The 140,922-nt window shown below is 51.9% G+C and overlaps 8 protein-coding genes and 3 pseudogenes across 11 annotated transcripts; 5 read left to right on the top strand and 6 right to left on the bottom strand.

The window, feature by feature from the left end:
• Positions 1-5,660: 5,660 nt before the first annotated feature.
• Positions 5,661-6,617, bottom strand: LOC309683922 (olfactory receptor 14A16-like; the record flags this gene model as incomplete). Its single annotated transcript, XM_082499901.1, has 1 exon — positions 5,661-6,617. One exon carries the CDS (start codon positions 6,615-6,617, stop codon positions 5,661-5,663), a length of 957 nt encoding a protein of 318 aa, XP_082356027.1.
• A 7,426-nt stretch (positions 6,618-14,043) lies between these two features.
• LOC309683921 (olfactory receptor 11A1-like) lies at positions 14,044-15,033 on the top strand (the record flags this gene model as incomplete). The annotated part of the gene is made up of 1 exon (XM_082499900.1): positions 14,044-15,033. One exon carries the CDS (start codon positions 14,044-14,046, stop codon positions 15,031-15,033), a length of 990 nt encoding a protein of 329 aa, XP_082356026.1.
• A 6,824-nt stretch (positions 15,034-21,857) lies between these two features.
• On the bottom strand, positions 21,858-22,796 carry LOC309683830 (olfactory receptor 10AG1-like; the record flags this gene model as incomplete). Its single annotated transcript, XM_082499831.1, has 1 exon — positions 21,858-22,796. The coding sequence occupies one exon, from the start codon at positions 22,794-22,796 to the stop codon at positions 21,858-21,860; it is 939 nt and encodes a 312-aa protein (XP_082355957.1).
• A 16,163-nt stretch (positions 22,797-38,959) lies between these two features.
• Positions 38,960-39,743, top strand: LOC309683920 (olfactory receptor 6M1-like; annotated as a pseudogene). The gene has a single exon. The product of its transcript is annotated as an olfactory receptor 6M1-like (transcript).
• Positions 39,744-47,064: 7,321 nt separating this feature from the next.
• Positions 47,065-48,021, bottom strand: LOC309683919 (olfactory receptor 14A16-like; the record flags this gene model as incomplete). Its single annotated transcript, XM_082499899.1, has 1 exon — positions 47,065-48,021. The coding sequence occupies one exon, from the start codon at positions 48,019-48,021 to the stop codon at positions 47,065-47,067; it is 957 nt and encodes a 318-aa protein (XP_082356025.1).
• Positions 48,022-55,634: 7,613 nt separating this feature from the next.
• Positions 55,635-56,624, top strand: LOC309683918 (olfactory receptor 11A1-like; the record flags this gene model as incomplete). The annotated part of the gene is made up of 1 exon (XM_082499898.1): positions 55,635-56,624. One exon carries the CDS (start codon positions 55,635-55,637, stop codon positions 56,622-56,624), a length of 990 nt encoding a protein of 329 aa, XP_082356024.1.
• Positions 56,625-61,945: 5,321 nt separating this feature from the next.
• Positions 61,946-62,884, bottom strand: LOC309683841 (olfactory receptor 10AG1-like; the record flags this gene model as incomplete). The annotated part of the gene is made up of 1 exon (XM_082499839.1): positions 61,946-62,884. One exon carries the CDS (start codon positions 62,882-62,884, stop codon positions 61,946-61,948), a length of 939 nt encoding a protein of 312 aa, XP_082355965.1.
• Positions 62,885-73,755: 10,871 nt separating this feature from the next.
• On the bottom strand, positions 73,756-74,736 carry LOC309683917 (olfactory receptor 14A16-like; the record flags this gene model as incomplete). Its single annotated transcript, XM_082499897.1, has 1 exon — positions 73,756-74,736. The coding sequence occupies one exon, from the start codon at positions 74,734-74,736 to the stop codon at positions 73,756-73,758; it is 981 nt and encodes a 326-aa protein (XP_082356023.1).
• A 9,324-nt stretch (positions 74,737-84,060) lies between these two features.
• On the bottom strand, positions 84,061-97,736 carry LOC309683916 (olfactory receptor 6M1-like; annotated as a pseudogene). The gene is made up of 6 exons: positions 96,852-97,736; positions 96,203-96,240; positions 95,636-95,688; positions 85,711-85,802; positions 84,672-84,707; positions 84,061-84,129 (listed from the first exon to the last, which is right to left on the bottom strand). The product of its transcript is annotated as an olfactory receptor 6M1-like (transcript).
• Positions 97,737-99,603: 1,867 nt separating this feature from the next.
• On the top strand, positions 99,604-100,542 carry LOC309683915 (olfactory receptor 14J1-like; the record flags this gene model as incomplete). The annotated part of the gene is made up of 1 exon (XM_082499896.1): positions 99,604-100,542. The coding sequence occupies one exon, from the start codon at positions 99,604-99,606 to the stop codon at positions 100,540-100,542; it is 939 nt and encodes a 312-aa protein (XP_082356022.1).
• Positions 100,543-112,053: 11,511 nt separating this feature from the next.
• LOC309683914 (scavenger receptor cysteine-rich type 1 protein M130-like) lies at positions 112,054-116,894 on the top strand (annotated as a pseudogene). Its single transcript has 6 exons — positions 112,054-112,384; positions 113,998-114,306; positions 114,548-114,853; positions 115,721-116,041; positions 116,128-116,442; positions 116,800-116,894. The product of its transcript is annotated as a scavenger receptor cysteine-rich type 1 protein M130-like (transcript).
• Positions 116,895-140,922: the final 24,028 nt, after the last annotated feature.

The following is a 140,922-nucleotide window of genomic DNA, read 5'->3' as shown; positions in this document are numbered from 1 at the left end:
GTATTGTAGGTGTTCTGGAGCTCCACCCTTCTCCAGTGCAGTCTGGATCAGTCCATGGCAAACAGTAGGGCTGTGTTTCCACCCCTGGGGCAGTCGATTCCAGGTGTACTGGACACCCCTCCAGGTGAAAGCAAACTGTGGCCTGCACTCTGCTGCTAAAGGAATAGAGAAAAAGGCATTAGCAATGTCAATTGTAGCATACCATTGGGCTGCCTTTGACTCCAGTTCATACTGAAGCTGTAGCATATCTGGCACAGCAGCACTCAGTGGTGGTGTAACTTCATTCAGGCCACGATAGTCTACTGTTAATCTCCAGTCCCCATCAGACTTTCGCACTGGCCATATAGGGCTGTTAAAGGGTGAGCGAGTTTTGCTGATCACTCCTTGGCTCTCTAGCCGGCGAATCAGGTTATGGATGGGAATCAGGGAGTCTCGGTTGGTGCGATACTGTCGTCGATGCACCATGGCAGTAGCAATTGGCACCTGCTGATCTTCAACCCTCAGCAGTCCCACAACAGAAGGGTCATCTGAAAGACCGGGTAAGGTAGACAGCTGTGTAACATCCTCAGTCTCTACAGCTGCTATACCAAAAGCCCACCGATACCCTTTTGGGTCTTTAAAATACCCTCTCTTGAGATAGTCTATGCCAAGGATGCACGGAGCATCTGGACCAGTAACAATGGGGTGTTTCTCCCATTTATTCCCAGTTAGGCTCACTTCAGCCTCTAATACAGTCAGTTCTTGAGATCCGCCTGTCACTCCCGAAATGGTGACAGTTTCTGCCCCTTTATGATTCGATGGCAATAGGGTACACTGTGCACCAGTGTCCACTAGGGCTTTATACTTTTGTGGCTCTAATGTGCCAGGCCATCGAATCCACACAGTCCAATAAACTCGGTTGTCCCTCTCCTCCTCCTGGCTGGAGGCAGGGCACCTCTAATGTTGACCGTAGTACCTACGATTATCAGATCGGTTCCTACCTGGTCCGTAGGATCGCCTACCGTAGGTTGGAGCAGCCTTCTTCCTGTCAGAATCCTTTCTCCTACCTGCTTCATTTTGCAACTCAAGCACCCGTGCCTGTAGGGCTGAGGTAGGTTCTCCATCCCACTTCTTCATGTCTTCTCCATATTCACAGAGGCAAAACCACAGGATATCTCGCATCGGGTTTGATTTGTCTTGAGTCGGAGGGTGTTTTTTCTCTTGAGTAGGAGGGCGTTTCCTCTTAGCAGCTGCAACATGAGTCTGTACAGGGAAAGAATGGAGTTTTTCCTCCACCTTGGTTAGTTTATCAAACAGTTTATCGGTTTGCTCAACTAATTTCTGGGTCATTTGCTCTATTTTCTCAATCAGTTTCTCAGTCATTTTCTCGGTGGTCACAGTCAGCTTCTCAGTCATTTTCTCAGTCATTTTCTCGGTGGTTGCAGTCAGCTTTTCTATGGCTGCCACAGAAAAGGGACGAGAGAGACTGTCTTCATACTGTCGTACCTTATTAACCACTTCATTTACAGTTGGTGTGTCAGTATCGGATCCTCCCCAGACCATTGTTGACAATGTGTGGGAATATGTTGATGGTGCACTTTGTACAAACTTTTTTAGCATAGATCGTTTGCATGGCATTTCATCAGGGTCTACAATCACTTGCCCATCACTATAAATCACCTCTCGCACAGCCATTTCTCTCAGGTACTTAATACCTTTTTCCATGTTGGTCCATTTACTTGGACGGCATTCGATATCGTCCTTAAAGGGATACCTGAGCTTTATGGCTGACACCAGTCGCCTCCAGAGACTGAGAGTGCTTGTCTTTCTCCCAATCTCTTTATCAATACCTCCATCCTTGGCCAGGTTTCCCAATTGCCTAGCTTCTCTGCCATCTAAATCTAGGGTATCTGCCCCATTATCCCAGCATCGGAGCAACCAGGAGACAAGTGTTTCACCTTCATGACGACTAAAGTCCTTCCTGATATTTCTCAGATCTTTCATAGAGAAGGATTTAACAACTACCTCTACATCTGAGTCCTCCTGTGGTGAGGCTGCCCTAGAAGGGGCCTCTCCAGCATCTGCTCTAGAAGGACTCTCACCTTTGTCTGTTTTCAAAGGTCTCTTTCCCTTATCTGGTCTTGAAGGACCCTCCCCTGGATCTTCTTCAGAACCCTCCCCCAAGCTATCTGACTTGAGGTGGTCTTTGTCGTAAGGGGTAGGGGAAGGAGTTGACCTCTTCTTCTTCCTCCTGGTTACCGGGGCAGCTTGTACCGATTTTGATGGAGTTTGAGTAGGTTTGGTACTGGTTGTAGTGGCTGCAGTAGCTTGTGCCGGGACAGGCGGCGGAGGGGCCGGTGTTGCTGCGGTGGGGGGGGCGGCTGCCGGTGGTGCCGGTGCAGGCGGCGGCGGCGGAGGCGCCTGTGCCGATGCGGTGGGGGGGGCGGCTGCCGGTTTTGCCGTTGCTCTGGGGGGGGCGGCTGCGGCCGGGCCGGGCGGGGCCGCGGTTCGCGCCGCTGCAGATCGCCGAGCGGCTGCGCGGGTCTGAGTGGCGGCAGCGCACGGTACTCTACAGCTACCCCTGCACAGATGTTTCACAAGAAACCACCCCTGCACCACATTCAGAAGCACCGACAACAAAATCACGATCTTAAGAAGGTACCAGTCCTTATCCTCAGAGCCCAGAAGGTTTCCATGCCCCAGCTCTGAGGGTGTCACATTAGCATAAGTATCAAAGGGCGAAGTAAACATTCCCCAGGTAGAACCGACAGTATAATTAATAACAGAATCCATCACCTGATGCCCGAGATATACAGGTAGAGCCGTTACCCAACTCATCGTGTTATACATCTGAATTGCGAACCACACCAACATAGCACCTTTAAACCTTCGCATAAAAAGACAAAGAATAAATGAAGTTTGCAACACATTTGACAGGTTAGACCAAGCTGACTGCATTAAAGTCCAACAAAGCTGTTTAAAGGCATGATACATGATTTCCTCTAAGAACGACATAATGCAAGCTGTCTGTTCTAATCTATGAGCAAGTTGGAATTCAAACTATTTGGACAATTTATCACAGCTCTGGTGGAGCACTGTTCGAGCCCCACGTTGGGCGCCAATTAATCTGTCGTGGTTTAGGCCAAATCCACCACTGGGGACCCGAGGGACCCCAGACGGGACCGACAGATGCTCCCCTCTACCCCTCTACAAAGAGAGAGGCAGAGGAGGAAAAAGAGACTTACGAGTTTAGAAGAAACTAAACTACTTTAATGAAATATTAATAATAAAATAAAAAGAAATAATGAAAAATATATACAAAACCGTATCAAGCTCCCGAGATGACAATCACGTCACCGGCTGGCACTGGGGCAGTCCCAGGCTGGACTCAGTGGCGGACGGGAACTGGATTCCGGATCTGGAGTCAGGATTGGGATCACAGGCAGAGAGAGTCCTCCTCAGACGTCGGCCATTGAAGGAAGAGCCCCTGACCCTTTGGTCCCTCAGCTTTTATACTGAGCATGAGGCAGATGGGATGGAATACCCTGTTGGTCAGTTTTGGGTCACCTGTCCTGTCCGCTCCTCCCTCCAGGTGGGACCCCACTATGCTTTTCCGCTTCCGACCCTCCAACGTGGCAAATAACAAAGTTGGTTGGCCTTGGCTGTTATGGCAATAAGTATAAGCAGGAGCCTCTCTGCATACCATGCCTGGGCATCAGCTATAAACAATTGGCCTTATCACTCTGAGAGAGTGAACACTGTCTGCACAATATGCAGTTAATTTCAGTTGTTAAAAGAGGCCCAGCTAAGAAGCGAAGTTACTGAACAAAATTGGTTCTGTTTTACCTCAAACCGGGACAGTCTGGCTGGGTCCAATCTTAGTCTCAGATTTGGTCGACGGTTCATGTCTAATGGAATTATTCTTACAACATTAATAATATGTGGGTAGCTATATGGATTCGCAGTGTGTCAGAGTATTAATTCAGCATGCTATCAGTCACTGACTGAGGATCCATCGTGGTTAAGAGATCTCTCCGCCTTGGGTAAGGAAGGATCTCTGAGTCTCAGATAAGGAATCTCTAACCTTGAGAGGCGTCCCTGCTCAAGGGGAGAGTCACCTGCCGTGCTGTCCGCCTGCAATCCAGGGAGAGCTCACGCTGAGCCCATCCTGATGGTAATATTGATGGAGTGAAGTAGTTGGCTGCTCATCAATAGTATAGACAAGACAGTTGTGTTTCACTCTGGTATCTTGCTCTGAACATTGGTTAACTTGTACTTTAGATGGTCAATGAGTCAGTGGTTGTGATCTCCCCCTGCCGGAATTACCTTTTATCCACTTCTCCTCTGATCTTGGCAGTTCCAAGTGGTTTTCTGGGTTTGCTGACCAGACCTACAGTTCATCGCTCTCTTGACAGGAATACCCTGCTTATCAACAATGCTACATTGCCTGGTGGCTCAATCCTTAACTGAATTGTAAATAAATCACGTCTAATTACTATTCCTCTTTTTAATCTTAGGTAAATAATGAAATAGGGTTGGGGCAGTACAGAGGATTTGAGCAGCAGCAGGTTTCCTTGGTTGCTTCAATTACATTTTATATTCCGTTTTCCTGGTTTACGTCAGTGTTACTATAACATCATCATATTTTGAAGCTCCTCAGTACCCAATTCTTGCCCAGTCCCAGTCACATCCCACACAGGGATTCACAGACAGCCCTGCTCGAGAGTCTGCTGGGGTCTGGGCCAGGAGAGAGCTGGGGAAAGGCTGGACGTTCCCCTGATACAGGCACTGGACATGGTCGGTGAGCCAGACTGGGGGGTAAGAAAAGGCCCTGGGCCACCTTCCCAGTGTGTCCATGCCACCAAGGGCACAGACCAGCCTCCTCTCTCCTGCACCTCCACGCCTTTGAGCCCTTCCCCAAGCCCTGGCACTGCACCACAACCGCTCTGGTGTGACTCCTCACCCTGCGTGGTCACACAGGACAAGCCAGACACTGAGGATTTTTACTCCTGGGCACTTTCCAGCCCAGCCCGGCTCCATCCCAGCTCTCTCCCAGCTCCCCTGGCCTCTCTCCATCCCAGACATGGCCCCACAGCAGTGCCTGCCCCAGGGTGCTGCAGAGCTCTGGGAACTCACTCCAGAGCCCCAGCCCCTCGGGAGGGCACAGCAGCTGCTGGGGGGCAGAGCAGGGCCAGCCCCAGAGATGGGGGGCATCTGTGGCACAAGGACAAGGCAGTCAGTGGCACCCTGTGTCCTCCTCTCCAGGCTATTCGGAGAGGTCAGCAGCCCCTCTGGGCCACCCCCTCTCCCCAGGCCAGTACAAGAGCCCTGGCCCTGGGGATCCTCAGGCAGCTCCTGCTGCACCGGTGACAGAGCGGCCTGCCCTGGGCTGCTGCAGCCAGAAAGGTCTCTTCATTTCCCACTCATTCATGCGCTGCTGATGGTGGGTCTCACAAAAAGAAGTTGCAGCTGCCTCATTTTTTTCTTTAAATACAAAGAGAGCCTGACTCTTATTTTACCCAAAGTCTCTGAGTCACACAAGACAGGTGGATACTTAACACGACAGGATGAGTAAAAGAATTTCTTTTCAGAAAAGATCATCACAAGGGGAAAAAAGACAAAAAGAAGGAAAAAAGAGGGAAGGAATGGAAGGCTTGGCCCATCACAACACACACTGGGAATCATTTGCAGAGGAAGGTACGCAGTTCGTGGCTGCTGAAAAAATGTCTAATCCACTTCCTCAGGGCATCCTTGATCTCTTTGTTCCTCATGCTGTAGATGAGGGGGTTCACTGCTGGAGGCACCACCGAGTACAGAACTGCCAGCACCAGATCCAGGGATGGGGAGGAGATGGAGGGGGACTTCAGGTACGCAAATACACCAGTGCTGATAAAGAGGGAGACCACGGCCAGGTGAGGGAGGCACGTGGAAAAGGTTTTGTGCTGTCCCTGCTCCGAGGACATCCTCAGCACGGCCCTGAAGATCTGCACATAGGACACCACAATGAAAACAAAACATCCAAAAAAAAGAAAAGCACTAACCAATAGAAGCCCAGCTTCCCTGAGTTTTGAGTCTGAGCAGGAAAGCTTGAGGATCTGGGGGATTTCACAGAAGAACTGGTCCACAGCATTGCCTCTGCAGAGTGGTAGTGAAAAAGTATTATCTGTGTGCATTAGAGAATAGAGAAACCCACTGCCCCAGGCAGCTGCTGCCATGTGGACACAAGCTCTGCTGTCCATCAGGGTCCCATAGTGCAGGGGTTTGCAGATGGCCACGTAGCGGTCGTAGGCCATGATGGTGAGAAGAAAATACTCTGCTGACATCAGAAAGAAAAAGAGAAAAACTTGAGCAGCACATCCCAAGTAGGAGATGGCCCTGGTGTCCCAGAGGGAATTGGCCATGGCTTTGGGGAGAGTGGTGGAGATGCAGCCCACGTCGAGGAGGGAGAGGTTGAGGAGGAAGAAGTACATGGGGGTGTGGAGGCGATGGTCGCAGGCGATGGCAGTGATGATGAGGCCATTGCCCAGGAGGGCAGCCAGGTAGATGCCCAGGAAGAGCCAGAAGTGCAAGAGCTGCAGCTGCCATGTGTCTGCGAATGCCAGCAGGAGGAACTCAGTGGTGGAACTGCTGTTGGACATGAGCTTCACAGGGAGCTGCCCAAGGAAGAGAAGTTATTGACAGGTTAGGACAAACATTTTGCAATATAACTCAATGTTTCTCATAGAAACGCTCCAGTTGTCTTATTCCTTAGTAGCACCTTTGTTCAGCTCCATTTCTGGAGCTCCTTTGGTTGCTGTTGGAGTGTGCCACGAGGAGCTCAGGCTCCACTCTGCGCTCCAGAGTACTCTGTTCTACTCTGCAACGGGGCAAGGTGGGGATTTAGCTTTCCCATTCACAATTTAAGCCAGATTTTAGCCACTCATAATCATAAGATTACCAGGGGAATATTATTTCAGAGCTGAAACTGTCAGCATCTTTCCTGTAGTCTGAGTTAACTGCTGCATCTGGGCAGATGCAAAAGCATTGCCTGTGGCTTAGTGCTGAGTGAGGAGAGCTGGTCTGTCCATCAGCCTTGTTCCTGGCTTCTTTGTGCCTGGTTTGACCTGGAGCATGTTCACGCTCATATATTATCTCCCCAAAGAGACAGAGGACAGTGGAGAAAGGAGGATTCACTTACAGAGTGCAGATCTGCATGGCAGGACCCACAGGGTGGGTGTCTGAGCTGCAGCTGAAACCCCACTCCCCGGCAAGTTGAGGGGAAGCCCAAGGGCGGCACAGACAGGAGGGGAAGGAAGGAAGAAGCAGCATCACCAGGGTTCTCTGCAAAGGCATGCAAGGTGAGGGAGAGCCTGCAGAGACGATGCTGGAGCTCTCTGTAAGCTGAGGCAGAGGGAATTTGGTGTTTGTGTTGCTTCCCCGAGACTTTTGCATCCGTCAACATAACAGCTGAAGAGTGTCTGTTCCCCACCCAAACCTGAAAGTTGAATTTTAATTCCTCCTTCATCACCCAGTCCACCCAGAGTAGAAAAGTCAAAGCACAGACTCCTTCACTTTCAGGTTACCCTCATAAATATTCCCCTTGAAAAGTCCCCTCAGGAACACCCTGGGGGTGATCTGGAGGTGTGAGCAGCCCTGCCCCACGCAGCACCCTCTTGACAGCAGAAAGATCCTGCCCTGCCCTGCCCTGCTGGGGATCGCTCCTTCCACCCGCAGCTTCTCCCCGCAGTGCCATGAAGAGCTCCCCGGACAGGCTGAGTGCTGCCCCTGGCAGGTGGCAGGGTCCCTGCCCTGGCACACAGCCCCTGGGGCACAGGGACCCTGCTCAGCAGGACAGAGCTGAGCACCCTTGGCTGCACACCCACCCGCACAGCCCTGCAGCCGTCCCCGGGAGAAGGCGGCCGGCATGCCCGTCCCTCTGATGGTGCAGCAGGGAAGCCCTGCTCTGCAGCGCGTCCTTCTCCACACTCAAATACTCTGAGCGCCGCCCCGCCAGATCCTATCTACGCTCATTTTCATTGACCGGCAGCCAGAGACTTACTGTGTTCAGCGCTGTGCAGATTTCTCCCCCAGTGAACTCTCACCATCCTCCAACTCCACACTGCCTTTAACTCTCACTTCTCTCGTGTCTCTTCAGCGCCTGCAGGCAGTGCCTAAGCCCTGCTGTGCTTTTCCGGGGAGCTGCTCCTGGGCAGAGCCGCCTCTCGGCAGCGCTCCCACTTGCCGTGAGCTCTCTCCGTCCCGGGAGCCCGGCCCAGCTCAGCAGCAGAGGACCAGCCCAAGGCGGCACTTTCTGTGCCCCCTCTGGGCTCCCTTGAGGTGTCCCTGGGGCTCCAGGGGAATCTCCTGTGAAAGAGGCTGAAGCAATCACTGATGTTCCCTCCTTCACCCGGGAGGAGACTCTGACTTCCAGCAGTTTCATTTCTCCTCTCACAGACAGAGTTAGCTCTAAATATCACCTTTCCTTGTCTCATCATTAGACAGGACACCCAGACAGTGCCAGGGAGGGATCTTCTTCACCCTGCTGAGGGAAGGGATGCAGCTGTGTCAGTCAAGGCACCTCCTTCTGGGTTTGTAGTCCTGGGGCTGGAAGGGGACTCAGCTCCTCCCATGACTGCCACAACCCCACAGGTGGTGGGATTCCTCTTGCCTCAGCTCAGATGTGCCCAAAATAGGCTCCTGCAGGGGAGTTCCTTCTTTCATCTCCCATTGTAATTACTGGAGGTGGAGGCCAGGAGCGAGCTGTTCAGACACACACCCCTGGTGACATGTGAAGTGCCAGAGGGGACCAACATGCATGCTGGAAGCTGAAAGCTCTAATGGAGCAGCTCATAGAGACAGGGCAGCGTCTGGGGACATCTTGTTGGGGCTCGTAGGAAATTCTTTTGCCCAACTGAAATGACAGCAGATGCCCACACGTACAACAACTGAACCTGTAACAATTCCTTATGTCCAGGACAGCCTATAGAGGTCTTCAGCTGACCAGATGGGGTCATGTGCCATTGGGAGAGAGAAGTCTCTCTCTTTCTGTTCTCCACCAGCTGTATTTTCTCCATGTCCTTTGAGTATAATGACAATGGTCTCATGTGCATCTCTTTATTACGTAACTGAATTCAGGGCAACTGCATCTCAATTTCATGTCCTGAAAGTGCTGCGTGAGATGCCAGGGCTCTCCAGCACAACTACACGCAGCTGACACAGACACCTCAGGTCCTATAGAGGAACCCCATCCCCATTCAGAGTCATTGCGTGCATCTCAGAGCGCTTTGGTGCCTTTGGGTTACTGACTGAAGCCCACCACTGCAGTGACAGAAGGTGTGCCTGTTCCCTACCCAGTAGATGCAGGGAACTGCATGAATACAAAGCACATCACACCAGGGTCTCCACTCAAGTGCATTCCCTCTCAAACCCTGATGGGGTTTCCCCCATCATTTAACCATCCCCTTGATGATACAATCATGGATGAGGCCAATGATTTTCACAGTTTGCCTGTACCGCAGCGTGTCCACACCCAAGGACATTTTCAACATCATCTCTTCCTTCCTGAGATCCCCTTCAGCTCCACCACAGCCCCTCAGGCCTGCAGAGACGCCACAGACAGCAGGCTCCTCTTCTGCTCCGACTGCACAGCCAATCCCCGTTTCTCTCTGGCTTCAGGGAAAGCACAGTTCGCTCTTTGTGTGGGCACCTGATTTCTTCCTTACATTGCCATCAGCCATCCACTCCAGCGTGTCTCTGCCATGGAGCAAAGACTGTGCACACATGAGGTCTTGGAGGCTTGGTAGCAGGTTTCCCCATGGCAAGTCCACTCTCAGCCCTGGTGCCGCAGCCCAGACATGCACCGGTGCCCTCAGCTTGGGGCACAGGCAGGAGGAGTCCCACGTGCCATCTCTTCATTCACTTGAGGGGAATAACAACGGAGGTGTGTTGGGACAGCCCACGTGACTGGGGTGCTGTGATGAATGGGCAGAGGATGATGATGAGAAAGATCCGGAAGATCAGGAGGGGAGAGCTCTCAGTGCGAAGGAGATATGCTTAGATATGTGGAGCTCCTCTATGGGACCGACAAATGGAGTGAGCCCTTATGGCTGAGGGTAAGGGGAGAGGCTGGTAAGGGTGACGTTGTTGTGAGAGAAAAAGAAGACCAGAGGGCTCATGATCTTGCAAAATGGCCTTATGTGCCAAGTGTGAGCATAATTTTCCTTAGTTTCTCAGTCCTTATGTGTCCCCTGAAGGGGTCTGTAATGACCTGGTGTTCACTGGAAAGGAAGCACAACAGTGTGCAGACAATCATTGAGGTTTCTGGATGGTGTTTGGACACAGCTCGGGAGATGGGTCTTTATAGCACAGCTGCCTGATGGGCCAACTATGGTGACCAAGAGCAGGTCACAGTTGTGAAAACCAGTGTCGTCCTTGGCTGTCATTCCCTTAGCCTCACAAGGATTCAAAAACCTTGAGAATGTTTTAACACCACAAAGAGTTTGGTGAGGGGGGAGCTACTGGCTTGCAGCTCCTGGGCCCCTGACAGACTAACCAGGAGGTGTATGTGTGGCTTAGCCCAACGATTGGCTATGTAAAGGCTGAACCTCTCTTTAAGAAGTTGTAAGAGTATCACAGGTGAGAGCTGTAGCTTAATTAGTATCTTAAGCCCAAATAACAGCTGTGATATTGAATAAAACTTCTCCTCCTTCCCATACATCATGTGGTCAGAGTGTTCCTCAGAAAAATCCTGGTTTGCTCAGTGGGAACATATGGCAGGTTCTCAGGCCCATAGCTCTTCAGATGAGCTTTCCTGCAGAGGAGACAGCCAGGTGGGAGGCAGGAGCAGGAAAGAAGCTGTCTCCATTGCCACCATGCACCATTGCCTGAGTGCAGCCTGTGCAGTGAAGGTTCCAAAGCAGTGAGCTGAGGGAGCCCACTGAGGGCTCCACTGGCAGCTGGATTAGATGGGAAGGGTGGGCTCCAGCTGGAGGGCAAACACCATACAGGTGGGAGTCAACAAATAGAAATGGGATGGGATAGCCTGGGCATGGGCTCCTGGGGCTGCGTCTGAGGCCTTTGGGTATGTGCAGTCTCTGCATGGAGAGACAAACGTACCAAAAGCATTGATTGTCCAAAGAAAGTCCATAAACAGTGCTGGCAAAGGAGTTCCCCCTCTTCCTGGACCATCACCACCAGTATGAGGAGTGAATGTGCCAGCTTGGACTGGGACCCCCAGCACCTTCCTTTCAGTGTGAGGCTCCCAAGATAAACTGTGATTCAATATCTCATGTCCATGGGAGCAACAGCACAAACATCTGTGTCCTTTGGGCCTCCCTCTCCTGCCTTTCCAGCCAGGGCAGAGGAACAGGAGAGGGTTCTCCCAAAGTGGAAGCCCACCAGGACTGGAAGGAGCCATGCCCACTTGCTCCCTTTGGCTAGCAAAGGAGCAAGGGAGGCCCCTGTGCACCTCCTGTGCAGGAGAGAGGACTCCTATCTGGAAGGACATACCCACCGCTCTGCTGCCTTCAGCTGCCAACAAAGCAGGTCCCTCTGCCTCAGAAGGTCTGAGGCTTTCTCATGCTGTGTGAGTTGATGCAGTCATCTGAAGGGAACTGAGGTGAGTGCGATTTCTGGGGATTTTCTTGTTCTGCTCACCAAATTCAGAGCAGCTCCTGGTTCAGTTTCCCTGCCTCAGTTTACATCATGTTTCATGGGGGTCAGCAGTGCCTGGGGCTGTTGAAGCAGTTTCTACCACCTCAGAGCTTCCATCCCACCAGGGAGCCAATTATACTGTTTTTACTCTCTGCAAATCCTCAGAGGGGACACGCTACAGCGGGAACCTTTAGAGTCTCCTTTCTGCTATAAACCCAGGCAGAGTTGAGAGATGAGGGAGCCTTCAGGTGCTGCTGGAGACTCACCTTAACAGCTGCTGGGAGAAGAGGGCAAGGGCAGACTGAGGAATGAGCCCTGGTTCAGGGCTTGCAATGAGGTCCAAGAAGTGAAGGTCATGGTAGGGAAGAGGCAGAAGGTAAGATGCTGAACTTGGACTTCATTGCCATGATCCATCAGAGCTGATGTCAGTGCTTCATGATGAGGACTGCAGGTTTGTGATGGGTGCGTGGGGGGCTGTTTAGGTCTGAGTGTTATTAGTCAGGCTGCTGGGTCTTTGAAAAGAATAAATGAGAGCATTACGACCAGAGCTTCAGCCCCGTCCTTTCCTTCATATCATCCCACCCCAGCTTCCACCTTCCACCAGACTCCCCTGGGCCCCCGGCTCTGCACAGTGACATCCCAGGGACATCACGGGACACTCTGCCTCCTTAGCTGGGAAGGCGGGAGAGCATTTGGGCAGGTTGTGTGGGGCCACATTGCCTGTGCCCTTCACTTCATCCCTCACAGGGCTACTTCAATTGTCTCAAGATTTGGTTATTTTTTTGTTGTTATTGTTGCTGGGTTTTGTATTTTTTCTCACTCTCAGAATTATGATTATGACCATGTAGTTGTTGGGTTTTTTTTCCAGCTCTCAGCTTTGTCACTCCCCTGCAGTGGAGAGGGCTGGGGGTATCAGGCATTCTGAATAGTTTTTGGCAAACTCTCGGCACAGTTCCTTTGATTATCACCGCTGGAACAAGTGCATTCCAGCCCAAGAGGTGGGTGTGAGGCCCTTGGAGGGCACTGCTGTTGCACAGAGCTGTGTTTGTTGGGCATGAGCCTTCTCCAATCATGCGCTGAGGCATGTCCTGGCATTGCCAACGCCCCTGACCCTGATCGTATCCCACCTCAGCCCCAGCACCCTGCGGACACCCCGCTTAATGTCCTGCTTGCCCAGGCAGCCCCTCAAGCACAGCTGGCCATGCCGAAGTCCTGCTGCTGGGCTGGGATCTGCAGGCAGGCATCCTCAAACCCCTCAGGAACCACTGCTCATGAGGGAAAAATGTGAAGCAACAGGTTCTGCCCAGCAGCTCCCAGTCACAGAGTCACAGAGCGGCTGGGCTTGGAAGCCACCCCAGCATATCAGCCTGTTCAGCCCCCGCTTCCTAAAAGCAGAGTCAGCTGAGGCAGGTGGCTCAGGACCATGCCCAGTCAAGTTTTTAATAGCCACAGGGATGAAACCTCTGCAGCCTCTCTGGGCAGCTCTTCCAGTATTTCACCACGCTATCTTTAAATTCCAATTTCCTGTATTTCAATGTGTTCTTTCTTCTTGGAACCACTGAGGAGAGCCTGGACTTGCCTTCTTTTGCCCTCCCATCCTTCATCCCTGCACAACCTCTCCCATGTGCCTTGGCTCACTCCCAGTAACCCCTTCCCTATTTTGGGGTTTTTTTGATCCCTTCCTTGTCACTTTTTATGCCGCATTTTGACCCGCAATGTGGTTTTCAGCATGCTCTCTGGCAGTCCCCCAGCACAGTGCTTTGGTCATCTGAGGCAGTATCTCCTGACCTGCCCTTTCTCAATGGGAGGGATTTGCCTGTGTTGGGTGGTGGGGAAGGAGTGGGGTGGGAATCCTTTCCTCCTCATGGGAGTGTTTCAGAGAGCTGTGGCCACTCACCTGCGATGTGCCCGTCCCTTGCTTTGGGGGAAGGGTGGTGTCTGCCATGACGCATCACACACTGGTTTATTTTGGAGAGTAGGGTTTGTTTTCTCTGGCACACTTTGTCTTTCCTGAGAGCAGTAGGATGTCAGTCCTCAACACCGATAGTGCAATTTGATGATCTTCAAGGTCCTTTCCAACCTAAACCATTCTATGATTCTGTGACTCTATGACTTCCTGGGCATACCCACAGGCATATGAAAGTAGTCTGTTTCTGTGTGAGCAAATGGACATCATAGTTCTATTTCACAGTGAGAAAGAAGAACTTCCATTGGGCAGCTCACCTCTGGAGTCTCCAGAGGGTCTGCTGGGATGAGTGTTCTTTACCCATCAGGAAAAACATTCTTTTTCTGCTTTCGTGAGGCACGAAACACATAAAGCTCATGTGAAGAGAACAATGCCTTACACAAAAAAATGTTGAAGGTAAACACTGAAATGTGTTTCTCTGTCGTAGCACCTCTCTGTGGAAGCTGAGGAACTGAAAGAAAAACAACATGGAAGAAGGAGAAAGGGACAACAGGACATCATCCATGGATTTTGTGCTGCTGGGAATAAGTGATGTTCCCACGCTCCAGAACCTGCTCTTTCTCCTCTTGCTTATGATCTACTCAGTCACCATATTTGGGAACATCCTCATCGTTGTGCTGGTGGTAGCAGACCGGCACCTGCACACCCCCATGTACTTCTTCCTGGGCAATCTGTCCTCCTTAGAGACCTGCTACAGCTCCACCATCCTGCCTCGCTTGCTGGCCAGCTTCCTGACTGGGGACAGCAGCATCTCTGCACACGGCTGCCTGGCTCAGTTCTACTTCTTTGGTTCTTTTGTGACTACTGAGTGTTTCTTGCTGGCGGCCATGGCCTATGATCGGTACTTGGCCGTATGCCAGCCCTTGTTCTATGCAAGCCTCATGACCTGGAAGGTCTCCGTACACCTGGCAGCTGCCTCTTGGTTATCGGGTTCACTGCTGCTGGTGGTAGTCATAGCCACCTTATCCCAGTTGCAGTTCTGCGGCCCCAAGACCATTGACCACTTCTTCTGTGATTTTACCCCATTGCTGGAGCTTGCCTGCAGTGACACCAGAGCAGTCACAACTGTTTCTTTCTTGTTTGGTACCTTGGATATAGTTTTTCCCTTCCTTTTCACACTGGGCTCCTATGTGTGCATCATAGCTGCCATCCTGAGGATCCCATCCAGCACGGGCAGAGAAAAGGCCTTCTCCACCTGCTCCTCTCACCTCACTCTCGTCACCATTTTCTATGGAACCCTCTTTGTTGTCTACATTGTGCCTAGAAGAGCTCCTCTGAGGCAGCTTAATAAACTGTTCTCCTTTTTCTACACCATCCTCACACCCCTGGTCAACCCCCTCATCTACAGCCTGCGGAACAGGGAGGTCAGGGAGGCACTCAGGAAAATCATGAGGAAAGCCCTGGTCCTCACCCAGAGCTCATGGTCCCTTGTTGACACAGGCAAGAGACACTTCTAGCTCCTTTGAAAGCTCTGGATACCGGCTGGCTCTTTAGAAGTGTGTGCCACTGAGACCGCTTGTGGAGTGGTGAGTGAAGAAAGCAAAAGGTCTTTGGGAAGAAATATCATGGTTTAATAAACAGTCTTGAAAATGTCACGGGTTTGATTTTCCTTGTTAATAAACACCATGTGGGAAGTACTGAAGTGTCAAGGTTGTCTTTTCTGAAAGAGTAAAGAGAAGATATTTGCCAAGTTTGTGAATACTTACAAGGGCCATTATGAGGCCATCTTTCTCACTGTGGGTTCCGGGGATGGTAGTCACGTGGTGCGCATCCCCCCTGTGGTGCACATTTCAGGAGCATGAGGCTCACATGGCAGCCACTAACAAAGGTCTACCTTCACTGCACTGCCAAGGAAAAATGGGCCATTCCTATTGGGTGGCTCACGTGGGTTACAGCCATGCACATCTCCTCCTGCCACGGGCCAGGCCCTGCTTCATGCACGTCTCAGGAACCAGATGGGGATGCAGCAGCTCAGCAGCTGAGTGAGAAGCCTTTGCTTCTCTTGCTGCAAAGATAGGTTCTCCACCTCTCCGGCTGGAGTGATTCAAGCAGTTCCTCTTTATGAGGGCTAAAACAAGATCATCTCCTGCATCTCCCTCCCTCCACCTTTCCCTCCCCTCTTCCCAGGGAAATGAGCAAGTCCCTGCTCCAGCTGTGCTCCTCTGGCTCCAGCTCAAGGTCTTCTCTCTTCACTGGGACACCCACTCCTTTGCCCCATCTCCTCCATTTCTGGAGGATCAGGCTTTCCACCTCAGCCCTCTTTCCCCACTGGAAAGCTTTGACCCAGTGTAGGGGGTCTGGCTGGGATGGAGCTCATTTTCTTCATAGCAGCCCGTAAGGTGTTGTGTTTTGGATTGGGGACCAAAACTGTGTTGATAACACGCCCCTGTTCTAGCTTTTGCTGAACAGTGTCTGCACAGCATCAAGACTGTCTCATTCTCACACTGCCCTTAGAGTGCAGGTTGAGAGTGCACAAGAAGTTTGGAAGGGACACAGCAAGGAGAGACAGATATTCCATGCCATATAGCATCATACCAAGGAAGAAAAATGGAGGGCAGGTGGTTTTTTTTGGTGGGTAGCCATTGCTTGGGGACTGCCTACCATTGGTGTGCTTGTGGAAGGTGCATCACTTGTTATTTTGGGGGGTTTGTTTATTGTTTTGTTTTTCTTTCTTTCTTCTTCCTATTTCCTTTGCCTACTATTTATTATCTTGACCCCTGACTTTTGCTCTTCCTAGTCTCTGCTCTCATTCCACTGGGGTGAGGGGTAAGTGAGGGAGCGGCTGTGTGAGGCTTCACTGACAGCCATGATCAACCCACTCCACCCAGTTTATCCAGGGCCGAGGGAAGGGATGGTCATTGCACCCTGGTTCTCCGCAGATCTCAACTTTTTCAATGCCTGTGCTGTGGGAGCCCGTATGTCAATGGCCTTTGCCTCCAGGGCACACTGCTGACTCCTCCTCAGCTCCTTCACCAGTACATGTGTCTTTTCTCCTCTTCTCCCCGTGACTGTGGGGATAAGTTCACAGTACATCTGGGATCCATTAGACACAAATGTTGGTTTTAAACGCTGACTTCTTGGTGAGCAGGGGCTGCAGAGATGCTGCATGAGCTCCTCATTGGCTCTTTAGGCTGCCACATGTATGACAGGGCTGATGGCATCTATCGTTCCTCTGGAAAGGAGTCTGGAGGGGTGAGGAGGGGATGGGGATTGTGCACGTTCCCTGGGGTGGGCAGTGAATGGAGACTCAGAAGAGTGATCACCGTACAGAGCCAGGTCTCATGGAGAAGGAAGCAAGGTGTGAAAGGTGGACCAGAGATGAGCTGGTCTGTGCCACAGTCCCTGGACACCCTGGGGAAGCTGCCCCAGGGCAATGGGGAGCAAACCAGCCCCGCACCCTGACCACTTCCACCTCTGCCCATACACCCCAGGCCCAGGGAGGGACCTTTGCTGCACGGCCAGTTCCATCCCCCTGCTGGGCTCAGTGCCTGCAGGGGGCATGGCCAGACCTGTGCAATCTCTCCTGGCCTAGATGCTGCCAGACCCTGCAGCAGAGCTGTCTGCACTCACCAATGTGGGATTCAGCTGGGGTTGGGCAGGGGCAGGCACTGGTGGGGGGGGAACAAAGAGAGGACTACTTGGGGAAGAAGGAGAAAGGGCTGCGATGGGGACTGTTTGGGGGTGACATTTCTCCAGCCCTGAATGCACCATGGTCCATGTGGTGTTGGAGGCCATGTGGGGCAGTGGGAAACCTCCACACTGGACACAGCAGTCCTGATGTGGTTCCCAGAGGGAAAGCATCACTGCCCTTTCCCTGCTGCCTCTGAATTTGCTAATGCAGCCCAGAATGCTGTTGGCATTCCCAATCCTAAGGGCACGCTGCTCCCTCCTCTCCCACTTGCTGTCCACCCACCCTCTTTGCAGAGCTGCCTTCCAGCCGGTCATCCCTAGCCGGGCCTGTTGCATAGTGTTGTCCCAGTGCAGTGGCAAGGGGAACATGGCATTTGTCTTGGATAAACATATTCCACCCAGGCAGCCCCTTTCACCAAGCCGTCAAGGACTACTGCATCCACCTCACCCCCCATCCCAAGGGCCCATCGTGTTGTTGTAAAAGGCATTCAGGTTGGTCAGGCACAGTTTGCCATTGTTGAGGCAATGCTGGCAGTTCCCAATCCCCTTCTTGACCATCAAGGTCTTGGGAATGGCTTCCAGGAATATTTGGTCCATTACCTTCCTGGGGACGTAGGTCAGGCTGACTAGACTGTAGTTCCTTGAATTTCCTCTTGGCTCTTCATGAAGATGGGTGGGAGGTTTGCCTTCTGCCAAGCATCAGGAACCTCCCTGAGTGCCATGGCCTTCCCAGGATGAGAGAAGCAGACAAACGACTTTGACCAGCACCTTCAGCACCCTTGGCTGCAACTCTTCATGCCTGTATGAGTGAGAGTCGCGTAGGACCATTCAGCTCACTGACACTCTCTCCACATCCCCTTGGTCACCAGGCACCCTGCCCCACTCAGCAGTGCCACCACAACTTTTTGTCGCCCTCTGGCTGCCAACACTCTTACTGAAGCCCTTCTTGCTACCCTCTGCCTCACCCAAGCAGTGCCCAGCCTGGGGGAAGCTCTGCCCCGTGCCTGGGGAGGGTGGACAGATAAGGACCAGGGAAGGCTGGAAGAAGACAGGACAGCTCTGCAAGAGGCCAAGGGGGAACCCATTGCTGAAGCTGGGGCTTGAACCTGGGGTTTGTCAGTCTAAGGCTCTTCCAGCTGATATCCTTCTGCCCTGCCCCAGGAGCCCTTGTCTTGGTGCCAGCCTTGCCTGAGCTCAGACAGGTGTGCAAGAGGTGTGCTCCTCAGGGAGATACTGTGACTTTTCCTGGTTAGTCCCCACAGATGGGACCTGCCCTCTCCCTGCCCAGGCCTGCCAGCCTGGCTGTGCCAAGAACCCATCCCTGCCACCCCACCTCAGCCTGTTCCTGAAAAGCTTGGTCACGTCTCTCCAAGGGCTCTGGAGCTGCCTCAGACTCAGGCCTGCAGGGAGTTAACTGCTGTTCCCCATACCCACAGCCAAGCTGTGCAGATGTGACCAAACCCAATATGATTTCTTCTCCCTATGGCCACCTCCCACACCTTCCAGCTTATGTCCTGCTTCTCCCCACATCCTTGTGTCATGGGCCATGTTGTGACAGACACTCACCTTTTCAGGAAAGCTCACCACATGCATGGGCAATGGAAACGTGTCTGCTTTGGTCTGCAACAAGCTCTGCCCTACCCTAGGAGGCCTTTGTACCAGTAGGAACTGCTGTGCTGTGCCCATCCTCAGTGCTACATGGACAGCTGGGGAGAGGGAAATGGAGCTCCCTGTTTTAATGGACAGTGTTCTGCACAGGGACACTGCCACGCACCCAACTGCTTCCATTTTTCACGGCAGTGTTTGCAGCACCATTATCATGGCAGTGTTGCAAATTTTCTTGCTGAAGCCACAGGACCAGCAATGTTGAGCTGGGAGAGACTTTCCAGGATCCATCCCTGCCTTGCCCCTGAGGAGGATTTTCTAGTGCAGGTGTGAGTGAAAAGCCCTCTGAGCAACTGCATTCTATTTATTCTACAGGAGACACAGGGGGATGTGAAAGGCCCATGAAGTGTTGGTGTTGTGTGTGGCTGCTGATACAGTCAGTGGTTTCTCACTGCAGTGCAGGGTTGGGGTTCACACCATCATTCGGTTGTGTTTTCAGGCCAGGAAAGCATGTTCTTCAGCACTATACCACTGACGTGAGGGTGGCTGATCCCTGTGCACACACAGGGTCACTTGTCTAAAATGAATTTCACCTGCCGTGTGATTGCGTAGTCATTCAGTCTTAGTAGGTCTTAGGCAGATGCCAGTGCACACCCCTGCAGACCTCCCCTCCACTGTGAGAACTGACCTGTCTGTCCTTCCTTTCTTTTCTTTCTCCCTTCCTCCCTCCCTCCCTCCCTCCCTCTGTCCTCCCTTCTTTCCCTTCTCCATTCCTTCTCTCCAAGTGTTGTTGTGGAATGGTGAGGAGTCCAGCCCATGCAGCAGGCCACTGCAGAGTTGGTGGGGACCAGCTGGTGGAAGCAGGGCAGGCTGTCAAGGAGGAACTTGGAATCACATTCCAGGGAAGCAGACAATGTTTTCGGAAAGCCAAAGCTTCCTCAGACTTGACCCTTGCAGGGGACAGGAAGGGTAAGATGGTGAGCTGCTACCACTTCCTCAACATGGAAAGAATTAACAAGGACAGTGTAGGGCTAGCTGCTCAGCTGGGTGGAGAACCTACTAACAGCAGATCCAGATAGGTCTGAGGAACTCAAGGCCTCCTTCTCCCGACTCTTCAACATTTCCCAGGCCTTTGTGTGTAGGGTCACATCTCCAGAGGAGAATTACAACCAGCAGTGGATGAGGGTGGGGTCAGGGATTACTTCATGAACTGAGCCCATGCAGGTCTGTGGGGATGAACAGACTTCATGGGAGTGTGTTGAGAGCTGCTGCTTTCACTGCGAGGCCATTGTCTGTCACTTTTGGAAAGCCATGGTGATGGGGGAGGTCCCTGGTGACTGGAGAAAAGACCACATTGCACCCATCTTTGAAAAAGCACAGACGTGCAATCCACGGAACCATGGGCTTTTATGAGAGTGTGCCATTGAATGAGTCCTCTGTGGGTGACATTTCTAGTCACATAAGGGAGAAGAAGGTGCCCAAGAATGGTCAGTGTGCTTGTATAGTCAGGGGAAATCATGCCTCATCAGGCTGATTGCCTTCATGGTAAACCACCTGTATTTGTGAATAAAAGGAGTAAAGTGGATGTCATTGGCCTCAGCATAGGAAGACTTTTGACATCGTGTCCCTCAATATTCTTGTATTCAAGTTAGGATGCTAGAGTCTGGATGAGTAGACAACCTCATGGGTAAAGCAGCAGTTGAGTGATTGGGCTGAGAGAGCATTAGTGAAGGGGTCACACCTCCATGGAGAGGCAGCAGAGGGGTCTTTCCTGGACCTTGAGCAGTTTATAAGTCTTGGCTCTCCAGTGTTCAGTCCAGACTTAGGGTGTCTAAAATAACTGCCTCCCAGGACTCTTGTTCTACTCGCTGGCTGCTCTGCTGTTGTGGGTTAACCACAGTGGAAAGTGAAGCACCACAGAGCTGCTCACTCCTTCCCGCCACCCCTTGTGCCCCCAGTGGGATGGGGCAGGAAGAAATGAAGTATGCAAGCAAGAAAAGTTGGGTTTGAGATTTTTAAAGATGTTTAATAAGTGAAGGATAAGTGGAAGAAGAGAGAGAGAAAAGAAAACAGAGCAAGTGATGCAACAGCAATCACTCCCTACCTCCCATGGGTAGTGGGATGCGCAGCCAGTACCCAAGACAAAGGTGGCTAAATTCCCGAAAGCTCCCTCTTTTCCCTTTTATTATTGAGTATGATGTCATATGGTAGGGATTATCTCGTTGGTTAGTCGAGGTCATCTTCCTGGTTGTGTCCCCTCCCAACCCATTGCGCCCTCCCCAGTCTATTCCCTGAGAAGGCGCCGATGCTGTTCAGCAAGAGCTAGAACATCAGCGTGTTACACACTTTGTCTGCACAAAGAGCAGAGAGCCCCCTCACCCCAGAAACTTGCTGGAGATGAACTTTAGTAAGGAAACAGGACAGGCTGGAGAGATCAGTCGCAGGCAGGGCCAGACAAGTGTATGACCAGCCAACAGTTTACATGTGACCAGATCTTTTTAACCCCTTTGCCCTCTGTTTCCCATGTTTGTTCCTCCCCAGCCCACCTTGATCCCTTCCTTTCCTTTGCCTTTGGTCCTTTCCTAGACACGCCATGAGGAAGGGGTAGAGGACTTTCAGATCTTTAATTTTCCTACGTTGATTCCATCCAAGGACACTCTGGATACTCAATGGGGTCTAGCAAACAATTTCTCAACCTGAAGGTGGTCATCTTCTTCTCATGGGATGTGTCACCCTCTCATCCCTCTTGACTTCTTTGACTATTTTCCTTTCAAGGTACTGGCAGCTTGGGCCGACACAGCCTGAACAAGCGATTTGCAGTCAACTCTCCAGGGGAACTGCGGATGTTCTGGAGTAGGAAGATATCGAGGTGCAGCTATCCGACATGGCAGGAAGGCCCCTTGAGAGCTATCCCCTTCCTGAGGAGGATCATAGCCAGGCAGGACACCAGTTTTCTCTAAGCTAATATGGGACACCTGTGTTCACACAACCAAACACCTTGTGGGGGCTTTTGGTACTAATTCGGCTTATTTCACAAACTGCAGTATCACTTTCTCCATAGGAGTCTCTTCAGGGCAATACTCACTTCCTTATTCCTCAGGCTATAGATGACAGGGTTAAGCATGGGGGTCACAGCTGTGTAAAACAGGGCAAGGTATTTGTCAGTGTCTGCAGGGTCTCTTGACCGTCCTTTGAAGTACACAACCATTGCGGAGCCATAGAAGAGAGTCACCACCCCGAGGTGTGAGGAGCAGGTGGAAAAGGCTTTGCGTCTGCCCAGAACTGAGGGCATTCTCAGGATTGCCCTGACAATTTGCGTGTAAGAAACAACTATCAAGGAAAAGGGAAGGACTGCAAAGAGCAGGATGATGGTGTGCAGCATCACTCGGTTCCAGAAAGTGTCTGCACAGGCGAGTTCCAAGAGAGGGGGCACGTCACAGAAGAAGTGATGAAGGGCATGGGAGGCACAGAAGGGCAAAGTGAACACCTGGTACGTCTGCCCTGCCTGTACTGGTATGACAGCCAGCCATGACCCCACTACCAGTGTGACACAGAGCCTCCCATTCATGATGAGGCCATAGTGCAGGGGGCCACAGATGGCTACATAGCTGTCGTAGGCCATGGCAGCCAGGAGAAGGCTTTCGGTGCTTCCCAGCAAAACCAGGAAATACAGTTGGGCAGCACAGCCAAGGAAGGAGATCCTGCCGTCTCCCGTCAGGAAAGCCAGCAGCATTTTTGGCAGCGTGATGGAGATATAGCAGATTTCCAGGAAGGATAAGTTCCTCAGGAAGAAATACATGGGGCTGTGGAGGTTTGGGTCTACCAAAGTGATGAGCACGATGAGGCCATTCCCTACGAGGACCATGAGGTAGAAGATCAGGAAGACTGTGAAGCACAAGTCTTGCAGGTTGGCCTGGTCAGAAAATCCCAGAAGAAGAAATCCGGGTCCGTCTGTATGATTCTCCAAGCCTTTTCTTTGGGCCATTTTCCGTCTACAGAGCAATGCAAACAACACGCTCACTGAACAGTGGCAGTGGCCCCTCCACCATCCCACACCCCTCAAGCACAGCGAAAGACTGCAGACGCCAGCGCAGGTGTGACTGCAGTGTTAGCAAAGCCCCAACAAGATCTGCATGGCTGTACGGGAGTCTACCACCAGGTGCTTGTTGAGAAAAGGCTTCTAAGAGGAAAACAGAACAGGGATGTTCAGTCCAAATGATGGAGTTTGGCAGTATGGACCGGAAAAATGTGTCTTTCCTTCTTGGGAGGAGATGTTCTAAAAAGCATTGCCTGGTGATAGATGAGGGAAAGGAAGGGAAGGGAAGGGAAGGGAAGGCAAGGCAAGGCAAGGCAAGGCAAGGCAAGGCAAGGCAAGGCAAGGCAAGGCAAGGCAAGGCAAGGGTAGGGCAACACCAGATTTCACTCTTAGATTGTAGTGAGAGAGATTTACCTCAGCTCTTCTGAGACATAAGAACTCATCTCCTGAAGCTCTGTCCACACACGGTGAGCAGGGAGACATGCTTTGGATCCAAATTTTTCATTTCTACATGGCTGACAGGTGAACTCTATCAGAAAGAAAACAAATTCTATCTGTCTGTGAATCAGAAACATTGATGGGGCATTTCAACACATCAGAAAAAGTGCTATTTGTGCATCTATCCCAATCCCTCAGGGTGCTAAGAGGAGCCACTGTGCAACACTGTCTCAAAGAGCTTTCAATGCATCCCAAAACAAAGGTGATCAAAGGCAGAAGAGTGGAGATTAGAGGGTGATCTCCCAAGGTATCTGGTTTTCCTGAAAAGGTCAGGCTTTTATGACTTCTGAAGGAGCTCTGTGCAGTTCCCTGTTCCTGACCTTGCTGCTCTGTCGCATGGATTTATGGCAGTTTACCGAGGGCTCGGTCGCTCTGATGCCAAGGCAGAGATGTTTCCCAGGCCCCTGGAAGCCCTTGCAGAGCCGAGCGATGCTCTCATTGACTGGGAAACTGAGCCTTCCCCTCTGCATTTCCCACAGCACACGGACTTCTGGTGGATCACACCAGAAGAACGTGAGCCATTAACAAGCAGCTCTGCAGTAGCAGGTTGCTTCTTGTGAATAACAGACTCAAACAAAGGGTTTTTAAAAGTTTCAGCAGCAACGTTTCTCCAAGCTGAACCAAACCTGCTCCTCTGAGCCCAGCCGAGCCCCACAGATGCCTGCAGCTGCCGTGGCAGTGGCTGTGCTGCCACGGGCTCTCAGCACTTCAAAGCGTGCCAAAAGGGAGTTACCATTGTCAGGAGCCACAATGCAGGGACACGCTCCTCACTCCATGATGCTGCGGGAGACGGTGCAGACCTCTCTTCCTTTCTGTCATTTCCCTGGAAAACACCTGGATGGGGTTCCCCGGACTCTTCTCTGCCACTCCTGTTCCCACCTGGTTATAAGTCAGTGAAGAACCCCAGGAGAGAAGAGAGCAATGCTGGCGCGACCAGTGCTCCTCCCCAGACACCCACAGCATCATTACCAACTTGAGAAAGACTGTCAGAATAATGATTATAAGGGTCTGAGCAACTTCCAGAACATGACTTTTGAAAACAGAGAAATTGAGAAATGAGATTTAGCTGCTCAAAGGAAAACTGCTAAGCTTGTAAGAAGGGGGGGTGGGGGGAGGGGAGGAGAAGGCAAGAAAGGAGCAGTAAAGAAGCAAATTCAATCTGTGTTTAGCTTTAGTTTGCAGAAACGGAAAAGGCTGCTCTGCAACACCTCCTCCCTGGGCCTCTACCTTAGGTGTGCCCTGTATTAGCTCCAAGGTGGAGATGGTCTTGAGAGGTCAAACTCCAATTGCTTATGCTGTCTGAATCCAGGTTCACCTTCAAAGAGGGTGTAGAGAGAAAGCTCGTGTTGGAGGTTCATGGGAAGGTAATAAGGCCTGTGTCACAGAATCACAGAATCACAGAATGGTCAGGGTTAGAAAGGGACCCCTGGAGATCGTCTAGTCCACCCCCGCCACCCCAGAGCAGGGTCACCTACAGCAGTTGCACAAGACGGTGTCCAGGTGGGTTTTGAATGTCTCCAGTGTAGGAGACTCCACAACCTCTCTGGGCAGCCTCTTCCAGTGCCACTTCTTCTCTGCCACCCTCAAAGAAAAGAAGTTCCTCCTCACGTTAAGATGGAACTTCCTATGTTCAAGTTTGTGCCCATTCCCTCTTGTCCTATCACTGGGTACCGCTGGAAAAATACTGGTCCCATCCCCCTGGCACTCTCCCTTTAAGTATTTATAAGCATTAATAAGATCCCCCCTCAGTCTTCTTTTCTCCAGACTAAAAAGGCCCAAGTCCCTCAGCCTTTCCTCATAGGAGAGATTTTCTAATCCCCTAATCATCTTTTTAGCCCTTTCATGTAGTCCTTTCAGGGCACTGCACATATCTATGTTTGGACAGATTACTGTGGCCCCAGGGCCCCCCAAATGGATGAGTGTGTCTGACCAAGGCAGCCTTGCGTGGCTATATAGGGGAGAGCTCCCAGGGGAGAGCATCTCTTGCCCTTGAGTGAGGTTCATGCAGTCCTTGATTTCTTACTCTGAAACTCTACGCATGGGTTCAACCCTGCCGTTCAGCCAGTTCTTCACGCAGCACACCGTGTACCTGGACAAGTTGTCCAGAAGGATGCTGCGAGGGAAACTATCAAAAGCTGTATTAAAATCCACAACGACTACATCTACCACTTTCCATTCATCCATTAGATAGGTGACCTTACTGTGGATTGTGGTGAATCGCTTCTTTCTCTTGATGTTAACTCCTTCTCCCAGGTGGGCATTGGGGCTCCTGACGGCCAACAGTTCAGGCTTGGCTCGTCACTGTCCAAGAAGGGCACTCTGTGCAGCAGAGCTGAGATAGTTTCCTTTCAAAGTTTGAGATAATAAGAGGAGGAGAAAGCCCAAACTCTGATTCCATGAAGAGGAAGTAGAGGTGCTGGAGATCATCTGGCCAAGGATTCCCCATGACAGGGGAATCCTTTCCCACCACTATCACTGGATGGAACTCTATGGACATTTCCTGAAGTGTTTGAGTGCAAAAACCCAAAGAAAGTCATTTTGTCTCCACACCGTGCCTTCCTGGTGGGCCTTCCGGGTGACTGTGCCTGAGTCCAAGCTCATCACAGTGCTTGACCCAGCCATGAGACTTCTCTTGCCTATCACCTGCACAGACAGATGGGACCTCACAATCTTCATCCAAACCATTTTCCTTTTTCTGGCCTGCGAGTTTCTCAGACAGAACTGGCTTCATAGTCACCTTCACAGATACCTGTCTGTTACGCACCTGTGAGATTGTGATGCACAACTGACATAAGTGGAACTTCCTCACCATCACCCACCCTGTCACCTACACGCTGATCTGACATCTCATCTCACATTCACCTTCCAGCACCATGTGACTACTCCAGGACATCACAGTCTCTGCATTCACTCTTCCTCCCGGGGAAAAACAGCTCCGAGTGAGGGTGAGAGGACAGGTGGAAGGTTAGTGGTTTGGAGGGAGGGTGCTGGGGCTTAGGGGGTTGGGGTTTCTGTTAGCAGTTTGCGTTCACGCGAACCCGAAATTCTGCTGAGAATTTCTACTTTGTGCTCAGGGTAGGGCGAGGGGTAAGATCTTCCCTTTTAGGGTTGGGGATCAGGGTGAGGCTCAGGGTGAGGGTTTGGGATTCTTCGTAGGTCTTCTTGTAATTGATGTGAGTACTGGTCAGCTTTGTGGGTTATGGGGTGGGGTTAGGGCTGGAGGTGAGGGCCAGGGTTAAGGCTAGCCTGGCATGAGTAGGGACCTCACAGACAGCAACCAAGTGCTGTCCCTCTCATACACCTCTCCTTTGAAGTTCCCTTCACTCCCTTTCTCTCTGATGAAGCCCTCACTCTTCTTGAGCACCTCACAATGCTTCTTCTTAGCAGCCAGCTTCCTCCAGCAGAAATGACATCCCAACCTACTCTCCAGAAAGGACACTTTTGCCTTCATCTTCCTCTTGCATGCCCCTAACCTCTCAGCTCATCTCCCTGGCCTTTCCCTCCAAAACCTCACAATCCCTCTCCTCCTTCTACCTCCTGGGAAACATGAGTGAGGCTTAGGAGAGGGGTTGAAGAGGAAGGGAGGTCGAGGGACAGGATGAGGGAGTTGGGTTATGGTTTAGGCTTGAGGCACCTGGTGAGGGTTTCAGCTTTGGCATTAGTGTTCAGGGAAGGGCTAAAGATGAGAACTCCAAATTAGGTGTTCGGGTTAGGGTAGAGGCAAAGGTTTGGGGTGAGCTGGGCAGTGCCAGGTCTGAGAAGCAAAGGGGTGTAGGCACTCTGCATGCTTCTGCCCTTGTGGTGACCAGAAGGAAACCTCAGCTCCTGGTGACCAAAAGCATCACCATTTCAATGGTCTGGGGATCAGCACTGGGCCCCTTGGCTTGACAGGGCACATCCAAGGGGCTACACGACACAGGACATCTCGGCCTCCTTTATTTGTCATCTCGAAATCGCTGCCTCTGAGTTTGTGCTCCAATCAGCCCCCAGGGAAGCCCATTTAAATTCCCTGAAACAGCTTCATCACCCACAGCCTTCAGCAGACCCTGCTAAACCTCCAAGCCTCTTTATTCCTGCCATGGCCCTCCTTACTCGGTGACTTGCCCCTGGGAGCTTGTTAGTGTGCAGCAACTGTAATGAGTTTATTCTTGCATCTCAATTTCTGTACGGTTGCAGAGGGATTTTTAGGAGAGTCTGTCTTTGAGGAAGAGTTTTGCAAAGTCTGATGATGTTAACAAGCACATGATGGAACACAGGTTCTTTTCTTTCTCAGTCGTGACTCAGTATTGATTTCCACATTGACAAGTGATTTTTCATTTGACTGTCAAATGATGCCCACAGCACCCCAACTTCATTTGCTAGAGGTGGCCATGGGATCAGGAGGCAGAGGCAGCCAGGTAGATGTGACCACAGGAAGATGGGCAGGGAGATCGCGAGAGACATGAGTTGGTGACAAGGCTCTGGGCTGGGAATTTGGCCAAGAATGGATGTTGAGCTCTGCCTGAGAACCTGAGAAATTTTGTCAACGTTTAAAAAGCTGTGAGCACTTTGTCACTCGCTGAAGTGATAGAATACTTCTACTAAAACTAATAAATTTTCCCCGAGTCATGTCAAATGGAGAATTTTAATATATGTTCAGTATTTTTTGGCCATGTCTTCTTTCCTCAGTCGTGAGGATTTTTGTCCTCTCCTTCCACATTGTTTCTTCAGTCACCTCTCACCGCTGTGACCTTCAGGGAGTTGCTGCTTTCCCCTTCGTGGAGCTAAAAGCTCTCCTGTCTTCTGGTAGTCTGCTGAATTAACTCTTAAACCAACTTGCAAACTGTGTATATATTAATCATTTCCTCTTCTCTTGTCTAAAGTGTGTCATGTATGGTCATTGCTTGAGGAAACTGGACCTTATTGGAGGTTTGGACCTGGCATGCAGTTGAGGAGCGTGTTGCTTCTTTTTATTAATTTATTACTTTAATAAGAAATATTGGTTTATCATATAATTGATAAAAATCAATTATAATTTATTGATTAATAATTAATAATTGTATTTTCCTTGTGGTTGTTCAAAATTAATTACAAACCTGTATCTATTTACAGACAACTCTCAGGTTAAATCAGGTGGGAATTGGTACAAAGGAGCTGTAACAGTGGTCTACAGAGTTCAGTGCAGAAATGTCATGTAGGAAAAGAATGCAAGTCCCAGGCGGCCCCCGAGAGAAGTGGTGGGGTTGGGGAGGTGGGGAGGAAAGTTGTACATACAGTGGGGGACCCCGAGGAGACAGCTGTTGCTGCCTCTGCAGATCTGCTCAGGACACCCTATGCTTTAGTATCAGTTGGAGAAAGCTGCCAGCACTTCTGTACACTGAAAACATAAAATAAAATATGCTTCAAAATTAAAACCAATTTTTATTAAGTTCTCATTGAAATTTTGCACTGTAAGTAGACTCCTGAGACCTCTCCAATTAGCTGTACAAGTCTGGAAGCCCTGAAGAAAATCATGGAAGAGATGTTGCTCATTTGGGCTTTCTGCACTTTAACGAGCCCCATGGTGTATTTGGTGCTGAGCCCATGAACCTCAGATACTGAGAGAGAACAACCTGTCCAGGAGTTAAAGTCAGCAGCAAACGCCAAAGTGTGTTGGAGCATTAATTGGCCACACGGAAGGCCATTCCAGAGCAAGCCTCCCCATGGGTTTGTTAGAGCAGAGGGAAAGATTTGACACAGTTATGATGTACAGTGATTAAAAATGTATTAGTGATTTAAGGTAGATCAAGAGGTGGAATTTTAGCAGCACTTAATCATTAACCAATTTAGAGGTTTGCAAAGTGATTTAACAAAATAATTGAACAGCGACTTAGTTACAGATTCGAAGATGGGAAGATTGACACTAACGTGCTATAGAGTATTCCAAATCAATACATATACATATGGGCAAGAGCACACATCTCCAGTTAATACATATGCACATAAGGAAAGCATATAAGTACACATGCACAAACCCCCACACACAGACAGAGGTCTTTGATTCCTGGAATCAGGAATTTCATAATAGCATATTAGCTATAATGCTCATAATTTCATAATGGCTCTAACGAGCCAACAGGTACTGCTTTTAACTCCTACGCGTACATGGACAAACAGCAGAATATCCACATCCATAAAGCTAATGTGTATATCACAAACACATAGGTGGGTGGGTGGGTGGGAGAGAGGCTAGCCTATAGTCACAATTTCCCTTTCCCGAGTTTAGGATAAATACTCACAATGCATCGGTGTTCCTAAGGGGGAAGTAGTTGAGGCTCTAGAGGGATTCTCTCACCCTGGCCTTCTAGTCCTCGAGGTGTCAGCCTGAGCGGTGTCCCCACTCAGGGGAGATACTGGCCACAGCCCACTGCGATCCAGAAGAGTTCAAATGGTCTTTATGATAATTGCTACTTATAGGATCTGAGATAATTGACTTTCATCATGTACTTTTCCACTCTGAACCAGCTCAGACAACGCAATATCCCAGTACTTTCAACCAGAAAGTACGCAAGCCCAGAAGTTGCAAGGACTTGGGCTCCTGGTATTCCCTTTCTTTGTGGTCACGACCCATATGTTGTGAGTAGTGATGGGTTGTACTTATTATCTCCAAAGTGTAGGACCGTAGGGATCAGGCACACTATTGTGTTCTGGTCCGTTGTGTTCCACCTTTTCTATCTTTCATGGTACACTATTATGTATTGTTCTGATCTACTGTGTTATTTTGTGGCTAAGGTGGGGAGGAAATCTCAGCAAGTACCGAGTGGTCTGGGAGGAGGGGGGTTCCCCACCATAATCTGCCCGTGACTAACATTAATTTATCTGGTCTGTAGAGCTGCTGTTTTGTTGCCTCTTGTCTCTATGCCTATAAACATGGAATGCCTCAATCCAAGTATAATTTGAGGGAGATTTTGTGTTTGGTTAGTTCCTCAGCATTTTGTTATATGTTATTAAGTCACATTATATACACAGGGATATTTTTGCAGGAATGCAGTTTCTTTAGCCATCCCCCAAACTGCAATGTATAAGACAATATTTAACAACAAGCATAATATAACAGCAGTCAGTAAGATCACGATAGACTGTAACACCGGGTTTAGTATTCCAGTGGCTGTTGGAGTCCATCCAAACAGGATTTCCCACCATCGGTGTTCTGGATATCCATCTCCACTTTTTAACGCTCCTTTTTAACATTGATGTATTTCTTTAACATCTCGCTGGACTGTGATAAGAGCCTTTGTCCGGTCTCTCATGCTTGTTGTAGAAGGTTGATTAAATCCGGGTGGTGAAGGAGCTGTTTGATTATACTTAGCCTCATTCTGATAGGTGTGGGCTGTAGCTCGTGATCTATCATGTAATCAAAAGACAAATCATCACAAATAGTTATTGGTAGAGATAAATTAAAAGCACAACCAACAATCATGGACAAGATGCATACACATAAGTTGAGCTGATTGGTTTTGTTGGAAGCAAGATCATCTATCAATAAAGATTCACACAATGTTTGCATGCAGACATGTCCTTTTTCAATGTCTATGACGACGCTTTCAGGAATCTCATTTGGGTGGATTTCAAGGTGGCAGATGCTTTGTTCTGTATCTTAACAGATGTCTTCAGCTTCAAGAGTGTTATTTTTGCAAATGAAACCTTGTTGCTCTCTCATAATGCATGTGTTGACATCAACTGTTTGCCACTTTCCTCCTTTTGATGGGACCACACTCTGTGCTTTAAGGGATAGAGTACAGTTCCATTTTGACTTAGTCTTAATGCAGTAATTGGTTATATAGTGCACACCAAAGCATTGCGTATTGCAAGGATAAAGGCAATAATCTTATCACTTTCTGTGTGTTAAGTGAATTTGATTAATTGCCACCATGATTGAAACTGCTTTTCAAATTGTAAGGCATTGTCCCAAATCAATTGACGAGATTCAGAGGGTAGGGTTCCTCCTCCTCCTTCTCTAAGAATGGCTGCTACCATAGGCTGTATCCACAAGTGTGCTCGGATACAACTCAAGGCAAGAGAGGTTTTACCTTGGATTGCTCCGAGGGCTTTTGCAATGAATTGATGATCATTTTCTTCACTTTCTTCCCAATGAGGTAAAATGTCTGATCAGAGACACTGACTTGCTCCCAAGGCTGATAAAGATGACTGTAGTGGGCGTTCCAATTTGGTCAGGTCATCGGTAGTAGCAGTTAGTCTGTTCACTAGGACCTCAGCATCTATGCTACTCCGTACTCCCGATTCTGTCCCCAGTAACGCAGTGCTGTCCCATCGTATAAATTGGGATTGTTTATTATTAAAAGATGGTCCATGTAACCATGTTATGTTGTCAGGAGTGACCTATCATAGTTATCTTCATACAACAGGACCATGGGGACCGGGCAGACTACTGTGTTCTGGTCCGTTGCTCTCCATCTTTTCTACCTTTTGTGTTAGACCATTATGTATCATTATGGTCCAGTGTATAATTATATGGCCCAGACATTGGAAGAACTGCTCTCTCCTGTCACTTTCCCAACCAGTCCAGAGCCTCCCTGGCTCTCCCCCACCTCCCCTGCCCTCTCCCCAGCCCAGCAGAGCAGCCCAGTCTGGGCTGGCCCCACAGCAGCGCTGGCCACAGGGTACTGCGGGGTTCTGGGCACTCCCCCCACAGCCCCAGCCCCTCGGAAGGCCACAGCAGCTGCTGGCGGGCAGAGCGGGCTCTCAGCCTCCCCACCAGCCCAGGGCTGGAGCTGGCCCCAAGTGCCAGCAGAGCCTGCTCACTCTCGGGCTCTCCTGCATTCAGCTGCGGGGCATCCCCCGCCCACACTGCCTCTGCCCCGCTCGGCCTCCCCGCCTGCCCTGCTCCCCAGCACAGCACCAGAGTCCTGGGGCTCCTCAGGCAGCTCCCCCACCTCTCCAGTCTCCCTTCCCTGGGCCCGCTGCATCCTCACTGCCTCCCACGGCACGGCACAGTCCTGGTTTGTGGGCACCTGGTTTGGTGCTTTCTCCTGGAGGGACTGAATCTCGGAGGCTGTTTCACCTTCTCAGTCTCCATTCCCTTCGCACCCCAGAGGACATGGAGTGTCCCCATCCTCCCCTGACCACTCCAGATTCCTTTCCACATGGACTGACGTCTGCCATCAGCCCCACCATACCTGTGACAGCCTGAGGAGGGTGACAAGGAGGTCCTGCGTGATCTCTCCTTGTCGTGGTTTGGCCTCAGCCAGCAACAGAGAACCACGCAGCCGCTCACTCGACTCCCACAGCCGTGGGAAAAATCAGCAGAAAAGGGCAAAACTCGTGGGTTGAAATATTATAATTTAACAGAACAGACAAAGGGAAAAAGAAAGAAAAGAAAGAAAGAAAAACAATAACACCGGTAAAGGAATACAAGAACGCGATTACAGTACCGCCGTGAAGCGCACCGACCGGACCCGCACCGCCGCAACCCGCCCCCGAGTGGCGACTGACTCCCCTGCCCCGGCTAGCTCCTTTTATAGCGGGGCATGGGTCACGTGGTATGGAATACGTGCCTCCCCTGCCAGCTCCTTGGAAATTAACCCCATCCTTGCCGGAACCAGGACATTATCCACCCCTTATTCCATACCATCTATGTCATGCCCAGATCTTTCAGTTCCCATTGTCTATGAGCCATCCCTTAAAAATGTCCATTAAGCTCACGTAGTCCATGACGGTAGGCTCCAGCAGTGAGAACAGTCTCTCAGGGCACATAAGATGATGTGTAGTGCTGAACTGGTGGGTGCTGTATTTGAAGCTCGTGACTGGGGAATGCAATACAGTCCATGCCCACGGTCCACAGGTTGAAGATGTCAATCTCAAGGAAAATTGCTGGGCGCCAGATACTGAGATCAGTTCTTATTACATCATAAAATTATTCACTGGCTATTCTCACCCAAAATCAAATCCCCATGAGGTACACATCGGACCTCCCCATCCTCTCGCATCACCCACCAAGTGCACCCGGGTCCTTGTGCAAAAGCAATCCCACAGATGGGTTTGCCTTTGCCTGAGGCAGGGCTAACCCAGACTGTCTTTCCTAACATATTCTTCATATGCACTACAGGGACTTTATCCCCTTCTACTGTACGTGGAAGTTTTGATTGGGCAGGGCCAGCTCGATTGGCAGATCCCCTAGTGTTAACTAACCAGGTGGCTTTTGCTAAATGGGTATCCCAATGTTTGAAGGTCCCACCCCCCATGGCTCTCAGGGTAGTCTTTAGCAGTCCATTATATCGTTCTATCTTACCCGAGGCTGGTGCGTGATAAGGAATGTGATATACCCACTCAATGCCATGCTCTTTGGCCCAGGTGTCTATGAGGCTGTTTCGGAAGTGAGTCCCATTGTCCGACTCAATTCTTTCTGGGGTGCCATGTCGCCATAGGATTTGCTTTTCAAGGCCCAGGATAGTGTTACGGGCGGTGGCATGGGGCACAGGGTATGTCTCCAGCCATCCAGTGGTTGCTTCCACCATTGTGAGCACGCGGCGCTTGCCTTGGCGAGTTTGTGGGAGTGTGATATAATCAATCTGCCAGGCCTCCCCATATTTATATTTTAGCCATCGTCCTCCGTACCAAAGAGGCTTTAACCGCTTGGCTTGCTTAATGGCAGCACACATTTCACATTCGTGGATAACCTGTGCAGTAGTGTCCATGGTCAAGTCCACCCCTCGGTCACAAGCCCATCTATATGTCGCATCTCTTCCTTGATGGCCTGAGGCATCGTGGGCCCACCGAGCTATGAATAGTTCACCCTTACGTTGCCAGTCCAAATCCACCTCAGCCACTTCAATTTTAGCAGCCTGATCTACCTGCTGGTTGTTTTGATGTTCCTCAGTGGCCCGATTCTTGGGGATGTGGGCATCTACATGACGTACTTTCACAACCAGATTCTCAATCCGGGCAGCTATATCTTGCCACAGTTCAGCAGCCCAGATGGGCTTACCTCTGCGCTGCCAGTTGTTCTGCTTCCACTGCTGTAACCACCCCCACAGAGCATTTGCCACCATCCATGAATCAGTATAGAGGTAAAGTACCGGCCATTTCTCTCGCTCAGCAATGTCCAAAGCCAGCTGGATGGCTTTTACCTCTGCAAACTGACTCGACTCACCTTGTCCTTCGGTGGCTTCTGCAACTCGTCGTGTCGGACTCCACACAGCAGCCTTCCACTTTTGATGCTTTCCCACAATTCGGCAGGACCCATCAGTGAACAGGGCATGTTTCTTCTCATTTTCTGGCAGTTCATTATACGGTGGGGCCTCTTCTGCACGCGTCACCTCTTCCTCTAGTGATATTCCGAAATCTTTGCCTTCTGGCCAGTCCATGATCACTTCCAGTATGCCTGGACGACTGGGGTTTCCCATTCGAGTTCGCTGGGTGATCAGTGCAATCCACTTACTCCACGTAGCATCAGTTGCATGATGTGTGGCAGGGACCCTTTCTTTGAACATCCAGCCCAGCACTGGCAGTCGAGGTGCTAAGAGGAGCTGTGCTTCAGTGCCAACCACCTCCGAAGCAGCTCGAACCCCCTCGTATGCTGCCAATATCTCCTTTTCTGTTGGGGTATAGCGGGCTTCGGATCCTCTGTATCCCCGACTCCAGAACCCCAGGGGTCGACCTCGAGTCTCCCCTGGTGCTTTTTGCCAGAGGCTCCAGGTAGGGCCATTCTCCCCGGCTGCAGTGTAGAGCACATTTTTAACGTCTTGTCCTGCCCTGACTGGCCCCAGCGCTACTGCATGAACTATTTCCTGCTTAATTTGTTCGAAAGCTTGTCGTTGCTCAGGACCCCACTTAAAATCATTCTTTTTCCGCGTCACTTGATATAGAGGGCTCACAATCAGACTGTAATTTGGAATATGCATCCTCCAAAAACCCACAACACCTAAGAAGGCTTGTGTTTCCTTTTTACTAGTCGGTGGGGACATAGCTGCTATTTTATTGATCACATCCATTGGGATCTGACGGCGTCCATCTTGCCACTTTATTCCTAAAAATTGTATCTCCTGTGCAGGTCCCTTAACCTTACTTCGTTTTATGGCAAAGCCAGCTTTCAGAAGGATTTGAACTATTTTATTCCCTTTCTCAAAAACTTCTTCTGCTGTGTCGCCCCATACAATGATGTCATCAATGTACTGCAAATGTTCTGGAGCTTCACCCTGTTCCAGTGTGGTCTGGATCAGTCCATGACAAATGGTGGGGCTGTGTTTCCACCCCTGGGGCAGTCGATTCCAGGTGTACCGGATGCCCTTCCAAGTGAAAGCAAACTGTGGCCTGCACTCTGCCGCCAAAGGGATTGAGAAGAATGCATTGGCGATATCAATCGTTGCATACCACTTGGCTGCCTTCGACTCCAGTTCGTATTGAAGCTCTAGCATGTCTGGCACGGCAGCGCTCAGCGGTGGTGTGACTTCATTCAGGCCACGATAATCCACTGTTAGCCTCCACTCTCCATTAGATTTTCGCACTGGCCATATGGGACTATTAAAGGGTGAGCGAGTCTTGCTAATCACTCCTTGAGTCTCTAGTTGACGAATCAACTTATGGATGGGAATCACAGAGTCTCGGTTAGTACGATATTGCCGTCGATGCACCGTTGTGGTAGCAATCGGCACCTGTTGTTCTTTGACCCTCAACAACCCTACCACAGAGGGGTCCTCTGAGAGACCAGGCAAGGTGGATAACTGTTCAATTTCTTCCGTCTCCAAGGCAGCTATGCCAAAAGCCCACCGGTATCCTTTTGGGTCCTTAAAGTATCCTCTCCTGAGATAGTCTATGCCAAGGATGCATGGAGCCTCTGGGCCAGTCACAATGGGATGCTTTTGCCACTCATTTCCAGTTAGGCTTACTTCAGCTTCCAGTACAGTCAACTCTTGTGATCCCCCTGTTACTCCAGAAATACAAATGGGTTCTGCTCCTCTGTAATTTGATGGTATTAAGGTGCATTGTGCACCAGTGTCCACTAGAGCCTTATACTCCTGTGGCTCAGATGTGCCAGGCCATCGAATCCACACAGTCCAATAAACCCGGTTGTCCCTTTCCCCCACCTGGCTGGAGGCAGGGCCCCTCTAATCCTGATCATAGTATACATTACTCACCTGTTGCAAAAATGATTTGGAAGTCCCTTCAAGAGGATCGGAGGTTAGATCAGGCCTTCCATTCTGTCTGGGGAACTGTCTGCTGGAAACAGGAGCTGCACTTTTTCTGGAGGGATCCCCTTTTGTGTTTGTTCTTCCTTGCAGCTCACGTACCCGTGTCCGTACTGTTGAGGTAGGTTGTCCATCCCACCTCCTCATGTCCTCTCCGTGGTCACGCAGGTAAAACCACAGGGTGCCTCGTTGTGTGTACCCCCTGTACTCTTCCTCTTGAGTAGGGAAACGCCTGCTCCTAATAGCTGAGATGCTGGCCTGTACAGGTGGGGAGTAGGACATACTCTCTTCAAGTTGCTGGACCTTCTGGGACAGTTTCTCCACAGCTGAAACGAGGGGGGAAGATAGGCTTTCTTCATATTGACGGAGTTGTCCAGCCACCTCATCCACCGTTGGTCCCTCTTCACCTCTCCATTCCATCACTGCCAAGGAGTTGGCATATGATGATGGTGCGCTCCGTACAAACTTCCGCCATATGGGCCTTGTGCACTGGACTTCATCAGGATCTGTGGGTAACTGCGCATTATCTGGGTCAAAGTAAATCATCTCTCGTACGGCTAATTCCCTTAGGTACTGGATACCTTTTTCCATGGTGGTCCACTTGCTTGGACGACATACAACATCTTCGCTGAAAGGATACCTTTCCCTTACACCTGCCAGGAGTCGTCTCCAGAGGCTGAGGGCTTGTGTCTTTTTCCCAATTGCCTTGTCAATGCCTGCCTCCCTAGACAAGGATCCCAGCTGCTTAGCTTCCCTGCCCTCTAATTCCAAGCTACTGGCCCCGTTATCCCAGCATCGGAGCAGCCAGGTGACAATGTGCTCACCAGGAAGTCGACTGAAATCTTTTCGCATATCTCGCAGCTCACTCAGGGATAGGGATCGGGTTATTACCTCTGGTTCTGTCTCTTCCTCCTGTTCCTTTGATGGCCCTGGTTCATCATCATCCTTTACTATGCGAACTGATTTCTTGGTGTACTTCTTCTTCTGTATAGGAGCAACTGATACTGGCACAGGTTGGTTGTCCAATTCAGCTGCAGTGCCTGCCACTGGGGTTTGAGTGGCTGCATTGCCTGTCACCAGGGTTTGAGTAGCCACAGTGCCTGCCACTGGAGTTAGAGTAGCCTCATTGTCTGCCACCGGAGTTGGAGTAGGCATAGTGCCTATCACTGGAGTTGGAGTAGCCTCCTTGTCTGCCACCGGGGTTGGAGTAGCCTCCTTGTCTGCTGGTCTGGCTTTCCCCTCTTTCCCCTGAGGGTCCTGCATAGTACTGAGCAGTGTTTGGTAGATACTGGCCAGGGCCCAACACAGTGCCATAAGTTGTGCCTCTCTGGAATAGCCACAGCATTTTCCTTTGAAATATTCTATTACTTTATCAGGGTCCTGTAGTTGTTCAAGGGTGAAGTCCCAAACCATTGGAGGTGAGAAGTTCTCTAGATATCTGCCCATGTTCTCCCACATCCCATGCCACCCCTGACTATCTGGCCTTGGGACAGATTTCTGAGTGGTAGTCTTAAACAGCTTTTTTACCCTAAAAAAGACTTGAAAAACATTCAGGAGACATAGCAATAGGAACACGCTGGTTTGAGCATCCCAAGGATATTCAAAATTCTCAAGAGGTGTTACACCTGGCCCAAAGGAGAAAAAGGAGGCAAAAGAGCTGGGGAAAGTATCTCCCCCTGTTTCTCCCATAGATTGGGTGTGATTATTGATAACTTCTGAGAGACGGTAACCAAGGTATGGACAGGACAGCAATACTACATAGAAACCCCAACAAAGCCACTTGAATAGTGATGTTACCATATCATAAGCTGATATTGCACAGGACAGCAAAATTATAGTCCTGATCCCTCTCCCTGAGATAACAAACAGCATCACAGGGAGTACATACAGCATATAAGAATTTACATAACACAGCCATGTAAACAAACGAAGCAACATTGTAACCGGCTACTATTTAACTAATAGGAGAAATACATATAAGAAATCCGTTTTAACAAGCTCTGGTCAGATCTGTTGTTATTACAACCCTTCGAGCCCCATGTTGGGCGCCAAAAAGGACTGTCGTGGTTTGGCCTCAGCCAGCAACAGAGAACCACGCAGCCGCTCGCACGACTCCCACAGCCGTGGGAAAAATCAGCAAAAAAAAAAGGGCAAAACTCGTGGGTTGAAATATTATAATTTAGCAGAACAGACAAAGGGAAGAAGAAAGAAAGAAAAACAATAACACCGGTAAAGGAATACAAGAACGCGATTACAGTACCGCCGCGAAGCGCACCGACCGGACCCGCACCGCCGCGACCCGCCCCCGAGTGGCGACTGACTCCCCCGCCCCGGCTAGCTCCTTTTATAGCGGGCATGGGTCACGTGGTATGGAATACGTGCCTCCCCTGCCGGCTCCTTGGAAATTAACCCCATCCTTACCGGAACCAGGACAGACACCTCCACAGGCCCATGTATTCTTTCCTCTATAACCTCTCCCGTGTGGAGAACTTCATCACGACATCCATCCCAGCCAAAGCCATCGGAAACTTGCTGGTAGGGAGCAAAGCCACTTCCTACGCAGGCTGCTTAACTCAATGCTACTTCCTCTGCCTTCTGGGCTGCACTGAGTTTGTGCTTCTGGCTGTCATGTCCTACGACCGTTATGATGCCATATGCCACCCTCTTCAGCCGCCTGTGCTCATGAACAGTCAGCTTTACCTTCAGCCCTGAAGGTGGGCTTGTGGACTGCAGGCTTCCTGGCCATCCGTGTCTCCACTGTCCCGGTTGCCAGGCTGCCCTTCTGCAGGGTATTGAGCACTTCCTCTAGGACAGTGTGCTTTTGATGAAGTTGTCCTGTGCAGAAACACACATTATTGAGCTGATCACCTTCAGAGCCTCATGCATCATTCTCCTTGGCTCCCTGGGCATGACAGCAAGGTCCTACCTGTACATCATTAGTGCCATACTTTGGTTGTAGTCAGCTTCCTCATGGCAAAAGGCATTCTCTGCATGTTTCTCTCCCTTCATCCTTGTCATCTTGGGCTACAGTAGCTGCATCTTCCTGCATGTCCAGCCTTCAGATCACCACATTTTCTATAACAGGGCAGTGTCCCTTCTCAAAACAGTCATAACTTCTTTGATGAGACCCTTTGTTTCCAGCCTGAGGAACCAGCAGATGAAAGATGGTCCCAAGGTGAGCTTGAAGAGAAGTGTGATAATCTTCAGGAAACAGGAAATCTTCTTTTCTGTCTAAGAAGAGATTTTGTAAGCGTATTTGGTAGGGAGAAAGGTGTGGGGAGGGCAAACACATGATTCATAGAGTCATAGAATGGTTTAGGTTGGAAGGGACCTTAAATATCATCGAGTTCCAACCCCTCTGCCATAGACAGGGCCACCTCCCACTAGACCAGGTAGTCCAAAGCCCCATCCAGCCTGGCCTTAAACATCTCCAGTGATGGAGTTTCCACAGCTTCTCTGGACAAGCTGTTCCAGTGCCTTCCCATGCAAAAGTGAAAAATTTCTTCCTAATATCTCATCTAAATCTTCCTTCTTCCAGTTTGAAGCCATTCCCTCTCGTCCTATCACTACATGCCCTTGAAAAAAGTCCTTCCCCATCTCTCCTGTAGACCCCCTGTAGAATCACACAATTCTGATGCATGTGTTTCTTTCTTAGCAGTGTAAACTTTCTTGAAATGAATATTACAACAGCTTCTCTACTGCAACATACCGTCATAAGAAGACCTTCTGGCATCATAAATCAGAGAATGGTTTGGGATGGAAAGGAACTTAAATTTCATCTTGTTCCAACCCCCTGCCATGGACAGGGACACCTTCCACCAGAGCAGGTTGCTCAAAGCCACATCCAACCTGCACTAGAGATGTCTTTCTGATGATCTAAAAGCACTTGATAAACATTTTACCTTGAAAGTCCATCTTTCTTTTGATTTATGAGACTGACTCATTGCAAATGGCTTCTGTAGGAGACATTAACAACTATCTGAGATGAATCCCTCCCAAATCACCTTCTCTGAGCCATTCCTCTTGGTGCCTTCTGCTACTTACTGGAAGAGAAACATTTCCCATTTGTGATTCATGGTGTCCTGAGGTGGGTGACTACATGCTCACCACTTGAGAGATGTCTCTCCACTGAACACAGACAAGGGCCTCAGACCAGATGTCCAATTTAGAAGCTAAATGTGATCTTAGATCTTAACATAGGTTAAGTTCAGAACTAAGGTTTGACCTTAATTTAGACTTGATGATCTGACAGCTGAAATGAGGCAGGAAAAATCCACATTAATATCTCTGTATTCCTACTGTGGTGTGTGCTGGGGGTATGAGAACCTCAGTATCCAACCACCAGGAACTTTGGACTTCCAATCTTTGAGAGTGCAGCAATTTCAGGTTTTTTCTCTGTGTCCGGAGCTGAGACATGAGAGAACAGTAAGTTACCTGCCAAGGCCTACACTGTGCTGCAAGCAGATTGCAGAGGCAACATCTATCAGCCGCTCCTGGAGTTGTATATTGTTCTTCAAGAACGCTGTGTGAGCAGAGAGCAGTATGACTCTTGGGCAAGCACAGGAAACCCTAATGAGATCCAAATCCCTGTGGCACACAGAGGAAAACGTAAACGTTCTTATACATGTCTTTGTTTTATCCAGTCATTGTATGAAGGCAAGCTCCTGATGATTTATTCTGGGTGAGTGCACGTTGAGCCCTGTTTGCAGAGCCAGGAAGGCAGTTGTGAGGGGGAGGAGAAACAGAAGTGATAGCTGCACATAGCTCGAGAACGGAGGGGATACGGTTAGTTTCAGGTAATTTTATACACCGTGGAGACAGTTGCAAAGTCTGAACTGTTCTACGCTTCTGCTGTGATCAATGCAGGGAGACTTCCTGAGGGCAATCCATTGCTTTTGGGTTCATCTGTGCAGAGCACCTCTGATGAGTCACCCTCATTCAAATTCTTTTTTTTTTCCATTGGCCCAGGGGAGCATGTGTTCACCTGGAGGAAAGCAGATGGTCCATAAAAGGAAACCGATGCTTCTAGAGTGATTTCAGTTGTCCACATTAAGTGGGATGAGTTATACTTCCTAAATACCTCTGTGGGTATTTTCTGCCTGGAGAATGAGAAGTGAGGCCAGATGATGAGGTCAGGTGCAGGTTTTCTCTTAAGAATGTTGACACTTGGTCAGAAGACATTCTTCCCCTGACAGGGAGCAGCAAGAGCTGGGCTGCTCTCCAAAGGAAGGCGAGCTGGGAGCCAATGGCGAGACCATGGCTGGCAACGCATGTGGTACCTCCCCAGCCAGGGCCCAGCCCCACTGTACCTGAGCAAGGCGAGCAGGACAGGCCAGGGGATGGCGGCCTGCAGGGCAGCTAAGGCGGGAGATCAACCCAGTCATTAGGAAGAGTGAGGTCTGGCCGGGATGGAGTTACCTTTGCCCATAGCAGCCCTCACAGTGCCGTCCTACTGTTGTATTTGTCACTAGAATGGTGTTAATAACACACCGATGTTTTGGCTACTGCTGAGCAGTGCTCACACAGCAGCAAGGCTGTGTCTCCAAACCCCACTGCAAACACAGGCCCGTAGGCTGGTGGTGGGCAAGAGGTTGGGAGGGGACATAACCAGGACAGCTGACCCAAACTGACCACAGAGACATTCCATACCATATAACATCACACCTAGCAATAAAAGAGAAGAGAAAGGAGGAGGAGGGGTTTCTAAAGCAACCGAGGTCCTATTGCCAGGAAGTGGTTGGACATCACCTGCTGATGGGAAGTAGAGAATAAATCTTTGTTTGTTTTCCTTTGCTTCCACACAGGGCCTTTTTTTTTTCTTTATTAAACTGCTTTTATCTAGTGTCAGAAGTTTTTCATCTTATTTTTCCCGCTGTCCTGCTGAGGAAGAGTGATAGAGTGGCTTGGTGGGCACCTGGCAGCCAGCCAAGGTTAAGCAACCACACCAAGCCTGGAAGATGCTGTTCTAGGAAGTTCTGCTGCCTTTTAGTGCTGCTGACTGTGAGATCTCCAGGAAAACTCCCTCAGAATCCAGGTGGCGGTCGGTCACAAGTTGTGTCCCCAGGGGTTCAGCACTGAGGCCAGTCCTCTTTAATATCTTTATCAACAACCAGGACGAGGGGATTGAGTACACCCTCAGTAAATTTGCAGACGATACCAAGTTCAGCAGGAGCGTTGGTCTTCTTGAGGGCAGGAAGGGTCTACAGAGGGATCTGGACAGGCTGGGTCCATGGGCTGAGGCCAATGGTATGAGATTTAAAAAAGCTTGGGTCACACCAACCCCATGCAGCGCTATAGGCTTGGGGCAGAGTGGCTGGAAAGCTGTCTGGCAGCAAAGGACCTGGGGATGTTGGACAACAGCCGGCTGAATATCAGCCAGCAGTGGGCCCAGGTGGCCAATAGCGTTCTGGCCTCTATCAGGAGTATTTTGGTGAGCAGGGCAGTGATTGTTCCTGTGTACTTGGCACTGGTGAGGCCCCACCTCGAGTACTGTGTTCAGTTTTGGGCCCCTCGCTACAGGAAAGACATTGAGGTGCTGGAGCATATCCAGAGAAAGGCAGTGAAGCTGGTGAGGGGTCTGGAGAACAGGTCTTATGAGGAGCAGCTGAGGGAGCCGGGCTTGTTTAGCTTGGAGAAAAGGAGCTTGGAGGAGGCTTTATCGCTCTCTACAACTGCCTGGAAGGAGGTTGTAGCAAGGTGGGGGTCAGTCTCTTCTCACTAGTAACAAGCAATAGGACAAGAGGAAGTGGCCTCAAGTTGCGTTAGGGAAGGTTTAGATTGGAGATTATGAAGGATTTCTTCACCGAAAGGGTTGTCACTCATTGGAACAGGCTGCCCAGGGAAGTGGTGGAATCGCCATCCCTGCAGGTATTTAAAAGATGGATAGATGTTGCACTTAGGGACATGGTTTAATGGTGTTTTTGTCAGTGTTAGTTTGATGGTTGGACTTGATGATCTTAAAGGTCACGTCCAACCTTGACAATTCTATGATTCTATGACCATTCTGTTGAGTAATGAGGTTCAGTGTGGACCTCCTTGCCTTCTAAACTCCTTTTTGAAGCCTAGGTCTGGCTGGATCCCATCATAGTCTCAGACTTGGTCAATGGTCCATGTCTAATGGAATTATTCTTACAACATTAATAATATGTGGGTAGCTATATGGATTCGCAGTGTGTCAGAGTATTAATTCAGCATGCTGTCACTTACTCAGGATCCGTCGTGGGTAAGGGATGTCTCCACCTTGGATAAGGAAGGATCTCTGAGTCTCAGATAAGGAATCTCTAACCTTGAGAGGTGTCCCTGCTCAAAGGGAGAGTCACCTGCCGTGCTGTCCACCTGCAATCCAGGGAGAGCTCACACTGGGCCCATCCTGGTGGTAATATTCATAGAGTGAAGTAGTGGGCTGCTCGTCAATAGTATAGACACGACAGTTAGTTGTCTTTTACTCCGGTATCTTGTTCTGTACATTGGTTGTCTTGCATGTTTGGTTGTCAAAACCACCTTTTGAAACATTTTTCAAGACACATTCACTCCCTTGGACGTGAGCCAGGAGCTTTCCAGCTCGCAAGCTCACCCCAAGGATGTGAAGTGTGTTGCTCCTTAGTCAGCGTGAACAAAGCATGGGTAGGAGTCAAGAGGATCCATGACAGTCTGACACCCCTCACTCAGCCTTTGCACAGAGCAAGTTAAAGTGGTGTCAATCTCTCTTCACTGCTTTAGATGTTGTTTTAGATGGTCACATACACCATGGGGGAATTCATGCCTCATGAATGTCTACTTGGTTGTGATCAGAAATGAGACCTGAAATCATAGGATCACAGGATAATTGAGGTTGAGAGAGAGCTTGGGAAGTTTGTAGTCCAACCTGTCAGAAACAGGGTCAGACCAACGGTGACACGGACTTGCTCAAGGTTGATCCAGTTGGATCATTAAAACCTCCCAAGACAAAGACTGCACAAGCTCTCGGGGTGACCTGTTCCCATGCTTGCCTGACCTCATGGGGAAAAGGTTTTTTCCTTTTTCCCTCTAAACCTCTTCTCTTTCACCTTACGCCCATGGTCTTTTGCCCTCCCAACATGCACCATGCTGAAGAGCCTGGCTCTGTATTCTTCATAACCTGGCAGGCACTGGCAGGCTGCCATGAGGTCCCCCTCAGCCTGCCCTTCTCCAGGCTGGACAAGCCTGGTTCCCTCAGCTGCCAGCTGTCAGCCCCCAGCCCTGCCATTGCCAGGGTGAGTCCCCTGCAGGGGCAGAAACTGGCACTGGCCCTTCCTGCATTTCCTGAAGTTCTTGCCAATACGTGCTCTCCTCCTCCTCCAACCCCTTCCCTGATCACAAAGGACTGGAGGACTTTTCAGGAAAGACTCAGGCAAAGGTGTCATTGAGTCCCTCAGCCCCACCCGTGCCTGCTGTTATGAAATCCCCCTCCCCATTCCACAGCCCTGCATTTTCCATGTTGAGCTTTGGTCTCATGAGCGATTAAACTCCTGTTTTGCCCTTCACTTTTCTTAGTCACCAACTCCAGGAGAGCTTTGCTGTTCCCTAAAGCATACCTCCACAGCAAAGGCAATTTGTAAATTCCTTCTGTGTAACCTGTCCTTGCTGTCACCTCTTGGCAGCTGCTTCATGGTCTCCCTCAATGTCCTGTCCCTGCACTGTTCCAGCCCCACCACCCCACACATGGCCCCACAGCCCTGCTGGGGAGGTACACCACATGGTGGTGTGCATTCAGGGATGGGTAAAAGTTCCCCAACACCAACAGTCATCTTTGCCCCTTCTCCCCATGATTGTTGTCCCAAATCTGGGTTCTTTACCCGGTGTGCAAGCCAATAACACACAGAGCAGAGGTATTGCCAACTTTATTCAATTAATGCACAGAAATTGGGTGCTCGTCCCAAAACCAGAGCACTCCTTAGTTTCAAAAATTTCCACTTATATACATGGATTACTACATATTCAAACAACTAATACCAATTCATTGTTATTCTCTTCAATGATTGGTCGAGATTTCTTCGCTTCCCATGTAAATTATTGTGCAGAATCGATCTTCTTCTTCCATTGTTCTCTTTTGAGTAGTTGGCATCATTTGGGTAGGTGGCCAATGAGTTGGTGGTCTGGATCTCCCCCTGACAGAATTACCTTTTATCCACTTCTCCTCTGATCTTGGCAGTTCCAAGTGGTTTTCTGGGTTTGCTGACCAGGCCTGCAGTTCATCGCTCTCTTGACAGGAATACCCTGCTTATCAACAATGCTACATTGTCTGCTGGTTCGTTCCTTAATTGAGTTGTAAATAAATCACGTCTAATTACTATTTCTGTTTTTAATCTTAGGTAAATAATGAAATAGGGTTGGGGCAGTACAGAGGACTTGAGCAGCAGCAGGTTTCCTTGGTGGCTTCAATTACATTTTACATTCCCTTTTCCTGGTTTATGTCAATGTTGCTACAACATGATCATATTGTGAAGCTCCCCCAGCAGCCAATTCCTGCCCAGTCCCAGCCATGTCCCACACAGAGATTCACAGACAGCCCTGCTCGAGAGTCTACTGGGGTCTGGGCCAGGAGAGAGCTGGGGCAGGGCTGGACGTGCCCTGATACAGGCACTGAGCCCAGCAGGAGGATGGAGATGGCCTCACAGCAGCACTCATCCATAAACCTGGGGTGAGCGGACAGTGCTGGAGATGGTCAGCGAGCCAGACTGGGGAGTAACAAAGGCCCGGGGCCACCTTCCCAATGTGTCTATGCCACCAAGGGCACAGACCAGCCTCCTCTCTCCTGCACCTCCACGCCTTTGAGCCCTTCCCCAAGCCCTGGCTCTGCACCACAGACACTCTGGTGTGACTCCTCACCCTGCGTGGTCACACAGGACAAGCCAGACACTGAGGATTTTTACTCCTGGGCACTTTCCAGCCCAGCCCAGCTCCATCCCAGCTCTCTCCCAGCTCCCCTGGCCTCTCTCCATCCCAGACATGGCCCCACAGCAGTGCCTGCCCCAGGGTGCTGCAGAGCTCTGGGAACTCACTCCAGAGCCCCAGCCCCTCGGGAGGGCACAGCAGCTGCTGGGGGGCAGAGCAGGGCCAGCCCCAGAGATGGGGGCATCTGTGGCACAAGGACAAGGCAGTCAGTGGCTCCCTGTGTCCTCCTCTCCAGGCTATTCGGAGAGGTCGGCAGCCCCTCTGGGCCACCCCCTCTCCCCAGGCCAGTACAAGAGCCCTGGGGATCCTCAGGCAGCTCCTGCTGCCCTGGTGACAGAGCGGCCTGCCCCAGGCTGCTGCAGCCAGAAAGGTCTCTTCATTTCCCACTCATTCATGCTCTGCTGATGGTGGGTCTCAGAAAAAGAAGTTGCAGCTGCCTCATTTTTTTCTTTAAATACAAAGAGAGCCTGAGTCTTATTTTACCCAAAGTCTCTGGGTCGCACAATACAGGTGGATACTTAACACGACAGGATGAGTAAAAGAATTTCTTTTCAGAAAAGATCATCACAAGGGGAAAAAAGACAAAAAGAAGGAAAAAAAAGGAAGTTATGTCAGGCTTGGCCCATCACAAGACACACTGGGAATCATTTGCAGAGGAAGGTACGCAGTTCATGGCTGCTGAAAAAATGTCTAATCCACTTCCTCAGGGCATCCTTGATCTCTTTGTTCCTCATGCTGTAGATGAGGGGGTTCACTGCTGGAGGCACCACCGAGTACAGAACTGCCAGCACCAGATCCAGGGAAGGGGAGGAGATGGAGGGGGGCTTCAGGTAAGCAAAAAATGAAGTGCTGATGAAGAGGGAGACCACGGCCAGGTGAGGGAGGCACGTGGAAAAGGCTTTGTGCTGTCCCTGCTCTGAGAGCATCCTCAGCACGGCCCTGAAGATCTGCACATAGGACACCACAATGAACACAAAACATCCAAAGAAAAGAAAAGCACTGACCAGCAGAAGCCCAGCTTCCCTGAGTTTTGAGTCTGAGCAGGAAAGCTTGAGGATCTGGGGGATTTCACAGAAGAACTGGTCCAGAGCATTGCTATGGCAAAGTGGTAGTGAAAAAGTATTACCTGTGTGCATTAGAGAATAGAGAAAGCCACTGCCCCAGGCAGCTGCTGCCATGTGGACACAAGTTCTGCTGTCCATCAGGGTCCCATAGTGCAGGGGTTTGCAGATGGCCACGTAGCGGTCATAGGCCATGATGGTTAGAAGAAAATACTCTGCTACAATAAAAAAGAGAAACCAAAAAATTTGAGCAGCACACCCCCCATAGAAAATGGCCCTGGTGTCCCAGAGGGAATTGGCCATGGCTTTGGGGAGAGTGACAGAGATGGAGCCCAGGTCGAGGAGAGAGAGGTTGAGGAGGAAGAAGTACATGGGGGTGTGGAGGCGGTGGTCGCAGGCGATGGCAGTGATGATGAGGCCGTTGCCCAGGAGGGCAGCCAGGTAGATGCCCAGGAAGAGCCAGAAGTGCAAGAGCTGCAGCTCCCGTGTGTCTGCGAATGCCAGCAGGAGGAACTGGGTGATGGAGCTGCTATTGGACATGAGCTTCACAGGTAGGTGTCCAAGGAAGAGAAGTTATTGACAGGTTAGGACAAACATTTTGCAATATAACTCAATGTTTCTCATAGAAACGCTCCAGTTTTCTTATTCCTTAGCAGCACCTTTGTTCAGCTCCATTTCTGGAGCTCCTTTGGTTGCTCTTTGAGTGTGCCACGAAGAGCTCAGGCTTCACTGTGCGCTCCAGAGTACTTGGTCCTACTCTGCAGTGCAGCAAGGTGGGGATTTAGATTTCCTACTCACAATGTAGGGCAGATTTTAGCCACTCATAATCATAAGATTACCAGGGAAATATTATTTTGGAGCCGAAACTGTCAGCATTTTTCTTGCAGTCTGAGTGAACCTCTGTTTCTGGGGAGATGCAAAAGCATTGCCTGTGGCTTAGGGCAGAGTGAGGAGAGCTGGTCTGCCCTTCAGCCTTGTTCCTGGCTTCTTTGTGCTTGGTTTGACCTGGAGCACATTCACACTTGGTTTGACCTGGAGCACGTTCACACTCACATGTTATCTCCCCAAAGAAACAGAGGATAGTGGAGAATTCACTTACAGAGTGCAGATCTGCATGGCAGGACCCACAGGGTGGGTGTCTGAGCTGCAGCTGAAACCCCACTCCCCGGCAAGTTGAGGGGAAGCCCAAGGGTGGCACAGACAGGAGGGGAAAGAAGGAAGAAGGAGCATCACCAGGGTTCTCTGCAAAGGCATGCAAGGTGAGAGAGAGCCTGCAGAGACGATGCTGGAGCTCTCTGTAAGCTGAGGCAGAGGGAAGTTGGTGTTTGTGTTGCTTCCCCGAGACTTTTGCATCTTTCAGCATAATAGCTGAAGAGTCTCTGTTCCCCACCCAAACCTGAAAGTTGAATTTTAATTCCTCCTTCATCACCCAGCCCACCCAGAGTAGAAAAGTCAAAGCACAGACTCCTTCACTTTCAGGTTACCCTCATAAATATTCCCCTTGAAAAGTCCCCTCGGGAACACCCTGGGGGTGATCTGGGGGTGTGAGCAGCCCTGCCCCACGCAGCACCCTCTTGACAGCAGAAAGATCCTGCCCTGTCCTGCCCTGCTGGGGATCGCTCCTTCCACCCGCAGCTTCTCCCCGCAGTGCCATGAAGAGCTCCCCGGACAGGCTGAGTGCTGCCCCTGGCAGGTGGCAGGGTCCCTGCCCTGGCACACAGCCCCTGGGGCACAGGGACCCTGCTCAGCAGGACAGAGCTGAGCACCCTTGGCTGCACACCCACCCGCACAGCCCTGCAGCCGTCCCCGGGAGAAGGCGGCCGGCATGCCCGTCCCTCTGATGGTGCAGCAGGGAAGCCCTGCTCTGCAGCGCGTCCTTCTCCGCACTCAAATACTCTGAGTGCCGCCCCGCCAGATCCTATCTACGCTCATTTTCATTGACCGGCAGCCAGAGACTTACTGTGTTCAGCGCTGAGCAGATTTCTCCCCCAGTGAACTCTCACCATCCTCCAACTCCACACTGCCTTTAACTCTCTCTCACTTCTCTCGTGTCTCTTCAGCGCCTGCAGGCAGTGCCTCAGCCCTGCTGTGCTTTTCCGGGGAGCTGCTCCTGGGCAGAGCCGCCTCTCGGCAGCGCTCCCACTTGCCGTGAGCTCTCTCCGTCCCGGGAGCCCGGCCCAGCTCAGCAGCAGAGGACCAGCCCAAGGCGGCACTTTCTGTGCCCCCTCTGGGCTCCCTTGAGGTGTCCCTGGGGCTCCAGGGGAATCTCCTGTGAAAGAGGCTGAAGCAATCGCTGATGTTCCCTCCTTCACCCGGGAAGAGACTCTGACTTCCAGCAGTTTCATTTCTCCTCTCACAGACAGAGTTAGCTCTAAATATCACCTTTCCTTGTCTCATCATTAGACAGGACACCCAGACAGTGCCAGGGAGGGATCTTCTTCACCATGCTGAGGGAAGGGATGCAGTTGCGTCAGTCAAGGCACCTCCTTCTGGGTTTGTAGTCCTGGGGCTGGAAGGGGACTCAGCTCCTCCCACGACTGCCACAACCCCACAGGTGGTGGGATTCCTCTTGCCTCAGCTCAGATGTGCCCAAAATAGGCTCCTGCAGGGGAGTTCCTTCTTTCATCTCCCATTGTAATTACTGGAGGTGGAGGCCAGGAGCGAGCTGTTCAGACACACACACCTGGTGACATGTGAAGTGCCAGAAGGGACCAACATGGATGCTGGAAGCTGAAAGCTCTAATGGAGCAGTTCATAGAGACAGGGCAGCGTCTGGGGACATCTTGTTGAGGCTGGTAGGAAATTCTTTTGGCCAACTGAAATGACAGCAGATGCCCACACGTACAAAAACTGAACCTGTAACTATTGCTTTTGTCCAGGACAGCCTATAGAGGTCTTCAGCTGACCAGATGGAGTCATGTGCCATTGGGAGAGAGAAGTCTCTCTCTTTCTGTTCTCCACCAGCTGTATTTTCTCCATGCCCTTTGAGTATAATGACAATGGTCTCATGTGCATCTCTTTATTTACGTAACTGAATTCAGGGCAATTGCATCTCAATTTCATGGCCAAATACAGGCCTGCAGTACTATGTGAGATGCCAGGGCTCTCCAGCACAAGTGCACACAGCTGACACGGACGGCTCAGGTCCTATAGAGGAACTCCATCCACTGACTGAAGCCCACCACTGCAGTGACAGAAGATGTGCCTGTTCCCTACCCAGTAGATGTAGAGAACTGCATGAATACAAAGCACATCTCACCAGGGTCTCCACTCAAGTGCATTCCCTCTCAAACCCTGATGGGGTTTCCCCCATCATTTAACCATCCCCTTGATGATACAATCATGGATGAGGCCAATAATTTTCACAGTTTCCCTTACCATAGCATGTCCACTCCCAAGGACATTTTCAACATCATCTCTTCCTTCCTGACATCCGCTTCAGCTCCCCCAAAGCCCCTCAGGCCTGCAGAGACACCACAGACAGCAGGCTCCTCTTCTGCTCCGACTGCACAGCCCATCCCCGTTTCTCTCTGGTTTTGGGGAAAGCACAGTTCACTCTTTGTGTGGGCACCTGATTTCTTCCTTATATTGCCATCGGCCATCCACTCCAGCGTGTCTCTGCCATGGAGCAAAGACTGTGCACACATGAGGTCTTGGAGGCTTGGTAGCAGGTTTCCCCATGGCAAGTCCACTCTCAGCCCTGGTGTCGCGGCCCAGACATGCACCGGTGCCCTCAGCTTGGGGCACAGGCAGGAGGAGTCCCACGTGCCATCTCTTCATTCACTTGAGGGGAATAACAACGGAGGTGTGTTGGGACAGCTCACGTGACTGGGGTGCTGTGATGAATGGGCAGAGGATGATCATGAGAGACAGGCTGGAAAGATCAGGAGGGGAGAGCTGTCAGTGCGAAGGAGATATGCTTAGATATGTGGAGCTCCTCTATGGGACCGACAAATGGAGTGAGCCCTTATGGCTGAGGGTAAGGGGAGAGGCTGGTAAGGGTGACATTGTTGTGAGAGAAAAAGAAGACCAGAGGGCTCATGACCTTGCAAAATGGCCTTATGTGCAAAGTCTGAGCATAATTTTCCTTAGTTTCTCAGTCCTTATGTGTCCCCCGAAGGGGTCTGTAATGACCTGGTGTTCACTGGAAAAGAAGCACAACAGTGTGCAGACAATCGTTGAGGTTTCTGGATGGTGACAGCTCGGGAGGTGGGTCTTTATAGCACAGCTGCCTGATGGGCCAACTATGGTGACCAAGAGCAGGTTACGGTTGTGAAAACCAGTGTCGTCCTCGGCTGTCATTCCCTTAGCCTCGCAAGGGGTCAAACCCTTGAGAATGTTTTAACACCACAAAGAGTTCGGTGAGGCGGGAGCTACTGGCTTTGCAGCTCCTGGGCCCCTGACAGACTAACCAGGAGGTGTGTGTGTGGCTTAGCCCAACGATTGGCTATGTAAAGGCTGAACCTCTCTTTAAGAAGTTGTAAGAGTGTGATAGGTCAGAGCTGACCTCAGCGCATGTATTCACCCCTGGCAGTGGGGGATATCTGGGGTAATGACAGTGAATATTTAGAGACCGGTAACAGATCAAAGAATATAACATCACCAAGTATATTAATTTTATATATGTGTATATATGTATACACATGAGTATATATTTATTATTTGCTATAACATTTCAAGGAGTATCAAAAAAACATATAACATGTTTCTACATATTTCTAACATTTCAAAGAACATCATATATTTTGATACAGCAAACCAGTGACTGTTCTTACATTCAAAGATTGTAACTGGCACCTTAAATGAGTACCTTTAGCCCAAATTACAGCTGTGATTAAAAAAAACTTCTCCTCCTTCCCATACATCATGTGGTCATAGTGTTCCTGGCAAACCACCTGGTTGGTTCAGTGGGAGCAGATGGCAGGTTCTCAGGCCCGTAGCTCTTCAGATGAGCTTTCCTGCAGAGGAGACAGCCAGGTGGGAGGCAGGAGCAGGAAAGAAGCTGTCTCCATTGCCACCATGCACCATTACCTGAGTGCAGCCTGTGCAGTGAAAGTTCCAAAGCAGTGAGCTGAGGGAGCCCACTGAGGGCTCCACTGGCAGCTGGATTAGAAGGGAAGGGTGGGCTCCAGCTGGAGGGCAAACACCATAGAGGTGGGAGCCAACAAATAGAAATGGGATGGGATAGCCTGGGCATGGGCTCCTGGGGCTGCGTCTGAGGCCTTTGGGTATGTGCAGTCTCTGCATGGAGAGAGAAATGTACCAAAAGCATTCAGTGTCCAAAGAAAGGCCATAAATTGTGCTGGCAAAGGAGTTCCCCCTCTTCCTGGACCACCACCAACTGGATGAGGAGTGAATGTGCCCAGCTTGGACTGGGACCCCCAGCACCTTCCTTTCAGTGTGAGGCTCCCAAGATAAACTGTGATTCAATATCTCATGTCCATGGGAGCAACAGCACAAACATCTGTGTCCTTTGGGCCTCCCTCTCCTGCCTTTCCAGCCAGGGCAGAGGAACAGGAGAGGGTTCTCCCAAAGTGGAAGCCCACCAGGACTGGAAGGAGACATGCCCACTTGCTCCCCTTGGCTAACAGAGGAGCAAGGGAGGCCCCTGTGCACCTCCTGTGCAGGAGAGAGGACACCTATCTGGAAGGACATACCCACCACTCTGCTGCCTTCAGCTGCCAACAAGGCAGGTCCCTCTGCCTCAGAAGGTCTGAGGCTTTCTCATGCTGTGTGAGCTGATGCAGTCATCTGAAGGTAACTGAGGTGAATGTGATTTCTGGGGATTTTCTTGTTCTGCTCACCAAATTCAGAGCAGCTCCTGGTTCCATTTCCCTGCCTCAGTTTACATCATGTTTCATGGGGGTCAGCAGTGCCTGGGGCTGTTGAAGCAGTTTCTACCACCTCAGAGCTTCCATCCCACCAGGGAGACAATTATACTGGTTCTACTCTCTGCAAATCCTCAGGGGCGACATGCCACAGCGAGAACCTTTAGAGTCTCCTTTCTGCTATAAACCCGGGCAGACATGAGAGATGAGGGAGCCTTCAGGTGCTGCTGGAGACTCACCTTAGCAGCTGCTGGGAGAAGAGGGCAAGGGCAGACTGAGGAATGAGCCCTGGTTCAGGGCTTGTGGTGAGGTCCAAGAAGGGAAGGTCATGGTAGGGAAGAGGCAGAAGGTAAGACACTGAACTTGGACTTCATTGCCACGATCCATCAGAGCTGATGTCAGTGCTTCATGATGAGGACTGCAGGTTTGTGATGGGTGTGCGGGGGGCTGTTTAGGTCTGAATGTTATTAGTCAGGCTGCTTGGTCTTTGAAGAGAAGAAATGAGAGCATCGAGATAAGAGTTTCAGCCCCGTCCTTTTCTGCATGTCTTCCCACCCCAGCTTCCACCTTCCCCCAGACACCCCCGGGCCCCTGGCACTGCACAGTGACATCCCAGGGACAGCCCCGGGACACTCTCCCTCCTTAGATGGGCAGGCGGGAGAGCATTTGGGCAGGTTGTGTGGGGCCACATTGCCTGTGCCCTTCACTTCATCCTTCAGGGGGCCACTTCAATAGTCTCAAGATTTGGTTATTTTTTTGTTGTTATTGTTGCTGGGTTTTGTATTTTTTCTCACTCTCAGAATTATGATTATGACCATGTAGTTGTTGGGGTTTTTTCTCCAGCCCTCAGCTTTGTCACTCCCCTGCAGTGGAGCGGGCTGGGGGTATCAGGCATTCTGAATAGTTTTTGGCAAACTCTCGGCACAGTTCCTTTGATTATCACCACTGGAACAAGTGCATTCCAGCCCAAGAGGTGGGTGTGAGGCCCTTGGAGGGCACTGCTGTTGCACAGAGCTGTGGTTGTTGGGCAGGAGCCTTCTCCAATCATGCGCTGAGGCATGTCCTGGCATTGCCAACGCCCCTGACCCTGGTCGTATCCCACCTCAGCCCCAGCACCCTGCGGACACCCCACTTAATGTCCTGCTTGCCCAGGCAGCCCCTCAAGCACAGCTGGCCATGCCGAAGTCCTGCTGCTGGGCTGGGATCTGCAGGCAGGCATCCTCAAACCCCTCAGGAACCACTGCTCATGAGGGAAAAATGTGAAGCAACAGGTTCTGCCCAGCAGCTCCCAGTCACAGAGCCACAGAGCGGCTGGGCTTGGAAGCCACCCCAGCATATCAGCCTGTTCAGCCCCCGCTTCCTAAAAGCAGAGTCAGCTGAGGCAGGTGGCTCAGGACCATGCCCAGTCAAGTTTTTAATAGCCACAGGGATGAAACCTCTGCAGCCTCTCTGGGCAGCTCTTCCAGTATTTCACCACACTATCTTTAAATTCCAATTTCCTGTATTTCAATGTTTCCTTTCTTCTTGGAACCACTGAAGGGAGTCTGAACTTGGCTCCTTTTGCCCTCCCATCCTTCCTCCCTGCACAACCTCTCCCATGTGCCTTGGCTCACTCCCAGTAACCCCTTCCCTATTTTTTTTTGGTCCCTTCCTTGTCACTTTTTATGCCACATTTTGACCTGCAATGTGGTTTTCAGCATGCTCTCTGGCAGTCCCCCAGCACAGTGCTTTGGTCATCTGAGGCAGTATCTCCTGACCTGCCCTTTCTCAATGGGAGGGATTTGCCTGTTGGGTGGTGGGGAAGGAGTTGGGTGGGAATCCTTTCCTCCTCATGGGAGTGTTTCAGGGAGCTGTGGCCACTCACCCTGCCACGTGCCCATCCCTTGCTTTGGAGGAAGGGTGGTGTCTGCCATGATGCTTCACACACTTGGCTTTTTTGGAGAGCAGGGTTTGTTTTCTCTGGCACACTTTGTCTTTCCTGAGAGAAGAAGGATGTTGATCCTCAACACCTATAGCACATCTTCCACAGGCGTATGAAAGTTATGTGTTTCTGTGTGAGCAAATGCATATCATAGATTTATTGCACAGTGAGAAAGAAGTACTTCCATTGGGCAGATGGCCTCTAGAATCTGCAGAGGGTCTGCTGGGTTGAGCATTCTTTACCTATCAGGAAGAACATTTGTTTTTCTACTTTCACGAGGCACGAAACACAAACTCATGTGAAGAGAATAACGCCCTACACAAAAAAATATTGAAGGTAAACACTGAAATGTGTTTCTTTCTCATAGGTCCTCTTTGGAGGAACTGAAAGATAAGTAAATTGTCATGGCCGAAGGGGAAAGGGACAACGGGACATCATCCACCAATTTTGTGCTGCTGGGAATAAGTGACGTCCCCACACTCCAGAACCTGTTTTTTCTCCTCTTGCTTATGATCTACTCAGTCACCGTATTTGGGAACATCCTCATTGTTGTGCTGGTGGTGGCAGACCGGCACCTGCACACCCCCATGTACTTCTTCCTGGGCAATCTGTCCTGCTTGGAGACCTGCTACAGCTCCACCATCCTGCCTCGGTTGCTGGCCAGCTTCCTGACTGGGGACAGCAGCATCTCTGCACACGGCTGCCTGGCTCAGTTCTACTTCTTTGGTTCCCTTTTAACTACTGAGTGTTACCTGCTGGCGGCCATGGCCTATGATCGGTACTTGGCCATACGCCAGCCCTTGGTCTATGCAAGCCTCATGACCTGGAAGGTCTCTGTACACTTGGCAGCTGCCTCTTGGTTATCGGGTTCACTGCTGCTGGTGGTAGTCATAGCCGCCTTGTCCCAGTTGCAGTTCTGCGGCCCCAAGACCATTGACCACTTCTTCTGTGATTTTACCCCATTGCTGGAGCTTGCCTGCAGTGACACCAGAGCAGTCACAACTGTTTCTTTCTTGTTTGGTACCTTGGATATAGTTTTTCCCTTCCTTTTCACACTGGGCTCCTACGTGTGCATCATAGCTGCCATCCTGAGGATCCCATCCAGCACAGGCAGAGAAAAGGCCTTCTCCACCTGCTCCTCTCACCTCACTCTCGTCACCATTTTCTATGGAACCCTCTTTGTTGTCTACATGGTGCCTAGAAGAGCTCCTCTGAGGCAGCTTAATAAACTGTTCTCCTTTTTCTACACCATCCTCACACCCCTGGTCAACCCCCTCATCTACAGCCTGCGGAACAGGGAGGTCAGGGAGGCACTCAGGAAAATCATGAGGAAAGCCCTGGTCCTCACCCAGAGCTCATGGTCCCCTGTTGACACAGGCAAAAGACACTTCTAGCTCCTTTGAAAGCTCTGGATACCGGCTGGCTCTTCAGAAGTGCGTGCCACTGAGACCACTGGTGCAGTGGTGAGGGGAAGATAGCAAAAAGTCCTTGGAGAGAAATATCATTCTTTAAAAACCAAAGTTTAAAATGTCACACATTTCCTTTTTTCATGATAATAAACTCCTTGATGATCTTACGTGTTGGAACTGTTGAAGTGTCAAGGTTTCATTTTCTGATGGAGGTAAGAAAAGATATTTGAACTAGAATATTATCTAAGGGCCACCAAGAGGGCATCTTTCTTCATATGGGTACCCAAGATGGGAGTCATCTCCCCCTGTGGTGCACATTTCAAGAGCTCATAAACACTCACAGAAAGAAAGACTGTTTTTAAACAGAAAGATTAGTTTAATGGGCTCTAATGACTTCAGTGCAGTGGGGGCGAACAAAAGCACAACTCTGGTACTCAACTCCGGTACTCAACTCCGGTACTCAATTCCACCACTGTTATCACCAAAAACCAAACCGGTTTCTTACTGACACTCACCCCTGATGTGCCATATCTCTTGCCAAAGTCCTTTGACACTGATCAGGTGCTCAGAGCCTTGTCTTGGTAAATGGAAATATCTCTAATGTTTGATATTGCACCACCTCTCCTGGGCCCTTGCTGCTGTGTTTCGCTCCGAGTGCTTTCTCAAGAAAACCCTAAAAACTAGCTCTCTCAGCCTCTCCTGGCACATCAAGTGCTCCAGGTCTCAACCATCTTTCCAGCATCTGCTGGACTATATAAAGTCTATCACAGTCTCTCTCATGCTGGGGGGCCCCACACTAGACATGGCAGTCCTGATGCAGTTCCCAGAGGGAAAGCATCACTGCCCTTTCCCTGCTGCCTCTGAATTTGCTAATGCAGCCCAGAATGCTGTTGGCATTCCCAATCCTAAGGGCACGCTGCTCCCTCCTCTCCCACCTGCTGTCCACCCACCCTCTTTGCAGAGCTGCCTTCCAGCCGGTCTTCCCCAGCCGGGCCTGTTGCATAGTGTTGTCCCAGTGCAGTGGCAAGGGGAACATGGCATTTGTCTTGGATAAACATATTCCACCCAGGCAGCCCCTTTCACCAAGCCGTCAAGGACTACTGCATCCACCTCACCCCCCATCCCAAGGGCCCATCGTGTTGTTGTAAAAGGCATTCAGGTTGGTCAGGCACAGTTTGCCATAGTTGAGGTAATGCTGGCAGTTCCTAATCCCATTCTTGACCATCAAGGTCTTGGGAATGGCTTCCAGGAATATTTGGTCCATCACCTTCCTGGGGACGTAGGTCAGGCTGACTAGACTCTAGTTCCTTGAACTTCCTCTTGGCTCTTCATGAAGGTGGGTGGGACGTTTGCCTTCTGCCAAGCATCAGGAACCTCCCTGAGTGCCATGGCTTTCCCAGGATGAGAGAAGCAGACAAACGACTTTGACCAGCACCTTCAGCACCCTTGGCTGCAACTCTTCATGCCTGTATGAGTGAGAGTCGCGTAGGACCAGTCAGCTCACTGACACTCTCTCCACATGCCCTCGGTCACCAGGCACCCTGCCCCACTCAGCAGTGCCACCACAACTTTTTGCCGCCCTCTGGCTGCCAACACTCTTACTGAAGCCCTTCTTGCTACCCTCTGCCCCACCCAAGCAGTGCCCATCCTGGGGGAAGCTCTGCCCCGTGCCTGGGGAGGGTGGACAGACAAGGACCAGGGAAGGCTGGAAGAAGACAGGACAGCTCTGCAAAAGGCCAAGGGGGAACGCATTGCTGAAGTTGGGGCTTGAACCTGGGGGTCATCAGATCAAACTTTCCTAGCTCAGCTCCTTCTGCCCTGCCCCAGGAGCCCTTGTCTTGGTGCCAGACCTGCCTGAGCTCAGACAGGCGTGCGAGAGGTGTGCTCCTCAGAGAGATACTGTGACTAGTCCCAGCTAAACCCCACAGATAGGACCTACCCTCTCCCTGCCCAGGCCTGCCAGCCTGGCTGTGCCAAGAACCCATCCCTGCCACCCCACCTCAGCCTGTTCCTGAAAAGCTTGTTCCCGTCTCTCCAAGGGCTCTGGAGCTGCCTCAGACTCAGGCCTGCAGGGAGTTAACTGCTGTTCCCCATACCCACAGCCAAGCTGTGCAGATGTGACCAAACCCAATTTGGTTTCTTCTCCCTATGGCCACCTCCCACACCTTCCAGCTTATGTCCTGCTTCTCCCCACATCCTTGTGTCATGGGCCATATTGTGACAGACACTCACCTTTTCAGGAAAGCTCACCACATGCACGGGCAATGGAAACGTGTCTGCTTTGGTCTACAACGAGTTCTGCCCTTTCCTAGGAGGCCTTTGTACCAGCAGCAACTGCTGTGCTGTGCCCATCCTCAGTGCTACATGGACAGCTGGGGAGAGGGAAATGGAGCTCCCTGTTTTAATGGACAGTGTTCCGCACAGGGACACTGCCAAACCCCAAACAGCCACGCACCCAACTGCTTCCATTTTTCACGGCAGTGTTTGCAGCATCATCATCATGGCCCTGTTGCAAATTTTCTTGCTGAAGCCACAGGACCAGCAATGTTGAGCTGGGAGAGACTTTCCAGGATCCATCCCTGCCTTGCCCCTGAGGAGGATTTTCTAGTGCAGGGGTGAGTGAAAAGCCCTCTGAGCAACTGCATTCTATTTATTCTACAGGAGACACAGGGGGATGTGAAAGGCCCATGAAGTGTTGGTGTTGTGTGTGGCTGCTGACACAGTCAGTGCTTTCTCACTGCAGTGCAGGGTTGGGGTTCACACCATCATTCGGTTGTGTTTTCAGGCCAGGAAAGCATGTTCTTCAGCACTATACCACTGACGTGAGGGTGGCTGACCCTGTGCACACACAGGGACACTTGTCTACAATGAATTTCACTTGCCGTGTGATTGCGTAGTCATTCAGTCTTAGTAGGTCTTAGGCAGATGCCAGTGCACACCCCTGCAGACCTCCACTGTGAGAACTGACCTGTCTGTCCTTCCTTTCTTTTCTTTCTCCCTCCCTCCCTCCTCCCCTCTTACCCTTCTCCCCTCCTTCTCTCCAAGCGTTGTTGCGGAATGGTGAGGAGTCCAGCCCATGCAGCAGGCCACTGCAGAGTTGGTGGGGACCAGCTGGTGGAAGCAGGGCAGGCTGTCAAGGAGGAACTTGGAATCACATTCCAGGGAAGCAGACAATGTTTTCGGAAAGCCAAAGCTTCCTCAGACTTGACCCTTGCAGGGGACAGGAAGGGTAAGATGGTGAGCTGCTACCACTTCCTTAACATGGAAAGAATTAACAAGGACAGTGTAGGGCTAGCTGCTCAGCTGGGTGGAGAACCTACTAACAGCAGACCCAGATAGGTCTGAGGAACTCAAGGCCTCCTTCTCCTGACTCTTCAACATGTCCCAGGCCTTTGTGTGTAGGGTCACATCTCCAGAGGAGAATTACAACCAGCAGTGGATGAGGGTGGGGTCAGGGATTACTTCATGAACTGAGCCCATGCAGGTCTGTGGGGATGAACAGACTTCATGGGAGTGTGTTGACAGCTGCTGCTTTCACTGCGAGGCCATTGTCTGTCACTTTTGGAAAGCCATGGTGATGGGGGAGGTCCCTGGTGACTGGAGAAAAGGCCACATTGCACCCATCTTTGAAAAAGCACAGACGTGCAATCCATGGAACCATGGGCTTTTATGAGAGTGTGCCATTGAATGAGTCCTCTGTGGGTGACATTTCTAGTCACATAAGGGAGAAGAAGGTGCCCAAGAATGGTCAGTGTGCTTGTATAGTCAGGGGAAATCATGCCTCATCAGGCTGATTGCCTTCATGGTAAACCACCTGTATTTGTGAATAAAAGGAGTAAAGTGGATGTCATTGGCCTCAGCATAGGAAGACTTTTGACATGGTGTCCCTCAATATTCTTGTATTCAAGTTAGGACGCTAGAGTCTGGATGAGTAGACAACCTCATGGGTAAAGCAGCAGTTGAGTGATTGGGCTGAGAGAGCATTAGTGAAGGGGTCACACCTCCATGGAGAGGCAGCAGAGGGGTCTTTCCTGGACCTTGAGCAGTTTATAAGTCTTGGCTCTCCAGTGTTCAGTCCAGACTTAGGGTGTCTAAAATAACTGCCCCCAGGACTCTTGTTCTACTCGCTGGCTGCTCTGCTGTTGTGGGTTAACCACAGTGGAAAGTGAAGCACCACAGAGCTGCTCACTCCTTCCCCCCACCCCTTGTGCCCCCAGTGGGATGGGGCAGGAAGAAACGAAGTATACAAGCAAGAAAAGTTGGGTTTGAGATTTTTAAAGATGTTTAATAAGTGAAGGATAAGTGGAAGAAGAGAGAAAGAAAAGAAAACAGAGCAAGTGATGCAACAGCAATCACTCCCTACCTCCCATGGGTAGTGGGATGCGCAGCCAGTACCCGAGACAAAGGTGGCTATTTCCGGAAAGCTCCCTCTTTTCCCTTTTATTACTGAGTATGATGTCATATGGTAGGGATTATCTTGTTGATTAGTTGGGCTCATCTGCCTGGTTGTGTCCCCTCCCAACCCATTGCGCCCTCCCCAGTCTATTCCCTGAGAAGGCGCTGATGCTGTTCAGCAAGAGCTAGAACATCAGCGTGGTACACACTTTGTCTGCACAAAGAGCAGAGAGCCCCCTCACCCCAGAAACTTGCTGGAAATGAACTTTAGTAAGGAAACAGGACAGGCTGGAGAGATCAGTCGCAGGCACGGCCAGACAAGTGTATGACCAGCCAACAGTTTACATGTGACCAGCTCTTTTTAACCCCTTTGCCCTCTGTTTCCCGTGTTTTTTCCTCCCCAACCCACCTTGATCCCTTCCTTTCCTTTGCCTTTGGTCCTTTCCTAGACACGCCATCAGGAAGGGGAAGATGACTTTCAGATCTTTAATTTTCCTACGGTGATTCCATCCAAGGACACTCTGGATACTCAATGGGGTCTAGCAAACAATTTCTCAACCTGAAGGTGGTCATCTTCTTCTCATGGGATGTGTCACTGTCTCATCCCTTTTGACTGCTTTGACTATTTTCCTTTCAAGGTACTGGCAGCTTGGGCCGACACAGCCTGAACAAGCGATTTGCAGTCAACTCTCCAGGGGAACTGCGGATGTTCTGGAGTAGGAAGATATCGAGGTGGAGCTATCCGAGATGGCAGGAAGGCCCCGGGAGACCTATCCCCTTCCTGAGGAGGATCATAGCCAGGCAGGACACCACATTTCTCTAAGCTAATATGGGACACCTGTGTTCACACAACCAAACACCTTGTGGGGGCTTTTGGTACTGTTTCGGCTTATTTCACAAACTCTGCAGTATCACTTTCTCCATAGGAGTGTCTTCAGGGCAATACTCACTTCCTTATTCCTCAGGCTATAGATGACGGGGTTAAGCACGGGGGTCACAGCTGTGTAAAACAGGGCAAGGTATTTGTCAGTGTCTGCAGGGTCTCTTGACCGTCCTTTGAAGTACACAACCATCGCGGAGCCATAGAAGAGAGTCACCACCCCGAGGTGTGAGGAGCAGGTGGAAAAGGCTTTGCGTCTGCCCAGAACTGAGGGCATTCTCAGGATTGCCCTGACAATTTGCGTGTAAGAAACAACTCTCAAGGAAAAGAGAAGGACTGCAAAGAGCAGGATGATGGTGTGCAGCATCACTCGGTTCCAGAAAGTGCCTGCACAGGCGAATTCCAAGAGAGGGGGCACGTCACAGAAGAAGTGATGAAGGGCATGGGAGGCACAGAAGGGCAAAGTGAACACCTGGTACGTCTGCCCTGCCTGTACTGGTATGACAGCCAGCCATGACCCCACTACCAGTGTGACACAGAGCCTCCCATTCATGATGAGGCCATAGTGCAGGAGGCCACAGATGGCTACATAGCAGTCGTAGGCCATGGCAGCCAGGAGAAAGCTTTCGGTGCTTCCCAGCAAAACCAGGAAATACAGTTGGGCAGCACAGCCAAGGAAGGAGATCCTGCCGTCTCCCGTCAGGAAAGCCAGCAGCATTTTTGGCAGCCTGATGGAGATATAGCAGATTTCCAGGAAGGATAAGTTCCTCAGGAAGAAATACATGGGGCTGTGGAGGTTTGGGTCTACCAAAGTGATGAGCACGATGAGGCCATTCCCTACGAGGACCATGAGGTAGATGATCAGGAAGACTGTGAAGCACAAGTCTTGCAGGTTGGCCTGGTCAGAAAATCCCAGAAGAAGAAATCCGGGTCCGTCTGTGTGATTCTCCAAGCCTTTTCTTTGGGGCATTTTCTGTCTACAGAGCAATCCAAACACCACGCTCACTGGACAGTGGCAGTGGCCCCTCCACCATCCCACACCCCTCAAGCACAGCGAAAGACTGCAGACGCCAGCGCAGGTGTGACTGCAGTGTTACCAAAGCCCCAACAAGATCTGCATGGCTGTACGGGAGTCTACCACCAGGTGCTTGTTGAGAAAGGGCTTCTAAGGAGAAAACAGAACAGAGATGTTCAGTCCAAATGATGGAGTTTGGCAGTATGGACCGGAAAAACGTGTCTTTCCTTCATGAGAGGAGATGTTCTAAAAAGCGTTGTCTGGTGATAGATTAGGGAAGGGAAGGGAAGGGAAGGGAAGGGAAGGGAAGGGAAGGGAAGGGAAGGGAAGGGAAGGGAAGGGAAGGGAAGGGAAGGGAAGGGAAGGGAAGGGAAGGGAAGGGAAGGGAAGGGAAGGGAAGGGAAGGGAAGGGAAGGGAAGGGAAGGGAAGGGAAGGGAAGGGAAGGGAAGGGAAGGGAAGGGAAGGGAAGGGAAGGGAAGGGAAGGGAAGGGAAGGGAAGGGAAGGGAAGGGAAGGGAAGGGAAGGGAAGGGAAGGGAAAGGCAACACCAGATTTCACTCTCAGATTGTAGTGAGAGAGATTTACCTCAGCTCTTCTGAGACATAAGAACTCATCTCCTGAAGCTCTGTCCACACACGGTGAGCAGGGAGACATGCTTTGGATCCAAATTTTTCATTTCTACATGGCTGACAGGTGAACTCTATCAGAAAGAAAACAAATTCTATCTGTCCGTGAATCAGAAACATTGATGGGGCATTTCAACACGTCAGAAAAAGTGCTATTTGTGCATCTATCCCAATCCCTCAGGGTGCTAAAAGGAGCCACTGTGCAACACTGTCTCAAAGAGCTTTCAATGCATCCCAAAACAAAGGTGATCAAAGGCAGAAGAGTGGAGATTAGAGGGTGATCTCCCAAGGTATCTGGTTTTCCTGAAAAGGTCAGGATTTTATGACTTCTGAAGGAGCTCTGTGCAGTTCCCTGTTCCTGACCTTGCTGCTCTGTCGCATGGATTTATGGCAGTTTACCGAGGGCTCGGTCGCTCTGATGCCAAGGCAGAGATGTTTCCCAGGCCCCTGGAAGCCCTTGCAGAGCCGAGCGATGCTCTCATTGACTGGGAAACTGAGCCTTCCCCTCTGCATTTCCCACAGCACACGGACTTCTGGTGGATCACACCAGAAGAACGTGAGCCATTAACAAGCAGCTCTGCAGTAGCAGGTTGCTTCTTGTGAATAACAGACTCAAACAAAGGTTTTTTAAAAGTTTCGATTTGATGTGGAGAAAGCATGTTCTCTTCCAGCGCTGAGGGTGCTGGCTGCGTCTCTGCAGCTCTCGCTGACTGCCTTCCAGAAGTCGTCTTAAACTCTGATGTATCGATAATGAGAAGAGCTGGTTAGAAAACATGTCATAAAAGTGTTCCCATTAGCCAAGTGAAAAACACACCATGTTTTGTCCAAGAAGTCACTTGAATTCACAGACACCCAGTCTTAAGAGCATGATTTTTTTTCTTTTGTTTTTAATATTCTCTTCCTACTGTTCCTGCCTATTTTGGTGAGTTTTATCCATGGAGTTCTCTTAGAGCTGCCCTTTGAAATCTCCAAGAGAAAATCAGGGTTTATGTGAGGGAAAAGTGACCACGATCTCTTTCCTAATCTCACAACTTATGCACGCCAATGCACAGGAGCATTAAATACTTTTTATTTCCTGAAATACTGTCAGATATTGCATTTAGTGTACACAAGTTTTTAACAGAAAGCAACCGCTTATAGGCAGCTTTTCCATAATCAGCATTGTCTGCTCCTTTCATTCCCCTCCCCCACCCAACCCTACAGCATCTTCTTTCTCAGCGCTTCACAGGATCACGCACAGTGCATGGTTTGGACTGGCTTTGGCGTGGGAAACTGCTGGAGGACTCTTTACCCGGGGACTGTCTCAGCAGCAGCGTTTCTCCAAGCTGAACCAAACCTGCTCCTCTGAGCCCAGCCGAGCCCCACAGATGCCTGCAGCTGCCGTGGCAGTGGCTGTGCTGCCACGGGCTCTCAGCACTTCAAAGCGTGCCAAAAGGGAGTTACCATTGTCAGAAGCCACAATGCAGGGACACGCTCCTCACTCCATGATGTTGCGGGGGAGACGGTGCGGACCTCTCTTCCTTTCTGTCATTTCCCTGGAAAACACCTGGATGGGGTTCCCCGGACTCTTCTCTGCCACTCCTCTTCCCACCTGGTTATAAGTCAGTGAAGAACCCCAGGAGAGAAGACAGCAATGCTGGCGCGACCAGTGCTCCTCCCCAGACACCCACAGCATCATTATCAACTTGAGAAAGACTGTCAGAAAAATGATTAGAAGGGTCTGAGCAACTTCCAGAACATGACTTCTGAAAACAGAGAAATTGAGAAATGAGATTTAGCTGCTCAAAGGAAAACTGCTAAGCTTGTAAGAAGGGGGGGCCGGGGGGAGGGGAGGGGAAGGCAAGAAAGGAGCAGTAAAGAAGCAAATTCAATCTGTGTTTAGCTTTAGTTTGCAGAAATGGAAAAGGCTGCTCTGCAACACCTCCTCCCTGGGCCTCTACCTTGGGTGTGCCCTGTATTAGCTCCAAGGAGAGATGGTCTTGAGAGGTCAAACTCCAATTGCTCACGCTGTTGGAACTCAGGTTCACCTCCAGAGGGTGTAGAGAGAAAGCTCAATTTGGAGGTTCATGGGAAGGTAAGAAGGCCTGTGTCACAGAATCACAGAACCACAGAATGGTCAGGGTTGGAAGGGACCTCTGGAGATCATCTAGTCCACCCCCACCACCCCAGAGCAGGGTCACCTACAGCAGTTGCACAAGACGGTGTCCAGGTGGGTTTTGAATGTCTCCAGGGTAGGAGACTCCACAACCTCTCTGGGCAGCCTCTTCCAGTGCCACTTCTTCTCTGCCACCCTCAAAGAAAAGAAGTTCCTCCTCATTTTAAGATGGAACTTCCTATGTTCAAGTTTGTGCCCGTTACCTCTTGTCCTGTCACTGGGCCCCGCTGGAAAAAGACTGGTCCCATCCCCCAACACTCTCACTTTAAGTATTTATAAGCATTAATAAGATCCCCCCTCAATCTTCTTTTCTCTAGACTAAAAAGACCCAAGTCCCTCAGCCTTTCCTCGTAGGAGAGATGTTCTAATCCCCTAATCATCTTTGTAGCCCTTTCATGTAGTCCTTTCATGGCACTGCACATATCTATGTTTGTACAGATTACTGTGGCCCCAGGGCCCCCCAAACGGATGAGTGTGTCTGACCAAGGCAGCCTTGTGTGGCTATATAGGGGAGAGCTCCCAGGGGAGAGCATCTCCTGCCCTTGAGTGAGGTTCATGCAGTCCTTGATTTCTACCTCTGAAACTACGCATGGGTTCAGCCCTGCCGTTCAGCCAGTTCTTCACGCAGCACACCATGTACCTGGACAAGTTGTCCAGAAGGATGCTGTGAGGGAAGCTATCAAAAGCCTTATGAAAATCCACAACTACATCCCCCACTTTCCATTCATCCACTAGGTAGGTGACCTTACTGTGGGCCGTGGTGAATCGCTTGTTTCTCTTGATGTTAACTCCTTCTCCCAGGTGGGCATTGGGGCTCTAGACAGCCACCAGTTCAGGCTGGGCTCTTCACTGTCCAAGAAGGGCACTCTGTGCAGCAGAGCTGAGATAGTTTCCTAGCAAAGTCCGAGATAATAAGAGGAGGAGAAAGCCTAAGCTCTGACTCCATGAAGAGCAAGTAGAAGTGTTGGAAGTCGTCTGGCCAAAGATTCCTTATGACAGGGGAATCCTTTCCCACCATTATCACTGGATGGAACTCTATGGACATTTCCTGAAGTGTTTGAGTGCAAAAAGCCCAAAGAAAGTCGTTTAGTTTCCACACCGTGCCTTCCTGGTGGGCCTTCCTGGTGACTGTGCCTGGGTCCAAGCTCATCACAGTGCTTGACCCAGCCATGAGACTTCTCTTGCCTATCACCTGCACAGACAGATGGGACCTCACAATCTACATCCAAGCCATTTTCCTTTTTCTGGCCTGTGAGTTTCTCAGACAGAACTGGCTTCATAGTCACCTTCACAGATACCTGCCTGTTACGCAGCTGTGAGATTGTGATGCACAACTGACATAAGTGGAACTTCCTCACCATCACGCACCCTGTCACCTACAAGCTGATCTGACATCTCATCTCACATTCACCTTCCAGCACCATGTGACTACTCCGGGGCATCACAGTCTCTGCATTCACTCTTCCTCCCAGGGAAAAACAGCTCCGAGTGAGGGTGAGAGGACAGGTGGAAGGTTAGGGGTTTGGAGGGAGGGTGCTGGGGCTTAGGGGGTTGGGGTTTCTGTTAGCAGTTTGCGTTCAGGAGAACCCGAAATTCTGGTGAGAATTTCTACTTTGTGCTCAGGGTAGGGCGAGGGGTAAGAGCTTCCCTTTTAGGGTTGGGGATCAGGGTGAGGCTCAGGGTGAGGGTTTGGGATTCTTCGTAGGTCTTCTTGTAATTGATGTGAGTACTGGTCAGCTTTGTGGGTTAGGGGGTGGGGTTAGGGCTGGAGGTGAGGGCCAGGGTTAAGGCTAGCATTGCATGACTACGGACCTCACAGACAGCAACCAAGTGCTGTCCCTCTCACGCACCTCTCCTTTGAAGTTCCCTCCACTCCCTTCTCTCTGATGAAACCCTCACTCTTCTTGAGCACCTCACAATGCTGCTTCTTAGCAACCAGCTTCCTCCAGTAGAAATGACATCCCAACCTACTCTCCAGAAAGGACACTTTTGCCTGCATCTTCCTCTTGCCTGCCCCTAACCTCTCAGCTCATCTCCCTGTCCTTTCCCTCCAAAACCTCACAATCCCTCTCATCCTTCTACCTCCTGGGAAACATGAGTGAGGCTTAGGAGAGGGGTTGAAGAGGAAGGGAGGTCGAGGGACAGGATGAGGGAGTTGGGTTATGGTTTAGGCTTGAGGCATCTGAGGGTTTCAGCTTTGGCATTAGTGTTCAGGGAAGGGCTAAAGATGAGAGGTCTCGGATAGGTGTAAGTGTTAGGGTAGAGGCAAAGGTCTGAGGTGAGCTGGGCAGTGCCAGGTCTGAGAAGCAAAGGGGTGTAGGCACTCTGCGTGCTTCTGCCCTCATGGTGACCAGAAGGAAACCTCAGCTCCTGGTGACCAAAAGCATCACCATTTCAATGGTCTGGGGATCAGCACTGGGCCCCTCGGCTTGACAGGGCACATCCAAGGGGCTACACGACACAGGACATCTCTGCCTCCTTTCTTTGTCATCCCAAAATCGCAGCCTCTGAGTTCGTGCTCCAATCAGCCCCCAGGGAAGCCCGCTTCAATTCCCTGAAACAGCTTCATCACCCACAGCCTCAGCAGACCCTGCTAAACCTCCAAGCCTCTTTATTCCTGCCATGGCCCTCCACTCCCTGTGACTTTCCCCTGGGAGCTTGTTGGTGTGCAGCGACTGTTGTGTGTAGTTGCAGAGGGACTTTCTTAGAAGAGACTCTTTGAGGAAGAGTTTTGCTAAGTGCTAACAAGCGCATGATGGAACACAGGTTCTTTTGTTTCTCAGTGGTAACTCAGTATTGATTTCCACATTGACAAGTGATTTTTCATTTGACTGTCAAATGTTGCCCACAACACCCCAAAATCATTTGCTAGAGGTGGGCATGGGATCAGGAGGCAGAGGCAGCCAGGTAGATGTGACCACAGGAAGATGGGCAGGGAGATCACGAGAGACATGAGTTGGTGACAAGGCTCTGGGCTGGGAATTTGGCCAAGAATGGATGTTGAGCTCTGCCTGAGAACCTGAGAAATTTTGTCAACGTTTGAAAAGCTGTGAGCACTTTGTCACTCGCTGAAGTGATAGAATACTTCTACTAAAACTAATAAATTTTCCCCGAGTCATGTCAAATGGAGAATTTTAATATATGTTCAGTATTTTTTGGCCATGTCTTCTTTCCTCAGTCGTGAGGATTTTTGTCCTCTCCTTCCACATTGTTTCTTCAGTCACCTCTCACCGCTGTGACCTTCAGGGAGTTGCTGCTTTCCCCTTCAAGGAGCTTAAAGCTCTCCTGTGTTCTGGTAGTCTGCTGAATTAACTCTTAAACCAACTTGCAAACTGTGTATATATTAATAATTTCCTCTTCTCTTGTCTAAAGTGTGTCATGTACGGTCATTGCTTGAGGAAACTGGACCTTATTGGAGGTTTGGACCTGGCATGCAGTTGAGGAGCGTGTTGCTTCTTTTTATTAATTTATTAATTTAATAAGAAATATTGGTTTATCATATACTTGATAAAAATCAATTATAATTTATTGATTAATAATTAATAATTGTATTTTACTTGTGGTTGTTCAATATTAATTACAAACCTGTATCTATTTACAGACAACTCTCAGGTTAAATCAGGTGGGAATTGGTACAAAGAAGCTGTAACAGTGATCTACAGAGTTCAGTGCAGAAATGTGATGTAGGAAAAGAATGCAAGTCCCAGGCGGCCCCCGAGAGAAGTGGTGGGGTTGGGGAGGTGGGGAGGAAAGTTGTACATACAGTGGGGGACCCCGAGGGGACAGCTGTTTCTGACTCTGCAGATCTGCTCAGGACACCCTCTGCTTCAGTATCAGTTGGAGAAAGCTGCCAGCACTTCTGTACACTGAAAACATAAAATAAAATATGCTTCAAAATTAAAACCAATTTTTTTTTCAGTTCACATTGAAATCTTCCACTGTAAGTAGACTCCTGAGACCTCTCCAATTAGCTGTACAAGCCTGGAAGGCCTGCAGAAAATTACAGAAGAGAAGATGCTCATTTGGGCTTTCTGCACTTTAACGAGCCCCATGGTGTATTTGGAGCTGAGCCCGTGAACCTCAGATACTGAGAGTGAACAACCTGTCCAGGAGTTAAAGTCAGCAGCAAACGCCAAAGTGTCTTGGAGCATTAATTGGCCCCACGGAGGGCCATTCCAGAGCAAGCCTCCCCATGGGTTTGTTAGAGCAGAGGGAAAGATTTGACACAGTTATGATGTACAGTGATTAAAAATGTATTAGTGATTTAAGGTAGATCAAGAGATGGAATTTTAGCAGCACTTAATCATTAACCAATTTAGAGGTTTGCAAAGTGATTTGACAAAATAATTGAACAGCGACTTAGCTACAGATTCGAAGATGGGAAGATTCACACTAACGTCCTATAGAGTATTCCAAATCAATACATATACATATGGGCAAGAGCACACGTCTCAAGTTAATACATAATACATGAGAAAAGCATATAAGTACACATGCACACACACCCCCACACACAGACAGTGGTCTTTGATTCCTGGAATCAGGAATTTCATAATAGCATATTAGCTATAATGCTAATACTTTTATAATGGCTCTAACGAGCCAACAGGTACTGCTTTTAACTCCTATGCGTACATGGACAAACAGCAGAATATCCACATCCATAAAGCTAATGTGTATATCACAAACACATAGGTGGAGGGGTGGGTGGGAGAGAGGCTAGCCTATAGTCACAATTTCCCTTTCCCGAGTTTAGGATAAATACTCACAATGCATTGGTGTTCCTCAAGGGGCAGTAGTTGAGGCTCAAGAGGGATTCTCTCACCCTTGCCTTCTAGTCCTCGAGGTGTCAGCCTGAGCGGTGTCCCCACTCAGGGGAGATCCTGGCCACAGCCCACTGCGATCCAGAAGAGTTCAAATGGTCTTTATGATAATTGCTACGTATAGGATCTGAGATAATTGACTTTCATCATGTACTTTTCCACTCTGAACCAGCTCAGACAATGCAATATTCCAGTACTTTCAACCAGAAAGTACGCAAGCCCAGAAGTTGCAAGGACTTGGGGTCCTGGTATTCCCTTTCTTTGTGGCCACGACCCATATGTTGTGAGTAGTGATGGGTTGTACTTATTATCTCCAAAGTGTAGGACCGTAGGGATCAGGCACACTATTGTGTTCTGGTCTGTTGTGTTCTACCTTTTCTATCTTTCATGGTACACCATTATGTATTGTTCTGATCTACTGTGTTATTTTGTGGCTCAGGTGGGGAGGAAATCTCAGCAAGTACCGAGTGGTCTGGGAGGAGGGGGGTTCCCCACCACAATCTACCCGTGACTAACATTAATTTATCTGGTCTGTAGAGCTGCTGTTTTGTTGCCTTTTGTCTCTATGCCTCTAAACTTGGAATGCCTCAGTCCAAGTATAATTTGAGGGAGACTTTTTGTTTGGTTAGTTCCTAAGTGTTTTGTTAAATGTTATTAAGTCACATTATATACACGGGGATATTTTTGCAGGAATGCAGTTTGTTTAGCCATCCTCCAAACTGCAATGTATAAGACAATATTTAACAGCAAGCATAATATAACAGCAGTCAGTAAGATCACGATAGGCTGTAACACCGGGTTTAGTATTCCAGTTTCTGTTAGAGACCATCCAAACAGGATTTCCCACCATCGGTGTTCTGGATATCAACCTCCACTTTTTAACACTCCTTTTTAAGATTGATGTATTTCTTTAACATCTCACTGGACTGTGATAAGAGACTTTGTCCAGTCTCTCATGCTTGTTGTAGAAGGTTGATTAAATCTGGGTGGTGAAGGAGCTGTTTGATTATACTTAGACTCATTCTGATAGGTGTGGGCTGTAGCTCATGATATATCATGTAATCAAAAGACAAATCATCATGAATTGGTACAGATAAAGTAAATTCCAACCAACAATCATGGACAAGATGCATACACATAAGTTGATCTGATTGGTTATATTGTAAGCAAGATCAGCTATCAATAAAGTTTCACACAATACAGACACATCCTTTTCCAATGTCTGATGACAGATTCAGGAATCTCATTTGGGTGGATTTCAAAGTGGCAGATGTTTTGTTCTGTATCTTAACAGATGTCTTCAGCTTCAAGAGTGATAGTTTTGCAAATGAAACCTTGTTGCTCTCTCATAATGCATGTGTTGACATCAACTGTTTGCAACTTTCCTCCCTTTGATTGGCCCACGCTCTGTGCTCTAAGGGATAGAGGACAGTTCCATTGTGATTTAGTCCTAACGCAGTGATTGGGTATATAGTGTACACTGAAGCATTGCGTATTGTGAGGATGAAGGCAACAATCTTATCACTTTCCATGTGATAAGTGAAGTTGCAGAGTTGCCAGCATGATTGAAACTGTTTTTCAAATTCTGAGGCATTGTCCCAAATCAATTTACAAGTTTCAGTGGTAGGGTTCCTCCTTCTCTTTCTCCAAGAATGGCTGCTACCATAGGCTGTATCCACAAGTGTGCTCGGATACAACTCAAGGCAAGAGAGGTGTTACCTTGGGTTGCTCTGAGGGCTTTTGCAATTAATTGATGATCATTTTTTTCATTTTCTTCCCAATAAGGTAAAATGTCTGATCGGAGACACTGACTTGCTCCCAAGGCTGATAAAGATGACTGTAGTGGGCGTTCCAATTTGCTCAGGTCATCGGTAGTAGCAGTTAGTCTGTTCACTAAGACCTCAGCATCTATGCTATTCCGTACTCCCGATTCTGTCCCCAGTAACGCAGTGGTGTCCCATCATATAAGTTGGGATTGTTTATTATTAAAAGATGGTCCATGTAACCATGCTATGTTGTCAGGAGTGACCGATCATCGTTATTATCTTCATACGGCAGGACCATGGGGACCGGGCAGACTACTGTGTTCTGGTCCGTTGCTCTCCACCTTTTCTACCTTTTGTGTTAGACCATTATGTATCGTTCTGGTCCAGTGTATTATTATGTGGCCCAGACACTGGAAGAACTGCTCTCTCCTGGGCTCAATCAACACTAATCCAGAGCCTCCCTGGCTCTGCCCCACCTCCCCTGCCCTCTCCCCAGCCCAGCAGAGCAGCCCAGTCTGGGCTGGCCCCACAGCAGCGCTGGCCACAGGGTACTGCGGGGTTCTGGGCACTCCCCCCACAGCCCCAGCCCTCGGAAGGCCACAGCAGCTGCTGGCGGGCAGAGCGGGCTCTCAGCCTCCCCACCAGCCCAGGGCTGGAGCTGACCCCAAGTGCCAGCAGAGCCCGCTCACTCTCGGGCTCTCCTGCATTCAGCTGCGGGGCATCCCCCGCCCACACTGCCTCTGCCCCGCTCGGCCTCCCCGCCTGCCCTGCTCCCCAGCACAGCACCAGAGTCCTGGGGCTCCTCAGGCAGCTCCCCCACCTCTCCAGTCTCCCTTCCCTGGGCCCGCTGCATCCTCACTGCCTCCCACGGCACGGCACAGCCCTGGTTTGTGGGCACCTGGCTTTGGTGCTTTCTCCTGGGGGGTCTTCATCTTGAGGCTGTTTCACCTTCTGAGTCTCCATTCCCTTCCCACCCCAGAGGACATGGAGTGTCCCCATCCTCCCCTGACTACTCCAGATTCCTTTCCACATGGACTGACATCTGCCATCAGTCCCACCATACCTGTGACAGCCTGAGGAGGGTGACAAGGAGGTCCTGCGTGATCTCTCCTGCACCTCAAAGTGAATAAGAGAGCCTTCAACTGCTAGGTGTCTGAAAGATCTCAGTGATACCATGATTTTATTCCCCCAAACGCACGGAGAAAACAAGGTGGAAAGACACTGTCCATTTCCTTGGGTTTGGTTTTAACAGCAACTGAATCAAGGCGAGCGCAACCTTCAGGCACCAAACTCAGGACATCCCCTTTTTTTGCAGAGATGCTATTAGGGAGGCAAGAGGTGACACATACTTCTTCACGGATCACACATGACAGGACTGAGCGTCAAGGGAAGTGCTGTGATCACAAGCAATTACTTTTAAGTATGATTATCAGAGAAAAGAAATACAGAGGTCTTCCTAAAATACTTTCCGCGTACCACACAGAGAAGGGGAAGAGAATTCCTGTTGATGGTGCAAGACCCCTTGGATCAGTCTCCTCAGGGCATTCTTGAGCTCCTGGTTCCTCATGCTGTAGATGAGAGGGTTCACTGCTGGAGGCACCACAGAGTACATAACAGCCATCACCAGATCCAGGGATGGTGAGGAGATAGAGGGGGGCTTCAGGTAAGCAAAAAATGAAGTGCTGATAAAGAGGGAGACCACAGCCAGGTGAGGGAGGCACGTGGAAAAAGCTTTGTGCCTCCCCTGCTCCGAGGGTATTTTCAGAACAACCCTGAAGATCTGCACATAGGAAACAACAATGAAAACAAAGCACACAGAGAATAAACAGGCACTAAGTACAATAAGCCCAGCTTTCCTGAGATAGACTATGTCTGTGCAGGAGAGCTTGAGGATCTGGGGGATTTCACAGAAGAACTGGTCCACAGCATTGCCCTGGCAGAGTGGTATGGAAAATGTGTTGGCTGTGTGCAGCACACCATGAACAAACCCACTGCCCCAGGCAGCTGCTGCCATGTGGACACAAGCTCTGCTGCCCAGGAGGGTCCCATAGTGCAGGGGTTTGCAGATGGCCACGTAGCGGTCATAGGCCATGAGGGTCAGAAGATAAAACTCTGCTTCAATCAAGAAGACAAGCAGAAAGACCTGTGCAGCACATCCCCCATAGGAGATGGCCCTGGTGTCCCAGAGGGAATTGGCCATGGCTTTGGGGACAGTGACAGAGATGGAGCCCAGGTCGAGGAGGGAGAGGTTGAGGAGGAAGAAGTACATGGGGGTGTGGAGGTGGTGGTCGCAGGCGATGGCAGTGATGATGAGGCCGTTGCCCAGGAGGGCAGCCAGGTAGATGCCCAGGAAGAGCCAGAAGTGCAAGAGCTGCAGCTCCCGTGTGTCTGCGAATGCCAGCAGGAGGAACTGGGTGATGGAGCTGCTGTTGGACATTTGTTCCCCCTGAACAGAGGGGCCTGCTGAAGGAGATAAAAACAGTGAGGAGTTAGAACAGACACCTCTGAGCAGAACCTGTGCCATATGTTACAGTATGGTCCCCCAAGTGAACTCTGTCCTTCCAGGAAGACCTTTGTGCAGATCCTGGCGTGATCCCGGTTTGTGCGGGCTGAGGGTGCATTGGGGAGAAGGGGACTCTGCTGTGGGCTCCAGAGGAGTCGGTCGTGCTGTGCAGCAATGGGCAGACAGGAACCAGGAGTGATCGCAGGTTAAACCTACCGCTGATATAAAAGAGCTTTTGACCATTGTCACTCCCAGTTCCCCGGGCGGCAGAACACAGATGTGGGTTGGATTTCTTTGTTTATTTTGCTCCTGTTACCCCTGTCCCACCGGAGGAGTCATTTCTGAAGACAAAAATCCCTGGCATATTTATTACACTACAAGCGCTATTTTGAGAGTCCTGGGAGGCATCTAGGACAGAGCCTTAGTGCAGCAGGAGGAGAATCGGTCTCTCCATCCATCTGTCCATCTCATCTCAGCTCAGCTGAAGGAAGTTGAAGAAAAGCTCAGCTGCTTTTTCTTGCACCTCTTTGCTCTGGAGGATGACCACAGAGAGATCAGAGGAATCCAGGTTTCAAAGTGCAGATCTTCAACCTCCACTCCCCAGTGAAGAGTTGGGAGCTTTTGGATGCCCAGAAGATGGGGTGTCCTTAAAGAAATGTCAGCTTTATTACCAAACTGTGGAATGCATTGCCGAGAGACCCACAGGTTGGAAGGGGGCTGGGGCACCATGGACACATCAGCATGGCAGGACCTGCAGGAGCAGTCACTGAGCTGTTACTGCAGCCCATCCCAGAGAACCTGAAAACAAGAACAAAAGCAACAGCAGGGATGGGTGAAGCAAGGAGAAATGGCCCAATGGTTCTGCCAAGGCAGGCAAGGCCGGGGATGGACAGAGGGGCTCTCAGGAGAGTCTCTTCTGCCTGAGCTCTGGCCACAGATGAGGCAGCTGCTGCCCTGGATGCCACATCCTTGAGGGCAGAAGCTCACTGGGCAGGCACACAGCCCCCCGGGGCATAGGGACCCTACTCTGAAGGACAGCCCCGGGCACCCCTGGCTGCACACCCGCCTGCACACCCCTGCAACCATCCCCAGGACAAGGCAGTCCTGCTCCTCTGACGGTGCTTCAGGGAAGCCCTGCTCTGGAGAACACCCTTATCTTCTACACTGTGGTGGCAGTGCCCTGCAGCCCGAGACTTACCGTGCAGAGGGCTGTGAAGCTTTCTCCCACTGTGAGCTCTCAGCTGTCTTCCACTCCCAACTGCCTTTAAGCTCTCTCTGCACTGCTCATCTCATCGTTGTGCCTGAAGCTGTTCCCCCAGCCCTGCTGCGCTTTGCAGAGGAGCTGCTCCTGGGCAGAGCTGTCTCTCTACAGCAGCACCCGCTCACCAAGTGCTCCCTCGGTCCCAAGAGCCCGGCCCAGCTCAGCAGCAGAGCACCAGCCCAAGGCATTTTAATGACCCCTCTGGTGGGTTTGAGACACAGTCCATGAACCTCAGACACTGAGAGGAATTTGAAGAAACCTCTCAAGAAGCCACACTCAGATGAAATCTGCAAAACCAACACTTTCTTGGAGTGTTAATGGGTCCCACTGAGGACCATTACCAACAAAGCCTCCCCAGGGGCTCGTTGGAGCACAACACTGGAGTCAATAATGACAGGTAGGGAAAGGAAAATTAAAGGTGGCTCTGATGCTGAGGAAACCTGAATGTGTTACATTGAGCCAAAGGGCCACACTCTGACCTGCAGCCCCTGGGAAAGGAGATCTCGTCCCTCACCCCTTGCTCAGGGCTCTTCTTGGGGAAGTGTGATGTGGGGATGTGCAATGCCGAGGGAAGGAGTGTGGCATGACCCTTCTGGGTGGGGCAAGGAGGTAATGATGTCTTCCTGAAAAAGGTTAAAGCATCTTTTGGTAGGCCTTGGTGGCAAAGATAGTAGCCATAGCAATGGTGAAGAAGAGATCATGTCTGGTGGGGGCTTTCAGTGCCCCCTTCTTTCTTTGAAGGCACTCAATTGTCTTTCATTTTCACCTCAATATCTCACTGCCCTTACTGATATCTCTCCATCCTCCCTGGCTGGTCCTTGAAAGACAAAGCCATGGGCTGGTCCAGCCTCCCTTTGGGTGCCCGATTGTTCTACAGCACTGCCCTTGCAGTGACATTTCCTTCTCTTCGACTGTCAACCTCCCAAGCCACACGTTGTGGCATTATTCCTCTCTCCTGCTTTTTAACCACTATGAAGAAAAGCTCCACCATCTCTGAAACCACCCTTCAAGCAGTCACAGCTTGTGCCTGTGATGCTCTGAGCCTCCACTTCACCAGGCTGAAGGAGCTCAGGTCCCTCAGCCTCCCCAAATGGGGCATGTGCTTAAGACCATGAATCCCATATTGGCAGACCTCCTCTGGACACTCTCCATTCCTCCCATCTTGTCGAGAACTGGAAGCCCCAAAGAGGGCCACACTAGTCCAGAGGTGGCCACATGAGGTTTCAGCGGAGCAGGATGACAGCTCCCCTGCTGTGGGTGACCCACACTCCTCCCAAGGCAGCTCCACATGCAGCTGGCCCTGTTCATGGTGAGCATGCCCTACTGGCTCCTCTGGCACCCCTGGTGGTGCCCAGGCCCTTCTCCTCAGGGTGCCTACTCAGCCAGGCAGGTCCCAGGATGCCCTCCTCTACTGTATTAATCTTCCCCCTGATGCACCACTGGCCTCTTCTCTGTATAAAATTTCAAAGGTTTTCTGTTGCCCAAATTCCAGAGTTTCTCAAGGCCCTCCTGGACTGAAGCTCCCTTTGGTCAGCTGCCAACTTTAACGTGCAGTTGGTCACCCTGATTGGTTGTGTTCCTCACAAGGTAACAACCCAGGGAGTTGCAGGGCACTACAAATACTAACAGGTGGTGCTACTTTAGTGCAACTTCTTTCCAATTTAGGATTATCCATAGTGACCATCTCAGAAACAGCTGCAAAGCAAGCAAAGCCAGGGCCAGTGAGGAAAGAGCAAAGGGAGGTCTGCTGTTTATGTTGGAGGGTACAAGAAGGATCAAAGGGAAGAAAAGAGGGAGAAAGTTAATGGCAGGTGAAGCTAAGGACTAGATCAAGGCTGGTTTGGGAGATCCTGCCAAGAAGCTCTGGATGTGAGCAGCAGGTACTTGTTTGAGACAAGAACGACCCAGATGATCTGACCAAACCTATGTCTGCCCTACTTCCAGGGTCTTGGAGAGTCTGAGTACTTTCCCTACCATGGTGAAGAGAAGACCTGTGGTGGAAGGAAATGTACAGTCACTCATGTTGAAGGGACCGCAGAAGCTCTCTAGGCCAATGTCCATCTCACAGCACGTCCAGCTATTAGATTACACCAGGTTGCTCAGGGATTTATTCATGTTGGCTTTAAAACCTTCCAAGGAACGACACAGCACAACGTCACTGGCCAGCCTGCTCCAGTGCTTCACTCTCTTCATGGGTAAATAGTGTTTCCTCACACACAACAGGGAAGAACCTGGATCTGCCTCCTTGGTGACCTCCTGGTAGTGGTAGGAGGTAGTAATTTTATGTTCTTGTTAAAGCTCCCTAATCTCACAATTGAACACCTTCAGCTTTTTCAGCCTGTCCTACTGACAAGGTCAACCTTACCAATGCATACCTGAGAGGTTTAGAGCTCTTCCAATACCCCTGGATTTACTGGATTAGCAAGGGACTGCAGGGATGTTGGAATATAATCACCCTCATGCCGTCACGTTCTGTGTTGCTCTCATTTGTCACCCTGTTGCAATGCACAGCCGTTGCAGCCTGTAGGGACAGATCATGTAGTTCCATATCCCTGCCATGGGCAGGGACACCTCCCACTAGAACAGGTAGCTCAAAACCCTGTCCGACCTTGAGAACCTCCAGGGATGGGGCCTCCAAAACTTCCCTGAGCAATTTGTTCCAGTGCCTCACCACCCTCAATGTGAAAATCTTCTTCTTAATATCTATTCCAAATCTCGCCTTTTCCAGTTTGAAGCCATTCCCCCTCGTCCTATCACTACATGCCCTTGTAAAAAGTCCCTCTCCAACTTTCTCTTAACTCTCTCAGCCTGTCTTCAAAGGAGAGGTGCTCCAGCCCTCTCTTCATCTCCGTGGCCTCCTCTAGACCTATTCCTAACAGGTCATGGGAGAGAGCAGTGGGAATGTCTGGATCTCTGCCTGGGGAGAGGTGATGAGTCAGCTGAGAAAAAATGAATTAGTGGGCAGAGACACATGGGTGAGGTAGTGGGTGTCTTCTCAAAGAAATCAGGAACATTACAGATGATTGAGGAAGATTAAGGCTTTCTTCAGATGATCACAGCCATGCTCCCATGGGGAACATGCTCCAGTTTCATCTGGGAAGGGATATGAAGGGCAACAAGAAAGGATGCTACAACTATGTCAACAGCAAAGGGAAGGCTTGGGAAAACATGAGACCACAGCTGAATGGGGCGGGAGTCCTGCTGACACAGGACATAGACAAGGCTGAGGGATTTGATGCTTTTTAACCTCACTCTTTGCTTCTTAGATGAGCCTTCAGTAATCCCAGACCCCTGAGACTAGAGGCAAAGGCCAAATCAAGGATCATTTACCTTTTCACAGAATTGCTGAATGGTTGAGGGTGGAAGAGACTACTAAATGTCATCTGGTCAACACCTTTTCTCCCGCAGCGCCACCTAGACCCAGTTGTCCAGGATCATGTCCAGATGCCTCTTGAATATTATCAAGGATGGAGAATCCACAACCTCTCTGGGGAACCTGTGCCACCCCTCAGTTCAAATACTTTTCCTGATGTTCGGAGCTGTCTTTCAGCCTGTGTGAATTGGCTCTGATCCTGTCACTGAACAGCACTGAAAAAAAAAGAATCATAGAACAGCAGGTTGGAAGGGACCTCAAGGGTCATCTGGTCCAACCTTTCTTGGCAAAAGCACAGTGTCAATTAGATGGCTCAGCACCCTGTGCAGCAGAATCTTAAAAGTGTTGTCCTGGTTTGGGGTGAAGCAGAATGGATATTTTGTTCAGGAACTTCACTTTTGAGCTGAGCCTCTTCTAACTACTGAAATTAACAGCACATTGTGCAGACACTGTTCACCCTCAGAGGGATAAGACCTGTGTTTATAGCTGATGCCCGGGCATGGTATGCAGAGAGGCTCCTGCTTATACTTATTGCTATAACACCCAAGGGCGGCTCACTTTGGTGTTTGCCCCATTGGAGGGTCGGAAGCAGAAGAGCGTAAAGGGGTCCCACCTGCTGGGAGGAGCGGACAGGACAGGTGACCCCAAACTGACCAAGGGGGCATTCCATCCCATCTGCCTCGTGCTCAGTGTAAAAGCTGAGGGATCAAAGGGTCAGTGCTCTTTCTTCAATAGCCTGTGTCCAAGGAGGACTCTGTGTTTTCATTTGCCTTTGATCCCGGTCCGTGCGTTCCTGACTCTTGATCTGCCGTCCAGTTCCCATCCATTGCTGAGTCCAGTCTGGAACTTTCCCAGTTCTTGCCAGTGATGTGATCGTCATACTGTGTGCTCCATATAGGTTCTATATAATGAATATATTCCATTGTTTTCTTATTACTAGGATCAAATCTTTATCCAATTAATTGATTATTGGCAACTTATGAGGATTATCAAGATATAACAAAGCTATGTAGGGGGAAAATGAGAAGGGCCAAAGCTCAATCAGAACTCAGCTTGGCCACTGCAGTCAAAGACAATAAGAAAAGGTTCTTTGAATATATCAATAGAAAAAGGAAGACTAGGGAAAATGTAGGCCCGCTGGTGAATGAGACAGGTGCCCTAGTGGTGGAGGACGCAGAGAAGGCAGAGTTACTGAATGCCTTCTTTTCTTCGGTCTTCACTGCTAAAGCTGTCCCTCATGAATCCCACCCTCTGAAGGCAAAAGGGGAGGTTAGGAGAGTGGAAGATTTTCCCTCAGTTGAGGAGGACCGGGTCAGAGACCACTTGGCCAAGCTGGACATTCACAAGTCCATGGGCCCTGATGGCATGCATCCGCGAGTGCTGAGAGAGCTGGCGGATGTTATTGCTAGACCACTCTCCATCGTCTTTGAACGGTCATGGAGAACAGGAGAGGTGCCTGAGGACTGGAGGAAGGCCGACATCACTCCAATCTTCAAAAAAGGCAAGAAGGAGGACCCAGGGAACTACAGACCGGTTAGTCTCACCTCTGTCCCTGGGAAGGTATTGGAGCGACTCATTCTGGATGTCATCTCCAATCACGTTGAGGAACGGGAAGTTATTGGAAGTGGTCAACATGGATTTACCAAGGGTAAATCGTGCTTGACCAATCTGATAGCTTTCTATGATGTTATAACTGGTTGGCTGGATGAGGGGAAAGTCGTGGATGTCATCTACCTTGACTTTAGCAAGGCTTTTGACACTGTCTCCCATGACATCCTCATTAGGAAGCTGAGGAAGTATGGGCTAGATGAGGTGACAGTGAGGTGGATTGAGAGTTGGCTGCGGGACAGGACTCAGAGGGTTGTGATCAGCGGCACAGAGTCTAGTTGGAGGCCTGTAACCAGTGGTGTCCCCCAGGGGTCAATACTTGGTCCTATTTTGTTTAATATTTTCATTAATGACCTGGATGAGGGGACAGAGTGTATCCTCAGCAAGTTTGCTGATGATACCAAACTGGGTGGGGTGGCTGACACCCCAGAGGGCTGTGCTGCCATCCAGCGTGACCTGGACAGGCTGGAGAGCTGGGCAGAGAAGAACCTAATGAGGTTCAACAAAACCAAGTGCAAGGTCCTGCACCTGGGGAGGAAGAATGCTAGGCACCAGTACAGGTTAGGGGCTTACCTGCTGGGAGATAGCTTGGAGGAGAAGGATCTGGGGGTTGTGGTAGACAGTAAATTATCCATGGCCCAGCAATGTGCCCTTGTCGCCAAAAAGGCCAATGGAATCCTGGGCTGCATAGGGAAGAGTGTGGCCAGTAGGTCGAGGGAGGTCATTCTCCCCCTCTACTCGGCACTGGTGAGGCCACAACTGGAATACTGTGTCCAGTTTTGGGCTCCCCAGTTCAAGAGGGACAGGGAACTGCTGGAGCGAGTCCAGCGAAGGGCAACTAAGATGATTAAGGGCTTGGAGCACCTCCCTTATGAGGAAAGGCTGAGAGAGCTGGGACTCTTTAGCCTGGAGAAGAGAAGGCTGAGGGGAGACCTGATTATGGCATACAAGTATCTAAAGGGTGGGTTGAAGAAGGATGGAGCCAGGCTCTTTTCATTGGTTCCAAGTGACAGGACGAGGGGCAATGGGCACAAGTTAGAACACAGGAAGTTCCGTTCAAATACACGGAAACAGTTCTTTACGGTTCGGGTGACAGAGCACTGGCACAGGCTGCCCAGGGAGGTTGTGGAGTCCCCTTCCCTGGAGATTTTCAAGACCCGCCTGGATGCAGTCCTGAGTAATGTGCTCTAGGCAATCCTGCTTTAGCAGGAGAGTTGGACTAGATGATCTCTAGAGGTCCCTTCCAACTCTGATAATTCTGTGATTCTGTGATTCTGTGATTATTAATATTTTGTTAAAATAATTTTGTTTCTTTTCAAAGCATCAGTCTCTATCTCTCTCATTCTTCTCTCCCTTGGGAGAGAAGTTAAAGGAGAGCATCTGTCATTTATTTTGGTGGAAGTCCAACCAAAACCACAACACCAGACTAAACAATCCCATGTTCCTCAGCCGCCTCTCATAAGACTTGTTTCCTAGACCACTCACAAGCTTCCTTGCCCTTCTCTAGACATGCTCCAGTGCGTCAATGTCCCTCCTGTAGTGAGGGGCCAAAAAATGAACACAGTACTCAAGGTGAGGCCTCAGCAGTGCCAAGAACAGGGGAACAATCACTTCCCCAGTGCTGCTGGCCACACTATTTATCATACAAGCCAGGATGCTGTTGGCCTTCTTGGCTACCTGAGCACGCTGCTGGCTCATACACAGCCGGCTGTACACCAATACCCCCAAGTCCTTTTCGGCCAGGCAGCTTTCCAACCACACTTTGCAAGAACTGTAGCGTTGCATGGGGTTGTTGTGACCTAAGTGCAGGACCCAGCACTTCTCCAGCATCTGATTCCCACGACCTGCCTTCCTGGCCTGTGATGGGGCATTCCCAGGAGAAGAATGTGGGCTGGGGCTTGAGGAAGGCACATTGGCCCGTCACGGGGCTCTGAAATCACCTGTGAAGGCAGGAGTGCTGAGTCCATGGGGCAGGGAACCACCCCCCTCCCACAGCAGGGAGAAGACCCAGGGTCCCAGGCTGCCTGTCCCCGTGTTCCTCTCCTGCCCCAATACCAAATGGTGCCATTTGGTGCTCACTACAACCCAGGTAAGAACCACTTTCCCGTTGTTCCTCCAAAGCACCGGCTGCCTCGAGGGCTGGCACCATCTGCCCTTCGCCTCTCCCAGCCTCATGGGGGGACACTCCAGTTTGCCCTAATCTGTCCTTCTCAGGGGGCACATGGTGGGTGGGAATGGGGATCTCCTTTACAGAGACACCCCAGGTGTCCACACTCCCTCAGTCACTCTGCTCACTGCCGTGGTAGAGCCAGAGAGGACCCAGGCGTCTGGGCACTGGCAGGCGAGAGGGGACACCGAAACAGACACGGACACACGCGCAGAGAATAGCTTTGCTAAAGGGGTTTATTGATCATTAGGGGGGAATGGCCCAGGGCTCCCAGGGGATCAGGTGGGGTCATCCAGGGATGATCATCTCCTCATGCTGCTGGAGGGGAACAGGGCAAGGGTGTCACCACCAGTTCCAGTCCTGAAAGACAGAGCCCCACATGAGACCCCCACTGTCAACTGGGACATGAGAGTGGCCTTGTCGCCTACTGTCTCTCTCTGCAGAGCCCTGGGGAAGGAGCTGGGAATTGGAGCCCTCAACAGACCAAGGACTCGACTTGGCTCTCCTGAGACCATATGGCACCCAGAGTCCCTCGCCCAGTGTGTCTCTACCCTGAAATGCCCCTAAATCTCCCAGAACCCTGCACAGTCCTCACAGTGATCCTTGGGGTGTGTATGGCACTAGAGACCCTGCCTGGCCTGCATGGTGACCCTCTGGGTCTGTAGAGCCCCACTGGGTGCAAGAAGCGGCATGGAGGCAGCTCTGTCCCAGTCACCCTGGGACATGGATCATGGACAGTCCCCTCTCTTTCCCTCTCCCATACCCAAGTTCTGCCCAACCCGGAGGGCTCAGGCATCCCACAGGGCTCAGCATCCTTTGTGGGTCTGGAGACACCCTGATGCTGCTCACCTAGACATCAACGCCGACAGCCACACGTCTCTGGCGCGCAAGGTCCACTGCCAGCTCAGCCACAGGAGGCTGGGAGAAAGGGAGAGTTAGGGACACACTTGAGAGCACTGCAGTATACTGGGAGAAAGGGGAAAGCAATGGGGTCCTTGGGGAAGGTGCTTCTGGGGAGGAATGGGGTACATGAGTTTGTATGTTGGTGCACAGAGAGCAGTGGGGGTCCTGGGGAAGGGGCCCACTTGGGTGCCTGTCTGTGCACTGGGGTATCCTGGGGTGTACTGGGTTGTAATGAGAGGGATGGGAATGCAATGGGGGCCCTAGGGAAGGGGGCCTCCCTGGGAAAACACTGGGTTTCAGAGATGCTTTCTGGGGTGTCAGTGGGGTGTACAGTGGTATACTGGGATGCCCTGGATCGTCGTGGTCATGGGAGGGGAGGGTAAGGGGCCAGTAGAATTTGTGGTACCCACCTCAGACCTCTTTCCTATCAGGGATTTGAGTACCTTCTCCTGTAGAGAGACCATGAGACCTCACTGGTCACTAGATGTCCTCGGTCCCAGCAAGGGATGGGAGGACCAAATTGCCCTCCCATTACCCAAGTCCATCCCACTACTTACATCCAGTTTAACACTTCCACTTCCTTCCAAGTGTGCCTAGGGAAAGAGAGAAAAGGGGTGGTCTGGATTGGACCTTGGTGGGGCTGTGTGTGGGACACGGGTTTCCCCACTCCCCCCAGGCCCATTGCTTCCCCCTGCTCTGAGACAGGAAATCCTTTCTGCTCCTTCCAGTTCCATTCCTCCCAAGTTTCACCTGGGATAGCTGTTCACAGAGGGACCAGGGGTGGGGATGGAGATAAAGATAGTGTGGAGAATTCAGGGCCTCCCAAGGAGATGGGGATGGGGAGGACCCAAAGACGGGGCACTGGGGTGAATTAGTGAACCCCAAGGGACTGGGCTGGGGTTGTTGAATGGAGAGGACCGTGTGGGATGCGAGTGAGGGGTAAAGGAAGTGAAGTGGAGGGGATGCAGGGACTTCAAGCGAGGTGGTCGGTGGGGGCAGAAGGAGAGGACTGCTGAGGACCAAAAAAAGGGGATTGGGATGGTGTTTGGGACTGGGGTTTGAAGGAAGGTGATCTGGGGACACTACCACAGTGGACAGGATGAAAAGCAAAAGACTGAGGGGAAAGACTGAAAGCAAGGCATTGGGAATGATAAAAGGAAAAGGATTTGGGGAGTCTAGAAAGGACACTTAGGAGATCTAAGGAAGTGATGTGTGAGGGTCACAAAAGGGTGGGATGGGGAGGACCAGAAGGGGGAGATGTGGGGGCACCAAGACGAGAAAGTGGCAGGTGCCCTTAGAGGAGTTTGCAGTGGACTCTCCCAGGGAGGGGACAGGTCCGACCACTCATTGAGGAACTCAGGCTCTGGGCACCAGAAGGTTAATTGCAGGGGAAGTGAAGACAACAGACGGAATTACGGGAGGCAGAAAGCTGCATTGCTTTGGGCTGGAGGTGCATGGGAGCCTGGAGGAGCTCCTTGCATGGGAAAGGGAGAGGCCAAGCTCACCACTACAATGTCATTCTGCAGGACAGCAGATGTCCTGCCGCCAGGACCCATCCTCAGCCTCGAGCCCCTCCCTGTGGCATTGAGGACTCACCTCAGCATCGTCCGGGGTGCACAGCAGGATGGTGAAGAGGAGGGCGACGCTGAGCACTGCGACCTTCATCTTCCTCTGCGGTGTGTTGAGTCCTGGGTGAAGCCGGAGAAGATGAGGGACAGATTTATCCCTGCCCGGACTCCTCCTTGCCCCTCCCAGCCCCGAGAGCCCCCAGGGCAAAGCCAGGCTTGGCAGAGACACCAGCCCTGGCAACAAGCCCAGCCCCAGCACAGAGTGACCCCCGCCTCCGGCACAGATCCAGCCACCTTCACCGGCATCACTCCATCTTCCCGCCTGGGGCAGCTACACAGGGAACTGCTCAGGAATCAGCGGGTGGCGAGGGCAGTGAGCCCCTGACAGCTGCATACCCTACGGAGGACAACCAGGGCTATGGGCAATGCGGTCATTTGGGTGACTGGAATCTTCCGTCCCTGGAGTAAATGGGGAGCACTGGTGAATGCTGGGAAGCTGGAGGTTCAGGGTTGAACTTGGGGGAAGGGCTGAGGTGGTGTCAGTGCCCAGCTCCAGCCCACTCCATTCCCCTTGCACTGTGGGCCCCAAACTCGTCCAGTTCCCAGCCGTGACCTCCCCAGAGCACAGAACAGAGGGGGAAATCCCGTGCCCTCCAGACAGCATGGGTCCCACTCTGCAGAACTGCCCTCACACGGTGGGTCCCAGTGGCCCCGTCCCAAACAAGGCTCTGGCTACAGCCCTGTCCCTGGCTGGGACTTGACCGCAGCTCACCAGAGGCCCGTGTCCTCACAGAGTCTCCCTTCAATGCCTCGTCCTTGGCCCAGGCCTTTGCCATCACTGAGCAGGATGTGGCTTGGCAGAGAAACACGATGAAGGAGGCCCTTGTGCCCGGGCAGCCACCCGCAGCTAATTGTGGGGACAGAGCTCTCCGGGCAAGAGGAGGGATGTTTTTCCCCACAGCATCACTGATAAGGTCTGTTTGCCCAGCGCCCACGGCACCAGGAGCCCCTTCAGCAAGCTTGGTGCTTCACAAGAGGTCCCAACTGGGGGGAGTTGGGAGGGGATAAAGCATCCTGGATGCCGGGGCTCCCTCCAGCCCTGGCAGCGGGCAGAGCCTGCAGAGGAGGGCAGTGCCAGGGACACTGGGGAGAAGCACATCCTGGGAACCCCCACATGCCCGGGGCTCCCTCCAGCCCTGGCAGCGGGCAGAGCCTGCAGAGGAGGGCAGTGCCGGGGACACTGGGGAGAAGCACATCCTGGGAACCCCCACATGCCTGGGGCTCCCTCGCTGCCCTGGGGACAGGCTGGAGCTCAGAGGTGGGAGCAGTCCCGGGGCAGCAGCCTGACACCCGGGGTGTCCCTGTCCTTCGGGAAAGCCTGGCGGCAGGGGAGTCCTGCAGGAGCGGGGCTTAGAGCAGCCTGGGGGCTGGAGCTGTCTCCCCAGGGGCACTGCCTCCCTTTCCCTCTCCCCCCTGCCTGCCCTGCAGCTTTCCCCAGCTTTCCAGGGGGGTTTCCTTCACAGCACCCCTGGCCCACACATCACCATCCCGGGGGCCCTGCACAGCACCCTCTGGCCAGTGTGGGGCAGGGGCAGTGTGCGGTTGTACACAAGTGGTTCAGCTCTCCCCTCTCAGTGGGGAGGGCCGCTGGGTGAAGCTGCTGGCCTGGCTCACATAAGCCAAGCAAGACCTTCTCCAGCAATGCGGTATCAATGCACCGTTCTTTCCAGTTGTGACGCGCACGGGATCGGCCATCACTGCTCTCTTCAAGGATGCAACTACCCAAACAGCAGAGGGAATAGCTGGTGCCTCTGTCAGCAGGGACATCCTCCTAATGAAGATGGGCGTATTTTGGATCAAGAAGCTCCGGCACGCCTGCTGTGCCTCCTGTAGATGCACACAACTGGAAGAAGAGAGAGGCGAAAGGACAGATATTTATGGATTTCTGCATCCCAAGAAGACCGGCATTTTTACTGGTGGTGTGAGCTAGCACTGGGAGGTCAGTAAAGGTCTCAGTCAGGAGATGCAGCATGTATTCACTTGCCTCTTTGGGTAGCTGATGGTCAGAAGTAACCTCATGGAATGACCATCAAATCCACCAGCTGCACTGAGCCACAGCAGCATTGAAGGCATTGGACTCCGGGCCCCTACTGAGTTCATGGGACATCAACATTATGACAGCACATCCATGGATACTTTGTAAGGCGGACATGTTCCTCTGCAAACTCATCCTCCGAGTGTTGTGTGCCACAGTAATTCAAGCTACCGCGCTGTGCTTCCCAATTGCCCTTCCAAAACCATCCAGCAGTCCCTGTCACGTGTCGGAATGTAAGAGAGTGCTCTATTTGAGTCCTCTGTCTGTGAGCGAGTGAGGCTGATTTATTTTTATGAGACTCAAGCTGGGGATAAAAGGCTGGTGGTAAAAATCTGGTTTAGGTTTTGAAATCAGTAGGAGGTTTGCCTGAGTTTCAGTGAATCCAAAGTGTCACTGGTTTTGTTCTAAAGATGACACAGGCTCCTGTCAGGGCTTCAAAGAAATAAAAATACATTGACAAGTGGTTCAAGAGACCTGTGAATGGCTCAGGTTCTTCCATGACTTTCTATGTCATTTTTGAGGTTTATGGGTACGGTTCTATCTTTACGGGACACTAAGTATAAATAAGAGATCTGTTGTGGATCAGCTGTGAAAAGATTTCAGGGAACTGACTTGAATATTTGCTTTGGAAATTGCCCAAAGAGCAGGCAGTCACCTGGAAGGTTTTCATTTTGACTGCTTCTGCTTTGTGTGTTACTTATTAGAGAGCGAAGTGACCGAGTGTTGATTTATTTATCATCTTTAAATATGCTGTGACGTTCTTTGTGTTTTGAAGTTATGTTGAAAATAACTGCTGAACTGTGCGCACTGTCATAATTGAGGAATATTGACTTAGGAGAGGTCAGGGCTGCCTTTGAGGTCAGTGCAAATGAGGGGCAAACGCATTTGATGGGCACTTAACCTTAAAGGCGCTGTTCAGGAAGATCCCATCTGCTGGTTTAAGGACATCTCAAAGGACGCACATCAGTGGGGCAGACAGAGGGTGAAGGTCCTGTTTCCCCCACAGTTAGGTTTTGCTTCCCATCCCCCCATATCCTCCAGTTCCCAGTGTCCCTTAGTGCCCGGGGAGGGTGGGGGGAAGGACAGGACTCAGCAGGGGGTCTCTGTCCTGCTGTCCTGCTTTGGGCTGGGATGGAATTAACAAGAGATATGACCCCAATGTGTTAGAGGGAACTTTTAATTGTTATATCTGTGTAACGGCTGCTGGTCACGATATTGACCTATCTGTACTCGACCTTCGTTTATCTGCTCTGTGCCATGCTCCCTTTTGTGTTGTGGATGTTAAAGGCTGGTTTGGGCTTTTGTCCTTTGCTGTGCTCTGTAGCGCTTGGTGGTGTTTTCTCTGGGAGATTAATTATAACAGTGCGGGCCTGAAGTTTAATGTGGTATTTGAGCTCTGCACTGATGCCATTCCTCTACTTTGGGAACAATCTCATGGAGACAATTAACAATTACACTTTCACCTTTGTCCTCCAAGAGGTTTTTGGGGGAGGAAACACAGCATGGCACCCTCACCCTCTTCTGCGTGGCAGATGTTTTCTCCCTCATTACAATAGGTCTTCAATATCTTGAACACCCTTGGGTAGCCAAAATGCTGCTGGTGGTACTTCTCAAGAATACTCTCTCCGCTTTTTCTAAGGTTAACCAAGTACTTAGGATTATCCCGCAGGCCTCGAGGCAGTGTGGTTATGGGTGGCAAGAATGGTGGTCACCTTTGATGGTCTGGGACTTCAACCCAGAACAAAGGGTGCCCTGGCCCTGGCTGTGCCCAAGAGCCACAGCTTGTCGCGCCGTGCTGGGGCCTGGCCTGCGCCTACTGAGCTCTATTCAGCACTGCTCAGCACCTCAAGGGGAAGAGAGGGGCTCTGGATCTCAAGACGTGCAAACAGACACTGAGGCTGAACCAGACCCAGCCCTCAGCCAGATCAGTCTCCCCTCTAGCCGAGAAGGAACAACAGAAGCCGAGGCCAACTTGCGAGGTGTGTAAATGGATTTCAGCCATCATCCAGGAGAGCAAACTGTCAGCTGGTTGCTCCGATGCTGGGACACTGGGGCCACTAGTCAGAATGAGAGGGTAAGGATGCCCGGCAGCTCGGGGTGTCCTTGCCAGGGATAAGGCCGTTGTGCACATGCCAGCACCTTGTCTATAGTGAGCTGGACAGACGCGGAGGCACCAGCTGTGGAGGGACTGCCCAGCCAGCTGCAGGAATCGAAAGAGACTCTCGCTTGCTCCCTACAGGCCTGCATCTCAGCTGTGGAAAAACTGTCCCAACAATTGCCCCAGCACTTAAAAACGGATGTCTTCCTCTCTCATACTGACCAACATCTCAACTATTAAGAGTCAGCGTTTTTCTGCTCAAGGGAGAGGGTACTGGTGGCGCACAACCTGTGCCACCCTGTGGTTCTATCTGCGTGACCAGGGGAAGGACATGAGGAAGTGGGATGGTGAACCTACCCAGAGACTAGAAGTTTTGGTACAAGAAGTGCAAAAAAAACCAAAAAAAAAGACAAAAGGCAATCCATTTGCTATTTATTGATTTATTTATTTTTATTGGCAATAGCCAGGTGCCATGACAGTCCACAGGCAACAATATCGCACCAGCTGAAACTCCCTGGTCCCCTGTGTAAGCTTATCCAGCGACTGGAGAGCCAAGGAGTGATCTGCAAGACTTGCTCACCCTTTAATAGTCTCAAATGGCCACTGCAAAGATCGAACCAAGAGTTGAGGCTAACTGTGGAATTTTGTGGCCTGAACAAAGTCACACTACCACTGAGTGCTGCCGCACCAGACATAATAGAATTCCAGTAGGAACTGGAGTCAAAGGCAGCCAAGGGGTATGCAACAATTGATACCACTGAGTTTCTTTCTTGGTCTCTTTGGCAGCAGAGTGCAGGCCAGAGTTTGCTTTCACCTGGAGGAGTACCCCGTACGCCTGGAATCGACTGCCCCAGGGGTGGAAACACAGCCCCACCATCTGCCATGGACTGATCCAGACTGCACTACTGCGCTCCCCAGAGGAGCAGGGGCTGGAGCCCCTTCTCAGGACAGACTGTATGCCAAGAAGCCACAGCCATGCGGGAAGCTCAGGAGGCTTTTTCTGGCACTTCACTCGGCATTTGTTTTGACATATGTGGTGCTTTTCTGTGACTATTCTTTCTGCACAGAATACCGTAAAAAGACAACCATTTCATAAAAGATGGTTGTAAAGTCCCTGTTAAAGGACAGGAAAGATCCCCATGAGCTGTGGAGGAAGCCAGGGAGATAGTAATAAGCACCAGGAAGATCCAGAAAGCTCAAGATCCTGTCTGAAGAGTGAGTGGCTCTGAGCAGCAGTGATTGGCCTTGCGTAGGACTTGACTGGCTGTCAGGTGCCCACCGAGCTGTTCTGTCGCTGCCCCTCCTCAGCAGGACAGGGAGAAAATAAAATGAAAAGCTCATGGGTTGAGATAAGGACAGGGAGATCGCTCACCAGTTACCATCACAGGCAAAACAGACTCGTAATTTATTGCCAATCAAACAGAGGAGGATAATGAGACAGAAGAATAACATCTAAAAACATTCCCTCCACCCCTCCCTTCTTCCCAGCATCAGCCTTGCTCCTGACTGCTCTACGTCCTCTCCCAGAGTGATGCAGGAGGGTGGGGAATGGGGGTTGTGTTCCTTTTGTATCACTTGTTTGTGCCACTCGTTCCTCCTCATGCTCTTCCTCTGCTTCCTTCCAGAAGCCTCCTGCAGTGTGGGCTCTCCACAGCGTTGCAGCTTCCTTCAGGGCACATCCACCTGCTCTGCTATGCCATCCTCCACGGGCTGCAGGTGGATACGTGCTCCACTCTGGATATCCACAGCCTCCATGGGCTGCAGGGGTCAGCCTGCCTCACCATGGTCTTCCCCACGGGCTGCAGAGGAATCTCTGCTCTGGCACCTGGAGCACCTCCTCCTCCTCCTTCTTCACTGACCTTGGTGACTGCAGAGTTCTTTCTCTCACATATTCTCACTCCCCTCTCAGCTGCTATTGCGCAGCCATTTTTTACTCCTTCTTAAATATGTTATCAAAGAGGCACTACCACTGTTACTGATTTGCTCAGCTTTGGCCAGCAGTGGGTCTGTCTCATAGCTGCCTGGAACTGGCTCTGCCCAACATGGGGGCAGCTTCTGGCATCTGCTCACAGACGCCACCCTGGAGCGCCGCCCTACCAAAACTCTGCCACGTAAAGCCAATGCAGTGTGTCTGGGAAGGTGGGTCAGGGGATGTCAGTGAGTAACAAGGTGATGGCTGATGGCTTTAGCAAATCCTCACAAGCAGGCTTAAAGATCATCAACCAGGCTTGGGCATCCCGCTTGGTGAAACACATCAAGGTCTTTCAGAGCCACTTCAGCATTTCATTTTCCACCTGTAACCGGGGCCTCTGACTTACTGTTTCACCAGCCCCCAGGGACCATCTCCTTGTCAGGTCAGGCCCTCCATGGCCTTTTCAGTGATGGCCCTCAGTGGGACCTGCTGACATGCTCAGAAACTTGAAGGTTTGCTGCTGACTCTTCACTTCCACAGAAGCTTGTTCCACCTTTCAATAACTGCAGTTCAAACATTTGACACCAGAGGGCTCATAAACACCCAAAAAGCCCTAACAAGCCAAGTCTTGGGGCAGAGTTTTCCTGGAGTCCTCAGTTCTCATGTGGTTGATTAGTGAGATTTCAAGAGCCCACTCAAAGTGAAAAGAGTTGAATAATAAATAACAATAACAAAGCATTTGTTCTTTTTCTCATACTCCTTTTTTTTCTGCTTACAGATTTAGTGAGGTCAGCAATCCATTGGGGATGCTGTTCCTGATCGCCTCCGAATGGACAGCCTTAGACCAACGGAAAAAATGTTTTTCTGTCAAGCACAGATCCCAAGGCCCACCACAACACTCCCTGCTCGGACTCTCTCAGTCTTCCCTTTTTTTGCCAACTATGAGTCACACGGTGAATTCACGAACTCCCTCAATTCACAGAAGGAAGCAAAGAGACACAGTTAATGAAGTGCTCTACTTTGAATAGCCAAACCTGCACTCATCCCAATGCATCAGGGATAAAGGATCCATTTCAAGTAGACTCTGCAGCACCTACACCAACTCCTATTTAATTCCCTGCAGGGTAGGGGACAGGTGGCTCCTCTGCAGGGGGAGGCAGGGATGAGAGTGATCTCCTCTCATGTTGGAGAGCTGGGGTGCCATTGCCCAGGCTTCCTTTTCTACCCAAGGAAGAGAAACCAGTTGTCTCAACTGTGATGCTTTGACACAGCCTGTCCGGTGACCAGCTCCTGCTCCAGAAGTGTTCCTGTAGATCATGGGTCACCGGGGGGTCCCAGTCCTATGTGGGGGCTTCAGTGCTGCAGCTCTTGCACTTCTGGCTCTTCCTGGGCATCTACCTGGCTGCCCTCCTGGGCAACGGCCTCATCATCACTGCCATCGCCTGCAACCACTGCCTCCACACCCATGTACCCCATGTATTTCCTCCTCAACCTCTCCTTCCTTGACCTGGGCTGCATCTTTACCACTGTCCTAAAATCCGTGGCCAATACCCTCTGGAACACCAGGCCCATCACCTATTTGGGATGTGCTGCTCAAATTTTTTAGATTCTCTTTTTAGTTGTAGCAGAGTATTTTCTTCTCGCTGTCATGGCCTGTGACCACTATGTGGCCATCTGCAAACCCCCGCACTATGGGACTCTCCTGGGCAGCAGCTGATCATACCTGTTTCTGACAGATTGGACTACAGACCTCCCGAGCTTTCTTCCAACCTCACTTCCAACCTCAAGCAGGGACACCTCTCAAGGTTAGAGATTCCTTACCTGAGACTAAGAGATCCTTCCTTGCCCAAGGTGGAGACATCCTTTACCCACAACGGATCCTGAGTAAGTGACAGCATGCTGAATGACACACTGCGAATCCATATAGCTACCCACATATTATTAATGTTGTAAGAATAATTCCATTAGACATGAACCGTTGACCACGTCTGAGACTATGATGGGATCCAGCCAGACCTAGGCTTCAAAAAGGAGTTTAGAAGGCAAGGAGGTCCACACTGAACCTCATTACTCAACAGAAGGGTCATAGAATCATAGAATTGTCAAGGTTGGAAGTGACCTTTACGATCATCAAGTCCAACCATCAAACTAACACTGGCAAAAACACCATTAAACCATGTCCCTAAGCGCAACGTCTATCCATCTTTTAAATACCCGCAGGGATGGCGATTCCACCACTTCCCTGGGCAGCCTGTTCCAATGAATGACAACCCTTTCTATGAAGACATTTTTCATAATCTCCAATCTAAACCTTCCCTGACGCAACTTGAGGTCACTTCCTCTTGTCCTATCGCTTGTTACTAGCGAGAAGAGACGGACCCCCACCTTGCTACAACCTCCTTCCAGGCAGTTGTAGAGAGCGATAAAGCCTCCTCCAAGCTCCTTTTCTCCAGGCTAAACAACCCCAGTTCCCTCAGCCGCTCCTCATAAGACCTGTTCTCCAGACCCCTCACCAGCTTCACTGCCCTTCTCTGGATATGCTCCAGCACCTCAATGTCTTTCCTGTAACGAGTGGCCCAAAACTGAACACAGTACTCGAGGTGGGGCCTCACCAGTGCCGAATACAGGGGAACAATCACTGCCCTGCTCACCAAAATACTCCTGATAGACGCCAGAACGCTATTGGCCACCTCGGCCCACTGCTGGCTGATATTCAGCTGGCTGTTGTCCAACATCCCCAGGTCCTTTCCTGCCAGGCAGCTTTCCAGCCACTCTGCCCCAAACCTATAGCGCTGCATGGGGTTGGTGTGACCCAAGTGCAAGACCAAGCATGTGGCAATCTCATACCTTTGGCCTCAGCCCATGGACCCAGCCTGTCCAGATCCCTCTGTAGACCCTTCCTGCCCTCAATCAGATCAACACTCCTGCTGAACTTGGTTTTGTCCACAAATTTACTGTGGGTGTACTCAATCCCCTCGTCCTGGTTGTTGATAAAGATATTAAAGAGGACTGGCCTCAGTGCTGAGCTCCTGGGGACACAACTTGTGACCGACCGCCACCTGGATTGTGAGGGAGTTTTCCTGGAGATCTCACAGTCAGCAGCACTAAAAGGCAGCAGAGCTCCCTAGAACAGCATCTTCCAGGCTTGGTGTGGTTGCTTAACCTTGGCTGGCTGCCAGGTGCCCACCAAGCCACTCCATCACTCTTCCTCAGCAGGACAGGGGGAAAAATAAGATGAAAAACTTCTGACTCTAGATAAAAGCAGTTTAATAAAGAAAAAAAAGGCCCCATGTGGAAGCAAAGGAACCAACCAAACAAAAGATTTATTCTCTACTTCCCATCAGCAGGTGATGTCCAACTACTTCCTGGCAAGTAGGACTTTGGTTACTTTAGAAACCCCTCCTCCTCCTTTCTCTTTGCTTTTATTGCTAGGTGTGATGTTATATGGTATGGAATGTCTCTGTGGTCAGTTTGGGTCAGCTGTCCTGGTTATGTCCCCTCCCAACCTCTTGCCCACCACCAGCCTACAGGCCTGTGTTTGCAGTGGGGGTTTGGAGACACAGCCTTGCTGCTGTGTGAGCACTGCTCAGCAGTGGCCAAAACATCGGTGTGTGATCACACAGTTCCAGCAACAAATACAACAGTAGGACGGCACTGTGAGGGCTGCTATGGGCAAAGGTAACTCCATCCCGGCCAGACCTCCCTCTTCCTAATCACTGGGTTGTCTTCCCGCCTTAGCTGCCCTGCAGGCCGCCATCCCCCGGCCTGTCCTGCTCGCCTTGCTCATGTACGGTGGGGCTGGGCCCTGGCTGGGGAGGTACCACATGCGTTGCCAGCCATGGTCTCACCATTGGCTGCCAGCTCACCTTCCTTTGGAGAGCAGCCCGGCTCTTGCTGCTCCCTGTCAGGGGAAGAATGTCTTCTGACCAAGTCTCAACATTCTTAAGAGAAAACCTGCACCTGACCTCATCATCTGGCCTCACTTCTCATTCTCCAGGCAGAAAATACCCACAGAGGTATTTAGGAAGTATAACTCATCCCACTTAATGTGGACAACTGAAATCACTCTAGAAGCATCGGTTTCCTTTTATGGACGATGTCCTTTCCTCCAGGTGAACACATGCTCCCCTGGGCCAATGGAAAAAAAAAAGAATTTGAATGAGGGTAACTCATCAGAGGTGCTCGGCACAGATGAACCCAAAAGCAATGGATTGCCCTCAGGAAGTCTCCCTGCATTGATCACAGCAGAAGCGTAGAACAGTTCAGACTTTGCAGCCGTCTCCACGGTGTATAAAGTTACCTGAAACTAACTGTATCCCCTCCGTTCTCGAGCTATGTGCAGGTATCACTTCTGTTTCTCCTCCCCCTCACAACTGCCTTCCTGGCTCTGCAAACAGGGCTCAACGTGCACTCACCCAGAATAAATCATCAGGAGCTTGCCTTCATGCAATGACTGGATAAAACAAAGACATGTATAAGAACGTTCACATTTTCCTCTGTGTGCCACTGGGAGTTGGATCTCATTAGGGTTTCCTGTGCTGGCCCAAGAGTCATACCGCTCTCTGCTCACACAGCGTTCTTGAAGAACAATATACAACTCCAGGAGCGGCTGATAGATGTTGCCTCTGCCTTCACTTGCAGTACAGTGTAGGCCTCGGCAGGTAACTTACTGTTCTCTCATGTCTCAGCTCTGGACACAGAGAAAAGGCCTGAAATTTCTGCGTTCTCAAGGACCGGAAGTCCAAAGTTCCTGGTGGTTGGATACTAAGGTTCTCATACCTCCAGCACACACCACGACTGGAATACAGAGATATTAATGTGGATATTCCCTGCCTCATTACTTCGACAACCTGGTCCAGTGAGAGGTGGCCCCGTCTATGGCAGGGGGCTTGGAACTCGATAATATTTAAGGTCCCTTCCAACCTAAACCATTCTATGATTCTATGAATCATATGTTTGCCCTCCCCACCCCTTTCTCCCTACCAAATACACTTACAAAATCTCTTCTTAGACAGAAAAGATTTCCTATTTCCTGAGGATTATCACACTTCTCTTCAAGCCCACCTTGGGACCATCTTTCATCTGCTGGTTCCTCAGGCTGGAAATAAAGGGTCTCATCAAAGAAGTTATGACAGTTTTGAGAAGGGACACTGCCCTGTTATAGAAAATGTGGTGATGTGAAGGCTGGACAGGCAGGAAGATGCAGCTACTGTAGCCCAAGATGACAAGGATGAAGGGAGAGAAACATGCAGAGAATGCCTTTTGCCATGAGGAAGCTGACTACAACCTAAGTATGGTACTAATGATGTACAGGTAGGACCTTGCTGTCATGCCCAGGGAGCCAAGGAGAATGATGCATGAGGCTCTGAAGGTGATCAGCTCAATAATGTGTGTTTCTGCACAGGACAACTTCATCAAAAGCACACTGTCCTAGAGGAAGTGCTCAATACCCTGCAGAAGGGCAGCCGGGGAACCAGAACAGTGGAGACACAGATGGCCAGGAAGCCTGCAGTCCACAAGCCCACCTTTAGGGCTGAAGGTAAAGCTGACTGTTCATGAGCACAGGCGGCTGAAGAGGGTGGCATATAGCATCATAACGGTCATAGGACATGACAACCAGAAGCACAAACTCAGTGCAGCCCAGAAGGCAGAGGAAGAAGCATTGAGGTAAGCAGCCTGCGTAGGAAATGGCTTTGCTCCCTATCAGCAAGTTTCCGATGGCTTTGGCTGGGATGGATGTCGTGATGAAGTTCTCCACACGGGAGAGGTTATAGAGGAAAGAATACATGGGCCTGTGGAGGTCTCCTTCAGCAAGAATGAGGGAAATGATCAGCAGGTTTCCCACTAACATCACCAGGTACGAAGGTAGGAGAGAGAATGCCATTGGGCCCTCCAGAGGGATGGGAAGCCCAAGAGGGGGAACTCTGTGAGAGTCGTGTGGTTCAACATTTTTTAACAATTTTTTAAAGAACCACACAACTTTGTAAAACTTTTCAAAGATTGTTAACAAGCCCCCAGGGAGGCTTTGGCAGTAATGGCTCTCAGAGGGACCCATTAACACTCCAAGAAACTTTGGAGTTAACATCTGACTTCTACTTCTTGAGAGGTTTCTTCAGCTTCCTCTGTGTCTGAGGTTCATGGACTCAGCACCAAAATCACCAGAGGGGTCATTAAAATGCCTTGGGCTGCTCCTCTGCCGCTAAACTGGCCCAGGCTCCTGGGAGGGAGGAGGCTCATGGCAAGTGGGCATGCTGCAGAGAGACAGCTCTGCCCAGGAGGAGCTCCTCTGTGAAGCACAGCAGGGCAGGGTCCGAGGGAAGACGAGCGAGGCAGAGAGGGGTTAAAGGCAGTTGGGAGCGGGAGGACACTGAGAGCTTACAGAGAGAGAAATCTCCACAGCCCCTGACATGGTAAGTCTCTGGCTGCGGGGCAATGCAGCCGCAGCTCCTGCAGGGATCTCCTAAAGCTGCCATAGCCCAAAACCTACGGGATCTCGCTGCAGTGTAGAGGAGGAGGATGTGCTCCAGAGCAGGGATCCTCTGCTGCACCATCAGAGGGAATGGGCACGATGGCTGCCTTCTCCCGGGGACGGCGTCAGGGCTGTGAGGGTGTGTGTGCAGGCACAGGTGCCCAGGGCTGTCCTTCTCAGCAGGGTCCCTGCACCCCAGGGGACCATGTGCCAGGGCAGGGACTCTGCTGCCTGCCAGGGTCAGCACTCAGCCTGTCCAGGGAGCGCCCCACAGCCTGTGGCAGAAGCTGTGGGTCGAAGGATTGACCCCCGGCAGGGCAGGGCAGGGTCCTTCTGCTGTGGAGAGGCTGCTGCATGGGTCAGGTTGGCTCCACATCAAGCCAAGACGTTTCACAGGGGACGTTTCCAGAAGCCCATCAAGACAAGGGCTACCTGGGAGTTGTCCTGGTTTCAGCTGGGATAGAGTTAATTTTCTTCCTAGAAGCTGCTGTGGTTTGGATTTGGTATGAGAATAATGTTGATAACACATTTGGTTTGAGTTGTTGCTCAGTAATGCTCATAGTAAGTGAAGGACTTTTTCATCTTCCAATACAAACTGAGAGGGACCATAGGCAGGACAAGCTGGGCAAAGGAACGTTCCATACCATCATGCTCAGTACATAAATGGTGGGTTGGCGGGGAGCAGGAATCTGTGATCGCTGCTTGGAATGGACACTGGGTGGTAAGCACGTGTATTGTGTCACTTTTGGTTTTCGTATATACTTTTACCATTATTATTTTCTTTTCCATTACTGTTATTTTTAACTGTCTTTGTCTCAACCCATGAGGTTTTTAACCCTTTCTTCCCTCTTCTCGCTACCCTTCTGGGGAGGGGAGTAGGGGCTGGGGCGGAAGGTGAAGTACTCCAGTGCTGTCTTCTCCCCGAGGGCTGAGGAGTGACCTGGCTCTGCTCACATCACTACAGTTTTAAGACATCCAGGACTTTCCTTGAGGTTTTCCTGCAGGAATATACTGAGCAGCTCCACACTACATTACAAGTGGATGACCGATGAGGTAAAGAGTGAATTTCAGAAGCTGTCATGTCCTTTTCACAATCCCCGCTGTTGTGGAGCAAGGATGACTCCTTGGGAGCCCACAAGCAGCTCCCAAGCCCACAACTGGGCCAGCATAAACCAGAGCGCCAACACAGGAGATTCAAAAATTCCCTAGAAAAAAGGAGAGAGGCGATGTGTGTTTTCGGGGGTAGAGGTTTTGAAGGGCAGGGAATGGGAAGAGATTTGCTCAGAGCAGCCCTTAGTTATGAGTGTGCTTTCTCAGTCAGCAGTACCTCGTGAATCAAGGGATCAGATGTCCAACGGCAGCTCCATCACTGAGTTTCTCCTGCTGGCATTCGCATACACACGGGAGCTGCAGCTCTTGCACTTCTGGCTCTTCCTGGGCATCTACCTGGCTGCCCTCCTGGGCAACGGCCTCATTGTCACTGCCATCGCCTACGACCACCGCCTCCACACCCCCATGTACTTCTTCCTCCTCAACCTCTCCCTCCTTGACCTGGGCTCCATCTCCACCACTGTCCCCAAAGCCATGGCCAATTCCCTTTGGGACACCTGGGCCATCTCCTATGGGGGATGTGCTGCACAGGTCTTCTTTTTTCTATTTTTAATCTCATCAGAATATTATCTCCTGACCGTCATGGCATATGACCGCTACGTGGCCATCTGCAAACCCCTGCACTATGGGACTCTCCTGGGCAGCAGAGCTTGTGTCCACATGGCAGCAGCTGCCTGGGGCAGTGGGTTTCTCTCTGCTCTGCTGCACACTGCACATACATTTTCAATACCACTCTGCCGAGGTAATGCCGTGGACCAGTTCTTCTGTGAAGTCCCCCAGATCCTTCGACTCTCCTGCTCAGACTCAGACTACCTCAGGGAACTAAGGCTTCTTGTGTTTAGTACCTCTTTTACTTTTGCGTGTTTTGTTTTCATTGTGCTGTCCTATGTGCAGATCTTCAGGGCCGTGCTGAGGATGCCCTCGGAGCAGGGACGGCACAAAGCCTTCTCCACGTGCCTCCCTCACCTGGCCGTGGTCTCCCTGTTGATCAGCACTGGAATGGTTGCTTACCTGAAGCCCCCCTCCATCTCCTCCTCAACCCTGGATTTAGTGGTGTCATTTCTGTACTCAGTGGTGCCTCCAGCAGTGAACCCCCTCATCTACAGCATGAGGAACAAAGAGATCAAGGATGCCCTGAGGAAACTATTGCAATATACTCAATTTCAGCATCAATGAGATAACTGTCTGTCTCCTGTGACTCCCAGCATATTCACAGAATACAGCAGGATGATCTCTTGTTCATTAGCTTCTCTTTTACTTTCTCTTTCTTTCTTTCTTTCTTTCTTTCTTTCTTTCTTTCTTTCTTTCTTTCTTTCTTTCTTTCTTTCTTTCTTTCTCTTTTTCTTTTTCTTTCTCTCTTTTCTTTATGTTGTTCTTTTTCTTTCTTTTTCTTTCTTCTTTTCTTTCTTTCCTTTTATTGCTTCAATCCTTCCTGTTTTGCTCTTTTTCTCTTTATTCATTTCTCTTTCTTTCTCTCTTTTGTTCCTTCATTTCCTTGTTCATTCACTCATTCCCTTATTCATTCATTGCTTCTTTCTTTCCTTCCTTTCTTCTTTTTTCTCACTTTTTCTCTCTCTCTCTCTTTCTTCTCTCTATCTCGCTTTCTCTCTTTGTTAGACCTGTGGTAATATTATTCCTCATCTCACTTCTTAAGCAGTTAGGTGTATTTTCTTTCCCAGTGACCTGGTGTACATGAGAAGCCGGATTCCCTCTGTAATTGAAAAAAAACAGAGGTGGCAGCAGAAAATCAAGTTTTAAAACCCCTGTTTCTGAAAACTTTCCTGGAGCTGAGGGTGAATCTCCTCTGACTCTGCAGTCCCAGCATGGGCTGTAAGCAAGCAGAAGGACACTAGAGAGGGATTCACGATATCCTGTTGTACTGGCTTTTGATGGGATAGACTTAAACTTTTTCATAACAGCTAGTACGGAGCTATGTTTTGGATTTGTGGTGAAAACAGTGCTGATAATATGGGGACGGTTTAGCTATTGCTGAGCAGGGTAACACAGCGTCAAGGCTTTATCTGCTCCTCTTAGTTCCCTGAGAGCAAGTAGGCTGGGGGTGCACAAGAAGTTGGGAGGGGACACAGCTGGACAGCTGACCCCAACTGACTGGAGGGATATCCCATACCATATGACGTCGTGATCAGCAATAAAACCTGGGGAAAGAAGAAGGAAGTGTGGAACATTTGCATTTATGGCATTTGTCTTCCCAAGTAACCATTACGCTTTCCTGGAGATGGCTGAACACCTGTCTGATGTTTGGAAGTACTGAAGGAGTTCTTGATTTTGCTTTGCTTACCCACACAGCTTTTGCTTTACCTATTAAACTGCCTTTCTCTCCACCCTTGATTTTTCTCAGGTTTGTCCTTCCGATTCTCTCCCCCATCCCACCCAGGGGGGAGGGAGCCAGGGGCTGTGTGGTTCTTCGCTGCCTACTGGGGTTAAACCATGACACCTCTTTGAAACACCACACGCCAGATTTAGTGCAGCACTCAAACGCAGAGGCACTGGAAATACCCCACGGTCCTACCAAGCCCCTTCCTTGGCCATAGGCCCATCAGGAAGTGGAAGCTGGAAAGGGGCTCATCGGCAGTGATCCCTGTCCGTCTGAGTCTGCTTCCCACCCTGACCATCACAGCCAGTGCAGGGGCACCCCGTAGCCCCAGGGCACCACAGTCCTCGCCCGCTAAAGAGCAGCACTTTAGCTCAGGGCTCTGTGGGGAGCATGGACAGGGGTGCAGAAACAGCCGGCCAAGCCAGCACGGACACACTCACATGGGAAAAGGCTCTCTGTGATCGGGGGTGTCCCAGGAGAGGAGCAGGAGACCATGTGTGTGAAGGGGATGAAGACAAAGAGCGACCCATTCCCATGTGTCCAACTGGGGCAGGCTGCTGTGCCGCTGGCAGAGCAGGAGCTGCAAGAGGAGCCCCAGGGCAAGGACCCTCCTGCTGTCCTGGGGAGCGGGGCTGGCACAGGGGGGCTGCAGGCTGCTGGTGAAGGGCACCTCCTGGGCCTGACAGCAAGAGAGGCACTGTCACAGACCTCTCTTTCATCCTTCCACGTCCAGCCTGCAGCCCTGGGGCTGATGGGGAAGCTGAGAGCCCTCTCTGTCCCCAGCAGCTGCTGTGCCCTTCCGTGGGGCTGTGGGCTGAGTGCCCAGCGCTCTGCAGCACCTTGCGGCAGGCACTGCCATGGGGTCAGCCCAGACTGGGCTGCTCTGCTGGGCTGGGAAGATGGCAGGGGAGGTGGGGAGAGCAGGGGAGGGCCTGGGCTGAGCTGGAAAGTGCCTGGGAGAGGAAAATGCCAGTGCAGAGCTCAGCTGTGTGTGAAGAGTGGGTGCACACCACAGTGTTCGCACACAACCAGGCCTTCTGGCAGAGACATGAAGGAGCAGGAGAGCAGGACCTGGTCTGTGCCATGGTCCCTGGACACACCAGGGAAGCTGCCCCAGGGTACTCATCACCAACCAACCCCTCACGGCTGCCACTGCCAGCAATAGCCACTCACCTCAGCTCAGAAAGGTTTTTTTCCCTCCACCGAGGGACACTGAGTGACTACATCAGAAGTTTATTCCTGCATTACAGATATTGGAATACATATTGCGTCTGTGTGATGAAACAAACTTGAGTGAACACAAGTGCCATCAGCCCCTCCTGGGAGTGTCCTCTTGTGGGAAACTGAGTTTCTTGAGATCACTTCAGTGTTTGAGTAACAACCCCTGGTAACCACCACTGGGATGTGTGTCCTTGCATGTAGGTCATAAGGACATAGAGCTGTAAGATCACCAAATGGTTCAGGTTAAAAGGACCTTTAAAGATCGTCTCATCCGATCCCCTTGCCACCAGCAGGGACAGCTTCCACTAGATCAGGCTGCCAAAAGCAATTTCCAACATGAGTCTGAACACTTCCAATGATGGGGCATCCACAGCCTCTCTTGGCAACCTATTCCCCTGTCTCACCACCATTATCATAAAATATTTTTTCCTCATGTCCTATGTTATCCCTCCTTCTTTCAGTTTAAACCCCTCGCCCCTTGCCCTGTCACTCTCGGCCCTGGTAAAACATCTGTCTTTCTATAAGCCCCCTTCATATCCTGAAAGGCCACAAGAAGGTGTCCCTGGAGCCTTCTCTTCTCCAGGATGAACAACCCACACTCTCTCCAGCCTTTCTTCACGGAAGATGTGTTCTCGGCCTTGCATCATTTTTGTGGACTGTGCTAACATGTCTACATCTTTCTTGTGCTGGGGACACCAGAGCTGGACACAGTACACCAGGTGGGGTCTTGCAAGAGCAGAGTGCATGGGGAGAATCACCTCCCTCGACCTACTGGCCATGCTTCTTTTGATACAGCCCAGGATATGGTTGGCTTTACGGGCTGGAAGTTCATATCGGAAGGTAATGATCAATTTTTCACTCACCAGTGTCCCCATTTCCTTCTCTGCAGTGCTGCTCTAAATCCATTCATCCCCCTCTCTACTGATGCTGGTGATTGCGCCAACCAAGTTGCAGGACCTTGCCCTTGGCCTTGAACTTCTTCAGGTTCACATGGGCCCGCTCCTGCGGTCGCTCAAGGTCCCTCTGGATGGCATCCCTTCCCTCTAGCGTTATCAACTGCACCACTCAGCTTGCTGTCATCTGCCCACCTGCTGAGGGTGCACTCAATCCCACTGTCTATGTCACTGATGAAAATATTCAATAGTACTGGTCCCCTTGAGGGACACCACTTGTTACTGGTTTCCACTTTGCACATTGAGCCATTGACTGTATTCGACACCACCATCCAGCCAACTCCTTACCTATCTACCAGTCCATCCATCAGATCCATTTCTCTCCAATTTACTGTCAAGAATGTTGAGGGGCACCATGTCTAAGGCCTTACAGAACTCCAGGTAGATGACATCAATTGCTCTTTCCTTTCCCACAGATGCAGTCACTCCATTCTAGAAGGCCACTAGATTACTCAGGCACAACAGGCCTTTGGTGAAGCCTTGAGGGCTGCCTAGTCACCACCCTGCCTTCCATCGGTTTCGACATATCTTCCAGGAGGACCTGTTCCCTGACTGTACCAAGTACAGAAATGAGGCTGACTGGTCAGCAGTTCCCAGGGTCCTCGTTTTCACCCTTTGTAAAAATGGGCCTGATGGTTCCAGTTTTCCAGTCACTGGGTGCTCCAGCTGACTGCCATGATGTTTGAAATATGATGCAGAATGGCTTGAAAACTGCATCAGTCAACTCCCTCGGCACCTTAGGATTTATTGAGTTGGGTCCCATGGACTTTTGTACATTCAGGTTCCTTAGGTGACCTCAAACCTAATCTTCTGCTACAATGGGAGGGATTTAATTCTCCCAGTCCCTGCCTTGAAGTTCATGGACTTGACAGACAGGGGAGGACTGACTGCCAGGGAAAACTGAAGCAAAAAAAACCCTGTTGAGTAATTCAGCCTTCTCCATGTCAGCTGTTACTAGTTCTCCTGTCCCATTTATTAGGGCAGGTACATTGACTTGAAACTTCCTTTTCTGGCCAACGTACCCATAGAAGGCCTTCCTAATATTCTTCACATCCCTTGTCAAATTCAGCTCCAGCTGTGCCTTAGCTTTCCTGATCCCCCACACACACAACTGGGCAGCATCCCTATATTCTTTCCAGGATACATGTCCCTGCTTCCACTGTCTCTGTGTTTCCTTCTCACACTGTAGTTTCAGCAGGAGGTCCTTACTAAGCTGTGCCAGCCTCCAGCTTTGTATGCATGTTTTCTTACACGTGGCAATCAAGAGCTCTTGCGCTCTGAAGAAAACGTCCTTAAAGAGCCGCCAGCTCTGCTCAGTACCTTCGTCTTTGAGGGAAGTTTCCTCAGGGGGCCCATCCACTAACTCCTTAAACAACAGAAAGCTTGCTCTCCTAAAGTTCAGGCTCCTGATGGTACTCTTCACCAGGCCCGTACCCCTCAGGACTGTGAATTCCACCAGGGAACGATCACTGCATCCCAAGCTGCCATCAATCTGGACCTCTCTAATTAGTTCTTCCATGTGGGTGAGCAACAGGTCCAGTGACGCTTCTCTTCTGGCCAGGCTGTCTATCACCTGAATGAAGAAATTATCCTTGACACTCTCCAGGAGTCTCCTGGACAGCTTACAGCTTGTTGTGCTCCTTGTTCAGCAGATGTCAGGAGGACTGAAGGCCCCCAGCAGGATCAGATCCTGCGAGCACGATGCTTCCTCTAGTTGAAGTAAGAATGCGTTGTCACCAGGCTCCCCTGGGGCAGGTGCTCTGTAGGAAACACCAGACACAAGGTTTCCTTTGTTTGCTTGGCCACTGGTTTTCACCCAGAAGCTCTCAACCTGTTCATTGCTGGTTTTCCAAGACAGCTCTGTGCAGTCAATCCAGTCTTTTACATGGAGGGCAATCTCCCACCCCTCCTTCCTTGCCTGTCCCTCCTGAACAGTTTATAGTCATCGATTGCAGTGCCCCAGTCATGCGACTCGTCCCACCCCATTTCAGTGACAGCAGTCAGATCAGAGCTCTCTTGCTACACATCCTCTCAGCATGCCGCAACAACTGCTGCTCCACTGCCGCCACTGCCGCCACTGCCCAACGTTTAAACTCTGGCAGGAGCCATTACTTTCAGGTTGGTGTGGCTATTTAATTCCCAACGTGATGCAAATGAAAATGTCACTGACAGTGAAATAAGTTTCAGTAGCTCCAAAGTGGCTGGAGATTGTTTTCTTTTAATAAAACTTTCATTCTGGCTGGGAGCACCAGTGCCGTGGTTTAACCCCAGACAGCAGCGAAGCACCACACAGCCACGCGCTCACTCCTCCCAGTTGGATGGGGGAGAGAATCACAAGAGCAAAAGTCAGGAAATTCGTGAGTTGAGACAGGAACAGGTGCATAAGTAAAGCAAAAGCCGCGCACGCAGGCAAAGCAAATCAAGGAATTCCCTCACGACTTCCCACGGGCAGGCAGATGTTCAGCCATCTCCAGGAAAGCAGGGATCCATCACGCGGAACGGTTACTCGGGAAGAGAAAACGCCGTAACTCCAGAAGTCCCCCTTTCCTTCTTCTTCCCCCAGTTTATATGCTGAGCATGACGTCATGCGGTGTGGAACATCCCGTTGGTCAGTGGGGGGCAGCTCTCCCGGCTGTGTCTCCTCCCAACCCTTTGTGCATTCCAGCCTACGCGCTGGCGGGGTGGTGTGAGGAGCACAAAAGGCCTCGACTGCGGAGCAACAACGACAAACCTGAGGGTGTTATCAACCACTCGGCAGGAAAACAAATAGTCCCAACGCCTCCCAGCAGCCACAGGGGCCATTGGCCCCAGAGGACTCTCTCTCTTCTGGTCATGTGCTCTGTTGTGATTGGCTGGCAGGACTCAGGACTCCAGTTCACCCGGAAATACATCAGACCCAGAAGGCCCTTCACCTACATGCACAGGGGCCGCCATTTTGGTTTGACCACCATTTTAGGTCAGGGTGCCGCCATTCATGGCAGTGAGAGGCCATTTTGTTAAACATCATTCTGCTCTGGAATTGGCTAATGGCCATCTTGTGACATCGCAACACCCGCGTGTTCTCAGGCAGCCCCTGTAATTGGCTGCCTGCCTCCTTTGGCCTAGGAAATGCTTGGATATAAAATAAATACATTAATATTCAATATATACACGTATGGAAATAGATCTGCAAAAGGAAGTATATAATTCTATTAGTGAAATATTTTCTATATATAAATATTTACAGTATTTTCATATATATTCTTCTATATATGTATATACGTATACACATTTTTCACAAATAAACATTTTTTAAAGCTACAGAAATTAATATACACACAAAAGTAGATGTGTGAAACCTTCTGTAATGACGATTAATTTACTGAAGAATTAAAGTTTAAGTGTGAGCAGAAACAAAAGGAAAAGTCCGGGTCAGGGTCCCCCACTTTTCCAGGCGGCAGAACACGCCCTGGCAGCTCTGGGCTGGGGGGGATTCAAGAGGGTGAAGGGGTACCCGAAAGGTGCTGGGGCACGGACAAGCTGGGACATGCCCAGGTACTGTTGCCCCCTCCCTGGAGACCTCCATGGGGCCCCCCAGAACAAATCCTGTCAGGTGCAAAGAAGGGCCCATTCCTGTGAGCAGCACTGGGAGGCCCCCACAGCCCAGCCCAGCGCTGCAGGGCGGCCGTGCGGTTTGACCGGGGCAGAGTCTGGGCTTTGAGCGGTGCTGCAAGACACAGGCCATGCTGGCTATGAGAATGGAAAACCAGGACAAAATGCCACCTGCAGAAGAACATGCACATGGGGTCAAAGCAGAAAAAACTCAAAGGGCTTCCCAAAAAGTACCACGTGCTCGAGAGAAAACAGCCAATGGGCCAGTGAACTGCAAACTACATTTTGAGGTGTCCTGCCAAGAAGTTGGGTGGTGGTGGGGAGCTCCCTTTCCCCATGGTTCTGGAGGAGATGACAGATCCCTGTCAGACCACCGTGGGGTGCAGGGCAGTGCTACATGTTCTACCTTGTCCTTAAGTTGATGGTCTGATGGAAATTTTCAAAAAACTCCAACTAACCGAGTGAGGGGAGAAGTCAGGAGTGGGCTGGGACTTGTCCACGTCCACCTGAGCCACACCAGCCAAACCCAGTACGCTGTGTGTATGTAGTGTCAAAGGATGGGGAAGGGGGTGCTGGTGGTTGCTGCAAATGCATTGAACACTGCAGGACCTGAGCAGGATGCAAACGGTATGGAATAAGGGGTGGAGATTGTCCTGAGTCTGGTTGGGATGGAGTTGATTTCCCTGATAGCAGATGAGATGGTGCTGTGCTTTGTGCTGGTGGCTAATCCAGTGCTGAGAACACTCTGATGTAGCATTTGCTGATGAGTGCTGGCATAGCATCAAGGCCTTCACTGTTTCTCACTCTGCGCCCACAGTTGGGAGGCTGAGGGTGGACAAGAGTCTTGGAGGAGACAAAGTCAAGACAGGTGATCTAAATGGACCAGAGAGATGATCCATGCCAAACTATTCCTGTTCAGCGCTAAACCTGTGAGGGGAATTTCTTCAAAGCAGCCATTGCCTGAAGACTGACTGGGCTTTCGTCTGCTGGTGGGAGTGATTGCTTCTCCGTCACTTGTTTCTTTTTCTTTTTTTTTTTTTTTCCCTCCACTTTTTAAACTGTGTTTATCTCAGCCCTATTTTTTTTGTTGTATTTTTCTTTTTTTCGTTTTGCCCTTCCAGTTTTCTCCCACATCTTGCTGTGGAGGATTGAGCAAGTGACTGAGAGGGGTTTTAGCTACTGGCTTGGGTTACCCCTAAAGGACGAGCACAGAGCAAATAGGTTGATATGTGCCTCTGAGGTCACTGCTGCCTGAGTGACCAGGCCAAGAGGAGGCTTATGGTTTGTGTAGGAGCTTGTGAGGTCACTTCTTTCCTCCTATCTCATAGGTGAGCAGAGAGCAAATAGGTAGATGTGTGATGGTCAGGTCTCTGGTGCCAGAGTAGCTGATAGAGCAGGAGCAAGGCCAGGGCTCTTGTACGAGCCTGTGAGGTCACTGGTGCTTGTGTAGCTGATAGGCGAGAGGGAGACACATGGCTTGGCAATGTACTTGTGATGTCACTCTCAGCTGAGTAGTTGATAAGCCAGGACCAGGTACACAGCTTGTATAGGGGCTTGTGAGGTCACTGGAGCCTGAGTACCTCACCAGGAAGTACATGGCAGATGGGCAGATACGTACTTATGAGGTCACTCTCAGCTGACAGGCCATGAGCTGACCCATGGCTTGTGTAGGTTTTGTGAGATGGTCCATGTCTCAGTACCTGACAGGCCAGGAGCAGACCCATGGTATGTGTCTGTCCTTATGAGGTCACTCATGCCTGAGTAGCTAGTAGGCCAGGAACAGGCCTATGGATTGTGTAGGTGCTTGTGAGGTCACTGGTGCCTGAGCATGCCAGGAGAAATGTGTTGAGTTGGATATTTTGAGGTACAGGTGCCTGAGAATCTGGTAGGCCAGGAGTAAGCACCTGTGTTGTGTAGGTGTTTGCAAGGTCATTTGTGACCAATTAGCTGGTAGGCCAGGAAGAGGCGCAGGGGTTGTTTAGGTGCCGGTGAGGTCACTGCTGCCCTAGTGTCTGATAGGACAGGAGTAGACCCCTGGGTTGTGTCGATTCTTGTGGTGTCACTGGTGCCTGAGTTTCTGATAGGTTAAGAGCCAAGCAATAGCTTGTGTACGTGTTTGTGAGGTCACTGCTGTCCGAACACCTGATAGGCCAGGAGCAGGCCCATGCAGATTTAGATGCTCTGACATTACCTGGAGAAGGCCCTTGTCAGGCTTAGATGCTCTGACATCATCAGAGGCTGAGTGGCAGATAGGCCAGGAGTATGTAAGTGGCTTTGGAATGATCTTGTGATCTCACGGGTGCCAGAGTAGCTTTTATGCAAGGAGTAGGCATATGGTTGTGTGGGTGCTTCTGATGTCATTAAAAGAATATTTAGACCCCACCCAAATAAGGATTTTTGGAAGAACCATCCTCAGCAGAAGCCCATAGTGAGGTCACCATCAGTATAGGTCCTGAGCACACAGCAGCAGAAGTAGGAGAGTGTGAGGTCACTGTCAGTATAACCCATAAGCACACCGCTTTGGCAGGAGGAGGGATGTGAGGTCACGTCACCGACGGCACCCCGTGGCTGCGGGGTCGGTGCAGAGCAGCCACATGCATCACAGGGGCATCACGGGGGACGGGAGCTGCCCGGCGGCGTGCCTGCGAGGCCGAAGGAGCAGCCCCTGCAGCCCTGGCTGGAGCAGTCGGGGTGGGGGTGTCTCGGGGGCACGGCAGGGATGTGCCTGGGCACAGCGCCAGGAGGAAACCACAGACTTCCTGCCCGGGCGCTGCGGGGGGAGCGCGGGGAGCGCTGCGAGGCCACGTGGGCTGTGGGTTGTGCACCTGCAGGCTCCAGCTCCCGATCCGCTTGCGGGGAATAACGGCCCCTCGGTGACACGCTGAGAGTCAGGGACACGTCTGAGCCTCTGGGCTGCATGTCTGCTGCCAGGGCAGGGACGTGTCCCAGCTCCAGCTGCTGCGAGGGACCGACCATGGGCTCTGTGGGGAGGCCTGGACATGCCAGCACTGCTGGGATGGAGCTCTTGCCGTGGCCAAGGCCTTTTCCTGGCTGCTGCTCCCAGCACAGAGGGGTCTGTAGCAGGGGCAGGGGTGGTTTCCTCCCCATCCTGACACAGACCCCTGTGCAGTCCCAGCTCCATGGCTCCCACAGCTCGGGGACGGCTGGACACTTGCCTCTTGGGTTCATGGATGAGGCCAGCGTAAGAGATGCTCAGTGCTCCCAGTCCCCACAGCGAGGTGCAAGGAGTGACCGACTCATATTCCCTCCACACCCAGCTTGTCCCATGACAGTCCGCCACCACAGCGACTGTGATACGCGCAGTGGGACATGTATGTCCTTCATATATGGTCATGAACGGCGCTGGAGAAGTTCATTGGAGGGCTGGGCTGTGTCGGAGGGGAGATAGCTCCCAATAATGTCTAAAAAGGTGCTGCTGCTTCGATTGGCTCCTCCTGCAGCTGGGTCGGCATCTGCAGAGATATATTACCCTCCCATCATCATTGTCCCCTTGAGTCCCCAGGAGCCGTGACAGGGAACAGGGTGCAGCAAAGCCGTGCCAGCAGAGCAGGAGTCTAAGGATGGAAATAGAGGGATCCATCTCCCGTCTGGTGCTGTGGCTGCTCCTCTGGCTGCAGCTCTGCAGAGGTAAGTGCTGGCTCCCTTCTGGTGAGCACCAGTGGGGTCATCGGGATATCTCTGGGAATGGGATTTCCTTGTAGGCGCCACTGAGGTGAGGGTCAGAGGGCGCCCAGGTCTATGGACCCCTTGCCTTTTCCTGCATCGATCTGGGTGGGAGAGGGTATCTCCACTTCCAGGGCTCCAGTGTTTAGGTCAGACCATTTCTGGCTGCATTTATAGACACCCCATCCCGGGTTACCCTTTTGGGATTGCCTGTTCCCCAGTGCTGTTCCTCTGGAGTTGGTGGTGGCTCAGCTGATGACAACAGCACTCAGCAGTCCCCAGGGCTCAGCAAACCTGCAGAGCGTCCCAGAGGGTTTGTGTGCTGCTCACTGCCCCCATGTTCTGGGGGACGCTAACGCCAGGAGGGCAGTTGTGCCCCACACAGAGAAGGGGACTGGGGCATCTGCACATGGAAATGTCCTTCTTGGGGCCCCAGCAGTGATGCCAGTGGCAAGAAGGGGACATGGGTTGAGCAATGCTCAGGATTGTGTTGGTGCTCCCTTGGGACATGGAAAGCCCTGGGGTGCTAGGTTTTTGTGGTGCCAGGGCAGGTGGTGTGCTATCGGAGCTTCAGGCCTGGGGACACGGTGCTGTTAAGGGGTGCTGGTCTGCAGAGGAGCAGGTGCCCTGTGCAGGGCCTGGGGGTACAGTTTTTGGGTGGGCATGGGCAGGGGGCCTTTGGGGTGGGAGGAGGTGCTGAGGGCTGTGGGGCAACAAATGGCCCCGTGGGTCTGGAGTTAGCACCCCCAGCCTGCACAGCCCACGGGGAGTGCAGGGACACTCACACTCCCCCAGGGAAAGCCCGGAGGGGAGAGGGCTCCCACCCTGGTGGCCGTGGCTTGGCCCAGGCAGGGGGGACCCCAGACCTGCAGTCTGGGGCTCAGTGTTCTCCTGACCAGTCCCATGTCAGTGTTTGAAGGGGCTGCAGAGGTGAGGCTGGAGGATGGCGGCAAGTACTGTGCTGGGAGAGTGGAGGTGAAACACCAGGGCCAATGGGGGACCGTGTGTGATGACTACTGGGACCTGAATGATGCTGCGGTGGTTTGTAAGCAGCTGGGCTGTGGGCCCGCTCTTGAAGCTCTTGGGTACGGACACTTTGGGAAAGGATCCGGCCCCATTTGGATGGATGATGTTGATTGTCACGGCAACGAGTCTGCCCTGTCTGACTGTACACACCCTGGATGGGGTAACCACAACTGTGATCATTCTGAGGATGCTGGAGTGATATGTTCAGGTAAGGAGCCAACCAGTTCCACACCTTTGGGACCGGGACAGGGGAAGGGACCTGTCTGTGCCCTCTGGGAGCCATGAATGGATGCCAGAGCAGGGTGCGGTGTGACTGGTGCACTGCCAAGCTGGGGCTGTCATTGCCGGTGTCCCTGGTGCCTGAGGAAAGACCAGTGGGATCCCACCCTGGGTGTCCTGGCCCCAGGATGGCCCAGCCCACCCTCAGTCAGAGCCTGGGTCTGGGAGATGAATCCCCCTCCATGACCCGCATTTTTTGTTGGTTCTCATCTTTTTTTTTAATGCTTACAAATACTTAGAGGGGGAGTGCCAGGGGGATGGGACCAGTCTTTTTTTCAGTGATGCCCAGTGATAGGAGAAGAGGTAACGGGCACAAACGTGAAAATACTAAGTTCCATCTTAACATGAGGAGGAACTTCTTTACTCTGAGGGTGGCAGAGCACTGGCACAGGCTGCCCCGACAGGTGGTGGAGTCTCCCAAACTGGAGACATTCCAAACCCACCTGCACGCCGTCCTGTGCAACTGCTCTGGCAGGGAGTGGGACTGGGTGAGCTCCAGAGGGCCCTTCCCAACCTGACCATTCTGTGATTCTGTGATTCTCCTCCAATTCAGCCAGGACCTTTCTGGCATTGCCGAGGGCCAGGTTCCTCTGTGCCAGGTGCAGCAAGAGCTGCTCAGATGGCCACCCACAGCCCAAGGGACGGGCACAGAGTGGCCAGGGGTTTTCGGGTTGTGTCTTCCGGCAGACAGAAGTTCCTCAGCCAAAGCAAAGGGGCTGCTCAAAGGGGAAAAGCGCTGGCCTTGGGCAGAGGAGCAGGGTGGCACACAGCACCCCGTTCCTCTCCCAGGGTCACCCTGCAAGAGCCAGCCCATGGGGACATGGCGCTGTGCAGGCAGTGCTGACCCACCAGCCCCAGGCCCGGGCTGCCCTGTGTCACAGGGGCTTTGCCGGCACATTCTGGCGCTGCTCAGTGCCCGTCCTTGCAATGGGAGGTAGTGTCAGCCCAGGGCTGCTCCTCTCCCGCTCTTCTGCCCTCTGCCTGCCCGTTAATGGCCACATTTGTGTTCCTGGCCCTAACTGAGGCAGGTGCCAGAGTCAGGGGCTGGCACAGACTCCGACTGCTGATGTAGCCATGCCACACTTGTACCATATGACATGTCCCATCTAACAGCAGTGTCCCAACAGCCTGAGACCGCCCTGAGAGAAGGGTGTGTTTCATGCGATTCCAAGGGGTTCCTCAGCCTGGCCCTGAGCTCGATGGGCAGAGCAGGCTGCAGCAGCCGACAGGGTCTGGGCCCATCTCCCTGGGCCCCAACGTGCTCTGGGTGCTGCCTGGGAGCTCAAGGTCTCTAAAATGGCAGGAGTTTGTCTGAGCAGTGCCTACAGCTGGGGGTTGGGAGAGAAGCAAGACTGCAAGTGCTGTGCTGATGTCTGAGGAGCGGCAGGGTGTCCCTGGGGTATTTGTGCCAGCAGAACCCACTGGGAGCTGCTGTGAGGCTTGTGGGGCTGTTTGCCTGTGGCCACCTCAGAAACCAGGTGGGACATGGGCACATGACTCCAGAGGGCTCTGGGAACTCGCGGGAGTCTTTGATTTCTGCAGGATTTCTCCAGCTAGTTGGAGGGGACAACCCCTGCTCAGGACGAGTGGAGATCCGTCACAGGAACCAGTGGAAAACTGTCTGTGACTCGGACTTTGGTCCCAAAGCCGCCGACGTGGTCTGCAGGGATCTACAGTGTGGCACAGCCCTATCTGTCCATGGGGCAGCTCACTTTGGAGAAGGGGTTGGTCCCATGTGGGACAGGGAGCTCCAGTGTGTGGGGAATGAATCCTCCCTCATGTTCTGCCCCAAGGGGTCCCCCAGAGACCAGCCCTGCACCCACATGAACGCCGCTGGTGTCACCTGCACACGTAAGGACTCACGTTGGAGTATTAAACACCAAGGGGTGTGCTGGGGATGGGGGAGAAGGGCAGCGACCGTGCTGTGCTGGGCATGAGGAGAGAAGGGGTGATGTGGTTGTCTGCAGCCAAAAAAATCATGCAGAGGGAGAAGGATGACAAGCTCCTCTCCATTTGGCCTCTCCTCCAGCTCCTGAGAGAGTGAGAACACAAGTCCACCCTCTCTCATCCTTCTCTGTCCCTGAGTTCACAGGGTTCAGGCTGGTGAACGGCAGCACGGCGTGTGAGGGGAGGGTGGAGGTCCAGGTGCTGGGGACCTGGGGCACCCTCTGTGCCTCCCACTGGGATCTCTCAGAGGCCCACGTTCTCTGTCGTCACCTCGACTGTGGATTCGCTGAGTCTGTTCCCAGAGGAGGGCATTTTGGGAGAGGCACTGGCCCCATCTGGAGAGACTCATTCCACTGTGACGGGACTGAATCCCACCTGGGCCAGTGCCCAGTGACTGCCCTGGGGATGTCACCGTGCTCCCATGGGAACACCGCTGCTGTCATATGCTCAGGTGAGTGCTGGGAAAACACTCAATTAACTCTGTTTTCTCCCTACGTGCTACATGGTCTCCCAAAGCAGGGGGCCCTGTGGCAGTGCAAGGCGTCACCAGGGGACATCTGGAGCACTTTGCCTGCTCAGACTGACTACTCCGCTGTGACGGAGCAGAGGACTGAACGGGGGTTAGTGTCTTTCCCCCTCAGGGCAGCAGCTCCGGCCCTGGGGCCACCGCCAGGCCCAGGCTCCTTTACCTTCCCACAGTGGGATGGGCCAGGGATGTGGCTGTGGGGCTTGTCTCCATCCCTCTGCCTGCAGGCAGCCCTGTCCCACCCCACAGAGAGTCCCACAGAGCCCAATCCCACAGCAGAGGTGCTGCCCGGGGGCCACCAGGAGCAGCATCAGACCTGGGGGTGAGCTGCAGAGTGGGGCTGGCTTCTGGTCAGCACAGGACCCAAACTTTTCCCATTTGATGGCAAAGGCCCACCTTGCTCTGGCTCCCAGTCGCCCATCCCAAGGGATGCAGATGGTCAGAGACGTGTGGGCTCTGTCCCATGTCTCAGCAGTGGCCACTTCTGGCTGCTGCTCCCTCCTGCGGGAACTGCCCCAACTGCCTTGGCAGGGACGTGCTCTGTGGCTCTGCCCCACCAAGAGCAAAGCTGGCGTCTTACTCAGGAAGGCTCGGGGACTGGGAAAGCACCCCATGGACCCCGGGACAAGGAGCTCTCCTTGGGGGCTGGAGGCAGGCAGGCGAGCTGCTTCTGCAAGGAATTTCCCTTCTGGGCCCCTCTGCAAGGGTGCCAGAGCCTGGAGACATGCTGCAGGCTGCCAGGCTCCCCGATGCCACCAAGGACCGGGGCATGGCTGCTCTCCCCAGGCCCAGATCGCTTTGCATACTTGCGGCTGGTGGGTGGAGGAAGCCGGTGTGATGGGCGAGTGGAGATCTTCCAACACGGGACGTGGGGCAGAGTCCTGGATGACCAGTGGGATCTGAAGGAGGCCAGCGTGGTGTGCCGGCAGCTGCAGTGCGGAGAGGCAGAGACAGCCTACAACCCCCTGAAGCCTCAGCGAGGGACGGGTCCCGTGGGGCTTTGAGGGGTCCGGTGCGCAGGGCGCGAGGCCAACCTGACCCTCTGCAACACCTCCCTGCCTGAGAGTGCACTGGACGCAGGGATTGCCGAGGACGTGGGGGTCATTTGCTGGGGTGAGTGGCACTGCAGGGACACCCCAGGCTCTGGGCTGGGTGGGCAGCCAGCCCGTGAAGGCAGCTGGGGTTTCCTCCTGCTGCAGGGAGCCGGCGGGTGCGGCTGGTGGACGGGCCTGGGTGCTGCGCTGGGAGAGTGGAGGTCTACTACCAGGGACGCTGGGGGACCGTCTGCGATGATGACTGGGACCTGTCCGACGCTGCCATTGTTTGCCGCCAGCTGGGCTGTGGAGGGGCGGTGGAGGTGGTTGGCTCTGCTCGGTTCGGGAAAGGCTCCGGTCAGATCTGGCTGGATGGAGTGAACTGCTCCGGGGCCGAAGCTGCTCTCTGGGACTGCCCGGCAGGGTCCTGGGGGCAGCACGACTGCGGGCACAAAGAGGATGCAGGAGTCGTCTGCTCAGGTCTGTGCCAGGGGCTGCGGTGGGAGCCCAGTGCCCAGGCAGGCTGGGATGAGGGGAGGGCCGGCAATGGCCGAGGCTGTTCTTGGCCACCTCTGAGCCTCTGACAAAGCCCATCCTGGGGACACCCACCCACAGGTCCCCTCAGTCCCTTCGGGGTTCCCTGGGGAGCTCAGCTGTCCCTGATGGTTTGCAGGGAGGGCAGGGTTGTCTGTCCATCAGGGACATTTCTCTGCCCGTGGGTGCAAGAGGGACTTGCTGGCCGTTCCTTTGCCTGGCTGAGGGTGTGGGTTGTGCAGGGGCGTCCCTGCTGCCACAGCCCCACACCAGCCTGTTCCCCCTCGGTGCCTTTCCTCCCAGAGTTCGTGGCCCTGAGGCTGGAGAACAGCAACAACTGCTCCGGGCGCCTGCAGGTTTTCTACAATGGGACGTGGGGGAGCGTTTGCTCCAACTGAATGACTTACAAAACGATGTCGCTGGCATGCAAGGAGCTGGGCTGCGGGGACATACAGACCCTGGAAACACAACTGCCCCCCGGCAGGCTGTCTGGCCCTGCCTGGCTGGATCATGTGGAGTGTGGAGAGAGAAACAGCTCCTTCTGGCAGTGTCTGTCCGATCCCTGGAACCCACAGTCATGTGATGACCTGCAAGATGAGACCCACATCACCTGCAATGGTAATTCTGCGCTACCTGGGCACCAGCTTCTCCCCAGCTCCTGCTCCCTTCTGGGCACAGTCAAACACAGAGACAGGCTCTGCCGAGGCTCTTCCTTTCCATGCCAGATACTTCTGCTGCTGGTAGCAAAAATGGGACTTCAGCCCTCAGAGCCCCACACATTCACCAGCAGGGGAATTGCCAGCTGGGCTCCCAGCTTTGCCTGGGCAGGGAAGAGGTTTTTGGAGGCACGGTCTCAGAAGGGAACAGCCAGGGCTCCCAGCAGTGTCCCTTCCATGGGCACCCTGCTGCTGCTGTGAGGTCCAGGGTCCCTTTGGGGCTGAGCAGTCAGGGTCCCTCACACTGCATGTCCCCTGAGTGACCGGGGTTCAGGTGCTGCCGTGAGTGAAGTGGCACGAGCAGAGCGCAGACCCGCTCTCTGCTGCACCATGCCCTGCAGCAGCCCCTTCACCGCAGCATTTCCTTCTGCAGGGCGTCAGCCAGAATTGCCCCCGGCCCCAACGGCTGCATGCCCCAGCACCACAAGCTGCACAGGTAGCTGCTCCTCTGCGTGCCCCTCTTGCCTTGCAGGGCTCTGCCTGCTGTCCCGCTGCCCTGGGAGCTCTCTGCCTTCTCCAGACAGGGAGAAGATTCGTGCCGTGGGAGGCGAGAACGGGTGCTCTGGCAGAGTGGAGGTCTGGCACCGTGGTTCCTGGGGGACGGTGTGTGACGACTGGTGGGACATGCGGGATGCCGAGGTGGCATGCAGGCAGCTGGGCTGTGGCCCTGCGGTGTCTGCCCTGCGCGAGGCTGCGTTTGGGGAGGGGACCGGCCCCATCTGGCTGGACCAGGTGGAGTGCCGGGGGACAGAGCCGTCTCTGCAGGACTGCTGGGCCCGGCATGGGGACAGCGGTGCCTGCCGCCATAAGGAGGACGCTGCTGTGCGCTGCTCAGGTAAGTGGCAGGGCTGATGCTCCTCACAAGGGTATCAGCAAGGAGCCGTTTCCCCCATTCGGTCCTGTCATGGCTCCAGAGGTCCTGAGAGCAAGGCCATCGCTGCAGAGCACGGGAGCCTTTTGCCAAGTGGGCAGCAGCTTCTGTGGGGCTCGATGTCCTCCAGCTTCTGCCCGCAGGGCCCTGCAGCCCCCAGGGACATCTCCCAGGCTGCCTGCTCTGTCCTGCCCTGAGGCCAGAGTAGGGCCCTGGGCTCCTTTCTGGCCACCCTCACCAGCCGTGCAGGAGGGGCAGTTTGGGTGGGATGTGTCAGGGGTGTCTGCACATGCACACGTGTGCACACAAACACACACACACACACACACACACACTATGTGACAGAGAGGAGGCTCCCTGGTACCTGCACACCCACCCATCAGCCCTATTCTCCTTCTCCTTCCTTGCAGATGCACCCAGGACAACCGCACCAACCCCTCGAGCAGGTAACCTGTCCTCCCCACTGGCACTGGCTCTCCTTGGGCCCAGGCTGTGACCCACAGCCAGAGGGAATGGGCTTCTTTCTGGGGTGTGAATTCTCCCAGGAGGAGGCACCAGGGTAGCAGGGAGGTGGGGAGGTTGGGAAGGAGTGTCATTTAGCCAGTAAGGATGGAGCGTGCCCATCCCTTATGCCCTGGAGTCCCCTAGTCAAGATGCAGTGGGGATCAGGACTGGGCTGTCCCAGCCCCTCACCTCTCCCAGGCCTGGTACTGCCCTTGGTTCCTTCCATGCAGATCTCACCCGGGGCCGTCTGAGTGGCAGCGGGAGACTCTCATTGCCCGTCATCATCTGCATCATCCTGGGAGCCCTTCTCTGCCTGCTCCTGGCCCTCCTGGCCGGGCAAGTGCGACGCGCCAGGGCTGGGCGCAGAGGTGGGTCCCTTCCAGGGGAAGATGCCTCCTGGCAAGGCCAGGGCTGGTGTGGGGTGTCAGTGAGTGGTACAGGCAGAGCTGGGGGAATAAGTTTTTCCTACCTGCGGAATCCCATCCTCTCTCTGACCACCCCTGGGCCAGCTCTGTCTCTGTCCGCAGGCTCTGAGAGAGCTCAGGAGCCCTTCCCTGAGGCCGTGTACGAGGAGATCGGTTACAGCCCAGCATGGGAGAAGCAGGCAAGGTTCAGCGGCTCAGGTTGGTGCGCGTCCCTCATTGAGGACACATCTACAGTGCCTTTCCCCTGGTTCCCACCCAGGGTTGACACCCCCTGCAGCCCCCTGGCCAAAGGTCCCTGCAGCTCTGGGGCTGTGGGGTGTGTGGGGAGAGCAGACAGGTCCTGGTCCCAGGAGAGAAGCTTTCTCCCCACCAGCTCTGCCCGCCCCAGCTGGGGATGGCCCCTCTTTGCCTGCCCCGGCACCCTGGGGGACACATGAGGAGTGAGGGAAGGGGCTGTCCCAGGGCAGCTCTGGGAGGCCCTTTGAGAAGGGGTTTGTCCCAGGGGAGCAGGGTGAGTCCTCAGCCCTCGTCCCTATGCAGCCGTGGCTCTGTGGGTCCCCCATCCCCAGCAGCACTGGCCACAAGCCGTGTCAGCAGAGCGCACTCCCATAACACCCACTGTGCCTCTCTCCAGGCGCCTCTTCAGAGGGGTCCCTGACCAAGCTGCAGTCCTACCCCGTGGACAGCAAGGAGGAGGATGGTCCGGGGCCAGCCCCAGGTAATGTGGAGCAGGAAGGGGTGGATCTCTCCTCCCTGAAGACATGAGATGGACAGCAGCGTCACTGGGTGTCAGCGTCAGAGTTGGAGAGGACATGGGGGGGTCTTCTGTGGGGCTGCCAACACCAATGTCTGAGCCCCATGTCCCTGCGCATCCTCCCATCCTCTGCTCTGCGGATGTATCTTCTCTCTGTCACCAGCTCCCCTCTCCTTTCAGACGTCCCTGTCCTGGCCGGAGGTGACCCAGCGGATGGCTATGATGATGCCAGGGAGGTTTCTGACCCGGGGGAGGATCCTGCCCCTGGGCAGGAAGACTGGGAAATGCCCAGGGTGCCAGAGGAAGGAGCAGGGCCCAAGGATGCACCCGGAGGTGAGAGGGGGAGATAGCGCTGCCGGTTCCTGGGGTGCCATCCCTGGTGCTGGATGAATCGCTGCCATACTGAGAGCACGACCTGCTGGGACGGGGCCACCTGCCCCAGGAGTTTTCCTTGGGGGAAGTAATGGTGAGAGAGGGAGCTGAACATCTCCGGACTGGTGAGAAGGGAGGAAGGAGATGTAGAGTCCAGAAGGGGCACCCCATGGGGTGAACATGCAGTAGCATGCCTTGCTGCTTGCAGAGGCAGCCCTGCGCTCCCAGAGAAGTGCTGGGGCCCCTGGAGCTAAGGGGGATGTCTGTTCCCTGTCCCCAGAGAGCACAGGCTACGACGATGCTGAAGAGGTGTCTCTGGCGCATCTCCCTGAGGACACAGAGGCTGTGAGACCGGATCTCAGTGCACAGCAGTCCCTGAGCCCCGGGCCAGGAGAGACCGTCCCTGCTGTGCAGCGGGGTGCAGCCAGGAGGGAGGAGAGCTCTGTGCAGCTGGGAGAGCCGTGAGCACCAGGGAACCGTCTCCCTTTTCCATGGGCAACAGAAACTGCTGGGCGGTTGCTCTATTTTTAATCCCCTGTTTTTATACTGTGCCCGTGTATTTGGTCTTATTAAAAGCCTTTGAGTCTTCGAGCCAGAGCTCTTCTTGCCTGCCCAGGAGTTGTAGTGTCTCCCTGAGGCCAACTAGGGGGAACAGAGAAGGAAAACATGGGAGTGGGGAAGAGACATGTCTTGGGGACAGCAGGCTGTGAGAGCCCATGGTCCCTTGGAAATGATTCTGCTGACAGAGACATTTCCACCCTGCCAGTCACACTTTCCACCAAAAAGGATTCTCTGCAAAGTCCTGTGATTCACCCAGTGCGAGCGCCCATCTCCTCACCCCGGGGTTCCCCAGTTGTCCTTTCCTGCAGCTTTGCCTGGGCCACGCTGGTCCCATGTATGCAGTGACCATATGTGTCAGCCATCGCCGAGGGGGTCTCGCCCTGGGAACGCTGCTCTCCCATGGGCTTTCCACAGCCGCGCTCTGCCCAGCGTGGGGTACCAGTGCAAAGGGTTGGGGTCTCACCCTCCCGTCTCTCAGGCAGGTCCATGGGAGCTGCAGGAGCAGGCACAGACCCAGGGCACAGTGACAATCCCGCTTTGCCACAAAGACCGGACCCAGCCTGCAGGGCCAGACTGTTCAGGCCCCAAAATGCCATGAAACGGGCTCTTTCTGCTCAGGTGTTCTGCCCCCTCACACGTCTCTATTAGGAGGAGGAGGAGGAGGCAAAGCTCTGCCATGTGCCAGAGTGAGGGAGAACTGTCACAGCTGTGGGAGGGAAGGGCTGGTGGGGAGGTGGCCTGGGAAGGACAATGGGCTCTTCTCTATGGTTGCCATCTGGGGCAGCTTGAGTTTACAGGTCAGTGTCCATCCTGGCACCCATCATCTCGTGTTCAGAAGATTTTCCCACCTCTCTTCTTCTTTGCTTCACTTTTATACCTCATTTGTCTGAATTTGGGCCCACTGTTCCTGGGGACTGGGCACCCTGCAGTGAAAGGCCATTTCTCACATGGTTTGGTTGCAGGTAGTTTTGGTGGGGAAACAGTGGGGACACCATCTCCTGGTCCTCCCTGCCTGTGCACAGCTGTGGACAGGCCTGTGTCTTGCTCTTCCCACTTGCATGGGGTGGATGGGGACCCCAAACGCCCCCTAGAACAAGAGGTGGGTTCTGGCCCCCCAGTTCCACCTCTGCAGGGCTGTGCCTGACCTCAGCAGCTCCGGGTGCCCTGAGCTGAGGCTCTGCTCAAGCCAGTGGTGATGGCAGAGGGAAGAGGACCTGGAGACAGGGTCAGGGTAAGAGGTGTCATCCCTCCAGATGGGAGTCCCACAGGCCTGTCCAGGTTCATCCAGCTCAGACACCACTACCTGCTGGCACAGAAGGGTGCTTCCCACGTGCTGTGGGATCTTCACCTGGAGACAGGGCAATCTCAGACCCTGGGAAGCCACCAGGGCAGCGTGGCTCTGCTTCCAAAGGACACCCGGGCTGGAGCAGCACCCTCACACCACATCTCTCAGTGCAGCCAGAAAGGATTCCTCGTGTGCTGCTGATGATGTCTACCTCCTCCCTGAGGTCTCCTCACAGGCACTCTGCTGCCCAACCTTGTCCCAGGGTGGTGGGTGGGGTGGGTCTGTGGTGCAGGCAGTGACCTGAGCTCAGGTCCAGCACAGCCGCCTGCCTCTCTTCTGAGAGGGGGCTCAAAAGAGGCAGAGCCCTCTTCACCCCACAGCCAGGCCCTGGGTGGGCAGGGCAGGCCCACAGTGCCTGGAGAGGACCAGAGGCTCCAGCTCCAGCCTGTGCCCGCCTGAGGCTGGGGATTCAGAGAAGAACACCCTTGGAGATGCCGGGGATCAAACCAGGGACCTCCCACATGCACAGTGGGCGCTTGACCACTGAGCAACATCCCCTTGACACTTGCCAGTAGAAGAGACATTCTGCTCCCATGACGTGTCTATGACAAGGCAGCCCTGTTGTCCCCTGGGTGCCTGGGGACCCTCTGCACAAAGCAGCACTTGGATCCTCCTGTGATACGGGAAGGCCGGACTGCCTCTCCACTGGGGCCTGATCCTGGCACAGGGCTGCACTGCAGAGCACTTCCCCTTCAGCGTCTCTGCAGGGTGATGGGGCAGAAGGAGGCTCTTGCTGCAGGCACTGCTCCCACGCTCTGGCCCACCCTGGGGTGTTTGGATGGAGAGGAACAAACCTCTTCCCTTGAGCCTCCTCTTCCACCCAGGACAACACAACTCTGTGCCACATCTGTCCCCAGCTCCACAGGAGGAGCAGTACAACAGGGTGAGGGACATGGCCTCCCTGGGGTGAGGTGCCCCCAGGCTCTTATGACACCCCAGGGTGTGTGGTGGGGGAGACACAGGCAGAAATCTCACAGACCCTCATCCAGGTACTGGGCCTCCTCCTGCACTCCCTCTGCCCCACAGCATCCCTGGAGGTGGGGTGAAGGGCAGGCTTCCATCTCCATGGGGCTGATGCCCAGAGAGGGGCACAGAGGTGTTTTATCAATCACTGCAGCAGGGGGGAAAAGGGGGCCAAGAAACTCTGCTCAGGATGGAGTGGGACTAAACAACACTGACGCCCGTGCACTGCAGTGGGTGACCCTCAGCATGGCTTTGCCAACTGTCCTGGGCACATCAGAGATGTGGCTGCAACACCCCCCCACAGGAAGGATTCTGCCATTCAGGCCTCGGTTCCAGGGAGTGCCCTTCCCTGGGACTGGGGGGACGGTGGCCTCTGGTCTGGGAACTGAAGACAAAGTGAAGGAGGTGCATGAGGAGGGGAGCAGAGTGTGCACCATCAAGCGTGACAAAGAGGAGAGGAACAGGGTCTTTTCAGAGACCATATAGAGGAGAGATCCCCATCTCTGTGGAGCAGGGAAGGGGGGACAGCTGGACACCCCCCCAAAGCAGCACTGAATGGAGACTCCTGCCCAGAGGGAGGATGGGGACTTGTGGCGCTGGAGGAAGGCTCCTTCTAAGCCGCAGATGCACAGCTCCAGGGCAGTGCCAGTGCTGTGGCAAGAGGTGAGGGAGCAAGCATGGCTGGGGTAGGCTGGAAGAAGGCTGAGGGGCTCTGCAAAAATGAAAGGGAGAAAATAATTGCTGAAGCCCGGGGTTGAACCAGGGACCTTTAGATCTTCAGTCTAACGCTCTCCCAGCTGAGCTACTTCAGCCCTGCCCCAGCAGCCACTGTGCCACCTGGGCCAGGCTGACACACATGAGGAGTGCTCCTCAGGGAAGTTCCCAGGGAGAAGCTGTGCCCAGCCCCGGACAGAGGGGACCTGGCCCCTCCATGCCTCCAAGGCCAGGGGGGCTCCAGGTTTGCGTGGAGGTCAGCTTACACTGGGCATGCCCAGATGTGTGTGGGCCTTGTACAAACCTGACAGGAGTGAAGGTGTTTGGCAGACCAGGCTTGTGCCACTGCAAAGGTTGAGGGTTGAGAAAGCATAGGGCAGGTAGAAAACCATCTGCCAGTTCCCTCGGGACACAAAGATGAATCTCATCAGGTCCCATGGACTTGTGCAGCTTCACGTTCCTCAGATGGTCTTGAACCTGGTCTTCTCCTACAGTGGCCAGTTCCTCACTCTCCCAGTCCCTGCCTTTGCCTTTTGTGACTTGGGTGGTGTGGCTGGAGCCCCTGCCGGTGAACACCGAGGTAAACTTTATTGAGTACTTCAGCCTCTTCCATGTCCCAGGTTACCAGGTCCTCCATTTCCTTCCTGAGAGGGCCCAAAATTTCTGTCATCTTCCTTTTGTCACTGACATACCTATAGAAGCTTTTCTTGTTGTCCGTGACACCCCTGGCCAGATTTAACTCTATCCGTGCTTTAGCTTTCCTAACCTGATCCCTGGCTGCTCGGACAATTTCTCTGTATTCCTCCCAGGCTACCTGCCCTTGCTTCCACCCTCTGTAGGCTTCCTTTTTCTCTTTGAGATTGCCCAGGAGCTCCTTGTTCACCCATGCAGGCCTCCTGGCATTTTTGCCCAACTTCCTCTTTGTTGGGATGCATCGCTCCTGAGCTTGGAGGAGGTGATCCTTAAATATTAGCCAGCTGTCTTGGGCTCCTCTTCCCTCCGGGGCTTTATCCCATGCTACTCTGCCAAGCAGATCCCTGAAGAGGCACGAGTCTGCTCTCCTGAAGTCCAGGGTAGTGAGCTTACTGTGCACCCTCCTCGCTGCCCTAAGGCTCTTCAATTCCACCATCTCATGATCACTGCAGCCAAGGCTGCCCTTGAGCTTCACATTCCCCACCAGCCCCTCCATGTTGGTGAGAACAAGGTCCAGCATGGTCCCTATCCTCATTGGCTCCTCTGTCACTTGGAGAAGGAAGTTGTCATCGACGCATTGCATGAACCTTCTGGATTGCTTATGCCCTGCTGTGTTCTCCCTCCCACAGATATCAGGGTGACTGAAGTCCCCCATGAGGACCAGGGCTTGTGAATGTGAGGCTGCTCCAATCTGCCTATAGAGGGCCTCATCTGCACAGTCTTCCTGGTGGGGTGGCCTCTGTCAGACCCCTACTGTAATGTCACCTGTCCCTGCCCTCCCTTTAATCCTGACCCATAAGCTCTTGTTCCGCTCCTTATCCATCCCCAGGTGGAGCTCCATGCCCTCCAGCTGGTCTTCCCCTTCTCTGACAGATGGACCCCATCAGGCCCCAGGGGACCCAGTTTCTCAAAGTGAGTCTCATGGTCGAAGCAGCCAAACCCCTGGCTGTGGCACCAGTCCTGTAGCCATTTATTGACTGGCCAGCTTTGACTGGACCTTTCAAACCCTTCTCTTTGACTGGGAGGATGGATGAATCAACCACCTGCGCCCCAGAGTCCCTGACCGCTGCTCCCACAGCTCTATAGTCTTTCTTCATCGTCTTCAGACTGCTCCCGGATGCGTCACTGGTGCCCACGTGAAACAGCAGCAGCAGATAACAGCCAGAGGACTGCTCTCGGCGCCATCCCTGATACGAGCCCCCGCTAAGCAGCACACCTCTCCAGAGAGTGCCTCAGGTCAGCGAATGGGTGCCTCCGTGCCTCTCAGAAGAGCGTCGCCTACTGCTATCACCCGTCGCCTTTTCTGAGTTGCACTGGTTGTTACACGGGGAGCAGATCGGGCAGCCTTACTCAGCTCCAGCGCCTCTCCTGATGCAGTGGGTTTTTCCTCTTCACTCTGCAGAGCAGTGAAGCGGTTCTGCAAGGGCACCTCAAGTTTTGGGGGAAGTCTCTTCCTCTTGCTGGTCTTTGCAGTAACAAGCTTCCATTCCCCTGTGTCACTGGTGCCCCTCCCTTCTGTGTGTGCCAGAGTGGGAGGTTTTGGCTGTTTGGCCGTGGGCTGTGGGTCCACTTCAGGCTGTGCTTGTAACGAGCTATCTCCTTCTCAGCCTCCCGGATGCACTAAGATGCACCAAAGAAAAGCACTACCCAACAAAACCCCAGCTTCCCTGAGGCAGGAGTCTGAGCAGGAGAGCTTGAGGATCTGGGGGATTTCACAGAAGTACTGGTCCACAGCATTGCCGTGGCAGAGAGGTATTGAAAATGTATGTGCAGTGACCCATGATCTACAGGAGTACTTCTGGAGCAGGAGCTTGTCACCAGACAGGCTGTGTCAGAGCATCACAGTTGAGACAACTGGTTTCTCTTCCTTGGGTAGGAAAGGAAGCCTGGGCAATGGCACCCCAGGTCTCCAACATTAGAGGAGATCACTCTCATCCCTGCCTCCACCTGCAAAGGAGCCACCTGTACCCTACCCTGCAGGGAATTAAACAAGAGTTGGTGTAGGTGCTGCAGAGTCTACTTGAAATGAGTCCTTTATCCCTAATGCATTGGGATGAGTGCAGGTTTGGCTATTCAAAGTAGAGCACTTCATTAACTGTGTCTCTTTGCTTCCTTCCGTGAATTGAGGGAGTTTGTGAATTCACCGTGTGACTCATAGTAGGCAAAAAAAGGGAAGACTGAGAGAGTCCGAGCAGGGAGCGTTGTGGTGGGCCTTGGGATCTGTGCTTGACAGAAAAACATTTTTTTCCATTGGTCTAAGGCTGTCCATTCGGAGGCGCTCAGGAACAGCATCCATCATGGATAGCCGACCTCACTTAATCTGTAATCAGAAAAAAAAGAAAAGAACTAGAAAAAGAACAAGTGCTTTGTTATTGTTATTTATTATTCAACTCTTTTCACTTTGAGTGGGCTCTTGAAATCTCACTAATCAACCACATGAGAACTGAGGACTTGAGGAAAACTCTGCCCCAAGACTTGGCTTGTTAGGGCTTTTTGGGTGTTTATGAGCCCTCTGGTGTCAAATGTTTGAACTGCAGTTATTGAAAGGTGGAACAAGTTTCTATGGAAGTAAAGAGTCAGCAGCAAACCGTCAAGTTTCTGAGCATGTCAGCAGGCCCCACTGAGGGCCATCACTGAAAAGGCCATGGAGGGCCTGACCTGACAAGGAGATGGTCCCTGGGGGCTGGTGAAACAGGCAGTCAGAGGCACTGGTTACAGGTGGAAAATTAAATGCTAAAGTGGCTCTGAAAGACCTTGATGTGTTTCACCAAGCGGGATGCCCAAGCCTGGTTGATGATCTTTAAGCCTGCTTGTGAGGATTTGCTAAAGCCATCAGCCATCACCTTGTTACTCACTGACATCCCCTGACCCACCTTCCCAGACACACTGCATTGGCTTTACGTGGCAGAGTTTTGGTAGGGGGGCACTCCAGGGAGGCTTCAGTGAGCAGATGCCAGAAGCTGCCCCCACGTTGGGCAGAGCCAGTTCCAGGCAGCTATGAGACAGACCCACCGCTGGCCGAAGCTGAGCAAATCAGTGACAGTGGTAGTGCCTCTTTGATAACATATTTAAGAAGGAGTAAAAAATGGCTGCGCAGCAGTAGCTGAGAGAGGGGAATGAGAATATGTGAGAGAAAGAACTCTGCAGTCACCAAGGTCAGTGAAGAAGGAGGAGGAGGAGGTGCTCCAGGTGCCAGAGCAGAGATTCCTCTGCAGCCCGTGCGGAAGACCATGGTGAGGCAGGCCGACCCCTGCAGCCCATGGAAGCTGTGGATATCCAGAGTGGAGCACGTATCCACCTGCAGCCCGTGGAGGATGGCATAGCAGAGCACGTGGATGTGCCCTGAAGGAAGCTGCAACGCTGTGGAGAGCCCACACTGCAGGAGGCTTCTGGAAGGAAGCAGAGGAAGAGCATGAGGAGGAACGAGTGGCACAAACAAGTGATACAAAAGGAACACAATCCCTATTCCCCACCCTCCTGCATCACTCTGGGAGAGGACGTAGAGCAGTCAGGAGCAAGGCTGATGCTGGGAAGAAGGGAGGGGTGGAGGGAATGTGTTTTTAGATGTTGTTCTTCTGTCTCATTATCCTCCTCTGTTTGATTGGCAATAAATTACAAGTCTGTTTTGCCTGTGATGGTAACTGGTGAGCGATCTCCCTGTCCTTATCTCAACCCATGAGCTTTTCATTTTATTTTCTCCCTGTCCTGCTGAGGAGGGGCAGTGACAGAACAGCTCGGTGGGCACCTGGCAGCCAGTCAAGTCCTACGCAAGGCCAATCACTGCTGCTCAGAGCCACTCACTCTTCAGACAGGATCTTGAGCTTTCTGGATCTTCCTGGTGCTTATTACAATCTTCCTGGCTTCCTCCACAGCTCATGGGGATCTTTCCTGTCCTTTAACAGGGACTTTACGACCATCTTTTATGAAATGGTATTTTCAGTATTCTGCACAGTATTCTGTGGAGAAAGAATAGTCACAGAAAAGCACCACATATGTCAAAACAAATGCCGAGTGAAGTGCCAGAAAAAGCCTCCTGAGCTTCCCGCATGGCTGTGGCTTCTTGGCAAGCAGTCTGTCCTGAGAAGGAGCTCCAGCCCCTGCTCCTCTGGGGAGCGCAGTAGTGCAGTCTGGATCAGACCATGGCAGATGGTGGGGCTGTGTTTCCACCCCTGGGGCAGTCGATTCCAGGCGTACGGGGTACTCCTCCAGGTGAAAGCAAACTCTGGCCTGCACTCTGCTGCCAAAGAGACCAAGAAAAAAACTCAGTGGTATCAATTGTTGCATACCCCTTGGCTGCCTTTGACTCCAGTTCCTACTGGAATTCTATCCTGTCTGGTGTGGCAGCACTCAGTGGTGGTGTGACTTTGTTCAGGCCACAAAAGTCCACAGTTAGCCTCCAGTCTTGGTTCGAACTTTGCAGTGGCCATTTGGGACTATTAAAGGGTGAGCAAGTCTTGCTGATCACTCCATGGCTCTCCAGTCGCTGTATCAGCTTACAGAGGGGACCAGGGAGTTTCAGCTGGTACGATGTTGTCGCCTGTGGACTGTCATGGCACCTGGCTATAGCCAATAAAAATAAATAAATAAATAAATAGCAAATGGATTGACTTTTGGCTTATTTTTGGCTTTCTTTGCACTTCTTGTACCTGAGCTTCTGGTCTCTGGGTAGGTTCGCCCTCCCACTTCCTCATGTCCTTCCCCTGGTCAGGCAGATAGAACCACAGGGTGGCACAGGGTGTGTGCCACCAGTACCCTCTCCCTTGAGCAGAAAAAGGCTGACTCTTAATAGCTGAGATGTCGGTCGGTATGAGAGAGGAAGACATCCTTTTTTCAGTGCTGGGGCAATTGTTGGGACAGTTTCTCCACAGCTGAGACGCAGGCCTGTAGGGAGCAAGCGAGAGTCTCTTTCGATTCCTGCAGCTGGCTGGCAAGTCCCTCCACAGCTGGTGCCTCCGCGTCTGTCCAGCTCACTATAGACAAGGTGCTGGCATGTGCACAACGGCCTTATCCCTGGCAAGGACACCCCGAGCTGCCGGGCATCCTTACCCTCTCATTCTGACTAGTGGCCCCAGTGTCCCAGCATCGGAGCAACCAGCTGACAATTTGCTCTCCTGGATGACGGCTGAAATCCATTTGCACACCTCCCAAGTTGACCTCGGCTTCCGTTGTTCCTTCTCGGCTAGAGGGGAGACTGATCTGGCTGAGGGCTGGGCCTGGTTCAGCCTCAGTGTCTGTTTGCACGTCTTGAGATCCAGAGCCCCTCTCTTCCCCTTGAGGTGCTGAGCAGTGCTGAAGAGAGCTCAGTAGGCGCAGGCCAGGCCCCAGCACGGTGCGACAAGCTGTGGCTCTTGGGCACAGCCAGGGCCAGGGCACCCTTTGTTCTGGGTTGAAGCCCCAGACCATCAAAGGTGACCACCATTCTTGCCACCCATAACCACACTGCCTCGAGGCCTGCGGGATATTCCTAAGTACTTGGTTAACCTTAGAAAAAGTGGAGAGAGTATTCTTGAGAAGTACCACCAGCAGCATTTTGGCTACCCAAGGGTGTTCAAGATATTGAAGACACCTATTGTAATGAGGGAGAAAACATCTGCCACGCAGAAGATGGTGAGGGTGCCATGCTGTGTGTCCTCCCCCAAAAACCTCTTGGAGGACAAAGGTGAAAGTGTAATTGTTAATTGTCTCCATGAGATGGTTCCCAAAGTAGAGAAATGGCATCAGTGCAGAGCTCAAATACCATATTAAACTTAAGGACAGTCCTTTTACAGTAAATCTCCCAGAGAAAACACCACCAAGCGCTACAGAGCACAGCAAAGGGCAAAAGCCAAAACCAGCCTTTAACATCCACAACACAAAAGGGAGCATGGCACAGAGCAGATAAATGAAGGTCGAGTACAGATAGGTCAATATCATGACAAGCAGCCGTTACACAGATATAACAATTAAAAGTTCCCTCTAACACACTGGGGTCATATCTCTTGTTAATTCCATCCCAGCCCAAAGCAGGACAGCAGGACAGAGACCCCCTGCTGAGTCCTGTCCTTCCCCCCACCCTCCCCGGGCACTAAGGGACACTGGGAACTGGAGGATATGGGGAGATGGGAACCAAAACCTAACTGTGTGGGAAAAAGGACCTTCACTCTCTGTCTGCCCCCACTGATGTGTGTCCTTTGAGATGTCCTTAAACCAGCAGATGGGATCTTCCTGAACAGCACCTTTAAGGTTAAGTGCCCATCAAATGCGTTTGCCCCTCATTTGCACTGACCTCAAAGGCAGCCCTGACCTCTCCTAAGTCAATATTCCTCAATTATGACAGTGCGCACAGTTCAGCACTTCTTTTCAACATAACTTCAAAACACAAAGAACGTTACAGCACATTTAAGGATGATAAATAAATCAACACTCGGTCACTTCGCTCTCTAATAAGTAACACACAAAGCAGAAGCAGTCAAAATGAAAACCTTCCAGGTGACTGCCTGCTCTTTGGGCAATTTCCAAAGCAAATATTCAAGTCAGTTCCCTGAAATCTTTTCACAGCTGATCCACAACAGATCTCTTATTTATACTTAGTGTCCCATAAAGATAGAACCGTACCCATAAACCTCAAAAATGACATAGAAAGTCATGGAAGAACCTGAGCCATTCACAGGTCTCTTGAACCACTTGTCAATGTATTTTTATTTCTTTGAAGCCCTGACAGGAGCCTGTGTCATCTTTAGAACAAAACCAGTGACACTTTGGATTCACTGAAACTCAGGCAAACCTCCTACTGACCACAAAACCTAAACCAGATTTTTACCACCAGCCTTTTATCCCCAGCTTGAGTCTCATAAAAATAAATCAGCCTCACTCGCTCACAGACAGAGGACTCAAATAGAGCACTCTCTTACATTCCGACACGTGACAGGGACTGCTGGATGGTTTTGGAAGGGCAATTGGGAAGCACAGCGCGGTAGCTTGAATTACTGTGGCACATATCACTCAGAGGATGAGTTTGCAGAGGAACATGTCCGCCTTACAAAGTATCCATGGATGTGCTGTCATAATGTTGATGTCCCATGAACTCAGTAGGGGCCCGGAGTCCAATGCCTTCAATGCTGCTGTGGCTCAGTGCAGCTGGTGGGTTTGATGGTCATTCCATGAGGTTACTTCTGACCATCAGCTACCCAAAGAGGCAACTGAATACATGCTGCATCTCCTGACTGAGACCTTTACTGGCCTCCCAGTGCTAGCTCACACCACCAATAAAAATGCTGGTCTTCTTGGGATGCAAAAATCCATAAATGCCTGTCCATTTGTCTCTCTCTCCTTCCAGTTGTGTGCATCTACAGGAGGCACAGCAGGCGTGCCGGAGCTTCTTGATCCAAAATACGCCCATCTTCATTAGGAGGATGTCCCCGCTGACAGAGGCACCAGCTATTCCCTCTGCTGTTTGGGTAGTTGCATCCTTGAAGGGAGCAGTGATGGCCGATCCCGTGCGCGTCACAACTGGAAAGAATGGTGCATTGATACCGCATTGCTGGAGAAGGTCTTGCTTGGCTTATGCGAGCCAGGCCAGCAGCTTCACCCAGCGGCCATCCCCACTGAGAGGGGAGAGCTGAACCACTTGTGTACAACCGCACACTGCCCCTGCCCCACACTGGCCAGAGGGTGCTGTGCAGGGCCCCCGGGATGGTGATGTGTGGGCCAGGGGTGCTGTGAAGGAAACCCCCCTGGAAAGCTGGGGAAAGCTGCAGGGCAGGCAGGGGGGAGAGGGAAAGGGAGGCAGTGCCCCTGGGGAGACAGCTCCAGCCCCCAGGCTGCTCTAAGCCCCGCTCCTGCAGGACTCCCCTGCCGCCAGGCTTTCCCGAAGGACAGCGACACCCCGGGTGTCAGGCTGCTCCCCCGGGACTGACCCCTCTTCTGAGCTCCAGCCTGTCCCCAGGGCAGCGAGGGAGCCCCAGGCATGTGGGGGTTCCCAGGGTGTCCTTCTCCCCAGTGTCCCTGGCACTGCCCTCCTCTGCGGGCTCTGCCCGCTGCCAGGGCTGGAGGGAGCCCCGGCATCCAGGCTGCTTTATCCCCCCCCAACTCCCCCCAGTTGGGACCTCTTGTGAAGCACCAAGCTTGCTGAAGGGGCTCCTGGTGCCGTGGGCGCTGGGCAAACAGACCTTATCATTGATGCTGTGGGGAAAAACATCCCTCCTCTTGCCAGGAGAGCTCTGTCCCCACAATTAGCTACGGGTGGCTGCCCGGGCACAAGGGCCTCCTTCATCGTGTTTCTCTGAACAGCCACATCCTGCTCAGTGATGGCAAAGGCCTGGGCCAAGGACGAGGCATTGAAGGGAGACTCTGTGAGGACACGGGCCTCTGGTGAGCTGCGGTCAAGTCCCAGCCAGGGATAGGGCTGTAGGCAGAGCCTTGTTTGGGACGGGGCCACTGGGACCCACCGTGTGAGGGCAGTTCTGCAGAGTGGGACCCATGCTGTCTGGAGGGCACGGGATTTCCCCCTCTGTTCTGTGCTCTGGGGAGGTCACGGCTGGGAACTGGACGAGTTTGGGGCCCACAGTGCAAGGGGAATGGAGTGGGCTGGAGCTGGGCACTGACACCACCTCAGCCCTTCCCCCAAGTTCAACCCTGAACCTCCAGCTTCCCAGCATTCACCAGTGCTCCCCATTTACTCCAGGGACGGAAGATTCCAGTCACCCAAATGACCGCATTGCCCATGGCCCTGGTTGTCCTCCGTACGGTGTGCAGCTGTCAGGGGCTCACTGCCCTCGCCACCCGCTGATGCCTGAGCAGTTCCCTGTGCAGCTGCCCCAGGCGGGAAGCTGGAGTGATGCCGGGGAAGGTGGCTGGATCTGTGCCGGAGGCGGGGGTCACTCTGTGCCAGGGCTGGGCTTGTTGCCAGGGCTGGTGTCTCTGCCAAGCCTGGCTTTGCCCTGGGGGCTCTCGGGGCTGGGAGGGGCAAGGAGGAGTTCGGGCAGGGATAAATCTGTCCCTCATCTTCTCCGGCTTCACCCAGGACTCAACACACCGCAGAGGAAGATGAAGGTCGCAGCGCTCAGCATCGCCCTCCTCTTCACCATCCTGCTGTGCACCTTGGACGATGCTGAGGTGAGTCCTCAATGCCACAGGGAGGGGCACGAAGCTGAGGATGGGTCCTGGCGGCAGGACATCTGCTGTCCTGCAGAATGACATTGTAGTGGTGAGCTTGGTCTCTCCCTTTCCCACACAAGGAGCTCCTCCAGGCTCCCATGCACCTCCAGCCCAAAGCAATGCAGCTTTCTGCCTCCCTTAATTCTGTCTGTTGTCTCCGCTTCCCCTGCAATTAACCTTCTGGTGCCCAGAGCCTGAGTTCCTCAATGAGTGGTCAGACCTGTCCCCTCCCTGGGAGAGTCCACTGCAAACTCCTCTAATGGCACCTGCCAATTTCCAATCTTGGTGCCCCCACATCTACCCCTTCTGGGCCTCCCCATCCCATCCTTTTGTGACTCTCACACATCACCTCCTTAGATCTCCTCAGTGTCCTTTCTAGAGTCCCCAAATCCTCTTCCTTTTATCATTCCCAATGCCTTGCTTTCAGTCTTTCCCCTCGGTCTTTTGCCTTTCATCCTGTCCACTGTGGTAGTGTCCCCAGATCACCTTCCTTCAAACCCAACTCCCAAACACCATCCCTATCCCTTTGTTTTGGTCCTCAGCAGTCCTCTCCTTCTGCCCCCACCGACCACCTCGCTTGAACTCCCCATATCCCCTCTACTTCAATTCCTTTACCCCTCACTCGCATCCGACACAGTGCTGTCCATTTAACACCTGCAGCCCAGTCCCTTGGGGTCCACTAATTCACCCCAGTTCTCCGTCTTTGGGTCCTCCCCTCCCCCATCCTCTTCGGAGGCCCTGAATTCTCCACACTATCTTTATCTCCATCCCCACCCCTGGGCCTTGTGTGAACAGCTATCCCAGGTGAAACTTGGGAGGAAGGGAGCTGGAAGGAGCAGAAAGGATTTCCCCTCTCAGAGAAGGAGGAAGCTATGGGCCTGGGGGGAGTGGGGAAACCCGTGCCCCACCCACAGCCCTACCAAGGTCCAATCCAGACCACCCCTTTTCTCTCTTTCCCTAGGCACTCTTGGAAGGAAGTGGAAGTCTTAACCTTGATGTAAGTAGTGGGATGGACTGGGGGAATGGGAGGGCAATTTGGTCCTCCCATCCCTTGCTGGGACCGAGGACATCTAGTGACCAGTGAGGTCTCATGGTCTCTCTACAGGAGAAGGTACTCAAATCCCCGATAGGAAAGAGGTCTGAGGTGGGTACCACAAATTCTACTGGCCCCCAACCCTCCCCTCCTATGACCACAACACTCCAGGGCATCCCAGTATACCCCTGTACACCCCACTGACACCCCAGAAAACACCTCTGCACCCCAGTCTTTTCCCAGGGAGGCCCCCTTCCCCAGGGCTCCCATTGCATTCCCATCCATCCCATTACAACCCAGTACACCCCAGGATACCCCAGAACACACACAGGCACCCAAGTGGGCCCCTTCCCCAGGATCCCCACTGCTTCTCTGCACCAACATACAAACTCATGTACCCCATTCCTTCCCAGAAGCACCTTCCCCAAGGACCCCATTGCTTTCCCCTTTCTCCCAGTATACTGCAGTGCACCCAAGTGTGTCCCTAACTCTCCCTTTCTCCCCAGCCTCCTGTGGCTGAGCTGGCAGTGGACCTTGCGCGCCAGAGACGTGTGGCTGTTGACGTTGACGTCTAGGTGAGCAGCATCAGGGTGTCTCCAGCCCCACAAAGCATGCTGAGCCCCGTGGGATCCCTGAGCCCTCTGAGTTGGGCAGAACTTGGGTATGGGAGAGGGAAAGAGAGGGGACTGTCCATGATCCATGTCCCAGGGTGACTGGGACAGAGCTGCCCCCATGCCTTTCGTTGCACCCAGTGGGGCTCTACAGACCCAGAGGGTCACCATGCAGGCCAGGCAGGGTCTCTGGTGCCATACACACCCCAAGGATCACCATGAGGGCTGTGCAGGGTTCTGGGAGATTTAGGGGCATTGCAGGGTAGAGACACACTGGGCGAGGGACTCTGGGTGCCATATGGTCTCAGGACAGCCAAGTCCATTCCTTGGTCTGTTGAGGGCTCCAATTCCCAGCTCCTTCCCCAGGGCTCTGCACAGAGAGACAGTAGGAGACAAGGCCACTCTCATATCCCAGTTGACAGTGGGGGTCTCATGTGGGGCTCTGTCTTTCAGGACTGGAACTGGTGGTGACACCCTTGCCCTGTTCCCCTCCAGCAGCATAAGGAGATGATCATTCTGGATGACGCCACCTGATCCCCTGGGAGCCCTGGGCCATTCCCTTCTACTGATCAATAAACCCCTTCAGCAAAGTTATGCTCTGCGTGTGTGTGTGTGTGTCCGTGTCCATGTCCCCTCTCGCCTGCCAGTGCCCAGACGCCTGGGTCCTCTCTGGCTGTAGCACGGCAGTGAGCAGAGTGACTGAGGGAGTGTGGACACCTGGGGTGTCTCTGTAGAGGAGATCCCCTTCCACCCACCGTGTGCCCCCAGAAAAAGGCAGATTAGGGCAAACTAGAGTGTCCCCCCATGAGGCTGGGAGAGGCGAAGGGCAGATGGTGCTTTGGAGGCACAACGGGAAAGTGGTTCTTACCGAGGCTGTAGTGAGCACCAAATGGCACCATTTGGTATTGGGGCAGGAGAGGAGCACGGGGACAGGCAGACTGGGCCCCTGGGTCTTCTCCCTGCTGTGGGAGGGGGGTGGTTCCCTGCCCCATGGACTCAGCACTCCTGCCTTCACAGGTGATTTCAGAGTCCCGTGATGGGCCTATGTGCCTTCCTCAAGCCCCAGCCCCAGCCCGCATTCTTCTCCTGGGAATGCCCCATCACAGGCCAGGAAGGCAGGTCATGGGAATCAGATGCTGGAGAAGTGCTGGGTCCTGCACTTAGGTCACAACAACCCCATGCAACGCTACAGTTCTTGCAAAGTGTGGTTGGAAAGCTGCCTGGCCGAAAAAGACTTGGGGGTATTGGTGTACAGCCGGCTGTGTATGAGCCAGCAGCGTGCTCAGGTAGCCAAGAAGGCCAACAGCATCCAGGCTTGTATCATAAATAGTGTGGCCAGCAGCACTGGGGAAGTGATTGTTCCCCTGTTCTCGGCACTGCTGAGGCCTCACCTTGAGTACTGTGTTCATTTTTTGGCCCCTCATTACAGGAGGGACATTGACGCACTGGAGCATGTCTAGAGAAGGGCAAGGAAGCTTGTGAGTGGTCTAGGAAACAAGTCGTATGAGAGGCGGCTGATGGAACATGGAGTTGTTTAGTCTGGTGTTGTGGTTTTGGCTGGACTTCCGCCAAAATAAATGACAGATGCTCTCCTTTAACTTCTCTCCCAAGGGAGAGAAGAATGAGAGAGAGAGAAACTGATGCTTTGAAAAGAAACAAAATTATTTTAACAAACTATTAATAATCAATTAATTGGAAGAAGATTTGATCCTAGTAATAAGAAAACAATGGAATATATTCAGTATATAGAACTGGTATGGAGCACACAGTATGACAATCACATCACTGGCAAGCACTGAGAAAGTTCCAGACTGGACTCAGCAATGGATGGGAACTGGACGGCAGATCAAGAGTCAGGAACGCACAGACCGGGATCAAAGGCAAATGAAAACACAGAGTCCCCCTTGGACGCAGGCTATTGAAGAAAGAGCACTGACCCTTTGATCCCTCAGCTTTTACACTGAGCATGAGGCAGATGGGATGGAACCCCCCCTTGGTCAGTTTGGGGTCACCTGTCCTGTCCGCTCCTCCCCGCAGGTGGGACCCCTTTATGCTCTTCTGCTTCCGACCCTCCGATGGGGCAAATACCAAAGTGAGCCGCCCTTGGGTGTTATAGCAATAAGTATAAGCAGGAGCCTCTCTGCATACCATGCCTGGGCATCAGCTATCAACACAGGTCTTATCCCTCTGAGGGTGAACAGTGTCTGCACAATATGCTGTTAATTTCAGTAGTTAGAAGAGGCTCAGCTCAAAAGTGAAGTTACTGAACAAAAAATCCATTCTGCTTCACCTCAAACCAGGACAACACTTTTAAGATTCAGCTGCACAGGGTGCTGGGCCATCTAATTGACACTGTGCTTTTGCCAAGAAAGGTTGGACCAGATGACCCTTGAGGTCCCTTCCAACCTGCTGTTCTAGGATTCTATTTTTTTCAGTGCTGTTCAGTGACAGGATCAGAGCCAATTCACACAAGCTGAAACACAGCTCCGAACATCAGGAAAAGTATTTGAACTGAGGAGTGGCACAGGTTCCCCAGAGAGGTTGTGGAGTCTCCATCCTTGATAATATTCAAGAGGCATCTGGACATGATCCTGGACAACTGGCTCTAGGTGCCCTGCTGTAGAAAAGGTGTTGACCAGATGACATTTAGTAGTCTCTTCCACCCTCAACCATTTGGCAATTCTGTGAAAAGGTAAATGATCCTTGATTTGGCCTTTGCCTCTAGTCTCAGGGGTCTGGGATTACTGAAGGCTCATCTAAGAAGCAAAGAGTGAGGTTAAAAAGCATCAAATCCCTCAGCCTTGTCTATGTCCTGTGTCAGCAGGACTCCCGCCCCATTCAACTGTGGTCTCATGTTTTCCCAAGCCTTCCCTTTGCTGTTGACATAGTTGTAGCATCCTTTCTTGTTGCCCTTCATATCCCTTCCCAGATGAAACTGGAGCATGTTCCCCATGGGAGCATGGCTGTGATCATCTGAAGAAAGCCTTAATCTTCCTCAATCATCTGTAATGTTCCTGATTTCTTTGAGAAGACACCCACTACCTCACCCATGTGTCTCTGCCCACTAATTCATTTTTTCTCAGCTGACTCATCACCTCTCCCCAGGCAGAGATCCAGACATTCCCACTGCTCTCTCCCATGACCTGTTAGGAATAGGTCTAGAGGAGGCCACGGAGATGAAGAGAGGGCTGGAGCACCTCTCCTTTGAAAACAGGCTGAGAGAGTTAAGAGAAATTTGGAGAGGGACTTTTTACAAGGGCATGTAGTGATAGGACGAGGGGGAATGGCTTCAAACTGGAAAAGGCGAGATTTGGAATAAATATTAAGAAGAAAATTTTCAATTTGAGGGTGGTGAGGCACTGGAACAAATTGCTCAGGGAAGTTTTGGAGGCCCCATCCCTGGAGGTTCTCAAGGTTGGACAGGGTTTTGAGCTTCCTGCTCTAGTGGGAGGTGTCCCTGCCCATGGCAGGGATATTGGAACTACATGATCTTTGACAAAGTCCTCAGAAGAGGTTTTCAGGATTCTGTTGGACAAAGTGAATTGAAGGATCTCGGGGTGAATTCAAGGTTGACTCTGTTGTGAGCAGCAGGCTGATCTAGAGACATTCCAAACTCCCTCCCAACTTGAACAGTTCTGTGATAAACCTGTCATTTCTGATAATGGCTACTGTGGTTCCTGCAGCCATTAATTCCTCATCTGCATGTGGGTTAGCACCAAGCATGGTAGCCCCAGAGCCAGACCCTCACAGTGGTGTCCTGTTGCCACCAGGACCTGAACCATCGTCAGCTCAGTGTTTCACTGTGGGTGACTGCTTGTTCAGACAGAACAGGCTGTCCCTACAGCCTGCAACAGCTGTGCATTGCAACAGGGTGACCAATGAGAGCGACACATGCAGAACGTGATGATATGAGAGTGACAATATTCCAATATCCCTGCGGTAACTTGGAAATCCAATCAAATCTGTTCGGACTGTAAGAACCCTAAACCTCTCAGGTATGCATTGGTAAGGTTGACCTTGTCAGTAGGAGAGACTGAAAGAGCTGAAGTTGTTCAATTGTGAGATTAGGGAGCTTTAACAAGAACGTAAAATTACTACCTCCTACCACTACCAGGAGGTCACCAAGGAGGCAGATCCAGGTTCTTCCCTGTTGTGTGTGAGGAAACACTGTTTACCCATGAAGAGAGTGAAGCACTGGAGCAGGCTGGCCAGTGATGTTGTGCTGTGTCGTTCCTTGGAAGGTTTTAAAGCCAACACGAATAAATCCCTGAGCAACCTGGTGTAACCTGATAGCTGTCCTTGCTGTGAGATGGCCATTGGCCTAAGGAGCTTCTGCGGTCCCTTCAACATGAGTGACTGTACATTTCCTTCCACCACAGGTCTTCTCTTCACCATGGTGGGGAAAGTACTCAGACTCTCCAAGACCTGGAAGTAAGGCAGACATAGGTTTGGTCAGATCATCTGGGTTGTTCTTGTCTCACACCAGTACCTGCTGCTCACATCCAGAGCTTCTTAGAAGGTACCCCCAAAACAGCCTTGATCTAGTCCTTAGCTTCACCTGCCATTAACTTTCTCCCTCTTTTCTTCCCTTTGATCCTTCTTGTACCCTCCAACATAAACAGCAGACCTCTCTTTGCTCTTTCCTCACTGGCCCTGGCTTTGCTTGCTTTGCAGCTGTTTATGAAATGGTCACCATGGATAATCCTAAATTGGAAAGAAGTTGCACTAAAGTAGTTACCTTGTGAGGGACACCACCAATCAGGGTGACCAACTGCACGATAATATTAACAGTTGAGAGAAGGGAGCTTCAGTCCAGGGGGGCCTTGAGAAACTCTGGGATTTGGGCAACAGAAACCTTGTGAAATTTTACATAGAGAAGAGGCCAGTGCTGCATCGGTGGGAGGAATAATCCTGTAGATGAGGGCAGCCTGGGACCTGCCTGGCTGAGTAGGCACCCTGAGGAGAAGGGCCTGGGCACCACGAGGGATGCCAGAGGAGCCAGTAGGGCATGCTCACCATGAACAGGGCCAGCTGCATGTGGAGCTGCATTAGGAGGAGTGTGGGTCACCCACAGCAGGGGATCTGTCATCCCACTCCACACAAACCTCGTGTGGCCACCTCTGGACTAGCGTGGCCCTCTTTGGGGCTTCCAGTTCTCGACAAGAGGGGAGGAATGGAGAGTGTCCAGAGGAGATCTGCCAATACGGGATTCATGGCCTCAAGCACATGCCCCATTTGGGGAGGCTGAGGGACTTGGGGTCCTTCAGCCTGGTGAAGTGGAGGCTCAGAGCATCACAGGCACAACCCATGACTGCTTGAAGGGTGGTTTCAGAGATGGTGGAGCTTTTCTTCGTAGTGGTAATAAAGCAGGAGAGAGGAATAATGCCACAAAGTGTGGCTTGGGAGGTTGAGACTAAAAAAGAAGGAAATGTCACTGCAAGGGCAGTGCTGTGGAACAATCGGGCACCCAGAGGGAGGCTGGACCAGCCCATGGCTTTGTCTTTCAAGGACCAGCCAGGGAGGATGGAGAGATATCAGTAAGGGCAGTGAGTTATTGAGGTGAAAATGAAAGACAATTGAGCGCCTTCAAAGAAAGAAGGGGGCACTGAAAGCCCCCAACAGACATGATCTCTTCTTCATCATGGCTATGGCTACTGTCTTTGCCACCAAGTCCTACCAGAAGGTACTTTAACCTTTCTCATGAAGACCTCATTACCTCCTTGCCCCAC

The sequence above is a fragment of the Vanellus vanellus genome (assembly GCF_965231255.1).
Source record: "Vanellus vanellus genome assembly, contig: HAP1_SCAFFOLD_35, whole genome shotgun sequence".
Taxonomy (NCBI): domain Eukaryota; kingdom Metazoa; phylum Chordata; class Aves; order Charadriiformes; family Charadriidae; genus Vanellus; species Vanellus vanellus.
This window is presented reverse-complemented; position numbering and strand designations above follow the sequence as displayed.